The 127,405-nt window shown below is 48.1% G+C and overlaps 5 protein-coding genes and 1 long non-coding RNA gene across 41 annotated transcripts; all 6 read left to right on the plus strand.

The window, feature by feature from the left end:
- Positions 1–5,215: 5,215 nt before the first annotated feature.
- On the plus strand, positions 5,216–15,318 carry Pglyrp2 (peptidoglycan recognition protein 2). Of its 2 annotated transcripts, XM_050146113.1 has the most exons (5): positions 5,222–5,473; positions 8,066–9,052; positions 9,952–10,162; positions 10,872–11,169; positions 14,868–15,318. In XM_050146113.1, the coding sequence occupies exons 1-5, from the start codon at positions 5,407–5,409 to the stop codon at positions 14,877–14,879; spliced, it is 1,575 nt and encodes a 524-aa protein (XP_050002070.1). In that variant the 5' UTR covers positions 5,222–5,406; the 3' UTR covers positions 14,880–15,318. The 2 variants fall into 2 exon arrangements, with proteins under 2 accessions (XP_050002072.1, XP_050002070.1); XM_050146115.1 differs by lacking the exon at positions 10,872–11,169 and having other exon boundaries at positions 5,216–5,473.
- A 6,716-nt stretch (positions 15,319–22,034) lies between these two features.
- Rasal3 (RAS protein activator like 3) lies at positions 22,035–34,901 on the plus strand. 4 transcript variants are annotated; one of them, XM_050146159.1, is made up of 18 exons: positions 22,035–22,088; positions 22,217–22,554; positions 25,457–25,587; positions 25,700–25,778; positions 25,887–25,948; positions 27,987–28,057; positions 28,438–28,564; positions 28,650–28,748; positions 29,209–29,745; positions 30,216–30,360; positions 30,568–30,712; positions 31,518–31,754; positions 31,850–32,051; positions 32,157–32,275; positions 32,873–33,263; positions 33,483–33,640; positions 34,236–34,299; positions 34,393–34,901. In XM_050146159.1, the coding sequence occupies exons 2-18, from the start codon at positions 22,230–22,232 to the stop codon at positions 34,546–34,548; spliced, it is 3,048 nt and encodes a 1,015-aa protein (XP_050002116.1). In that variant the 5' UTR covers positions 22,035–22,088; positions 22,217–22,229; the 3' UTR covers positions 34,549–34,901. The 4 variants fall into 4 exon arrangements, with proteins under 4 accessions (XP_050002116.1, XP_050002114.1, XP_050002115.1 ...); XM_050146157.1 differs by having other exon boundaries at positions 22,053–22,554; XM_050146158.1 differs by having other exon boundaries at positions 22,053–22,554; positions 32,873–33,254.
- A 1,322-nt stretch (positions 34,902–36,223) lies between these two features.
- Wiz (WIZ zinc finger) lies at positions 36,224–65,495 on the plus strand. Of its 27 annotated transcripts, none has more exons than XM_050146033.1 (13): positions 36,224–36,380; positions 37,843–38,105; positions 44,946–45,018; positions 47,546–49,656; positions 50,918–51,298; positions 55,805–55,975; positions 56,856–57,359; positions 58,341–58,730; positions 59,313–59,864; positions 60,833–61,360; positions 61,517–61,936; positions 62,169–62,364; positions 63,414–65,495. In XM_050146033.1, exons 2-13 carry the CDS (start codon positions 37,901–37,903, stop codon positions 63,571–63,573), a joined length of 5,691 nt encoding a protein of 1,896 aa, XP_050001990.1. In that variant the 5' UTR covers positions 36,224–36,380; positions 37,843–37,900; the 3' UTR covers positions 63,574–65,495. The 27 variants fall into 27 exon arrangements, with proteins under 27 accessions (XP_050001990.1, XP_050001993.1, XP_050001992.1 ...); XM_050146036.1 differs by having other exon boundaries at positions 58,341–58,643; XM_050146035.1 differs by having other exon boundaries at positions 50,918–51,232.
- A 2,838-nt stretch (positions 65,496–68,333) lies between these two features.
- Akap8l (A-kinase anchoring protein 8 like) lies at positions 68,334–102,777 on the plus strand. Of its 3 annotated transcripts, XM_050145966.1 has the most exons (15): positions 68,334–68,490; positions 76,364–76,438; positions 82,614–82,646; positions 82,899–82,956; positions 83,059–83,139; positions 84,847–85,300; positions 85,383–85,479; positions 85,565–85,635; positions 85,977–86,040; positions 86,905–87,013; positions 88,452–88,593; positions 88,680–88,785; positions 88,987–89,117; positions 102,188–102,283; positions 102,395–102,777. In XM_050145966.1, exons 1-15 carry the CDS (start codon positions 68,478–68,480, stop codon positions 102,689–102,691), a joined length of 1,827 nt encoding a protein of 608 aa, XP_050001923.1. In that variant the 5' UTR covers positions 68,334–68,477; the 3' UTR covers positions 102,692–102,777. The 3 variants fall into 3 exon arrangements, with proteins under 3 accessions (XP_050001923.1, XP_050001922.1, XP_050001924.1); XM_050145965.1 differs by having other exon boundaries at positions 82,899–83,139; XM_050145967.1 differs by having other exon boundaries at positions 82,899–83,139; positions 102,188–102,296; positions 102,395–102,543.
- LOC126503997 (uncharacterized) lies at positions 89,124–99,115 on the plus strand. The gene is made up of 2 exons (XR_007592466.1): positions 89,124–97,512; positions 99,060–99,115. It is a non-coding gene; the product is annotated as an uncharacterized lncRNA (long non-coding RNA).
- Positions 102,778–102,982: 205 nt separating the features above from the next.
- Positions 102,983–121,079, plus strand: Akap8 (A-kinase anchoring protein 8). Of its 4 annotated transcripts, none has more exons than XM_050145961.1 (14): positions 102,983–103,121; positions 105,136–105,174; positions 106,144–106,176; positions 106,633–106,912; positions 107,323–107,812; positions 108,201–108,330; positions 108,521–108,567; positions 109,895–109,928; positions 111,580–111,667; positions 113,989–114,130; positions 114,395–114,488; positions 115,658–115,788; positions 118,060–118,155; positions 119,243–121,079. In XM_050145961.1, exons 1-14 carry the CDS (start codon positions 103,103–103,105, stop codon positions 119,681–119,683), a joined length of 2,064 nt encoding a protein of 687 aa, XP_050001918.1. In that variant the 5' UTR covers positions 102,983–103,102; the 3' UTR covers positions 119,684–121,079. The 4 variants fall into 4 exon arrangements, with proteins under 4 accessions (XP_050001918.1, XP_050001919.1, XP_050001920.1 ...); XM_050145964.1 differs by lacking the exon at positions 102,983–103,121 and adding an exon at positions 103,473–103,624; XM_050145962.1 differs by lacking the exon at positions 106,633–106,912 and having other exon boundaries at positions 102,988–103,121.
- The last annotated feature ends 6,326 nt before the right edge of the window (positions 121,080–127,405 follow it).

Raw genomic sequence — 127,405 nt, forward strand, 5'->3', positions numbered from 1 at the left:
GAGACCAGTCTAGGTTCAAAGTACCAGGCCAGTCAGTGCTCTATAAGACCCGATCTCAAAAAACCAGGAAGGACCAGGTGTAGTGGTACACACCTTTAATCCAGCACTTGGTAGGCAGAGGCAGGTAGATCTCTGAGCATTTAAGGCCAGGGTTATATATTGAGACCCCATCTAAAGAAACAAAAAGAAGCTGGGCAGTGGTGCTGCACACCTTTAATCCCAGCACTCGGGAAGCAGAGGCAGGTGTATCTTTGTGAGTTTGAGGCCAGCCTGGTCTACAGAGCTAGTTCCAGGACAGGCTCCAAAGCTACAGAGAAACCCTGTCTCGAAAAACAAAAACAAAAACAAAAAAGAAAAGAAAAAAGAGAAAGAAAGAAAGAAACCAGGAGGTAAGAGAAGAAATGGAGGGAAGAAGAAAGGAAATGCTGACCCTTGGCCAACACACAAGCACACGGGGTGCATGCATATACCAGTGTGCATAAAATACACACACAAGAAATAAATAAAAATAAATAGTTTTAAAGAAAACTTAATGAGCTCCTGTCTCGATAGAAAAAGGATTGGGGTTTATTTAGCCCATGGATAGAATACTTACCTAACATGTGAGGCCCTGGGTTCCACCCACAGCAGAGCAAACAGTAGCATTGATATGAGTCCAAGTGAATGGCACCAGGAGACACTCTGCCGTAGACTGTGGACTTTGAGTGCCTAGTGTGTCAATAGAGTCTCATCGATTGTCACTTCTGTGTCACTTTCATGTAGGGTATTGACAACAGGAGACTCTGTATGTGTTGGGGCAGGGGTTTGTTGGGGGGTAGCTTACAGTAAGTATATACTTTGTGCTCAGTTTTGTCTTGAACCTAGAACTTTTGGGGGAAACTGAGGCAGGAAGATCACTAGTTTGGAGCCAGCCTGGACCACATCAAATTTATTAAAAATTAAAGTGGACTGAGAATTCTGTAATCCCAGATTTAGGAGCCTGAGGCAGGATTATAAATTCAAGCCAATTTGGCTACATCGTGAGGCCGTATTTCAAAAGAGGGTGGAAGACTAGTGATGTAGTTTGGCCCAGCATGCTTGAAAGTCTATCTATTAAATAAATAGTAAATAAACTCTTTTAACAAATCAATTAATCAGCTGGGTATTGGTGGTGCATGATTTTAATCTCAGCACTTGAGAGGCAGGGGTAGGTGGATCTCTGTAAGTTAGAGGCCAGCCTGGTCTACAGAGCGAGTTCAAGGACAGCCAAGGATACTCAGAGAAATCCTGTCTCCAAAAAATAAAAAATAAATCAATTTATCTTGGTAACTGGGGTTATCAGGGTTACCTCAGCAAAATCTTCACCCAAGTACCTTCCCTGGGAGAACACAAAGCCTATATACTTTGCTTTTAAGTTTATTTATTTCTGTATGCATTTATTTTGTGGAGGTAGGGGTACACGCTACAGCTCATGGGGGAGTCAGAGGACAGTCTTCAGGAGGCCGTTCTCTCCTTCCACCATGTGGGTTCCAGGGACTGAACTCAGGCCCTTATGTTTGGTGGCAACAAGAGACTTAACCTGCTGATTCATCTTGCTGGCTCCAGTCCACATACTTCAGCGGACAGAGCCACTCATACATCTTTGGAAACCTGGATTTAAAGGAAAATATTGCTTCAAACTCCTCTGAGAAGTAGGACCCACTCAATTCCATGCTTTCTGAACTGTTTCTGTATGCCGGGCTTGGTCCTGGGTGATCACAGGTCACTAGAAAGAGAGTAAGTAGGCCTGGAGATGCAGCTCAGTTGATAGATTGCTCAGCAGGAGGGAATCCCTATGTCTGGTTCCCAGCACCACATAAACAGCTGTGGTGGTGAATGCCTGTGTTCCTAGCATTTGGGTGCTGCAGCAGAAGGCCATAATTCAAGGTCATAGGGAGTTATACAGCCTGGGCTACAGGAGACCCTGGAGAGAGGGAGGAAGATAGATAGATAGATAGATAGATAGATAGATAGATAGATAGATAGATAGATAGATAGATAATAGAACAAACTAGTGAACAAGAGTAAGAATATCTGGTAGGTGAGCAGGCCCTGGGGTGGCTCCGTGGGGAATTCCAGGTCTGGCCCAGTCTGGGCTTCCCCAGCCTAGCCTGGGACTTGCCTCAGGATGAGTCCCTAGCCTGGTGGGTCTCTTAGAAAGTTGTGAAGCTGGTTTGAGGGTGGGAAGCCAAGAGGGAAGCAATTTCCATATAGCCCAGCCTTAGGGTGCCCGCCCCACCTGATACCAGAATAAAGAGGAGCATGATCTGGCCGGGGATCCCAGCACTTAGGAGGAAGCAGGAGGTTTTTAAAAAGATCCAGACCGAGGAAGGCTACAGAAGAGGGTCGAGGACAGCCTGGAAGGGGAGGAAGTGGAGAGAGGCCATTCAGCTGGACTCAGACATCAGTACCCAGGGAGGAGGATGGCTCTCCCACGAACGGGAAACAGACAGAGTAGTCTCCCTGCTACAGCAATCCAGGTAGGTTCCTAGGCTGAAACCAGAGCCCTGTTTTTTGTTTCATCAGGGGCTGGAACTGGGTTGGGAGGAGGCAATCTTCAAGAGCCAGGCTCGGTGACTCTATCTGTAATTCTAGCAAAAGCAGGAAGATTGCTCTATGTTCGAAGCCAGACTTGGGGACAGAGGAAGACCCTTTCTCAAGACACAAAAGACAGAAGACAGAGAAGATGGCTCAGTGGGTCAGAGCACTTGCTGTGCAAGCGTGAGGGGCTGAGTTAGATGCCCCCCCCATTTCTACCATGTTAAAAAGCCAGTAAACCCAGCATTTGGAAGCAGAGATAGACAGTAGATCCTGAGAGCTTGCAGCCAGTCTTATACTTAATAATGATCTCCTGGTTCCAGGCGGACCCTATCTCAAGGCAATTAGACAGACGGGGATAGAAGAAAATACTGATATTTTCCTCTCACTCTGAATGTGCACACATGGGTCATGCACTCATGTACATACATCACCCATACCCGCACACACGAACACACACATGCATAGACTTAAACGCTCTCAGATTTTTTTAAAACCATGGCCAGTGAGATGATTTAGAGGGTAAAGGCACTTGTCCCTAAGCCTGATGACCCGAATTTCATCACTGAGACCCACAGAGCAGGAGAGAATCCGTGTCCACAGTCCTCGGCCATACATGCACCATGGTGCTGTGCACTTGCCAGCGATGGGGGGATTAAAAGCAGAGGAAGAAGAGGAAGAACCCAAGCCCTCCAGCATCCTGCATGAGTGCGGGGTGAAGCACAAGAGATGGGGTGGTACTAACCACAGGCTTCCTCTCTCTACTTGCTAGAGTGTGGATGTGAAAGATTCCGGGAAGGCTCCCACGTTAAAGGCTAGTGCCCAGCATGTGGTGCTAGAGGTGATGGAATCTTTAAGACAAGCGGGCTAGTGGGAGGAAGTCACCAAAGGGGACTCGACCTTTCCTTGCTCTCTGCTCTTTCGTCTCAGCTTCTGTGAGGTAAGCAGCTTTCTGCAAGATACGTTCCTCTCTCTTTACAGGCTCAAGCAGTCAGGCAGACCGACCAAGGGTTACAACTACCGAAACTGTAAGACCAACATTATCTTTCTTCCTTAAAAACTGTTTATGTCTCTGGGTGTGATGGCTCGTGCCGTTAATCCTAGCGCTCAGGAGGCAGAAATGGAATAGATCTTTGTGTTTGAGGGTCAGATCTACATTACAAGTTCTGAGACAGCCTGACTACATAAAAAGACTACATAATAAGAGAGAGAGAGAGAGAGAGAGAGAGAGAGAGAGAGAGAGAGAGAGAGAGAGAGAGAAAGGGGAAAGAGAAATGAAAGGAAAAAGTCTCAGATAACAAAACTATACTTGCCAGCCAGCATAGTCTGTCTTACCAAGCCGCTGAGAGGTTCTTCTAGAGGCAGACGGTAGCTACAGAGCTGTCACTTTTGAGACAGGGCAGAGTACACTAGATAGATTGACACTAAAGCAGCACTCCAAAGAATGGGAAGAATTTAACCTGGGTGTAGTAGTACATACCTCTAATCCCAGCACTCGGGAGTCTCAGGTAGGAGGACCCTGAGTTTGAGGCAAGCCTAGACTACATGGTAACACCCTGTCTCAAAAGAAGATGTAAAAAGATACCAGTGTGATGACACACACACACACCTATCAACCCAGTACTGTGGGGCTGTGGAGATGGGAGGACTGGGAGCTCAAAACCAGCCCGAGCTGAGAGAGATTCTGTCTCAAGGGGGAAAAAAAAGTAAATTGGGGCTGGAGAAATGGCTCAGTAGTTAAGTAGTTAAGAGAATTTGTTTGCTGGGGACTTGATTCCGATCCCAGTACCCACATCAGGTAGCGCACAACAACTTGTAACTGCAGTTCCAAGGGACCCAAGGCCTTCTTTTGTCTTTCATAGGCATTGTACTTTCATTGGAAAACCCACAGGTGGTGGCCGCTGTAACAGGTGGCAAGGGCTGTGTCACAGGCCTTTAATCTCAGCACCGGAGGCAGGTGGATCTCCTAGGCTGAGGAAAGCCTGGTCTACAGAGCGAGTTCCAGGGCTACATGGTGATACGCTGTCTTGAAAAGGAAACAAAACAAAACCAAACAAACAAAAACCCACATACATACAAACACGTGTTAGCAATTAAAATAAGTTGAATAGAGGGATGTTTTGGAAGGTAAAGGTATTTTCTGCAAGCCTGACACCCTGAGCTTTATCTCTAGATCTTGAAGTGGAAGGAGAAAACCGACTCCCAAAAGCTGTCCTCTTATCTCCAGTGTCATGCCTGGCATATGCTCAAGCATACACCCATCTCATGGGCACACACTCTGCCCACATTCGAATTTAAAATTGAAGGTCTTTATATATAGTTGTTCTTTTTCGAGACAGGGGTTTTTCTCTGTAGCCCCGGCTGTCCTGGAACTCACCATGTAGAACAGGTTGGCCTTGAATTCACTCAAGCCTTTTAAATAAAATCAAATAAAATGTAAAAGGGAGTCAGGGGATAGAGTTCAAAGGTACAGTGTTTGCCTGGCATGCACAAAGCTCTAAGTTTAATCTCCAGGGCTGGGAAAAAATTAATTATATATTTTTATATTTTTTTAAAGGCAAGGGCACGGACATTTCTGAGTTTGAGCTTCCCAGTCTACAGGCTTCTCTTGGCATGGATCTGACTTACTGACCTATCAGGTCACTCTGGGCGGGAACAGGACAGGATGGCGGAGACTTTGAGACCTAAATAACCTTGATCCAGGCACTCTACTCCCACACTCTTAACTCTGCTGGGGTGAGTGTGCGGTCCTGCTGCGCTTTGTTAAGTCAGGTCAATTCTCACGCCCCTCTCTTCCCAGCACCTCTGAGATTCTCTGCTGGGCCTCTGCACTGGAACTGGAGCCCCACAATGATGAAAGTCCAGGGTGTCCTCTGGATTTTGCTTGGACTGTTGCTGTGGCCAGAGTCAGAGACAGGTGAGTTCAAGGGTAGAGGCCTTGGGGGAGGGGAACTTGTTTTGTTGAACCTTAGCTGGTCAAGGCTCCAGCTCTCAGCAAACTGCTATTAGGGCACCACACGTTTCCAACACCCATAGAGTCAAGGAAGGGGTGTCAGAGAGTAGACAAGGCCGGGGTGGGGGTAGGGGGTGGAAAGGTTAGGAACAAAAATCAAGGGTAGCTTCCTGGAGAAAAACCTCACACAACTAGGATGGGAGGAGCGAGAGCTGGGTTTGGTTGAGAAGCAGAAAAGACCTGATAATTTAAGCAGAAACAAAGTTACAGAATGGATTGCCCTCCAGATGCTAGGGTACAGGATTAAAATGACCTGGAGGCTCTGGGTGTGGAACAAATTGTCTGTATTCCCAGAACATGGGACAGCAGGAGGACCTTTAGCCGGGGATATATAATGAGTTAGAGGCCGGCCTGCACTATATAACAAACCCTATAACAAAAGAACCAACCTTCCTAGATGCAAATTAAACCTCCTGCACTTCCTAACTGCGTGACCTAAAGCAGCTAACATGTCCTCTCCATCTCAGAAGCTTCATCTGTAAACAGGAAGTTTTGTGAGAATTAAATAAATTTTATGTATCACTTAGAGTGATGTCTGACACATAGTTAATGTTTAAATAAACATTGCTGATTATTCAACAACCCCTAACTCTGCTGTGAACCTGGTAACCTAACATCTAGATTCCCTCTCTTGAAAAGGGAAAAACACATTCTCCTCTCCCCATGGGCTGTTTGTTTGTCTGTCCATCTGTCTGTGTGTCTGTTTGCTTGAGGCAAGGTCTTACTTTGTAGCCAGGAAAGGTTGGAACTATGTAGTTCAGGCTAGTCTTGAACTTGTGGTGGTCCTTCTGTCTCAGCTTTCTTGAGGGCTGGGATTACAGGCATGAGCCATTGTACTCAGCTTCCTTGGTGTCATGTGACTACTTCCGAATAGATAACGAACATCTTATGCACCAAATAGGGTATGAATGGCGGACCAAAGAAATTATTCCGCTCAGTGAGCCAGTGTGTTTACTTTGGGTTACTTATAGGAATATGGGTGATTCAAATACAGCTGTATCACCAAAAAGTCCATCCCCAGCATCAATGACGATTCACAAAAGCTGCAGTCCTGCACCTCCTTGCTGAACTTTCAGGCAGCTCAGGCAGCTTCTTCTCTATAGTTGTTATTGCTTATACAATCTTGGGAGAAGAGCCTCTTAAATTTCATAGGTTTTAGGAGTTTCCTGAGACTTGTATGTTGGTTTACTTCCTGAGACTTAGTAAGAGGCCTCAGGTTAGAGAAAATTGCTACATAAGCCTCAGGTAATCCTTTGACATACTTTTCCTCCTAAAATTGCCCAACTGTAATCTATCACCAGAAACTGTCTGAGCTGGAGAGATGTCTCAGTGGTTAAGACAATGCACCACTGTAGAAGATACATGTTCTGTTCCTAGCACTCACACTGGGTGATTTACAACCACCAGGTAACTCCAGTTCCAGTATATCCAAAACCTCTAGCATCCACATGCACATACCCCCCCACCAATTAAAAATAGTAAGAGTAAAACTTGAAATAATAGTAATTTTTAATAATTCATTTTTATTTTATGTATATGCATTGGTGTTTTGGATGCATGTGTAGCTGTGTGAGGGTATCAGAATCCCTGGAACTGGAGTTACAGATAGGTGTAAGCTGTTGTGTAGATGCTGGGAATCGAACCGAACCTGGGTTCTCTAGAAGAGCAGCCAGTGCTCTTAACCGCTGAACCACCTCTCTAGCCCCAACAGTAATTTTTAAGTGATCTGTCTTTACCCCTACATATGTAGAAATTCTCCGTGCTTTTGTTCATTGCCAACGCTATACCACCAACCACCTTCCTCATTTACCCCTCTTCTGTTTGCCCCTCATCTAGAACCTTGGAAACCCATTTCCATATTGTAACCCAAACAACAAGCTTAGAATGCTGTCTTGGTCTGTTGTTGTGAATACACACCATGGCCACAGCACCTCTTATAAAGGAGAGCATTTAATCAAGGCCAGTTTACGGTTTCAGAGATTTAGTCCATATTAGGATGGTGGGAAGCAAGGTAGTGCACAGGCAGACCCTGTGCAGGAGGAGCTGAGATCTACATCAGGATCCACAGGCAGCAGGAAGAAGAGAGACAGCTACTTGGCCTGGTTTGAGCATTTGAAACCCCAAAGCCCCACTCCAATGACACACTTCCTCCAACAGGGCCACATGTATTCCAACAAGACCACGCCTCCTAAAATCCCTCTCAAATAGCACCACTCCGTAATGACCAAGCATTCTATGAGGGACATTCCTACTTAAGCCACCACAAATGCCATCCTAGCCGGGCTGCTCTGCTGCTCATGATCCTCAGTGTTCATGGACAGTCCAAACTCCTTAACCAACAAGGAATAGTCTGGGTGTCTCAGTTTCCCCCTCTACACAATGGTAGTGCTGGTCACAGTGGTGTCGGAAGGAATTAGGGAAATACAACATGTACTGGAGAGGATCAGGAACAAGCAATGCTGGGTTGCTGGGCTGATGCATTTTCTTTTCCTGCAGCCTCCTCCTTACCCCTGGTCATGGACTCCATCATACAGGCCCTTGCTGAGCTTGAGCAAAAGGTGCCAGTAACTGAGGCCAGTGGCACTGCCCCTGCACGGATACTGTCAGCCAACCACTTCAGCCCCCACAATTCTCTTCACCAGTACTTGCTGCGGAAGGCACCAAGCCACAACACGACAGAGTCAGAGCTCCACTCACTGAGCCCAGAACTTCAGGCTCTGATTTCAGAGGTGGCTCAACATGATGTACAGGATGGGCAGGAATACGGAGTGGTGCTGGCACCTGATGGCTCCACTGTAGCCGTGAAGCCTCTACTGATTGGGCTAGAGGCTGGTTTGCAGGGGCACGACTGCTTGGCCACCCCTTGTGATGCTGGAGACAACACGACAAACGTTGCAGCCATCTGGCCAGGACTAATGGATGCCTCCACAAAAGCCTCTTCTACAGATGTTGGAGCTACTTCACCAAACGAAAAAGCCAAGACTCCCACCACTGTGGACAGACTCTTGGCACTCATCTTGGCTGGAGACTTGGGTCTGACATTCCTCCACGGTTCCCAGACTCAGAGTTCTCCAGGCCTGGGAACTGAGGGTTGCTGGGACCAGCTTTCTGCCCCCAGGGTCTTCACACTGTTGGACCCCAAGGCATCCAGGCTCACCATGGCTTTCCTCAATGGTGCTTTGGATGGAGCTCTCCTTGGGGATCACTTGAGCCGGGTTTCTAGGCCCCGACCACCCCTCAGCCACCTTCTGAGAGAGTACTATGGCGATGGGGTGGCTGGCGATCCAAAGTTCCGAAGTAACTTCCGAAGGCAGAACGGGGCCGCATTGACTTCCGCTCCTACCCTGGCCCAGCAGGTATGGGAAGCCCTTGTCCAGCTACAGAGACTGGAGCCAAAACAGCCACAGTTGCAGAACATGACCCAAGAAGAGCTGGCTCAGGTGGCTACCCTTGCTACCAAGGAGTTCACTGAGACTTTCCTGGGTAAGGAGCTCCCCTGACTCCTCATAAATAGACACTCCCAGCCCCCTGTGGTGGGTGGGATCAAGGGCCCAGAGAATCCCAAGGGGACAGCAGTGAAGATAGGGACAGCTGCAGAGTCAAAGAAATGCAAGAGTTGGTCCTGAAATGGATAAGAGTTCACCTGATTTAAATTTTTTTAAAGAGGGATTGGGGGTGTAGCTCAGTTGGTAGAGTGTACGCATAAGACTGCATTCAATCCTGTCACCAAGGGAAAATGCACACAGTGATGCATGCTGGCAATCCCAGCTCTTAAGAGGTAGAGGCCAGAGGATCAAGGAATATCAAAGGCAGCCCAGAATATATATTAAAGGGCAGACTGGGCTTCATGAGACCCTGAACTCTAACATCACACACACACACACACACACACACACACACACACACACACAGAGTTGAAAGGAAATACATGGGGATTGATTTTTTTTTTTAACCGATTTTATTGAGACAAGGTCTGCATAGCCCAGGCTGGTCTTGAGCATGCAATCCTGCTTCTTTAATCTCGTCAAATGCTGGGATTAACAGAAATGCACCATCATACTACACTTTTGGTCTTTCTCCTGGAAGTGGCAGAGACATAACAGACTCCAAGACTATGTCTGTCTATCTGTGTCTACCTATAATTTATCTTTTATCTATTTATCTTTATCTATCTATTAATCATCTATCTATCTATCTATCTATCTATCTATCTATCTATCTATCTATCTATCTGTGTGTGCCCTCTGAGTCACCTTCCTGTCCTAAAATTAGACTCTTGCCAATTCCTGGAGACGGGAGGGATGCCCGTAGGTTCACCTTAATAGAGATTCAGTCTTCCAGAATGAAATGCTTGATGATCAGAGTCTCCCTTGCTCCTGAAGGATGCCCAGCCATTCTCCCTCGCTGCCGCTGGGGAGCCGCGCCCTACCGAGGCAACCCGACACCACTCCGGCTGCCCCTCGGATTCTTATATGTGCATCACACATACGTGCCAGCGCCACCCTGCACCACCTTCCAGCGCTGTGCCGCCAACATGCGCTCCATGCAGCGTTTCCACCAGGACGTGCGTCACTGGGATGACATCGGCTACAGGTGAACCTGGCCTAGGCTACTGTGGGAGAGGTTGGAGGGTAGGGAGTAAAACAAGTGGGCGGAGACTGGCAAGTAGAAGAGAGAGTTTGTAGTGGGCGTGGTCAAGAACCAGGATGGGGTGGAGATGAGGAGCAAGGTCCCAGATTGGGATGGAGATATCCCGGCAAGGGATAGAGAGAGGAGAAGAGTGAAAAGGGACTTGACCAGTTTTTCAGAAAAGGTAAAGTTTTTGTTTGTTTTTTGAGACACGGTTTCTCTCTGTAGCCCTTACTGACCTGGAACTCACTCTGTAGGCCAGGGTGGCTTCAAACTCAGAGGTCCAGCTGCCTTTACTCCCGAGTACTGGGATTAAAGGTGTGCACACCCGGCTGCTTTTTGTTTTTCTTCTTTTTCCTTTCTCCTCCTCCTCTTCTTTTTTTAATAAAACAAGGTCTCATAACTGGCCTGGAGCTCGCTATGTGGAAAAAGCTGGCCTCGAACTCATAGAGTTCTGCCTGTTTCTTTCTTTGAATGCTGTGATTAAGGCATTCCACAAGAGAGAACGGATTCTGGGGTGGCACGTGGTGTTCAAATGATACTGAATTGGATGAAACAGAGGCAGTGTACCACACTCGGTGTCATGTGGTACAGACACAGACTCTGGGGGTGTGGCCAGATTGGGACGCAGCCAAGTAAGGTGCTTAACCGCCCTACCCCAACCCCTCCGCAGTTTCGTGGTAGGATCCGACGGCTATGTGTACGAGGGCCGTGGCTGGCACTGGGTGGGCGCACATACACGCGGCCACAACAGTCGCGGTTTCGGCGTGGCCTTCGTGGGCAACTACACTGGGTCACTGCCCAGCGACGCAGCGCTGAAGACGGTTCGCGACGTGCTCCCGAGCTGCGCCATTCGCTCAGGCCACCTGCTGCCAGACTACAAAGTGCTGGGCCACCGCCAGCTCGTGCGCAGCGACTGCCCTGGGAATGCGCTCTTCAACCTGCTGCGCACCTGGCCTCATTTCACCGCGGTGAGTCTGCCTGTCACTGCCCATGGCATCATCTGTCCTGTCTATTCTGAACACACATCTTCAGCCCTGGCCCTGCCCCCAGTCAGCTTGTCTTTTGCTTGACTGCCAACCCCTCTGTTGGCACCCCTCTGATTTATAACCTCAGTCTGACCTTCGTTACACATACCTGTTAGATTACAGACCTCCAGCTGCCCAACTGTCTCCCCCAAATCGGGCCACATCTACCAAAAGTCTCTCGGAAGTTGTAGAGCAGGCCACTGTTGTCTTTCTGATGTTCTCTGACACTCTTGGCCAAGTGTTATGAGAGACTTCCTGAGGGGTCACACCTCAAATAGTAACAATTCTCTACAAAATCCAACTTGGTTGTTTTTATTGGGTTTACTTACAGGAGTACGGATGAGGAGTTCCTTACAGGATCAGGAATGACTTTAAAAACAGCTGTATCAGCTGGGTAGTGGTGGCGCACACCTTTAATCCCAGCACTCGGGAGGCAGAGGCAGGCAGAGATCTCTGTGAGTTCGAGGCCAGACTGGTCTACAAGAGCTAGTTCCAAGACAGGCTCCAAACCTACAGAGAAATTCTGTCTCAAAAACAAATAAACAAAACAAAAACAAAAGCAGCTGCATCATGGGAAGTCACTTCACCATGGGCGATGAATGATGAAAGCTGCAATCCTGAGCCCTCTACACAACTTGTAATCAGCTCACTAGTGAAGAACCCTTCAGGGCAATTTTTGGCAAATGTGTTGTCAGTCCTGTCCCCCATCTTCTCTCGCAGCAGCTGTTTAAGCTTCCGTCTAACCAGCCTTGATGGAGGAACCCTAATTCTTTCCTTGAGGGAATATTTCAATTAATAGGGAATTGCTATATAGCACTAAAGCAATCTTAAATTATAAGTTTATTCTTTTTTCAAAAGGTTTATTTGCAGTGCCTGAGTGTGTGTGTGTGTGTGTGTGTGTGTGTGTGTGTGAAGATCAGAAGTGGAAATCAGAACCCCTGTAGCGGAGTTTACCAACCCTTGTGGCCTTACTTGATGGGTTCTGGGAACAGAACCTGGGTTATCCATGGAAGCAGCAAGGGCTCTTCACTCCTGACCGGCTCTCTACTCCCGACTTTACCTTCTTATTTAAGCCAGGTATGGTGGCTCATGACTTTGATCCCATATTCAGGAGGCAGGGATAGGCAGACCTGTTGAAATAAGAGTGGCGGCGGGGCTGCGTCCCCAACACCCCGGCCACTTGGCTAGCTCATGCCCGAAATAACAACATACAAACTGTACTCAGTTAAACACTGCTTGGCCCATGAACTCTAGCCCTTACAGGCTAATTCTCGCACCTGGACTAGCCCATTTCTAATGATGTGTGTAAGCACCCCCAAGGTGCGCTTACCGGGAAGATTCTAGCCTCCGTCCATCATGGTGTCTCTGCTCCAGCCCAGAGCTGTCAAGTCTCTCCGGGAGCAGAGCAGAGTCTGACCTCACTTCCTCTTCCGCCCAGAATTCTATTCTGTTTACTCCTCCCATCTATGTTCTAACCTATGAGGGCCAAGCAGTTTCTTTATTGCTCAGCCAATGAAATCAACAGATTGATATGACACTCCCACATCACAGACCTCTGAGTTCAAGACCAGACTGGGCTACAGAGCAAGTTCCTGCACAGTAAAACCCTGTCAAAAGAAAAAAAAAGGTTTTGTTTTTCAAGACAGGGTTTCTCAGTGTAGCCCTGGCTGTCCTGGAACTTGCTCTGTAGATCAGGTTGGCCTTGAACTCAGAAAGATTGCGTAACTCTGCCTGATCACCACCCCCCAGCTAACAAAAATCTTCCGGTCTATGCTTGACTGCTTTGCTGACTCTTGGTGGAAGACTGCACGGTGTGAGTCTTCCCTACCTCTCAAGCTCCACATCCACCCCTGAAATATGTCAGAGCCAGGAACTCCTGAGGTTCTTTGGAACTGAAGTTTCTCTCTCTTTAGGGCCTATCATGATTGTTTGCAGCCTGATGCTATTCAGATAAGGCTCTCATCTGAAGAGCAATTTGTCTTAGATCCTCACTACCAAACTTATGGCATCTTTTATTAATTTATAACAAGGTTCGAGACAAAACCCTTCTGCTTACCTTATCCCAGGCCATCCAGCCTAGTACTCACTCCAGCCTCCCATCCAGAAGCTCTCTGTTCACACAACGCTAACCTGAACTGTGTGACCCTTGACCTTAACAGATCGTCTGCATAACCTCAGTCCAGTCCCTACCCCTGCCTTGCTTTCTCTGCTCATCTCAGCCCTAATGGTTCTTGATGGCCTCTAGCTCATGAAGATTCTTGAGATTTTGGTTTTGTTTTGTTTTGTGGGATACCTGCCAAGACTCCTGAAGATTCTTACATTAGAGCAATCTAGACATAGTGAGCACAGTCAGCCTAAAAGCCTAATCCTAAACCGGGCAGTGGTGGCGCACGCCTTTAATCCCAGCACTTGGGAGGCAGAGGCAGGTGGATTTCTGTGAGTTCGTAGCCAGCCTGGTCTACAAGAGCTAGTTCCAGGACAGGCTCCCAAGCTATAGAGAAACCCTGTCTCAAAAATCCAAAAAAAGAAAGAAAGAAAGAAAGAAAGAAAGAAAGAAAGAAAGAAAGAGAAAAAGTCTAACCCTAGCCTCTGATCACACCAGGACAATGCCATTACCTGTGTCTGTTTTGTTTGTTTGATTGGCTGGTTGTGAAACAAAGGCTCGAGGTATAGTCCAGGCTAGCCTTAAACCCATTAGCTCATGTTGACTTCCGCCTCAAGTGCTGAGATTGTAAGGTTTCAAAGTATATCACATCCAACTGCTACTTCCATTTTATCTTCTTTTTAACACATGTCTATGTACGTGTGTGTGTTCTGATGTCTGCTGTTTAAGAGCTACTTCCTGTGTCATCCTCAGGAAAGTCATCTACTTCCTTTGAGAGAAGGGCTGTCATTGACGAGAAGCTCAACAAACAGACTAGGCTTACTGGCTAGTTAGCCCCAAGGGTCCTCTTGTCTCCAGATGGCCAGTGCTGGGATTAAAAGTTTCCACTTTGGCCAGTATCTTTATGTGGGTCCTGGGGATCAAACTCAGGTCTTCACATTTGCAAAGCAAGCACTTTACTGGTTGAGTCATCTCCCACCTGTCATTTGATTTTGAGACAAGGTTTCCCTTTTTGAGGCAAGTTCAGGAGGGATGATTCTGAACTTTTGACCCTCCAGCCCCTACTTATCTTACCACTCATTTTCATTAAGCTATTTATCTGCCCACCCTTGCCTGCAGATGGGTTTGTGATTGATTTGGTTTGCTTGAATTTTGTTTGTTTTAATCGGGACTTGTTATGTAACCTGGATTTGGGGGGGGGGCAAGGTTTCCACCATGTAGCCTCAAACTCATAGAGATCCACGTGTCTCTGCCTCCTAAATTAAAGGCTAAAGGTGTGTGCCATTCACGGGTGGCCCAATGTTAACCTTGAACTTTCAAAATCTCCTCAGTCTCCCAACTGCTCAATTCCCAACTGCCTCAATCTCCCAACTGCTGGGATTACAGATGTTTTCCCACCACACCCAGGTACAACCAGCTTTGTATTCACTCCATCACTATGGGCCCCTATTCCGTCTCATAGCCAAGACTCCATAGCAAGGAGGGCAGACCTAACCATGCATATACCCTAAGTCTCATAGTCTCTTATTTCTTCTAGGCTGAAAACTAAGAACTCCTCTGAGGGAGCCTTGGACATCCAGGAAGCACTATCTCTGATGCTCCTTTGAGCAACCACAGACCACAACCTCCAATAAAGGGACCACTGAAAGGAAGTCTCCATGAGCATCGTCTTACTTTGGCTTTACTCAAAAGTCAACTTGGAGACCAAAACCGAAGCCAAGTGTGTGGCTCAGTGCTAGAGAGTCTAGTTGACAAGAAACCTTTTGTTTCTTTTTTCTTTTTCTTTTGGGTTTTTCGAGATGGGATCTTGTGTCCCTGGCTTTTCTGAAACTCACTCTGTAGGCTAAGCTGCCTTTGAACTCCCAGAGATCCCCCTGACACAGTCTTCTAAGTGCGGGGATTAAAGGCGTGCACCAACACTGCCCAGCCAAGGCTCTTGATCCTGACTCCAGAATGGCAAAATAAATAAAACTGAATATGGGAGCTCGCATCCGTAATCATAGCATTTGGTAGCTAGAGGAAGAAAGATTGCTTTGAAGCTATCATAACAGTGAGTGCTAGAGAGTTAGAATAAAAATGGAGGCAGTTTCTTTTACGGTCTTGCCAAGTCAAATGCCAACAAAAACAGCAAGCATGTTTTGTTAGGGGGAAAACTGTCTCTTTTTTTATGATTCTATTCATTCTAGATTCTATTTCCCCTTTTTTTTCAGTGTACAGTCTTAGTCATAATGTAGCAAGCTGCCTGTATTGCCAATCCCAAGATAACCTTTGGTTTGAAAAGGTTAGCTCAAAGGTCAAACAAAAAGGCACAAGCTATTAGGAAAAGGAACCCAATGCCTCTTACATACCTAAAACCAAAGCCCATCTAAGGGACTTTTGTGTTGAAAATGAACCACTGTATTTTGTTTCCCACCAAGGTTCTAACCTCTACCACGGAATCAAGAAAACAAAAACAAATAAATGAATTTTAGTATAAAATATGAATTGGAGGCAACCCTAGAACTTCCTGTTGGGAGATGAGAAATTGAAGCCTGGAGGAAAAGTAACCAGAGAAAGCAGTGTTTAAAAAAAAAAAAAAAAAACAGGTTTCTGGGGGCTGGAGAGATGGCTCAGCCATTAAAAGCACTGGTTGCTTTTCCAGAGGCACTGAGTTCAATTCCCAGCTACCACATGGTGGCTCACAACAAACTCTAATAAGATCTGACGCCCTCTTCTGCTGTGCAAGTATACATGCAGACTGAACACTGCATACAATAATAAATAAATAAATCTTGGGGGGAAAAAAGCAGGTTTCCACCTCATGGTGGTGGCACATGCCTTTAATCTTAATCTTAGCCCTTGTTAATCAGAGGCAGGCAGATCTCTGTGAGCTCGACGCCAGCCTGGTCTTCGAAGTGAATTCCAGGACAGTCAGGGCTACGCAGTGAGACCCTGTCTCCAAAAACAGAACAACAACAACAACAACAACAAAAAGCAGATTCCCACCACAGACCATCAGAACTCAGTTCTACAGGAAGACAGCATCGAACATACCCTTTACTGCCATCCCTGAGTGCAGGAGACAGAGATTCTGGGTCAATGGTAGAGGGCCCCTCTCAGGGACTGTTAACTCAACAGCACATTGGGATTATTTGTCACATGGTGGACAGATTGGACCCCATGTCCTAAAAAAAATTCTGCAACAAATTTGAAGCCTGAGACCGTAGCTCAGGGACACGGTGCTTTCACAGTGTATTGAGGGCCCTGGGTTTCATCTCCAGTACTAGAAAAAAGGAAGGAGAAAGTAAGAAAAGAAAATGTTGGGAGCAGGCTGGGTATGCAGCAAAATAATAAAACTGAAGAATTCTGGAGATACCTCAGCAGATAAGCCTAAGGATCTGAGTTCGAATCCCCACTACTCATATAATAACACTGGGTGACGCCAAATACTCCCTTAACCCCAGTGCTGTAAAGGAAGACTGCTGAGGCTTGCTGCCTGCCAGCCAAGATCCAAGCCTGGTGAGCAATCCTGTCTCAAGGAAAACAGGTAGAGGGTGTAGAGGAGAACACTTGACAGCATCCTTGTCTGAACTCCATGAACGAATGCCACTCCCCAGTTTGGCAGAACACAGTGAGTCGCCTGAATGAGGTGGGCCTGTCTAAAGTAGGCACATAGGAGAATAGAAATATCTGCTCTATAGGACAGTTGTTGGCTGTCACTAACTGCACCACCCTCTTCATTACGCTGAGAACACAGTTCAGAGGTCAATGTCTGCCTAGGATATTTGAGGCCCGGAGTTCCAGCTCCAGCACTGCAAATAAAAAGCCTCCCAGTTTGATTCATTCTCCATTGTAGGAATACTCCATAACGTCACACTGCACCTTATAAATTATCATTTTAATAAAAATATGGCTGGGTAAGGGAGCACACATTTTTACTTTCAGCTTTTGGGAGTCGGAGGTAGGCGTTGTTCTGTGAGTTTGAAGCCATCCTGGTCTATACTGCAAGTTCCAGCCCAGCTAGGGCTACCTAGTGAGACCCTATCTCAAAAATTAATTAACTTAAACTTTAAAAAATAGGAATTAGCACAAAGCCTTTAATCCCAGCATTTGGGAATCAGAGACAGGTAGATTTTAGGCTAGCCTGACCTACATAACAAGATCAAGGACAGCCAGAGTTAAAGAAACCCAGCCTAGAAAAAAAATCAAAATAAATAGATAAATAAGATAAAACCAGAGCTGAGGGTGCAGCACAGTTATAGAGGGAGGGCCTGAGTTCCTTCTGCATCCACACTGCAGAGACTAGGCATGATGCTGTATACCTGTAATTCCAAGGCTCGGGGCAGAGAGCATAAGAATCAGGAACGCATGGTCAGCCTCCGATGTATAGCAAATTCAAGACCAGCCTGGGAATACATGAGACCTACTCTCAAAAATATGTGTAAATAAGAGCTAGAGCCATAACTCAGTGTTTACGAGTACTTACTGCTCGTTCAGAGTTCAGTTCCCAGGACCCACACAGTTCTTCACAACTGTCTGAAACTGTCTTTGATCCCAGGGGATTCAATACCGTCTTTTGACCTCCATGGTCAGCAGACACACACGTGGTACTCATGCATACATGAAGGCAACAAACAAAAGCTCTCATATACATAAGAATAATCTTTTTTTTAAAGACGGGGTTTTTCTGTGTAGCCCTGGCTGTCCTGGAACTCGCTCTGTAGACCAGGCTGGGCTCAAACTCACAGAGATCCATCTGCCTCTTCCTCCCAAGTGCTGGGACTAAAGGTGTGTGCCACCACCACCTTACCACAATGTCCCCTTTTCGAAGCAAGAGTTTCAGTACAGGCACAGTAAAGGAGAGCATTAACCCAAGAGTGAGACCTCAGAGTCTGGGCACCTAGTGACTGCCAACACTATATGACCACGGAGCCACCCTTATTCTTCCCACTCCGTGAGTCCAACTCCCCACACACACTATGTAGCCCAGGCTGGCTTCAAATTCGTGGCATGCAATCTTCCTGTGTGCGCCTAACCAGTCCTAGGATTACACGCGTGCATTGCCCCATGGATTCTTGATATCCTTGCCTTCGCCCAAAGTGTACCTTCTACTTGGTACAATCTTCTGTTTTCCTCTCATGCTTCAGCTTGCAAAAGTTACCTCCCTAGAGAAGCCTTCCCTGATTTTTCCATCCTGGGAAGAGTGGCATTTCTGTTCAACTGGACATCCTCCATCCAGTATATCTCCTCTCCGTCTTCTACACAAATTCACAACGTCCCACTGAATTCAGGACCTGTCCCCCTCCCCAGAATGTGAGTAGCAGGAGAACAGAAATCACTTTTATTTATTCTCCCTCCCCACTCCATCTAGCACACAGTCAGCACTCAGGAAACAACTTTTTTAGCAGCCGGGCGGTGGTGGCGCATGCCTTTAATCCCAGCACTCGGGAGGCAGAGGCAGGCGGATCTCTGTGAGTTTGAGACCAGCCTGGTCTACAGAGATAGTTCCAGGACAGGCTCCAAAACCACAGAGAAACCCTGTCTCAAAAACCAAAAAAAAAAAAAACTTTTTTAGCTGGGTGGTGATGGCACATGCTTTTAATCTCAGCACTCAGGAGGCAGAGGCAGGCAGATCTCTGTGACTTCGAGGCCGGCCTGGTCTACAGAGCTGGTTCCAGGACAACCAGTGCTGCTACACAGAGAAATCCTGTCTTAAAAAAAATTAATTGTGTGTATCTGTGTACAGATATGTGCACTTGCAGCACTTAGTGTAAGTACACTCAAAAGCCAAACCTGAAGCTTCAGGTCATGTGGAGCTGGACATACAGGTGGCTGTGAGCTACCCAGGCCATACCATTTCCTGCTTAACCTCAGAGTCATCTCTCCAGCCTTGAATGTGAGCTTTTTGAGACCGATACCATCATCCTTTACAAATAAGGAAGCTCAGAGAGAGGAAATGACTTGTCTGAGGTCACAGTGAGAAAGAGGGTAGCCAGCACTCCAACCTGGGTCAGAACGATGCTGACTCACTATTGCCAGGACATTTGCCCATTTCTTTTTTTGTTAAATTTTTATTGCATTTTATTTATTTTGTCTGTGCATGTGTACACATGGGCATGTGTCATGAAGAAGAACAGAAGGGTCAGAGGACAACTTGTGAGCATTGGCTATCTCCTTCTACCATGTGGGTCCCAGGGAAGCACCTTTTATTCACTGAGTTATGGTGATAGCCCCTCCTCTTTTTCAAGTAAATACTTATGAAAACATCAAAGATGCTGACTAGATAGTGCACCAAAATTCACTTCGAAGAGATTTCACAACAGAACATACCCAAGTCACCAGCACTGTCATAAACAGAGCATGTTAAATTCATGTTGTATGAATTTTACTCGCTGTTAAAAAATAAATCTGGGACGGGAGCTAGAGAAATGGCTCCGTGGTTGAGAGAACATACTACTAAACCCGAGTTTAGTTCTCGGCACTGCCGGGCAGCTAATAAACAGCTGTGACTACAGCGCCAGGAGACTCCAATGCATCTGGCCTCTCTGGAGACACACACACTCTCACACACACACAGACACACATGCACACACATTCATGCACATAGATGCACACATACACTCACACACAGAGACACACACATGTACACACACACACACACAATACATACACGGTGGGGGTGCATTTTAATACTGATCACGGTGATTAATCTCAGCATTCAGGACACTGAAGCAGGAAGATCAAAGGTTCAAGACCAGCCTGGGATACATAGAAGATTCTGTGGAAAGAAAAACATTCGGGCTAAAAATATAGATCAGTTGACAAAGCATTTGTCTAACATAAACGAAACCCTGGGTTCAAGTGGGGAAATAAATCAAATTAAACCAAACAAACAAATAAAACAGGGTGGATATCTAGTGCACACCTATAACCCCAGCACTTGGGAGGCAAGGACAGGAGGATCAAAAATTTAAGACCAGCCTTGTCTACATACCAAGTTCCAGGCCAGACTAGAATACGATAGATACCCATCTCAAACAAAACAGAACAAAGAAAGCCATCATCCAAAAGTCTCTTTTACGTCCTTACTCAGTCACTAGCCCCTCTGAATGAAACTGATTCCCTGACTCTTTAAAGAGATTTATTTTTACTATTTTTAATTCTCGTGTGTGTGTGTGTGTGTGTGTGTGTGTGTGTGTGTGTGTGGTACTTGTGCTCATATAAGTGGGTACAGATGCCCAAGGAGGCGTATGATCCCTTGGAGCAGGAGTTACAGGTTAACTGTCACAGAGTCTAGGAACTGCGCAGGTTTTGGTCCTCTGCAAGGGCAGTGCACACATTTCACTACTGAAATTCCTGACCTAATTCCCTGACCTGCAGTATCTTCATTTGCTTGGTTCTGAACTTTTTACTTCATTTTTTCCTTTGTTTTTCCTTTTTATTATTTGAAGCAGGGTCTTGCAACACACCCTGGCTGCCATTGAACTCATGGAAAACCTCCTGCCTCGCAAGGCTTAGAACTCTACATGAAAGGACTCACCAGCATATACGCTTTAGCTTTTGCTTTCGTTCAGCACTGTAATTCTTCTGACGTCATTAGTTCAAGAACTTACTCATTTCCCTGGCTATGTGACACTCTTCAGTATGGAGATGCCACCGGGTGTTCGTTCTGCCGTCAGTGAACACCCGGGTCTTTTGGAGTTATTAGTTGCAGTGTTGGTGGGCATGTCTATTGGATGTCTTCCTAGCAAGAGAAAGGCTGGGTCAGAGAAGACCTAGACAATTATGCTGGGAGGATCAGAACTAGAGTTTGGCTCGGTGATGGCTACAGCTGTTGCTGAACATGCTTGGCCTTTGTTCTACCCTAACACTGAGGTGGGGGGCTGTCCAGCCAAGTCTTTAGACTCAAGAACCAAAAGTCAAAGGCCAGCCTAGGGTATACATGCAATGAGCTCAAGGCCCAGTCTGTGCAATAAAAAACACAGACTGGGTGTGTGGTTCAGTGATAGAGCATAGGCCTTGCATCCTTAGGCCCTAGGTTTCACCCCTAAGGTGGAGGAGGGTGGCAAATGGCCCAGGGGGTAATGACACTTGCCATATAAGTCTGGAAACCAGCGCTCCATCCTGGGAGCTCACTTAAATGTGGAAGGAGAGAACTAACTCCTTGTCCTCTGACCACCACTGTGGCATCCACGCACATAATAGTATATGTTGATTCTTCTTTTAAAATCCATCCCAAGATGGGCAGCCGTGGTGCAAGCCTTTAATTCCAACACTCAAGAGGCAGAGGCAGGCAAATATCTGTGAGTTCGAGACCAGAACAGCAGAGCTGTTAGACAGAGAAACCCTGCTTCACCAAACCCACCTCCCAAATAAAAAATACATACATACATACATACATACATACATACATACATACATGCATGCATTCATAAAATCTATTCCAATAAAATCATGGCAGCGTCCTTACACAGGTGAATCCTTCCACATGCTGGCCAGCAGCAGATTTCCAGGGGTCCCTAGCATGCTCCCATTTCACAGAAGGCAACTAACTGAAGCTCAAAGAGAGAAGTACATCCTACCGCCCTGTCCTTCTCGCCAGAAGCCAGCACTACCACCCCTCCCACCTCCACATCCTGCGCCCATCATGCCCTCCCAGCCTGACTGTAAAGAGGGAGGGGGGAAGAGACAGGCAGGGTCACGTGGAGCTAGGTTCTGAGGAAGGAAGCTAAGCACAGTGCAGACGGCTGCTGATTCTGGGACTGGCCAGGAAATCAAGGTAAGGGACGGTGTATGTGTGGCATCCTCAAAAGTGTTCCTTGGAGGCAAAGCTGAAAAGAGACCGGGCAAGATGAAGACAGAATGTGGGCAGACAATGCGCAGAACTGTCACCTTCTGGTCTCGCAGCAGAGACTCCGCCATGGACCCACCACTGCCGAGTGAAGCCGTCCAAACGCAGCCCGCGCCACCCTCTCCACTGGCATCCTACCGCTGGCACACTGGAGGTGGCGGGGAGAAGGCTTCTGGAGGGTTCCGCTGGGGCCGCTTCGCGGGCTGGGGAAGGACCCTAAGCCATCAGGAACCTATGGTGAGCAGCCAGCCAGCCCCTCGATCTCTATTTCGTCGGGTCCTCTCTGCACCCCCTAAGGTGTCACGGTCCAATCGCCTCCGGCTTTCCAAGACCCTCTGGGGGAGACACAAGAACGTGGCACCGCTGGAGGCCACACCAAATCCCAAGGCCCCAGGTACGTTCTCCCCTCTACCCGAGTTGGGGCCAGGCTGGGTGGCCGGATGCCTGGGTGTTTGTCTGTCAACCTAACATCAGCCCTCTAGACACAGGAAGTTGTGGGGAGTATGAAAGCCCAGCAGGAAGCGGCTGGGGCCCCCAGCAACCCTCATCTCTCTTTCTCCCTAAACTGGGGTGAGGGAGACTCGCAAAACCTGTAAGCAGCTGGGTTCAGCCTGAGAAAGGGGCATTGAACAGACGTACCTTGGTGCCGTCTGGATGCTCAATGGCTCTTGGCCCCGATGGTTGTCTCCTGTATCCAATTAACCAAGCCATTGACTGGATCTCAGCTGCCTTATAGCCTATGTCTTACTTTGTTTCCTTGAATCTGAAACTCCCCATCCCTGCCTTGAAGAGCACACTCACTCATTCAAACATGTTTATTCATATGTTTTGTATGTGTGTACCTCAGTGTTGGCATAGCCCATCTCCCTTAACACAGCACCTATGTTGAGGTCAGAGAAGAACCTGCATGTATTAATTTATGTTGCGGGGGCAAAGTGCGGTTCCAGTGAGGCGGTCAAACGACAACTTTCAGGAGTCACTTCTCTCCCACCATCAAGTAGGGCCTAGGGGATCAAAGTCAGATGACACCCTTGGTGGCAAACACCTTTACCTGTCTGAGCCATCATGCTGGTCCAAGCAGAAGTGCTTTGATCATTGAATTGGTTCTAGTCCCTAACTGAGGCACCGAGGACAACTGTGGGCAAAGCAGATGTTACTCCTTGCCCTGTAGAGTTCACAGAATGGGACGGTGTGGCAGTGGGGGGAGGGGGTTAATGTGAAGATGACAAATGAGAACTGGGAGACAGAGTAGACCATGAAGATTAGAACCCAGGAATGCAGTACAAGACATCCATTTGTAAGAAAGAGTTAAGGCTGTGGATGTGGCCTGGTGGTAGTGCACTTGCTTAACATGGGAAAGGCTGTGGGATTGTGGGTTTATACCCATCGCCAGAAAGAAAGAAAAAAAAAAAAAGTTGTATTACCCCTAGTGGTGAAGCCGGGTAGAAAATAAAGTGAGAAGATTCAGTCCTTGTTTCCTGGAAGCACAAGGTTAATTCGGCTCTTTCCTAGAAATCTTTGAAACTCCTTTCGTTCGTCTCAGAGCTAGAAATAGTAGTGCACACCTATAATCCCAGCACTTGGAAGGCAGGGGCAGGAAGATGATTGATCTGAACTAGATAACAAGACTCTGTCTCAAAACAAATGAGGCTCTGGCCAGAAAAGGCTCCTGGTGGTAAGCCCGGAGAGCCACAAGGTGGGAGGAGAGAACCTACTCCTGAAGGTTGTCCTTTGACCTCCACATGATGCTTGGTGTATGCTCCCACTCCCCATATAAATAAACGAATTCAGGCCGTCCTCTGGCCTTCACTGGTGTGATGGCAAGTGAGTGTGTACTAACACAAACTAAACAAGCGTCTTAAAAGGCAATCAGCATATAGTATTATGTTTAGAAAAATGGCTTCATATTGTAAGGATATTTTTTTTCTTCCTGAGACAGATTCTTGCTATGCAGATCTGACTGGCCTCGGACTCACAGAGATCTGCTGGTTTCTGCCTCCCATTTGCTGGGATTGAAGGTGTACACCACCATGCCCAACTATTTCTCTTTTTTTTTTTTTCCCAGTTTAGGGACTCACACACGAAAGGCGAGGGCTCTGCTACTGAGCTAAGCTCCTAGCCCTGTAGAATCATTCTTTGAGGCCCTGCAGGGTCCAGTACCTAGTTGTCCACTACACAGGTCCAGACAGAGCTTTCTACCAAGCAGCCTGCTCCTTCTTAGTGCTTTCTCTCCCGTGGCTCACTACTACTACTCCCACGGTTGGGAACTGAGTGTAGCCCACTGATGGGGGACATGCTTAGGACAAGGCTCAGTCCTCAGTACCACAAACAAACGCTAGTTCCTAACCGGTTGCCGACACCTTCCCTCCTGCCTTTCTTGCCCTTCCCTTTATTTCCCTGGCTCTTCCCCATCTGCCAGCCTTTGTTCACTCCTGCTTCCTTCTCTTCCAGCTTGGCTGGGTGAAATTCAAATTTCAGTTCAAAATCTAGTGCAGATGCCCTCTTTTGGGTGGGGAGGGGAGTCTTCCCTGACCCACTCTGCACCAGCGCCACCTGCCCAAGAAAGAAAACTCCCATACAGTTCACTTTTGCTTTTTCTCCACCTTTCTCAAATTGAAGACTGTCCACCTTCGAGAAGTTATCTCGTCAGCGCATGTGGAAGTCAGAGGGTAGCTCTGTAGAATTGGTGCTCTCCTTCCACCTTTCCATGGGTTCCAGGGATTGAATTCACATCAGGCCCACATGGCTGGCACCCTTACTTGTCGGGTCACCTTGCTGGTCCCAGATTAGTTATTTCTGTAAGAGGCCAAGGTTTGTAACCCCTCATTCTCATATTCTCTTCCTTCCTTCTTCCCTTTTAGAATAAGATCTCAGTCAGTAGCACAAAGTGGCCTGAAGCTCATCATCCTCCCAATTCAGGTCCTAGCATTACAGGGGTGTCCTGAGTCTCAGCCTTGCCCACTGTCTTGGTTAAGAGAAGGGTGGTTGTGTTAGAAGCCTGGCTTCACCACTTAACAGCTGTGTGATTCTGGGTAGGCCACTCAACCTCTCTGGGCCTAAGTTCTAATGCCCTTTAAGTGATTTTTGAAGGACTGGGCAAGAGAAGGCGTGTAAAGTGGTAAACACACGGTATTGTCCACTTCTAGGGCTAATGAGAACGAGCCCCACAGAGGTAGAGATCGGCCCAGTGACACCCAGCCTAACATGGTTGCTGCACAATGCACCTTGTCTACACGCATAGGAGGTCAGAGGGAGAAAGGGGAGGCTCTGTAACCAGCATCCCCTTCTCTCCCCAGAGCCAGAGTTGGAAACAACCCCGGATCCTGTTGCACGAATCCCTGAGCCTCCCACTCCTGACATGCCAGTTTGGGACATTGGGGGTTTCACCCTGCTCGAAGGAAGGCTGGTACTTCTCGGTGAGGAGGAGGTAAGAAAGAGGAAGGAGAGGGGAGGAAACTGGGCAGAGGCAGTGGCAGAGAGGTAAACACCAGAAATGTGTGCCTCACCCTTTCTGACCGCCAACTTCTATGGGAGGACAGGGTCCTCGCCAAATCCGAATGGGAAGTGCCAGCTCAGAGAGCAGCATGCAGGCGTCCATGGGAAACCTCCGGGATCCAGGTAAATTGGGGAGACTGGGGAGGCTGCAGAACTGAGAACTTTTCAAAACGACTCATAGACTACTACTATGCTTCCTCCCCTTAACCTCCTACCTCTGACCTCCCGCAGATCGCACTGCTGGAAAAACTGAGCCTGAAGCTACTGGTTCCAACCAGGTCCACAATGTTCGGGTATGGCAACCAGTGTGACAGGATGGGGAGTGGCCAGGGTGAACAAGGTCTCCCAGACCTGGGTCTCACACAAGCTGTACCATCTAACTAAATCTGGAAACCTAGTATAGATATTAGGGCCAGGTGTGGTAGTGCCTGCCTGTAATCCCAGTACACAGAGACAGAGACAGGGCTGCTTGAGACAGCATTGGAACTCCATCGTGAGTTCCAAGCAAGCCAGAGATACATATTGAGATGACCTAAAAAAATAAACATTCACATACACACACAAAATGACTACTATTTGAAATTTTGTGATCCTCCTACCTCTCCCTCCTGAATAGAAAGAATTGCAGTCCTGAGCATGGAGGACCAGGAAAAAAAGGGATCATGGGTTGGTCACTGGCCAGTTCTGACCCTCTACATCTATTCTTGGTTGAATAAACCTAATGATAAAATTCCTCCTTTTTTGGATATATATTTGGGGGGTTGTGGAGCTTTTGCTTTTTTTTGTTTTGTTTTGTTTTATAGACAGGGTCTCTCTATGTAGCCCTGGCTGTACTGGAACTTACTATATAGATCACCCTGGCCTTGAATTCACAGAGATCCAACTTCTTCTGCCTCCTGAGTCCTGAGATTAATGGTGTACACCACCGTGCCAGACCCAGGATATATATATATATATATATTGAGACAGGGTTTCTCTATGTAACAGTCCTGGCTGTCCCAGAATTCACTCTGTAGATCAGACTGACCTCAAACTCAGAGATCCACTTGCCTCTGCCTCCCAAGTGCTGGGATTAATGGCGTGAACTATCACTGCCCACTGTTTTATATTTTTAAAACAGCTTCATACTATAGTTCAGAATTTTCTGTAACTTGGTGTAGCTCATGCTGGCACCTGATTCTCAGAAAGTCTCCTGCATCAGCATCCTAAGTGCTGGGATTATAGATGTGAGCCACCACTCCCTATTCCTTCTCTATTTTACCAAGAGTCTATAGAGAGTCCAGGGAAGTGAGTGACTGGAGTTTTAGAGATGCAAGCTGCTGGGGCTGGGGCTGGGGAGCACTGGCCAGGCACACAGGAGGACAAGAGTTTGGATCCTCTGAGCCCATCAAATGCTAGGTGAGCATGGCAGCCTGCCTGTAAGTCTGGTACTTGGAAGGTGGACACAAGGAATCCCCAGAACAAGCTATCAAATCAATGAGTTCTGGGTGCAGTGAGCGACCCTGCCTCCTGGTGAAGAGTGCCTTAGAAGAATTCTTGGTTTTTCTTTTCAAGACAGGTTTCTCTATGTTCCGGCCCGACTGTCCTGGAACTCGCTTTGAAGACCAGGCTGGCCTCAAAGTCATAGCGATCCTCCTGCCTCTGCCTCCCTAGTGCTAGGACTAAAGACATGTGGTGCCATGCCTGACTGTGAGGAATATCCTTGATGCCAGCCTCAGGACTCCACATACACATGTGCATACATGCACACATGCATATCACACACAAGGACACATGAAAATATTGTAAGCATAAGAAAGGGAAACCTGCCTATTTTACTAAGTTCTAACTCAAAAAGTATAACTTTTCCTTTTCCTTCCTTCTATCACTTTTTTTGAATTTTGAACGAAAGCCTGCATGTGCCTTCCCTGACACTCTGGGCTTTTTCAGCAGCCCCTGCCCCCTTTTACCATGCAGATGGTTGCTGACCTCTGTTGTTGTGCACTGGCTTTCTTGGATACTAACTCAAAAGGCATGACTAAGGAAAGAAGGAAGAAAGGGGAGGGGGGAAGGAAAGGGGAGGGAAAGAAATACAAGCTGTTGGGCGGGGGGGGGGTAGCATGAAGACAGCTCTTGTTTTGAGAGCATTTGCCCCTCATGAAGCCCTGAGTTCGATCCCCAGTATTGTAAAACATAAATATAAACGTCATCTACTGGTTACAGATATTAGTGCAACCTGGTTATGGGCTGGGTTCTCCAAGACTAGCAGAACCTGAAGGACACTCTGAGAGGACAGAGCTGAGGAGAGAGTACAGGGTTCTACCTGGCTCATATACCTCTCTTTCCACTTAGGGGTTACTCAAGAGGCTGAAGGAGAAGAAAAGGATCAGGTCAGAGCTGGGAGCCCACGGCCCCCGAGATGGGTAAGTCTCTGGGAAACTGGAGGGCTTCAGGCTCAATGTTATGCCAATCTTCACCTCTGGGTTCCTTATCCTCACCTTCACCCCACCACGCCTCCCGTGTCCTTTCTATTCTGTCTCATACCAGGTGAACTTGGAACCATATAGATGCAAGGCATTTTCTCATCTCTTGGTTGAAGGGTGGGAGTGGTCTCTGGATTAGACGCTATCTGAACACCCTGGATCTGGGCCTCCAAAGAACGCATGGAAATTAAGCCACGGAGGGAAGGAAATAGCAGGTCAAATGCTAAGAGCCAGAAAGGGACAGCAGCTAGGGTGGCTAGGAATTAGAAAGGTCTGAGTGAGCAAGGAATGACCCACTTGTTCCCCTTCCCTGGCTCCAGACCCCCCAGTGCTCTGGGTTCCAGGGAATCTCTGGCCACACTCTCTGAGCTGGACCTGGGTGCTGAGAAGAATGTGCGAGTCTGGCCACTGCATTCTAGCCTCCTGGGGGAGCCATACTGCTTCCAGGTAAAAGAGGAACCTACATTCGCCTTTACTAAACTCTTGGCTTCACGTTAGCCTCTTGTAAATTCTTGAATCCCGTATCCAATAGGTAACCTGGGCCGGCGGGAGCCGCTGTTTCTATTGTCGTTCCAGCGCTGAGAGAGACCGTTGGATCGAGGACCTTCGTCGGCAGTTCCAGCCCAGCCAGGTCATTGAGGGGGAAGGGATGGACACAAAAAGCCCTCTCACAAAGCCAGCCACCCCCTTACATGCCACCCAAAGCTGTTTGCTCCAAACCCTCTCGTACACACACCCGCCTAGTCCACACCTGTGCAACCACCAACCCCATGAATGTCAGACTTATTCCCGCATCCAGTTCTGGATCTATTTGCTCCCCCAAGTCAGCCTACTAAGTAGTCGCCAAGTCCTTAAGCCGCCGGGGCTACTCCTTTTATATCTAAGCCGCGATGTGTGCGACACTCCCTAAAGCTAGATGTGTTTTGCTTAGCATCTCCCAGACAATCGTGGCCCCAGCCTCTTCGCTAAGGGGTCCTGCGATTTGACTGCGGGCAAGGCTCCGGATTGCGGTGCGCACCGTGAAGTCTCAGTGCGCGTCTTGGAGCCCAGACACCTCCAAAACACAACTTATACCCCACTCCCGCACGCAGGACAATGCGGAGAGGCAAGAGACGTGGCTGACCGTTTGGGTGCACGAGGCCAAAGGGCTGCCGCGAGCAGCGGCACCCGGAGTGCGTGCGGAGCTGTGGCTGGACGGGGCGCTACTGGCACGCACAGCTCCGCGGGCTGGCCCAGGTCAGCTCTTCTGGGCTGAGCGCTTCCACTTCGAAGCACTGCCACCAGCTCGTCGCCTGTCGCTGCGGCTACGCGGAGAAGGCCCTGCAGGTGCAGCCGTGGGCAGGGTAGCGCTGGAGCTGGACGAGGTGAGCATCCCCCGAGCGCCCGCGGCGGGCCTGGAGCGCTGGTTTCCGGTGCTAGGGGCGCCAGCCGGCGCCGCTCTACGGGCGCGGATAAGGGTGCGACGTCTGCGCGTTCTGCCGTCGGAACGCTACAAGGAATTGGCCGAGTTCCTCACCTTCCACTACGCGCGCCTGTGTGAGGCGCTGGAGTCCGCGCTGTCTGCTCAGGCCAAGGAGGAGCTGGCAGCAGCCATGGTGCGCGTGCTACGGGCCACTGGCCGGGCTCAGGTGAGGAGCCGTGACTACGCAGATAGATGGCCCCAGAGCAGACGGATAGCACTTTCTGAGTTGTGCTGGGAAGGGAGGGCCTATACAGTGCCCATCAGGGCAGGGCATCGTGAGGGGCTGGACCTACACTTAACCAATGAGGGACGACTACTTGAATTTTGACTACTTGAGGCTAGTCTGGAATTTCAGCTGCTAAGGCTGAGGCTTTAACTTGAATTGTGAGAGGCAGACCCTGAGCTTCATCTGAGAGGGGTAAGGCTGACCTTCAGCGAGAGAGGAGGGGCAAGAGGTGAGCCTCTAATGCTACTAGGCTCCATTTCTGTTGTGAGAGGTGGAGGCTGTGGCTTCATTAGCTGAGCGCTGTGCCTGAATATCAGCAGGAAGGGACAAGGGCTGTGCCTAGGTATGAAAGCTGGGTCAGTGGTTGGGATTCCCACGTTCATTCAATGTGTGATCCCTGTCCTCCACAGGCATTAGTGACAGACCTAGGCACCGCAGAGCTGGCGCGCTGTGGAGGCCGAGAAGCATTGCTATTCCGAGAAAATACTTTAGCCACCAAGGCCATTGATGAATACATGAAACTGGTGGCACAGGAGTACCTCCAGGAGACCCTGGGTAAGCTGAGTGAGGGATTGGTGCCAGGGGTTCAGGAAACCCCTGGGAGTGAATGGTGCCTTGGGGGTGCTAGAATTTTGGGTGGGAGTGGAGCCTTGCTATTCCCCCATGATGTTAGGTGCTTCCAGAGTAAGTTGGAGATAGGGTTGGAGGCTGGGTGTGATGCATCTGGGTTCATGACCTTAGACTGTCCGCTCTGGACCGCAGGGGAAGTTGTGCGGCGTCTCTGTGCCTCCACCGAGGACTGTGAAGTGGATCCCAGCAAGTGCCCTCCACCAGAGCTGTCCAAGCACCAAGCTAGACTCCGAAACAGCTGTGAGGAGGTTTTTGAAGCCATCATCAACTCTTACAAGTGAGAACCATGGACCCGGCAACTGAGTCCAGCCCTGCCTCTCAGCCCCTGTGCTGCCCTGGCCAACCAACAAAACGCTGGGCACTCAGTTAAATTTGATTCCATATATGAAGTCAAATATAGCTGCCCTAGTTTTGTTTTTTGTATCTGGCAAACCCTACACTCATGCCATACCTAACCTAACCCCAAGTAACCTAAGGACCCACTTCTTTTGCTTTTAACCACAAATGATTCTGACTGCTTAACCTTGGTCAACATAAGATTTTAATTTCAGATGATGCATTATCCTAATCCCACAACCCCTGACCTTAAGAGAGCCTGTATTCCAAATCTCATGAAACTGATTATAGGAAACACGAGCATTCAGTCCCTCAGCTTCTGACCCTAAGATAATTTGCATGCCTAATCCTATGACATTGTAACTTTGCCTCATCTTAAGTCATATTATACTCAGGCACCTCACTCTCATGTGGAATTATAACTCTACCCCAAACCCAGGACCACTGTTCCCACGTGATCTTATCTGCCCAAATCTAAGAGTATAGACTTTCAGAGGTTGCCACACTTATGCTATAAGTTCTGAGCCTCTGGGGCCCAAGCCACAGGTACTGTTATCCCAGATATCCCCATCCCTGCAACCCAAACAATAGGTCTAACGAAAAGAAAGCACACACAGGCTTCATGAATCATAGACAAGCCATGTAGTGTTTTCTATACACCAGACCTCTGGACTTATGACTTTGATCATGCATGACCTTTATGCCTCTCTATCCCCTTCCTCTAACCATTGCTTCTTTTGCCCCAGTTGGTTCCCAGCAGAGCTGGGCACTGTGTTCTCAAGCTGGCGAGAAGCATGCCAAGCACGTGGCTCCGAGGCACTGGGCCCCCGACTGGTGTGTGCCTCTCTCTTCCTAAGGCTCCTATGCCCTGCTATCTTGGCACCCAGCCTCTTTGGCCTGGCACCAGAGCACCCGGCCCCAGGCCCAGCCCGAACCCTTACACTCATCGCCAAGGTCATCCAGAATCTTGCCAACCGTGCTCCGTAGGTTCTGGGAGAATGTGGGGGTGATGACGGGACCAGGGAATAGGGAGTTGGCAGGTGTCTGTCATGACTCAACCAGTTTGGCTCCAACGCAGGTTTGGTGAGAAGGAAGCCTACATGGCCTTTATGAATAGCTTCCTGGAAGATCATGGACCAGCCATGCAACACTTCCTGGACCAAGTGGCCGTGGTGGATGCAAATGCCACACCCAGTGGCTACCAGGGCAGTGGAGACCTGGCCCTCCAGTTGGCAGTTCTTCATGTCCAGCTCTGCACAATCTTTGCTGAACTTGACCAGGTGTGGCCTGAATCCCAACCCTAAATGTAGGGTAGAAAGGCAAGAAGGCTGGGAAGCGTTGGTGCCAGAGAGTTCACAGGGTGTCTTCCTTGTATGCCTTGACAGACAACCCAAGATAGCTTGGAACCACTGCCCACCATTCTTCGAGCCATAGAAGAGGGCCGTCCTGTACCAGTGTCTGTGCCAATGCGTCTTCCCCAGATCCCCACCCAGGTTCATTCCAGGTAACCCCAAGTCTGGCCTAGGTTCTCGTGGGTGGCAGGAGGGGTTTTTATGTTAAGATTAATAATGCCAGAATCATGTTGGGATCAAAGGTCAGAGGCTGCAGAAGGCATAATGTAAGAAGACAGGCAGGGAACGGGCTCACTAGGTGGTCAAAGAGTAAATCTTCACAGACTCAGATAGAGTCCAAGATTGGGACAGAGTCCTGTCAGAGATCAACAAAGAGTCACCTCCAGGGACAGAGAAAGTAGCCCTGGGGTGGGGGAGATGAAGGCCATGAGTCAGAGGTTGTGGATGGGGTCAAATCTTAGAAACAAGATACTACAAAGGTCAGAGAAGCGAAGATCAAGCTTAGGGCTCAGGACAAATAGGGCTAGTCAAGGGGCCCAAGTCAGAGTCAAAGCTAGAGAGGGAGAAAATATTAAATTGGGATGGAAGTCAGAAGTTAAGGATAGTTTCTCAGCAAAGTCATAGGTCAAAGTGTGGTCCTAAGAGATAGTTATACTGATGTAAAAAGTGGGGTCATTTCTGGCTTTAGGCTGGGGTAGCGTCATCTCCAGGATCAATTGAGGGTCTGAACTTCCACATCCCACCTCCAGCTTCTCTTCAGGGGAGAAACCCGGTTTTCTGCCACCTCGAGACCTCCCCAAGCACACCCCTCTCATTTCCAAGAGCCAATCTCTGCGCAGCTTTCAAGGGGCAGGGAGCTGGGCCCGTCGGCGGCCAGATGAGGAACGGTCCCAGCAGCGGCCCCGGCAGGTGCAGCGCACACAGAGCGTCCCTGCCAGACGGCCTGCCCGCCGCCGCCCTTCTGCAGGTCCCAGGCCAAGACTCAAAGACTCACTACGCACTGGTCCCGTGCCATGCGGACGGGCCTGGACTGGAGCTTCTGCCTCGCTGCCTCGAAAGCCGTCGGTGCCATGGCAGCGCCAGCTGGATCAGCCTGGGGACAGATACCAAGCTTTGGGAACGCATCGACCGGTGGGCAAGGTGACATCCCGCCCAAATCCTAGCCTGGGCGTGGGGCAGCCGCGGATAGAAATGGAACTGAGAAAAGACCTTAGTACTCGTCTAATTGACTCTGAGACTCTCCCCCTCCTCCCATTCCCGGCCCCCGAGGCCATACAAGTTCTCTATCAGAGTAGAAAGGTGTTACCATGAGGAAGGGACCTGGGGATGGGTCAGATTACAGCTCCTATCTCCCCACAGCTGGCAGAGATACAGTGCGAGGTGGCTGCACTCCGCGAGGAACAGAAAGCTCTGTCCCGTCTTGTGGAGTCGCTTAGTACCCACATCCAGGCCTTGACGGAGCAGCAGGAGCAGCTGCGCTGTCAGCTGCAGGATCTGGACTCCAGATTGGGAGCTGGGTGAGTCTCTGCCTCTTCCTCAGGGCCGCCAAATCTCACCCAGAAAGTCCCTCCCCACAGGCCCCAGCCACAGCTTCTAACTGCTCCAACCCGTAGGTGAGCAACCTCCAAGTCACCAGCCCTGGCCCCAGCAGCCTCTCTCACACCTGTCTTTGACTGGTGCTTTTACTTACCTTCAACCAGTTCCTCTTAACCCGATTGGACCGTCTTGGCCCTTCCCACCCATTGGTCAGTCTCCACCTTCAAATGGTGATTGATTAATTATTCTATCTTTTTGTCTCCCTCCGTTTTTTTTTTCCTTCTGCGAAGCAAGATTTAGCTATGTAGCCCAAGCTAACCGCGAACTCTCAGTCCTCTTGCCTTATCCCCTGAGTGCTACAGTTCCAGGGTTGCACCACTTGGCTAGTCTTCACATCTTAGCTATGACAAGCTCTGAGCCAGACCCTGCTTCCGATACACTCTGCTCTCTGGTCTGAACAAACCCCAGCTCTACTCCAAGCCCCAATCACTGGATGGATTCTTGGCTGTCCATCCAGGATGAAAGGGATTTTCTCAGCTTTTGACCTTCCCCCTGTCTTGCCTCTGACCCCCACAGGATCTCAAAGTTGGATTCTGAGAGTAGTCTTCCAAGCAATGGAAGCCACAGGCTGAAAAGTCTGGTAAGATTCTTGCCTGAGATCGGAGGGGAGTGGGAAATCTGTTTGGTGAACACCCCCACCTCAACTCCAAACTCACTTCCATTACCTCCCCAGGAGCACCGCCTGACTGAGATGGAATGTACTCAGAACCAACTGAGGGATACCCTCCACAGCCTACAGCTTCTTTCAAGGACACCAGGATCCCGGAGCCAGCCCCCGCCTCTCAAAACGCCATGTGTCAATGGGGCTGAGCTGTCAATGGGCACCTGAGTTTCTCATTCCACTCCACGTGGTCTGGAAGCCAAGAGAGCCTCAGCCCTTCATGGTCATTAGTGGAGGCAGAGTGGGATACTGTGAGGTTGTCCAGTAAATCTTCATCTCAGTAAAATTCTGCCCCTACAAATGATTAATCGGAGATCATTCCTAGTTCTCCATCTCTCCCAAATTCTTACCTGGTTTGAAGCGTCCCAAAGATGGGAGTAATAAGCAGACTCTCACCATTGCTGTGACCTAAGCCATTACTCTAGGAGATTCCATTCTCTCATCTGTGAAATGTATCCAAAATTCTCTACAGAGTGCACAACTCCTAGTTAAAGGTATTCAATAAAAGGTATTAATCACTATTATGGGAAGCGCGTGCTTTTCAGCGAAGCACAGACCTTCCACCCTCCTCATCCTCTATCAGTATCTCAGGCCCCACAAGTGATAGAATCTTTCTAGATTCCAAATCACAATCCAGGCATGGAGGCAAATGAAGGAAGGGAGCGTAAGGGGAGAATACAGTTGAGTTCTGAGGCTGGTTGAGTAAATGGGCAGGCATTTGACTCATGGATAAAAGGGTAAGATAGATGAAACAGTAGGCAGATGACTAGATTAGCATCCACTGAATGTTTGACCTGGTAGATGTGTAAGGCAGGTCACTAATCATAATAGGTAGGTCCACTTAGAGAAGACTGACTCGTAATAGGAAACTAATACTTGAACTAAATGAGTAACCAAATGTACACACCACACACACACACACACACACGCACATCTCACATTTATTGAGGTTTTGGGGGACTCCCAAATGAGCCATGGGAGAACAATAAAGTATATGGACATGAACTCCTGTCTTCTTCGCTTGGAGAAGACAGGTACACAGTCGATGGACGATTGTATGGGTGGATGCTGTAGGATTGTTGAATCCCTTTATTATATGAATAAATAGATATTTGGTTGCTGAGGCAATGGGTTGGTACATGGGTTATGGGTGGATAGGTTAAGTGCATTTTTGGTTAGATGAATAGGTGTTTAGAGGGATGGATGGATGGATGGATGGATAGGTGATTTGATTATTGAGTTGTTGAGTGGTTGATAGATTGAGCACGTGGATAAACGGGTGGACAACTGGTGATGAGTGGGAGAACACACAGCTTGTGATGTGTGTATATGAGCTATTCTGGTGGCTGAGATCTTGAAGACTAGGTGAAGGAGAGCTTAGCCTTCGAGACGGACATAAAGTAGTTCTAGGGTCTTGGAGATGTTGAAGCCCAATGTAAACAATGAAGAAAGACCAGGGACCACGTGGTTAGAAGAGACTGGAAGCTAAAGACTGTCTGGGTGGGGTCCTCAATGATCTAAGAATGACCCAAGGGAAAACTTCTCTGTTTCCTTTCCACTCCTCTGGTGTTACTAACAAACCTGGTGTAGGAAGAACCAGTGGGGTGCAGAAAGACAAGATCTTGTTAAGGTAACAGAGCCCCTCCCTACACGCTCAGGTCCTGAGGACTCTTTAAGAGTGACCTGCTTGGCCACTCCCAATATGGCGGCGCGCCCGTTGGACCCCCCCCCCCGGAGTGGCACAAGGGGGGGCAGACCTCCTCATCATGGCGGCGCGGCGGGGCTGTCGCGCTGAGGTCACGGCGGCGCGCCGGGGGGGGCGGGGCGGCGGGGGGGAGCGATTTAAAGGGACAATGTCCCCCGAGCGGTGGAGGCGGCGGCGGCGGCAGCGGCGGCAGCTGCGGAGGCCGTGGCACCGGCACCAAGAGCCGCCGCAGCTGTAGCGGCAGCGACGGCCGCACGAAGGAGGGGAGTTCCCAGCCGGCGGCGACGCCTACCGGGTGAGGCCAGACCCAGCCTGGGAAGCTTGCGGGCGGAGCGGAGCTGGAGCGGGGAGGGGGAGGCCTGGGCCGAGCCCGGCCGGGCGGGACCCCCTGAGGCGGGGGGCGGGGCGGGGCCTGCATGGGCGGGGCCTGGTTGGGGGCGGGGCCGTACAGGTGGGGGGAGGGGCGGGGGTCTCGAGGCAGGTGTCTCCCCCCCCCTTCCTCGGCTCGTCCCTCGGGGTCTCCCGCCCCGAGGTGCACGGGCGAAGGGCGCATTCCCGGGACCCTAGGTCCCCCGCGGGGTGCGTCCGCGCAGCGCCACCCCTACCTCTGCGACCCTTGAGGGGCTGGGGTGGGGAACGACCATCCGGACCGGAGCCCCCTCCCCAAGCTGCCAAAGTGCTCCGAAGTTGCGGTCCTACCCGATCCCCGCCGGCAGTGCCTACCCCAGTGGGCACCCGCAGGTGCTTTCTCCAGGCCTGGACAGGGACCCCTCCTGCCAAGACTGTCAACCCACCCTGTATAGGCCCCCCGGGAGCACCCAGGCCCCCGAGGGCAACGCCTGCTACCAGGCCTGGAGACCCGGCCCCGCCCCGGTTGCCTGGGCCCGGCCTCACCACCATCTCCCTCGGGAGAGCGCCTCATTCCTGCCCTTCACTTTCTGCTCTACCTTGAAGGTATTTATAGGTGGAGAGGACAGCCGGCCCTCCTCCCCCCACCAGGGTCCTTATTTCTGAAACAGGAACCCCATCGGTCTCTTTCATCCTCGGGCCAGAGCAACCAATATCGGTGGAGGATGCAACCAATATTATTGGAAGGTGGCAGGGTGGAGGAGCCCAGGCTTGGTATGCATGAGAGATCATGCTGAGGAGAAGGGAAAGGGTTAATGGTGGGGTCACTTGAGGCTGTGAAGAGGTTAAGGGGTTAACTCTGGATAACCTTACAAGGAGAAGGGTCCGAGTGTGGGGAAAGTGTAGGGCTAATTGACATGGGGCAACAAAAGTGAGAAAAGTGTAAGGGCAAAGATAGGGGCACTTGAGACAGTGCATTCAGGAGCTGGGAGTGTGGAAGTGCCTGGGCTCCTGGAAACTGGAGGCATGGTCATAGGATGTGCAGGTCCAGGAAAGCCAGCAAGCAGCTGGAGAGGTGAAGCTGTAAGTGAGGGAAGACTAGGGGGAGGTAGAAGGATTAAAGAGGGAAGACTGGGGTGACTGAGTGCATGTGTGAGTGAGGTAAATGAAGGCTGCAAAGAAGCTGGGAGAAGAGAAAGGTGTGGTGTGGTGAAGTAGGCTAACAGTGGAGGTGATGGGGTTATGATACATGCGAAAGGGCCTCAACACCATTTACCCCCTCACTTCAACTGAGAAGTAAACTGAGGCAATAGGCCTCGAAGGTAAGGACTGGGGTGTTGAGGGAGGGGAAAACTGAGAAAGAATTCCTTTCTTGCTTTTCCTAAGGCTTTCTCTTTCTTTGTCCCCAGGGCCACAATGTCCTGCTGAATCTGCCAGGTACTGAGTGAAGATCAGCGGCTACCACCCATGGAGGGGTTACTGGCAGGTGGCCTGGCTGCCCCAGATCGTCCTCGAGGCCCAGAGAGACTGCCTGGCCCAGCTCCGAGAGAGGACATCGAGGGTGGGGCTGAGGCTGCTGAGGGGGAAGGTGATATTTTTCGATCTACTCATTACCTGCCTATCACCAAGGAAGGACCACGAGACCTTCTGGATGGCCGCAGTGGCATTTCTGGTAAGAGGGCTCTGTGGCCCTAAGGAAACATCCCGCTTAGTCCTCAAGGCTCAGAGAGAGGAGCCCAGTCACCCTACTTAGCAAGGGTTGGGATTCGAATTCTGCTTGATGTCCAGAGCCTTCTCCTGGTGCTGTGCTTTGTTTTTTATTTTGCTCTTATGAAAACAAATTCCTTTGGGAGCCCATGACTGTATTGCAGTTGCCCAGAGGAACTAGAAACATACTTGGAGTGGCCTGGCTCCCTCCTTCTGAGCTAGACAGCAGTTGTATTCTAATACCCGTACCAGCACCTTGAGCTCTTGGCCCAAAGCCCACTTGTTCCTTGGGGGGCAACCTGTTCCCATCAGTGTAGCTCACTCAGCTCCTTGCAGTCTTGTTGGAGTGTAGCTCCTGAGCCCTGGGCCAAAACAGCTTGTGCCCTCTAGTGGTGAGGTAGAAACTGGGGCATTAGAGATGCCTGTCGCCTCTGTCTGCCTTGCTCTGCCCTGTACAAGGATAGCTCACACTGTCCCTACTTCACAAATCGTTATTCATTCATTAAATACGGAGCACCTGCTGAGTGCCAGTTTCTGTTCTGGGTACTAGAGAAACTAACCACGACAGAGAGGCAATAGTTCCTGTCCTTCAAGGGTTGGTATCCTAGAAGGGAAGATAAATGGAAAACAACTGGACAGATGTCCTAAGGGGAGGTGATGTTGGAGGCTATGCAGATCTTAACCAGAGTGCCAGGATCATGCCTGGGAGACCTGGGGAAAGCCTCCTGAGGGAGTGGTATTTGAGGTAGAGCATGAAATGAATGGTGGAAAATGCCCACCACATGGTAGGAGCAGTAAGTGCAAAGGCCTGGAGGAGAGGAGCCTGGCATGTTTAAGGAATCTGGCGTGGCTGGGGAATACTTTTCCTTCATCTCCTTGGTTGACCCCCCCCCAAAAAAAAACTCTGGGTCCCAAGAACTTCAAAGCACCTCTTTGGTGGTTCCTACATGCCAGATTCTTTGTGTGACCAAATTATGTCATACTTAGAACCTTGGTAGGTTCTCAGTTATTCATTTACCTCACATTAGGAATGGGGGATCCAAGACCCTCAGGGATGAAGTAAGTATCCCAAAGTCACAGAGTCACAGAGTCAGGCAGTAATGTGGCCTCACAACCCTCCTCCTTTTTCATTTTAGGTTTTACTTTTTTAGAGAACTGGGGATTGCACCTTGGCCCCTGCACAGTCTGCTAATGCTGTTCCACTAGCTCCATCCCAGCCCTTTTCTTATATTTTTAAGTTTCTTTCATCCAGTTGTTCTTTCTTTCTCCTCGTGTTTTGTCATCCTACATGTTAGGCAGCACTCGACCACTAATCTACATTTTCAGGCCTCATCTTACTTATTTTATTTCATTTTATTTCTTTTTTTGGTTTTTCGAGACAGGGTTTCACTGTAGTTTTAGAGCCTGTCCTGGAACTAGCTCTTATAGACCAGGTTGGCCTCGAACTCACAGAGATCCGCCTGCCTCTGCCTCCTGAGTGCTGGGGTTAAAGGCGTGCGCCACCACCGCTTGGCCTATTTTATTATTTTTGATGGTATGAAAATATTGCGTGTGAATATATGCATGTGACTGCTAGTGCCTGCAGAGGCCAGGCTCATTAGCTCCCTGGAGCTGGAGTTACGGACAGTTCTGAGCCACTGGGCCTCCTCTTTTTAAGTTTTTGGTTTTCCCCATTATTATTATTTTATGTGTATGGCTGTCTTGTGTCTATGTGTTCCTCTGTGTATCTCCTGCATGCAGTGCCTTTAGAAGCCAGAAGAAGGAATCAGATCCTTTGGGATTGGAGTTACAGACAGTTGTGAGCTTCCTTGTGGATGCTGGGAATCGAACCCTGGGTCCTCTAGAAAAGCAGACAGTGCACTTAACCATTGAGGTGTCTTTCCAGTCCCTCTTTTTTGATATTTGTTTGTTTCTGTTTTTGTTTCTTGAGACAGGCTTTCTCCGTAGCCCTGGCTGTCCTGAACTCACTCTGTAGACCAGGCTGGCCTTGAACTCAGAAATTTGCCTGCTTCTGCCTCCCAAGTGCTGGCATTTTAGAGTTGTGTGCCACCATGCCAGGCTACCTTTGCAGTTTTTTAGTATTTTTCTTCTTTTTTCACTTTGCTGCTTTCTTTCTTGTGTTCTGTTTTGCTTTGTTGTCCCAAAAAGTTAGGGAAGTACTCAGTCACATTCCCAGATCCCTTTACCCATAGCCCCCTCTCTGTACTTTTGAAGCTCCTTGATCTACCCCTACCCGGCAGCACTTCTTATGATGCTCCAGTATTTATAACCCTACCTTCATAGAATCAAGTAAGGAGGGGACCAGGAACATGCTATCCCTGCTGTCATGGGCCCCTTTATCCGGGGCAGGGAAGAGAAACATGAACCAAGACATAGGATGATGAGGAAGCAACACTACAAAAAGCAGAAGGTATCTAGCGAGAGAGAGCCCTGACTTGTAAAGGTTTGAAGGGGACTGCTGGCACCTGCCAGTCTGAGGTGCCAGGAAGATGGTGAGTAACAAATTCTGAGGGTAAAGGGTTATCCCTTAGCAGTCCCATCCTCAGGACCCAGAGAGCAGCAGGACTTTATCCCAGGTCACACAGCTAGCCAGGGCAGGACTGGGGTCTTGACTCTGTAGGAATCTGAGAAATCTGTAAATTCCAAGGGACTGGCACTTTTTCTCCATGTGGCAGATAACCCAGGCTGGAGAGGTGGGGAAGGTAGGTAGGTGTGTGTCTTCACCACCCCAAATCTGACTGCAGAGCAACCAGGGATTCATGTGTGTACCTCCTAGGTAGGAGGAGTAAGGAGCCACCAAGGAGGACAAAACCCATCCTCAATGGGTTCCCTGAGCAAATGGGAGCACAGGTGGGGGTGGCTGCATTGACAAGATCAAATCATGGAGGTTAGAGAAGGCCTGGATGTTTCTCCCACTGCCCTCTCAGCCTGCTTGACCCCCCCCCCCCCCCCCCCCGCCTTCATAGACTAGACACTTGCCTCGGGAGTCTTGTGATGTCTATAAATAGGTACAGCCTCTGAGGCTGCTATTCTGTCCTGAAGCCTGGGCACTCCCTCATCCCCATGCAGCCCTCAGAACCCTTCAAGGATCCCAGGAATGACACCCCAAACTTCTCTACCTGGACAAGGATATGCCCACTACCTGTTCTGTCTTCCATTATGGCTATCAGTTGGGACCCAGTCTGAAGTTCCATCTGAAGTTCCATTGCAGTCCCATATACCTCTGAGGTGGGCTTCACAGGTGCAGAAAAGTCTTGTGGAATTTACATGTTCCACTCAGATCAGTGAAGAGTCTGGTGCATGGCCTGCCATTGTTTGGAGGACAGGAGTCCTGGGAACAAAGAATGTATCATTTCGGGATCCTGAAGGGAATGAACCAGAGCGCAGAGAAAGCAAGCCTGAGGCTGCAAGTGTAGCCTCCATCTCCCACCCCAGGACATCATCAAGACAGCCGTGACACTACAGAACACTTACCTCCTCCTCCCCCTCCACACATCGCTATTTCTCTGGATGGAATTCTTCCTGTGATCTCATTAGCCCTCATCAGTGGCCTCTTGAAGCTGGGTTCCTGTCTGTTTGCATTGTACTGAGGAGGAAACTGAGACTTGGGGCCTGGAAGGCAACTTCTGATCACACTGCTGAGTTTTACACTTGGAACTCTCTGACATCAAAGTATGGATTCTTGGCTACTCTGTCAAGCTGCAAGATGCCTGGCTTAGAGTCTAAGTGGATCATGGACACTCTTTCCTCTCATTTGTAAGCTGTCTCAGGAACCCCATATAGCAGGAGCCAGTGAGGGATTCCGGCACTGCCACGGACTCAAGAGTTGCATCCCAGGTGCCTCATGTGACCCACAGGGGCTTCTGGATCCCCTTCAGTGTGGAGGCTTCTGGGCAAAGCCCCCACCTCCAAGGTGTCTCAGTTACAAACCCTGCTTGTTCTCCTTCCTCAAAAGTTGCTGCCACTAAAAATAGGAGCCTCATTGGAGCTGCTCAGACAAAGAGGCCAGTGTGCCCCCCGGCTCATGGAATTCTTTGACAACAGCCATTGCACACAGCCATCAAATCTGGGACACTCAGAATTTCAGAAACAGGACACCTGGGACCCTCAGACCCACATCTCTAGGCTGTACTAGGGCTGGCTAACCACTAATTGGTCACCCTCTCCTGATTAGCTCTACTGTGTGATGTATCCAGGAGAGAACCTGTTTCTTATGATTGGTTTTCCTAGCCCCCACTATCCTCTCTAGCACCCCATTATAACTTAAGTCCTTAAAATCCAAGAATGTCCTCCTTCCTGTGGGTCTACCTCTGTGGTTCTCAAATGGGGACACTCAGGTTCCACAGGGGACACTTTAGGAATGTGTAGAGACATTTTCAGATGACATGATTGCAGGAGAGGTAGGTATTAATGTCTTGTGGGTGTGTAGATGCCAAGGACATTGCTGATCATCCTGCAGCAATGCAGAAGTGCCTCAGCCCAGAGAAGCACCCCCGCATCCAACTGTCAACACTAAAACCACTCTGCCCTAGGATATGCAAATTTTTGTGCTCCTGCCCCACATTTTAGAGGCCATGCCATTGTAACAGGCCCTTCCATCAGGTTCAACAGACAGACCCCACCTTCCTGACCACCCGTCCTCATTTTCATTCTTCTGTCCCCAGTGGTCAGCTTTCAGTTCCCAGGGAAAATTGGACGGTGGGGGATTGGAAGAATCTGTGCCAGCCCTCGCCCTTTCTGGACTATCCTCAAATTGAGGTTGATCCAGCAATTGCATCTGTCAGGCCCTGGCCAGGGCACAAGTTCCCCCAGCGTGTTAACCTTGGCCCAAGCAATTGGCTTACTCCCTTCTTGGCATGCTTGCCATGTCAGGCAAGCGTGGCGGGTAGAGGCATGGGCCAGGATTCCTGTGGTGGCTCCAGGCATTGGCTCTACAGGTGGATAATGGAGAGTTGGCTCTATCTGTGTTGTTGTGAGGTGGTGGGCATTCCCAAGAAGGGATTCCATTCTAGGATTTAGGCCTGGAAACGGGTCCAGAAGGCAGGCATGGGCCATGTGTGGCTCAGGGTGGCCAGGCTCCCCACTCATCATCTGGCATGTGTTCGTTTAGTACTTGCATGCCAGGTGCTGGAATGCTGCCATGAATGAGGCTGCAAATGTCTCAGTTCTCAGGGGGCTTATGTGCTTACAGGGGACCCAGACATGCAGTTATCCATAGAGAGAACCTGGCAATATCTGGGAGAGCTAAAAAATAAATAAAGCAGATGCCAGGCATGGTGGCACAAGCCTGTAATCACAGTATTCAGAAGGCAAGAGACAGGAGAATGGATGGAAGAAAGACAAGCTTGGCAGTATAATGGCTTCTAGGAGCTTTGTAGCAAGATTTGTCTCAAAAGCAAAACAAAGCTGGGTGTGGTGACTCATGCCTATTTTCCCAGCACTTAGAAGGCAAGAGGCAGAAGAACTGTAAGTTTTGAGGTTAGCTGGTCTTAAGAAAGACCTTGTCGAGCAGGTGGTGGTGGCGCACGCCTTTAATCCCAGCACTCGGGAGGCAGGGGCAGGCGGATCTCTGTGAGTTTGAGGCCAGCCTGGTCTACAAGAGCTAGTTCCAGGACAGGAACCAAAAAGCTACAGAGAAACCCTGTCTTGAAAATCAAAAAAAAAAGAAAGAGAGAGAGAGCGAGAGAGAGCGAGAGAGAGAGAGAGAGAGAGAGAGAGAGAGAGAGAGAAAGAAAGAAAGAAAGAAAGAAAGAAAGAAAGAAAGAAAGAAAGAAAGACGTTGTCTCAAAGGCAAAACTAAGACTAGGCATAGGGATACACACCTGTAACACAACTGTAGTTCCAGCACTTGGAAGATAGAGGCAGATCGGGAGTTCAAGGTCATCCTCAGTTACACATTGAATTTAAGGCCAGCCTGAGCCAAATGAGACCCTGTGCCCACAGACAGACAGAAAGACAGACAGACAGACAGATAAAATCAAAACCAACCAACAGAAATCCAACAAAGTAGCACAAAAATAAATTTTAGGTTAAAAAAAGAGACAATCATAATATCTCATTTGAATAAGTAGTCAAAGAAGTACCAAGTGCAGTTGGAAAAGTCCTGCAACTGCTGGGCATAGTAGTGCACACCTTTAATCCCAGCATTCAGGAGGCAAAGGCAGAAGGATCTCAGTGAGTTTAAGGGCAGCCTAGTCTATAGAGCAAGTTCCAGGACAGGACAGGGCTGCCCAGTAAGACTGTCACACACACACACACACACACACACACACACACACACGGGTGGGGGTGGCAGAGGCCAGAGAGAGTTAGGACTCAAAGCTTCATAGGGATGGGAGTTGGGGGAGAATGCAATTGGGTCACAGCAGCGAGGGCCCAGGAAAGGCAAGTGAAGTTGGTGAAACCAAGAAAGACCCAGATCTCATATGTGTGTCATTGTTGTGGCAGGTGGGACTTTAGCTTTTTCCTGTAGCTAGAATTAGAAGCATATGAGTTTTCCCAGGGTATGACTTAAAAATGAAGAAACAGACAAACACTACCCTGGTTGTTGCATGTCAGGAAGCCTGAAAGGCAGCAAGTCCCTAGGGTCCTCCAGGAGACCTAAGGGAATTCCTTGAGAGAACCTCCTTTCAGGGAACAAATACAAAGGTCAGAAGCCTCTGAGGGATAGGGTTGGAGGCCTACAGGGCCCCTCTTAGATATCCCACAGGCTCTTGGAGCTGAGGTATGGAGGACCCCGGCCAGGGGAACCCCGGCCCTGGCCAGAGGGACCCCAGCCCCTCAGGGTCTCCCCTCTCTGTTGCAGATGGGCAGCCCCATCCTGGCCTCAGCGAAGCCCTCCCCCGTGCCACCTCCGCCACCCATCGGATCAGCAGCTGGTGAGTGCCACGCTGGCCCTGACCTCAGGTAGGGCAGGGGATGAGCAGGAGTGTCTAGGGTCCATCAAAGCCCTCTGGGGAATGAGAAGGGGATAGGAGGGAATCAAGAGGCCAGGCAGGAGGAGGTGGCTCCCCATAGACCAGCCCCCCGGGTGTGTGCTGGGGTAAGGGAGGAGGTCTGATAGCAACACAGAAGGTCAACTCTCATTACCCCTGCCAGGAGCCAGGCCAGAAAGGGACAGGTCTGTACACTGGACTCTTGGAGTCCAGTCTCTCTGTTAAGTGATGCTTAGATTGCCTCAGTTTTCTCATCTACAAAATGAGATGAGAAAGTTCGCTGCCACAGATATGTTTCACAAATTCGCCTTGGGAACTCAAGGAGCAGGGAAAGGACAGGGATCATGCCGATTCTTTTGTTTGTTTATGGTGCTGGTGACAAAACTCAAAGGAGCAAGGACGTACAAGGTCAATGCAAGTGCTCTACCATCTAACCCTGAGCTGTAGCCCAACCTTGCTACTCTTTATTAAAGAGTTGGTGGATCTAATATATAATTATGATAATCTCAAGATTAACAACAGGTCTAGAAATGAATACTAACTATTATGTTCTGGCTCTCAGTTCAGCGCACTGACTCCTTGCGACAGCACTGAGAGGGTGGCACTTTCCATATTGCATGGCACCGATGAGGCTCAGAGAGGGCACTATGGCGTACACTTAGCCTGTCTGTACTACCTGTTTCCTCACCTGGTCCATGGGTGTGATCAGTCTTCCCCTCCACCCCCATCTTGTGAAGGCAGAATCCCTTAAAATGAAGGGAGGCGTACATCAGTCATCCCAGAACTCATGAGGGAGATGCAAGAGAGTCAGGAGTTCAGGATCCTCCTCTGCTACATAGTGAATTCAAGGCTAGAATGGACCACTGAGACCCTATCTCAAAGAAGTGTGTGTGTGTGTGTGTGTGTTGTATATGCTTATGTGGGCACGATGGCACATACTATTCTCCCAGAACCTGGGAATTTAAAACAAGACAGTCTTTTTTTTTAATTATTTATTTATTTATGATGTATACAATATTCTGTCTGTGTGTATGCAGGCCAGAAGAAGGCACCAGACCTCATTACAGATGGTTGTGAGCCACCATGTGGTTGCTGGGATTGAACTCAGGACCTTTGGAAGAGCAGGCAATGCTCTTAACCGCTGAGCCATCTCTCCAGCCCAACAAGCCAGTCTTGAGTTCAATACCAGTCTGGGGTACATAATGGAACCCTGTCTCAAATTAATTGGCCTATCCTGGTAGTACAGACCTATAATCTACAGCTACTCCAGAGGGTTAGGGAAGAGGGTCTTGAGTTCAAAACCTGACTGAACTACAGAGTGAGTGCAAAGCTAGCATAATTTAACAAGATCCCATCTCAAATTTTTAAAAAGGGAGAAGGTCTAGGGATGTGGTTCCATGGTAGAGTGTTTGCCTAATGTGTACCAGGTCCTAGGTTTGATTCCCAGCACTGGGGGGAAATGAAGAGAGAACTGATCAGGAATACTTATATTTTAAAAAGTGTGAGAACCTGGTGTAGTGGCTACAACTTTAATCCCAGCACTCAGGAGGCAGAGGTAGGCAATCCCTGTGAGTTTGAGGTCTGCCTAGTCTACATAATGAGTTCTAGGCCAGCCAGTGCTACATAGTGAAACATTGTGTCCTCTGAAAAAGTTCTGTCCATCCCAAGGCTTACCAGGTATCAGGTGATTCCTAAGCACTTGAATTATATCTGTCTTTACCCTATATCTTGTTGTAGGGTCGTAGCCCCTGTGTTGGCAAGCTTTTAAATAAGCACCTGCCTTGTGTGATAGTTTTCCTTGGTGACAACTGTCAGAAAGTTCCTTAGATATTATATAAGGAAGACAAGATTCCTGACTCGGAAATCATCTCCATTTTTAGGATTGGAAAACTGAGGCCCAGAGAACACTTTGCTCATCTGCTCTGAACTCCCAGCCCTATCTCCCACCCAGGAAGGTCAGAGTCATTGGAACCATTAGTCACTCCTGACTCTGCCCCTCCAAGAGGGGAGGAGGTTCATCCTTTGAGCTGTCCTGCCACAAAGTTGACCTTCACCAAATTTGGGGGAGAGATGTGACAAAATCGCCAGTTTGGGGAGGACCAAGACAGAAGCAACTTGGAGCCCAGGTCAGAGCCTTGGATCCTCCCTGGGGAAAGGTGAGAGTTGACTGTACCACCAGATTTGGGGATGCTCTCTTGAGGCTCTATCCCCCAACCTGTGGTCTCTGCACATTTCCCCAATGATGCAACAGGGCTGGGCTGTACAGACAGGTGCACTCTAGGAATTAAACCTGGCTTTGATGGACTGCCTCACCTTTACCCTATTACTCCCAGCCTCTCCACAGTCACCCTTAAGCTGGATTTCAAGGAACTGCTCCAGCAAGCCTAGGAAGACTACTACCCTATCACTACTACCTAGGGAGGGAAGCTGAGGCTCATGCTAACCTATCCCCATTGGCACTTCCTTGCAGCTACTGGGATGGAGACAGCCTGGACTTTCAGCCGGGCTCCCCACCACCCTATCTTCTGGGCCCCTTCCCTGCTTCCCTTGATGTTCAGGGGTCTTGGGAGCACCCCATGGTCCAGGAGGCCGGGGAGGGCATCCGGTCTGAGCAGAGGTTCGAGGATTCAGTTATTGTGAGAACTATGAAACCCCATGCCAAGCTCAAGGGCTCTAGAAAGTTTTTGCACCACCAGGGTGAACTGAAGCTCTTAGAGAAATACCCTCCAAGCCATCACAAGTTTGACTGGCTCCAAGATGCAGATGAGCAGGGGCCACTGAAGGATCCAGGGTTACACCTGGACCTCCCTGTCCAGCCACCAACTGTCACTTCCTTCAGGAAGGTAATTGTGCCAGTGGATGACACTCCCAAGACACTGGACATGGAGGTTATGGGTACCAGAGAGGACCTAGAGGACTTTGTGGGACTGGCCCAGCCTTCTGAGTGGGGACTCCACACGTCAGCCTCAGAAGTGGCCACACAGACCTGGACAGTGAATTCTGAAGCATCTGTGGAGCGACTGCAGCCCTTACTGTCCCCAGTCCAGACAGAGCCATACTTGTGTGAACTGTTGCAGGAAGTCGCTGATGGGGTGGACAGCCATGAGGAGGAGGAGGAGGAAGAACCGGCTGTGTTTCCATGCATTGAGTGCAGCATCTACTTCAAGCACAAGGAACACCTCCTAGAACACATGAGCCAGCACCGCCGAGCACCAGGCCAGGAGCCCCCAGCTGAGCTGGCTCCGCTGGCCTGTAGTGAGTGTGGCTGGGCTTTCACAGAGCCTACTGCCCTGGAGCAGCACTGGCAGCTGCACCAGGCTTCCCGGGAGAAGATTATCGAAGAAATCCAAAAGCTTAAGCGATTTCCAGGTGATGAGGGCCGTGAAGCACGGCTGCAGTGCCCCAAGTGTGTCTTTGGCACCAATTCCTCTAGAGCCTTCGTGCAGCATGCCAAGCTACATATCCGTGAGGTACTGCCCAGCAGGCAGGCCAAGGAACCTTTCAGGGGTGGCAACCCAGTCATAGATGCTAACACCTTTGTCTATCCCTCCTATGGAGACTCCCCAGGCCTCAATACCTGCATCTACTGTGGCTTCACGGCATCTAGCAAGAGTCTGCTCAGGGAGCACATAAGGCTAGTGCATGCCCATGCCCAGTGGGAGGAGCATGGCGAGTCCTTTGAGGAGAACCTCACTAGCCAGCCAGGTACTAGCCAGGATGCCTACGTCCACTTCCCTGACACTGCCACCATGGACTATTTTGGCAAATCTGAGCCTCTCTTGGCCTCTATGTGGCAGGAGAACCCTGCTGGATATGACCCAGGCCTAGCCTTTGGCCCAGACCATCAGCAGCCAGGCATGAGAGATTTCCCACTGTTGAACTCAGGCCAGCGGCCTTTTGGAAAGCTGGCCTTTCCTTCCCCTATGGCATCTGCTTCCTACTCCATTCAACTCAATAGAAACAAAAGCACTGTCCAGCTGCAGAGAATGGAAGACAAGAGTCGCCCTTGGAGTGAAGAGGAGGAAGAAGATGAAGACGTAGTGCTGACTTCTGAAATGGATTTTACTTCTGAAAATGGGGCCTTTCCACCCTCATCCATCTCTAGCCTCATCCCTCAGCCAGCCCTAGAGTTGAAGCAGACTTTCCAAGATGCTCTGCAGGCAGTTGAGGCCTCACAGGATCAGCAGCAGCAGCTCCAAGGAATGGTGCCCATTGTTCTGGTGGCAAAGCTCAGGTCACAAGTCATGGCTGCGGCCAGCCAGGCATCCCCAAAGCTACCACCTGAGGAACTGGGGCTGGGGAACACCCACCCCCTGGACTTCCTGCTCCTAGATACACCTTTGGGTGGATCACTGGGTCTGGACACACTTCTAGAAGAGGATACGGCCATGGCTCTTAAGCATGAGGAACGGAAATGCCCCTACTGTCCTGATCGTTTCCACAATGGCATCGGGCTGGCCAACCATGTCCGAGGCCACCTGAACCGCGTGGGTGTCAGCTACAATGTTCGGCATTTTATCTCTGCAGAGGAGGTGAAGGCAATTGAACGCAGGTTTTCCTTCCAGAAGAAAAAGAAAAAAGGTAGGGCATCGGCCTTGCTTTGAGAATCCATCTCCCTCTCCCCTTGCCTGGGAGGCACAGAGCTGGAGAGCAGACTTAGCCACCCCCACTGTGAATCCTGCTTTAGCATCCTGCAGGGTGAAATTGGGGGCCTCCCCTCTTGAGAGACCTGGGAGCCATGGGTAGTGTTGTCACCAAATGTTGGTGGATGTGCAGGGATGCCCCAGTGCCCTGATCACAATGACAGCTGGAGGAAGGCGTTATATATTCCACAGGCAGATAATTCCATTTGATGTGTTCATGCAGTAAATGTTCTTTAAACTGGGTCCTCTGTGTTCTGGAGTGAGCCAGACAACAGTTCTGATCTGTTAGAACTCATGGCCCACACCAAATAAAAGGACTCTTGGTGGGCTTCAGAGCGTGGGGCCCCTGTGCAGCGTGAAGATTTCAAGGAAAAAAAGGTTCTGATTCCAGAGGGCTGCCTCTAGGGAAAGCACACTGGGTGGTCCACTTGGGGAAGGTGCTAGTTTGGTGCTTAAGGTGCTAGTTTGGTGCTTGAGTGAATGAGAGTACACACACACACACACACACACACACACACACACACACACGAGAGAGAGAGAGAGAGAGAGAGAGAGAGAGAGAGAGAGAGAGAGAGAGAGAGAGNACACACACACACACACACACACACACACACACACACACGAGAGAGAGAGAGAGAGAGAGAGAGAGAGAGAGAGAGAGAGAGAGAGAGAGAGAGATGCTGAAGTGTCGGGTAAGTGGTAGACAGCTAAGAAATTAGGCAGTATGACATCAAGTGACCAGGACTGAGAAAAAAAACCCTAACTCTACCTTGAGGGCTCAGAGAGGATCCCAGATTTGGGCATCCCATCCTCTCCTTGTCCGTTTTTTCATACAGCCTACAATTAATGTATAATACTGGAGCGATGCCAAGCAGAGGTAGACACAGAGAGAGTATCTATCCAGTACTCTCTCTCATATTGCAAATTCAGAGAAGCCTCTTCTAGAAAGGGGTCCCTAATGCTGCTTGATGTGCAAACAGAGGTCTTGGAAGTGAGATTTCTTGGAGTGTCTGGTTTGGGGAGGGTGCACAAGCTGAGAGTTTCGGGTCAAGCAGAAGCATCAACAACAGAAGGGAAGGCAGGCATTCCAGGGTGATCTGTAGAAGCGGGGAAGTTGTGGGAAGGAGGTAGAGTTGGAATGGAGAGTGGCTCCCCTCACCACTACTCCATCTCAAGAACGCTGTATCTTTTTTCTGCAGTGGCTAACTTCGACCCGGGCACCTTTAGCCTGATGCGATGTGACTTCTGTGGGGCTGGTTTTGATACTCGAGCTGGCCTTTCCAGTCATGCCCGGGCCCATCTACGTGACTTTGGCATCACCAACTGGGAGCTTACCATCTCGCCCATCAACATCCTGCAGGAGTTGCTAGCCACCTCAGCAGCTGAGTTGCCCCCCAGTCCCCTGGGCCGTGAGCCACCTGGAAGCTTTCTGACTTCACGACGGCCACGTTTACCTCTGACCATGCCCTTTCCACCCACCTGGGCTGAGGACCCTGGGCCAATCTACGGAGATGGTAAGGGGAGGGGACAGGCCAGACTGGAGCCCTTCCCCTTCCCCAGGGCTTCAGAGGGATGGATGGGTGAGTTGGAGGGTGTCTACTCTGCTTTCTCGGAAGCATTTCATCTGTCTGTAATTCTAGCACTCAGGTAAGACGCTCAGGGCCAGCCTGAACCGCATAGCAAACTCCAGGCCTGAGCTAGGCGAAACAGTCAGACCTTATTTTTTTAAGAAAAAAAGCATATTAACAAATTTTACCACCACTATATTGCGACATAAGGGTAATTTCTGTTTTAGTCAAGGACTTGTTCATGGCCTTTTCTGAATTCGATTTCTCAGTGAGTTCTTTCTAGAAGCAATGGCACTTTTCAAGCACAAAGCCATTGAACTCCTTACAACTACCCTGTGAAAGTGGGTGTTTTCATCATATCCATTTTACAGAGGAGGAATCTGAGGCACAGAGAACTTAATTTACCTGCCCCAAATTACATAGTTAGAGGGAGCTAAGCTTTGCAATCCAGGTAGTTGGGCAGCAAATTCTTTGTTCTGGGAAAATCTCCTATGTTGAATACTATGTCCAATAGAACTTTGTCAGATGTCAGAAATAGTCTTTAACAGTCTGTGCTGGCTGGAGGATCACCATGGGCTACATGTAGCCATTGAGCACTTAAAATATGACTAGTACTGATCCACTGGTGATCTTACTGAAGTGGGTAGTACAGATCTAGAATCCAGACTCTAGCTGGGGATGTGGTTCAGTGGTAGAATGGTAGCATGGGCAAAGCCCTAGTCTGGTTCAGTCTCTAGACTCAGACAGTTCTGTCCAGCCACTCTGACAAACCCTTCCCATACTCAAGCAATTGCATGTACTAAGGCTTCAACCTTTGTCATCTCAGATATGCCAAAAAAAAAAAAAAAAAAAAGCTGGTAGGGCAAAAGATTATTTTATCTTGCTTTGATGTTCTGGGCATGGAACCCTGGGCCTCATGCATGTTAGGCAAATGCCCTCACCACTAAGCTATGTTCCTAGCCCTAGGATCATTGAGTATTTATCTCAAAGAAACTGTGAATTGTTTGCTTTGTTCCAGTCACATACAGGCAGAGCTGGACTTCTGAGCTTCTTGTTTGGTGGTGTCTTGAAATCTAGAATCGGTGTTTGGTGTTAAATTACAGGGTGGGCACAGCAGAATTAGAGGAAAAGTGAAGGACCTGCCTTGCAAAACTTGACATTCTGAGCTTTTAAAAGACAAAGAACTCAGCTAAACGTGGTGGTACACACCTTTAATTCCAGCACTCTGGAGACAGAGGCTGGTGGCTCTTTGAGTTCAAGGCCAACCTGGTGTACTTACTGAGTTCTAGGATAGCCAAGGCTACAGGAAGAGACCCTGTCTCAAGAAATAAAGTTGGAGTCAGAGAACTGAGCTGTGAAGTGTAGTTGAGTAAAATTCAAACTCCTTGGCTCTGAGGAGTGAAACACATCTAAACTGGCAGAATTAATGTAGGGTACAGGAACTGGCTTTCTTCCACGGTTCCTCTACCTACAGTTTCCAGGCTCCTGTCTAGATGTGTATTTTAGACTTGGCCAAATCCACCGTCCCATCTGTAAGCCATGTAAAGACACTTGAAAATTTTCAAAGGACAGGGTGGGGATGTCAAAAGTCCATCTCTTGCTGGGCAGTGGTGGCGCATGCCTTTAATCCCAGCACTCAGGAGGCAGAGACAGGTAGATATCTGTGAGTTTGAGGCCAGCCTGATCTACAGAGCGAGTTCCAGGACAGGCTCCAAAGATACAGAGAAACCCTGTCTTGAAAAAAAAATCATCTCTTCCTTGAGCAAGAAAGAAATTGAGGCACAACAGATAGGTTGTTGACTGACTGAAGCCATATCTCAGAGAAAGGCAGAGGAATGGGACATGGGGCTTTTTGCCTTTGGTAAAGATTGCTGGTGATTCAGCTTTTCCACCTGATTTGGTTTGTAATGTCTTAGGGATGACTGGAAGGTAGAGCCAGCTCTAAGGATATCTATATCTGTGGAAAGCAATCTATGGGAGCTCCAGCTCTGACCCCTTTTTCTGTGTTATCCCAGCGCAGGCCTGCATATCATGCTCACATTTCTTCTCTGGCACCTGAGCCAGACACTCCCAAGGATGAGACCAAGTTCCGAACAGCCAAATTCACTTACGACCAAAATATTTTCATGAAAAAAAAATTAGTGTGTCACCTCCCAGAGGGAGCTGGCCCAAACTCTAGGGTGTGAGGAAGTGGAGTCGGCTTTGCTTTGGCTTTATGTAAGGGGAGGAGAGAGTTATGGCCTGTTTAGGGAACACATGAAGATGGGGGGGATAAGGAGTAGCTGAAATTATCTTAACTTTGCAAAGTAAGGATGTTCCAAATCAGGCTCAGGTTGGGGCAGTGGCCCTGCGTGGCAGTTCTTTTAGTAGGTTCTTCCCCTTTTGCCAAGTAAGCCAGAAGGGGAGGGTACCAGGTTGGAGGCGGGGCAGCGGTCAGATTCTGGTTCCACCCATCTGTCAAGGAACAGCTGGACGCTGCAGTTTGAAGTTGGGGCGGGAGCGTGTGGGGTGCTAGAATCGTAGGTAAGGAGGGACTGAGTTTCTTGGATGGCGGGACTGCTCTATCCAAGATCAGCTATAGATAACAGGGTGACGTGGGGGATGGGGAGGATCACCGTGGTCAAGGATCTATTGTCTTTCAGAGTTGTTCTAGAAGGTTTGCCTTGAGTAAGAAAAAAGAAAGCGACAGGGTTTCAAGGCAGGTCCTAGCTCTGCTGTCAGGGTTCTAATTCTGAGTGCTAATATTGAGGTGAATGTGTGTGACTGGAGTGTTCCCTTTCTAGCCGTAGGGATGTGCGGATCACGGTCTAGGGCGGTTGCTGGAGGCGTCTGGAAGCTTGACCTGTGTGCGTGAGCCCTAGCGCTCCAGGCAGCTCCCAAGAGCTTCCAAGTCAGCTCCTCAGCGCCCAGAGCATTTCGCTCGAGGCGCTCGACGCTCTTCAGGTTGCCCTGGGTGCGCCCGGAGGGGCGGAGCAGAGCACGCTCGGCGGTAGCGGCGCGCAGCGCTCCGCTGCTCTCGCCTGGGGCGGCCGCCCCGCGTGCGCCGGAGCCAAGATGGCCGCCTCCACCGCCCAGTGCCGAGTGACAAAAGCGGAGAGCAAGGCGGCGGCGGGGCCGCGCGCGGGGGGTGCCCGGGAGCGCGCGACCACGGGGGCGCCCTCGCCAAGTCCCCCGAGTCCAGGCCCAGTGGTTCTCCCGGCGCCGCCGCCTCCGCCCCCGCCTCCGCCGCCACCGCCGCCTTCGCGGGACGGGCCCAAGGCCGAGCCGGAGCAGGGTCCCGGGCCCGTGCCCGCGCCCGCGCCGGGTAAGAGTTGGCGGAGGGGAGGGGTTCGGGAGGGGAAAGTCGGCGTCCCACCCGCGTGTGCCGCCGCTCCCGCACACCCGCCGTCCGGTCTCTGTGGCACTCCCCCACCCCCAGGCGCTCGGGCCCTGGGCCTCCCTCAGCCTCCTGGAGGGTCCCAGGCTTCGGAAGCACTCTGCCGCTGCTCCTCAGGACGCTCGCCGGCTCTGACAGAAGTCCCCTGCCTCTTTTGGAGTCTCAGAAGCTCCCAGTTGTCACGGTTCCGATCCCCTCGGTGTGGAAAACCACCTTTGGCCCTGCCCCATCTGACAGACGCGCCCACTTCTACCTGGAGACTTTGACAAAGTACTCGGTGTCATGATCTCGGTAGCCCCCTGGCCTATCTTCTTGCCTCTGTGGGACTCAGACTGAGCAGGGAGCGACCTTCCTAGCCCCCTGCCCTATTGCATTCTACTGGTCGTCTCCGAAGCCCATCTGACACACAGTTCTTCATCCTCAGCTGTTGTTCAGAATTCGACTTCATCTCCTCCCGGTATCCCCCATTCCTACCCCTTTTAATGGAAACTTAGACTAAGAAAACCACCCTTGAGTCCTTCTCCGCGTACCTCTTACCTGAGAAGGCGTCCTCCCTCGAAGCCTAAGAAAGTTTGTGCAAACTTGTGTCATCATCACTCTGGCTGTCCCCGAGTTAGTTGCCCAGGCTCCAGATTCTTCCTTTGTCCCATTTACAGTTCTACTGCTGGGACTAGCTGTTGTATTTGAAGCTCCAGCTCCCTTGGTTGGTGGAGGTTCCTCCCTCCCTGTGTGTCCTTAGCTTCTTGCTTTTTCTGCCTTGCCTCTCTGGCCTCCAACTCTGGTCTTTGTCTCTTTTGACTGTTTTTACCCTTCACCCCCTTATAAGTTCTACCTAGAGAGGCATTATCTCTTAAGATGACCTCAGATAGGAGTCTCAGCTGAAATGTGTTCTCAGACCAGTCAGCCTTCTGCTGGACTGAAGCTACTGTTTGTCTCCTGTCATTGAACAATCTCAGTGTCTCTGCTTTGTGCTGCGGTGGGGGTTTATGGGTACATCCTCAGCTCTCATGGAACTAATGGCTTCCAGGAGTGAGAGCAGATGTCAAGGATGAGGAAGAAGTACTTTTAGTTCTTTCAGTCCCGTTCTTGGGATGGACAGCCTGACTATTGATTGGGCTGAGCCTGTCTCCTCCACCCCACAGGCCTTTGTTCTGAGGAAAACACAATGGTGGCCATGGACTTGGGGTCTCCCTTACTCCCAAAGAAGAGCCTGCCTGTCTCTGGGACCCTGGAGCAGGTGGCCAGTCGGCTGAGCAGCAAAGTGGCTGCAGAGGTTCCTCATGGCAGCAAACAGGAGCTGCCAGACCTCAAGGGTGAGTGGCCCAAGCAACAAGGCATGTTTGCTGGCCAGCATAGTCATGCTGACAGAAGCACTGTCTGGCCTGGCCGACTACCATGGGTCCCCAGGTTGGCCCTCATCTTCCTTCCGGCATTATATAAGGCACCAAGGAGATAGACACCCAGCTGTCTTCTACATTGAGTTTCTATAGCTTTGGCCATATGGCCCTCGGCTACTACCTTACTGGGTGAAGAAGGGGCATCCAGGGAAGCAGTGGGCAAGGTGGGTAAGCGATCAAATTCAAACCCACGTCACTAGCCAACCTTGTTAGTTTTGAGCTTTCATATGATACCTATTTGTTTTTCTGTAGACAACAAGGTTGTTGAGAGTAATGATAAGCATCTTACTAGTTCCTACGTGTGTTAAGATGAGCAAAACCAAACTCGCCTTTGCATCATTGAAGTTGGGCAAGGAGGCCAAGAAGCAGATGGGGAGTGGGCAGGGCCATGGCTGGGACCTCTGACTTAGCATTTGAAGTATGCATTGAGTTACAGTGAGTAGGTTGGATATTAGCTCCATATGTGATGTATGTGTGTGCATGCATGCATTTGTGTAAGCATGCTGCCAGGGCATCCTGGTATGTTGCAGGTCTGAAAGACATCCCCACTGGCTAGGCAACAGAGGGTCCAGCCTCCTGTTGTGCACCCTTGGACACAACTCTTCCCTTCTCTGAGCCTCAGTTTCCTTACTTCCAAACAAGAAATATTAACCCCCACCAAATTAGAATTGTTACGACCAAAGAGATTTGACAGAAGCAGAACACTTCCTTTGAACTTAGATAAGGGGAGGAGAATGGGTCAGTATACCTGCAAGACCTCATGGCCTTTCATCCTGGCCTCCATCTCACCCTCCAGCCCAGAGCCTGACCACCTGTGAGGTCTGCGGTGCCTGCTTTGAGACACGAAAGGGCCTGTCCAGCCATGCACGTTCACATCTGCGGCAGCTGGGGGTCGCAGAGTCAGAAAGCAGTGGTGCTCCCATCGACCTTCTCTACGAGCTGGTGAAGCAGAAGGGCCTGTCTGATGCTCCCCTGGGGCTGCCCCCTAGCCTGACCAAGAAGTCCAACTCACCAAAGGAGTTGGTTGCTGGGGCTGCCAGGCCTGGCCTGCTCACCCTGGCCAAACCTTTGGATGCCCCTCCTGTCAACAAAGCCATCAAGTCACCTCCTAGCTTCTCAGCCAAGGGCCTGGCCCACCCATCCAGCTCTCCACTCCTCAAGAAGGCCCCACTCACTCTGGCAGGATCTCCTACACCCAAGAATCCTGAAGACAAGAGCCCCCAGCTATCCCTGAGTCCCCGGCCGACCTCCCCAAAGACACAATGGCCCCAGTCTGAGGATGAGGGGCCTCTGAATCTCAGTGAGTGTGGGTACTGGGAGCTGAGGGGGGTGCTGGGTATTACATGGTCCTTGGATGAGGAGGACCCAGGGTAGGAACTGAGGCATCTCCAGATCGTGGGTCATCCAGGTCAGTACTGATTGAGGCACTCATTGGGTCCCCTATTGGGCTGTCCTGAGATGATGATTTTTTTTTTTTCCCATTCTGCCAATCTTCCCCTGGAGGCCTACTACAGGTCTAAGCCTGCTAGGGTCCTACTTGCTACTTGAGAGGCGCTCTTGTCCTTCTCTGGCCTGATGGTGGGGTGGAGAAGGTAACCAGGGTACCTGTGGACCTGGCTTTCCTAGTGGGAGTCTGGGATATTTTGAATCATACAGGTAGATAGGTAGTAATCTCTACCAGAAGGGAAGTCCTTACACTGCCCTTTTTTTTTTCATGTTTCCTGGTCATGTGTGCCGAGGCTTCTCCCTGTTGGTGCACACAGATAGAGACCCTCCGCTATGGCTGCCTTGCACTTGGCAAGTTGGGTTTGGAAAGAAACCCTCCAAGTTCAGCAGTCAGGTTTTGAGGTGTCCGTTGTACTTTCCCATATGTGGCAGGTATTAGAGCCTGGTGACACCTGTGTTTTCTGGCAACCGCTTGCATTGGATCTGCTGTGGTTTTAGGAGTAGGGGTGCTCGGTAGTCTGGTGGTGCCTCCTACTCTTCACCTCTGTCTTCTTCCATAGTTCCCCTATCAGAGTTCCAAGGGAGCATCAAGATTTATCACAGAACTATATCCTTAAGCTCCTCTACCTTCACTTGGTGCCAGTGAGCTAGGCAGGGAACAGGCTGCTCTGCTACCTGAAACCTCTAAAAAAAGAAACAAAAACATGTCTGCAGCATAAAACTTGGACCCCTAACCACCCGGGCAGCTGAAAATCACACCAGACCCTCCTGCCTTCAACCCCTAGGGCCGACCAAGGAGGCGGCCGTGAACCCCCCCTGTGTTTTGTCTCCGCAGCTTTAGATAGTGACGGGGGCAGAGAGCTGGACTGCCAGCTGTGTGGTGCCTGGTTTGAGACCCGCAAGGGCCTGTCCAGCCACGCCCGTGCCCACCTGCGCCACCTGGGCGTCAGCGACCCGGATGCCAAGGGATCCCCCATAGACGTGCTCCACGGGCTCATCAGGAGGGACGGCTTCCAGATCCGCCTCCCACCCGGGCGGGGAGCTCTGGCCCAGCTGGGGCGTCCTCCTTCTGCCTCCACGGCCCTCTCCTTGCTCCCTCCCCCACCGCCGGCCAAGAAGGCCAAGCTGAAGGCCTCGGGTATGGCCATCCCCTGGGGGAAGCAGGATCTCTCGGCCGCCGACATTTTCTGGGCCTCTGATGTGGAGCCATCTCCTCTCAACCTCTGTAGGTTCTCGCTTCAGCTGCCCTTCCTCCCTGTGGGCCCTGGAGCCCCTCCCTGGGGGGTCATGGCCCCCTCCCTACTCCCTCCCTGTTGTCGTAGGGAGTAGACAGGGGCCCTTGGCAGTGGGCCGGCTCAACCCAGAGATTTTCTTGGCAGTGGGCTGCTGGTACCTCTCTCTTGGTCTTAGCCTCTATCACCATGACCCTGCCTGAGAACGAAGGCCAAGGGGAAGGTCCCACCTTTTGGTGTGGAAGGTGCCCTGGGTCTGAAAAGCATATGGCACCTAGGTTGGCTGTGTCCTGTCTCCTGCCCTGTCCTTGTTGGGACCCACAAAGCTATGGAGTATTGGTACTGCCCTATACCAGGACAAAGGTCCTATTAGCCTCTGGTGCCTCTCCCTCCCCTACCTTGCCTCTACCCAGTGTTTGACCCCACCTACCAGCTCCCTCACTTGCACCTGCCTTCCACTACTACCCTAGCTTATGGATACATTGCTGCCCATACCTAGCTGGCCAGGATACTCCTGCAGGTAACTATCCTGATGGTGCCCACAATTTTAACTGTCCCTTTTCTTCCTGCTACAGCTTCAGGTCCAGAGCCAACAAGAGACATCCGTTGCGAGTTTTGTGGTGAGTTCTTTGAGAACCGAAAGGGCCTCTCCAGCCACGCGCGCTCCCACCTCCGCCAGATGGGTGTGACTGAGTGGTCTGTGAACGGGTCACCCATTGACACACTGCGGGAGATCCTGAAGAGACGGACCCAATCCAGGCCAGGTGGACACCTCCACCCACCAGGGCCTAGCCCCAAAGCCCTAGCCAAGGTGGTGGGTAGCGGAGGTCCTGGCAGCTCACTAGAAGCCCGCAGTCCCTCGGATCGTCACATTTCACCCCTGGCCAAGAAGTTGCCACCGCCACCGGGCAGTCCCCTGGGCCACTCATCAACTGCTTCTCCTCCTCCCACGGCCCGGAAGATGTTCTCAGGCCTTGCTACTCCTTCCTTGCCCAAGAAACTGAAACCTGAACAAATGAGAGTAGAGATCAAGCGGGAGATGTTGCCAGGGGCCCTGCATGGGGAGCCACACCCTTCTGAGGGTCCCTGGGGCACACCTCGAGAAGATATGGCACCTTTGAACCTGTGTAAGTGTGACCGACCCTGTGTAGCGCAGGTAGACCGATTGGCTGGATCCCCTCCCTATACCCCCTTAGGAGTATTTATAGATCACAGGACTGGAATGAAGATACTTAAGTCCAGAGGACATAGAACTTGCTGCCGTTTGTTATTTGTGCAGAAGAGGCAGAATCATGTAATTAATGTCCTCCTTGGCCAATTGGTAGTGGCCTCCAACTAGATTCCTAGGGAGAATAGTTGCAAAGATCCATTAGTAATACCTGCCACTGGCTGGAATAAAGGGATGGCATTCAATGTTTGAACTGTGTCTGATATTCCTGGCTATTTGGTACTTGGCATTTGGAATCACAGTCAAGATCTCTATATCACAATAATGTGGTAGTGATTTGGGCAAGTTTCCTCATTTGGAAGATGGAGATCAGTATAATCCCCTGCCTTGTGTCTATATAATTGAGAATTAAGTACGATAAAGCACTTAGCATGGTGCCTGGTTGCAAAAAGGTCCTTGTATATCATAATTGCTATCATGTCACTGTTACTAGTTTCCCTGGCACTCTGTCACAATATTTTATTCTTCTTGGGTTCATTATAAGCAGACAGGTGTGACTGAGGCATCATTCTAGAGCACATATGCCAGCTCCCTGCCACGTGCTCTGAACCCTTCTGATTTTAGTCCCTACCACCTACATTGGGAGATGGGGTTTTCATCTCCATCTTGCAGAGAAGGAAACAGGCTCAGAGAGAGGAAGTAGCTTGCCCAGCCTCATTCAGGGAGACCTGTGAAGCCAGCTAAAATTTGAGGTAATATGACAGATAGGAGGGCTGGATATATGAAGTGCCTCTGGTGGCCCAGATGAAGTAACAGTTCAGTGGAGTCTGGAGGGAGGGGCTGGCACTGTCTTGGGCTTTGAGCTTAGAGGCTTCCTGCCCATAGCCACTCCCTCCTTCTCTTTCCCCCACCGTGGACCCCTTGCAGCATCCAGGGCAGAGCCAGTACGTGACATACGTTGCGAGTTCTGTGGTGAGTTCTTCGAGAACCGCAAGGGCCTTTCCAGCCACGCTCGCTCCCACCTGCGCCAGATGGGTGTGACTAAGTGGTCTGTCAATGGCTCACCCATTGACACACTTCGAGAGATCCTGAAGAAGAAGTCCAAGCTGTGCCTCATCAAGAAAGAGCCTCCAGCTGGAGACCTGGCTCCTGCTCTGGCTGAGGATGGCTCCCCGACGGCAGCGCCTGGGGCTATGCATTCCCTACTGCCTCTGTCACCCCTGGCTAGCCGGCCTGGAAAACCAGGAGCTGGGCCGGCCCAGGTTCCCCGGGAGCTCAGCCTGTCGCCCATCACAGGGGCTAAGCCTTCTACCACCAGCTTCCTGGGCCCAGTGGCAACCAAACGGCCCCTACAGGAGGACCGCTTCCTCCCAGCAGAGGTCAAGGCCAAGACCTACATCCAGACTGAACTGCCCTTCAAGGCAAAGACTCTCCACGAGAAGACCTCCCACTCCTGTAAGCAGTGGGTGGTAGGGTCTTGGGATGGCATTTGTTAGGGCAAGCAGGGCCCCTGAGGCAAGGTCCCTGTGGGAGGTGGGATTAGCTCCTGACTTGCTTAGGCCACCTGGGTATGCCTACACTCTTAGAACAAGCAACCTCCTCTGTCTGTAGCCACCGAGGCCTGCTGTGAGCTCTGTGGCCTTTACTTTGAAAACCGCAAAGCCCTAGCCAGCCATGCGAGGGCACACCTTCGGCAGTTCGGTGTGACAGAGTGGTGTGTCAACGGCTCTCCCATCGAGACGCTGAGTGAGTGGATCAAACACCGGCCCCAGAAAGTGGGTGCCTACCAAAGCTGCATCCAGAGTGGCCGCCCCTTTACCAAGAAGTTCCGCAGTGCTGGCCATGGCCGTGACAGTGACAAACGGCCACCCCTGGGGCTGGCACCTGGGGGCCTGTCCCTGGTTGGCCGAAGTGCTGGGGGGGAACCGGGGCCTGAGGCTGGCAGGGCAGCTGACAGTGGTGAACGGCCTCTGGCAACCAGACCACCCGGGACCGTGAAGTCAGAGGAGCACCAACGGCAAAATATCAACAGTGAGTACTGGTGGAGAAGGGACGGGAGGGCAGTAGGCACCTTCTAGGGCTCACCCAACCACTACATCTCAGTTGCTTAATCCCCTTCCCTTATCAATATGCCATTCTACCTGTACGTATGGTGTCCAGTCTTGAATCCCCAAAACCCCTGTCTCCTTATGCTCACTGAAAGCAGGAGTATCTCCAGGGCCCTAGCCTTCCTGTTCATCAAGTATCTCTGTCTCTGCTTTAGAATTTGAACGTAGACAAGCCCGCCCACCAGATGCCTCTGCAGCTCGGGGTGGTGAGGATGCCAATGACCTGCAACAGAAGCTGGAAGAGGTGCGGCAACCCCCACCCCGGGTCCGGCCAGTCCCCTCCCTGGTGCCTCGCCCCCCCCAGACATCACTGGTCAAGTTTGTGGGCAACATCTATACCCTCAAGTGCAGGTATGTAGTTCTGGGCCTTGGCTATCTGAAACCTGGAAATGTGACAGTCTCTGTTAGGTTGGGAGGTGGGGGTCCCATGGGCTATTTTGGGGTATTGCAGCCAAGGTTAAGGGCTTCTCACTCACAGTGTAACTTACCACCCTGATACACTGAGCTTTGTAGCCAGCCAGACCTGGGTTCAGTCCTAACTCACTTCACAGCTTGGTGACCTCAGGCAAGAGCTTACCTGCTCTCTGCCTCCATTTTTCCACCTTTAAAAAGAGTTCAGCTTGGTGTAGTGATACACACCTTTAATTCCAGGACTCAGGAAGCACAAGGCAGGCAAAACTTTGAGTTCAAGGTCAGCTTGGTCTACTAGGGAGTTCCAGGACCACTAGGGCTACGAGGTAAAACCCTTTCTTTAAAAAAAATATAGACACCAGCAAATAGGGACTTTTAAGACCTGAAGTAATCCAACTCAGTCTGTATAATACAGGCCAAATCAAAAGTAGCATCCAAACTGAGAGTGATGATTCAGGCCTATCAGCCTAGCACTTGGGAGGCTAAGACAAGAAGATTGTTACCAGTGTAAATCCAGCTGGAATACATAGTTTTGGGCCAGCATGAGCTACAAAGGTAGAGATCATGTCTCCCAAAAAAGACAAAGGATAAAGATTTAATTTCAGCCCAACTCTCTGAAGCCACAGAGCTCAAGCTCCTATGTTCATTGGAGACCTAGCTTAAGGCTACCATAAGGGGAGGAAGGATGGTTCTTGTGAGAGTTAGACTTTGTTTCCCTGTGCCCACCACCATCTCAGAGCATATACCTCAGGTGGCATGCTCTTGGAGAACACCCTGCTTGCCTGCCATTAAAGACTTCATGCCCAGCAGACTCTGCCAGTACTTCACAATAGAAGAGGTAACTGTCCATTAGGAGACACTGCTTCCCTTGAGTCCTGGTCTTGACATATCTACACTGAGCAGTGGTAAATATGCCTAAGCCCTTGGATTGGACTACACTTCTGCCTGTCTTTGAAGCATTGGCCACTTCCTTTCTCTTTTTTTCTCAGGTTCTGTGAAGTGGAATTCCAGGGCCCACTCTCCATCCAGGAAGAGTGGGTGCGGCATTTACAGCGGCACATCCTGGAGATGAACTTCTCCAAAGCAGACCCTCTGCCCGAGGAGCCCCAGGCCCCACAGGCACAGACAGCAGCTGTAGAGGCGCCCTAACATAACATGCATTCCAGATCCCCTCTTGTGCCACCTGTCACCTCCTGTTTCTCCTCTGTGTCCTTTCCCATTTCCCTCTTTCTTTTCTGTTTCCAAAGGAGCAAGCCAAAACCTCAAACCGGCGCCCTTTGGGGGCCGGGCACACTACATCCTGGGCGCCGGAAGCCAGCTAGCCACCTTCCCTCAGCCTGAGGACTCTGGGGCCACAAGGGTACCCTCTTTGAGCCTACCTGGTTGGTCCAGCAGGGGCAGTAGCCAGGCCTTTGGTGGTGGCCAATCTGGTTACAGGGGAGAACAGCACTTCCCTGTGTCTAGCAACCAGGCAGGGCTATGTCTGCCATCCGTGGCCATTTGCAAAGACCCCAAAGACCCCTGTTCCCTTTTGCCCCCATGAATATCTATTCTCACTCATGCACAGGCAACCATAACACACCCGCGCACCTCGTGAGACCTGGGATCTGCCCTAGCCCCCACAGTTCCCAAGTCAAACAACCACATCATGCCACGGTGCTTGCTCAGGGGAATCCACGCTCCCTCTGCTAACCTACTAGGGCATGGGAACCCCAACTGAGCCCACAATGCCACGGAAATTCTTGTTGGCTGCCCCCCCAAAAGGGGCCTTCCTAGTTTGGAAGAGTTCAGAGCTGACAGCTGCCTCCTGCCATGACAGAGCCTCAGGGGCTCCAGGGCTGGGAGGGTAGAGTGAGGGGTGTCCTCTCCCACCCCTGCCACCCTCCCCCTTTTCACTGTTGCTTTCTATGTATAGCTCCCTAGATCTTTCACTTTTTTAAAAAAAAAAAAATGTGTTTTGTGTAGAGAATAAGGAACATGGATCTTTTTATTTTCCAATCCTGGGCCAGCTAGATACCGGGAGCTAATTGACCTTTTAACCTTTTTCAGTGGCCATCTTTTGGTTATCAATGTACATAGAAATATGTAAATTAGATTAAATTTCTCTTCTGGAAACACCCCAGGGCAGGCAGCCAGTGTGTGTTTTTCTGTCAAGTGGACAGGCTGGCATTGGCTGATAGTGGGGCTGGGGATCAGGGTTATGCCTGGCCAGAGTCCCTGGGTTTCCCTGCTGGACACTGAATTGACCAGACACGACTGGGGATAAATCCAAGTTCTCTGCTGTTGGCCCATGGTACTGTGGGTGGTGAGGGGCTCTGGTTACCTGGGAAAGTGGCTCCCCTGAGTGGGAGGAACCAGGGCTCTGGTTGGCTGGTCTGGGAAGGGAGCCAAGACAAAAGGGCTGGTTGGCTTTAACCAGCAGCAATAACATCTTCTGGCACTGGTGCTATTACCAGGAAAGGAACTCCTTGTGGGTGTTGGGTAGAAGCACACATCTGCTAGCGCTTTGGGTGGGAATGAGATTGCAGAGTTGGGACTCTTCTGTCTTTAAGATAGGACTTTCAATGCAGTGCTGGGACCCTATCCCAGGTCTTGAACATATCACACAAGTGTTATGCCACTTGTGTTACCTCCCTAGATCCAAGGTAAACGTCAAGAAGAGACATGAACCCAAATAGCAAGGGGGAAAGGAGCTTTGTTTTTGTTTTAATAATTTATTTGGTTTTTCAAGGCATGGTTTGTGTAGCCCTGGCTGACCTGAAACTAGCTCTATAGACTAGGCTGGCTTTGACTCAGAGATCTGAATACTGAGATTAAAGACGTGTGCCACCACTACCTGGCCTTATTTAAACTTCTAAAATTTTTCTTTCTTTTCTTTCTTCCTTTGTGTGTGTGTGTGTGTGTGTGTGTTTGTTTTTTGAGACAGCCGTGGATGTCCTGGAACTCACTTTGTAATCCAGGCTGGCATACAGAAATCTGCCTGCCCCTGCCTCCTAAGGGACTAAAGGCCTGCGCTACCAGGCCTGGCTTCTTGATCATCTAATATTCATTGAATAGTTCTGAGGTGATAAGATTCTGTTGGCTCCTACTTTTTTATCCCGTGTGTCTTTTTCAGTTCATCATTTTCACTAACTAGCCAAGTGAGAATGATGTCATGGGGTGTGGACAGCAGTAAGCCCCTACCCAACCCTTTTTTTCCCCAGCCTTTCCTACTGTGCCTCTCTGCTAGGGGAGGAAGGTTTAACAGGCTGCTGTGTCAACCTTGCAGGGGTGGTGTATTTGATCCAGGTGTGTTCTTTTATTTGGTGGCTGGTCTCCTCATCCACTGTCATTGGTCATATACAAGACTGGGAAAAGTGGGATTTCTTATAGTAAGAACTGACCCAAATATGTTTCTTTAGCACTTGTGGGAGTGGAAAGGTGGGGTGGTTAAGACAGGGTTTCTCTATGTAGCTCTGGCTGTCCTGGAACTATCTACTAGGCTGGCCTTCAACTCAGTGATCTGCCTGCTTCTGCCTCCTGAGTGCTGGGATTAAAGGCATATGCCACTACCACCTGGCTAAAATCAATTTTTTAAATATAAAAGCAATAGAGTGGATTTTGAAAGATCCAATGACAGTAACATGGGAAGGCCTTCCTACCCACTATGACACTGATGGCTGTCTTTGTGCATAGTTAAAATGGAAAGGTTTTCTCTTCTTTCTTTTCTTTTCCAGGACAGGGTTTCTCTGTGTAACAGCCCTAACTTTCCTGGAACTAGCTCTTGTAGAACAGTCTAGCCTCGAACTCATAAGAGATCCACCTGCCTCTGCCTCCCAAATGATAGGATTAAAGGTGTGCACCACCACCATGCAGCGGAAAGGTTTTCTTTATCCATTACAGTACACTGATAGAGTTGTCTTTCTGCAAGGTTTACCTACCATTCTTACAACGGGGACCTTTTCCTAAAACTCACGAATATAACAAACGTTTGCTTAAATGACTCTGTAGTCTTAAAAGAAGCAGCCGTTAGCCTTTGAATGGCTTGAGCTCAACCCACGAGGACATCAGAAATTAAAACCCTGGGTGACATGATGGCTATGACAAATGCCACAAAGTCAACTACAAGATTTAGAGGAGATATCATGGGGCCTTACTTTATTTGGATGCCAGTGAGTGGTACCCCAAAGTAGTAATAGAACATAAAGCAGACCTCTACTGCATGTTCTGAGTTCACATGCAGAGTGTACTGCAAGTGGCTTTCTTCCATGGGACAACAAGGTCTGCAAAAGTAAGTTTGGAGAGGGAGTGTTATCCAGACATATCCTCGATCAGTGGTAAAAATAAGCTCTTGTTAATCATAGCAACTATACTTCTCTACCCCCATTCCCCATCTAAATTTTGGATAAGCACATTTTTGGCTATCCTATCAACTGTATTTCAGCATGTTTCTTTGAAGGATCTGGACTTTTAAAGAATGCTATTAGTACTACCCCTCAAGAAACTGGTAACAAGGACTGAGAGATGGCTCAGTGGCAAAGAGGACCTGGGTTTGGTTCCCATTGCCCACATGGCAGCTCTCGCCAGTAACTCCGATCCAGGATATCCAACACCCTCTTCTGACCAGCTCAAGCATTAGGCATGCATGTAGTTGCATGACATTCAAGTGATACATACATAAACCTAAAAAAAATACAGCACCCTACTTCAAAATTTCCCCAAATCCAAAAGGGTTCATGAATCAGAAGCACAACTTGATGCAGTTTCCCAAATGTTAAGTTTTATTTACAGTGCACTCCCCCCCCCCCCCTAGGAATTATGAGATGTCTCATGGTGACTTTTAACACAGCCAGGCATGGTACTTAGAACAAGGCTGGTGGTTACTAGGCTGTGTTTTTTGTTTTATGGAACTGAGCCCAGGTTCTCGTGTGAAGTATTTGTAATAATACGTGATACATCTAAATAATATTGCATACATAACAAATACCATACACAAACTTTTATCTGAACAATTTTTTGAGACAAAGGTGATCCTGGCTAGCCATAAATTTGCTATGTAAACTAAGCTGTGCTTGCACTCACAGAGATCTGCTTTCCTCTGAGTGCTCAATTTAAAAGAATGTGTTACCAAGCCCAAATATTAATTTTTGAAACAAGGTCTTATACTCACAGTGTTCCTCCAGGCTCAGTCTCCCCAAGTGCTGAGATTACAGGTGTGAGCCACTATGACCAGGTTTTGTCTTTTAAAATGCATCTTCTCTTCTGGGGTGTTGGGGAATCTCACACAGGTCTTCCATACATGCTAGCATAAAGTGCTCTACCGCCGAGCTACATCCTTAACCCTTACAAATACTTAATTGTTAGTGTAATGCTTAATGAGAAAATATTTACTTCGTGAAACTGGCCCCAGCTCTTTTTCACCTCTGTGAAACAGGGTTTTAATGTAACCTAGAGTGCCTTAGAACTCATAACATAATTTGACCTCAAACTCGAGACCATTCTCTGCCTCAGCCCCCTGTGTTTTGGAATTAAACCACCTACTACACGTGACCAGGTTCATTTATTTAAACATTATGTAATTTTTGTCAGGACCTTGTTTGGCAGTTAGATCTCAATTTTCTCATTTTAGCGTGGCTTTGCCATTCTCGTTTTAGAACTGAAGGCCAAATGAATACATGAACGGATTCCGGAGCATTTCAGTGGCGGGAGTCCAGCGACACGCACCCGGGCGCCCGCCACGCGTGGGCTCGGGCCGCTGGGTTGCACGTAGCCCCTCCCCTCCGAACTCTACCTGTCCGTCGGCTCCGCTTGGCCTATCAGCTCAGGTTTTGATTAACAGGAGGCGGGGTCGGGGCGGGGCCATCAGGGGTTGGCAGTGTCTCCAACCACTGTTGCGAAGAGGTGTAAAAATAGACAGCTCAGCAGCCCAGTGGACGTGAAGTCCGAGGCTGACACGAGCCAGTGAGATCAGGGGGCGGGGCCTGGCGTGTGTGGAAGAGGCCCCCAGAGATTGTTGTGGCGTCAGACGCGCAGAGTAGCGGTGTCGGTCCACGGCTTGGGTGTTCGCTGTCGCCATGAGCTACACAGGTAGGCCCAGCAGAGTGAAGGGGGCGCTCCGAACCGGAGAGGGACAAGGACGGACCGAGTCACGCCTGGGTCGCCCACGCCTCCCGTGGTTCGCGGTCACTGCCCTCTCCGGTCACAAAATGGCGCCTCAGGCCCTTCGCTTCGGGGTCGCATCCCTCAAACCCCGGCTGCCTGTGACCTCAGCAGGGCATCCCGGTCTCCCGGCTGCTGGAAGCCATGCTTGTCTTCTGTGACCATAGGCCCCGAGCCCCGGCGTTAGGTCCCAGCTCCCACCGCCTACGTCCCTGGCTAGTGCCCCCACGGACCTCCAGGTCCTAAGACATAGCTTCAGTCCGTTGTCTCGGCTGCTATCGCCATTGCCTCCCGCGCACTGTTTCGGTGCTAAATGTCGCGGATCCTTACCCAACGCCACTCCCCTCTTCATCTGGTCCAAAGCTGGGAGAAGCGCCAGGCCCCAGGGGGATGATCAGTAAATAAATGAAGGATCTGAGCTATGCAGAGAGCTTTAGGGACCGAACGTGAACCTTGGCGAGGAATTACTATTTTCCACATCAATTCCTTCAACTCACCGAGAAAGTGATGAGTAGGTACTGGGAATACTGACCGAAAATTTCTTAAGCAGCTTATGGGCGAGGGCAGACGTTAGTAGGCTCATAAATGAGTGCACGCTGTATTCCTGGGCCCTGGGTATCCTGAAGGGATTCAGTTTCGAGGCCTCCGGGAAGAGGTGAGGTTTAAGAAGAGATGTAAGCAGAATAAGAATAGCTGGCCCAACAACGTCCTGTACTGGAACCGCCTACCTCCTTAGATCTTGCTAGGAAGATGAGTGGTATCTGAGCAAAGAGGAAGGTGGGTGATGTGCAGGATGAGGAGGTGTGGAATATGCGTAAGTGACTGTCAATCATTCCTGGGTAAGTTGCCAAGGCTGCCTGGGTATGCCTTGGCAGTGACCCATGAAACTTATCAGTCAGCACCTTAAAGCCATAGACAGCGCCTCACACTTCGCTGGAGGTATTTCAGGCTTGAATTTATGTGGTTGCTGGGTAACCCACATTCTGCTAGGAATATTCAAGGCTTTGAATGAACCTAAGCAACGGGCTTTTGTATAATCCCCTTATGCTAGTCCTTGGTTAAGAGCTCGCCAAGAACCTTGGGTTTTCTAACAACCAACCCCTAGGCCAGTGGTTCTCATTCAGGGTGAATCTGTCTGCCTCCTACCTCCCAGGGGAACATTTGACAATGTCTACAGTCCTGTTTTGTTGTCTCATCTTAGCATGTGGAGAGGGCTGGAATGCAGTGCTACTGACATCTAGTGGATAAAGGGTAAGACTGCTTGCTGTTCTGTGTCCTGAAGTGCCTACTGTGGCTTCCACCACTTTTTTTTTTATACTAAGCAGCTGAGGTTATGTAGGAGCGTTGGGCAGTTTTGCAGCGATATTGGAAAGGAAAATCATTAAGTAGAACCAATGCTTAATGTCTCTAGAATTAAGATGTAATTCTCTTCACCAGGTCTGTCCAAGACTTGAAAATAGTTCTGCATTTAGAAGCAGGGCTATTGAAGAACAAGAGGATGAATGATTGTATCTTATGGGATAGCTTGATAATGGAGCATTTGTTTTTACAGATGAGGAAACCGAATTGGTTCACTAATGGTGAAGTTTGAATTTCAGCTTCAGATCTTGTAGGCTCTAATCCTGGGTTTTGTGGGCACTGAAGTAGCCAAGCTAATGAGATAATGGTTAGTTTCCCTTTCCTCTGGCTAAACTAAAAAGCCAGCTGTAACTTTATACTATGGTTCTTTCCCTTTAAAGATGCTAACCAGGAAGCTGGTCTTTGTGTCTTAGAATCCCAGCACCTGAGAGTTAGGAATATAAGTTCAAGACTGGCCTGGGTGACATTAGCTGTTTCAAAAAACAAAAACCCAAAAAAGGTTACTAAATTCAAAGACGTTTTAAGACACTTTTGTTAAGAGCCTTACATTATAGCTTGGACTGACTTCCCATCTTAAAATGAGCCCAGACTGGCCTTGAACTCACAACAGTCCTCCTGCCTCATCTTCTTTTGTATTGAATTAAGTCACTTTAATGGAATTTAGAGACTAAGTCCTGGAAGCTTTGAAGCGTATGCCACTGTCATTATGTGTATACCTATATTTGGGTATGTGCACATGTGTATGGATGTCAGGTCCTCTGGAGTTGGAGTTACAGGTGGTAGGGAGCCAATATTCTGGTGCTGGGAACCAAGCTCAGCTCTCTGCAAGAGCAGTGCATTCGGCTTTGGAACCCATCTCTAGTATGAAATGGGAAGGATGGGAACAGGAGAAAAACTGCAGGAAAAAAATCTCGAATCAGCCCTTCAGATGTCTGACATAGATTGGTCTTTTTATAGAACACTTATCTCACAGTACCACTGTGTTCGTGATGCCACAAGTACTGTAGCTGGTGGTTCTGGGCCAGATTACATTTAAGGTGACAGTTGTCGCCCCCACCTCCAGCATGACTCAAGCTCCTGTATCTGGCAAATTAATTCTAGCTATGGTTGTTTGCCACATGGATTGCTCTGTAGGGCCATAAGAAGAACCCTAACAATATGGCATCTGTTTTTCTGCAGACTAGAAATAATCCAAGAAAGAACATACAAGAAGTTACAAAAGTCAGTCATTTCTACATGACTTAGCGATCACACCAGCTACTTCTGTTTCTCTGGAGTGGGGGTGGGGGAGATTACATCATCTCAAGAAGGCAGAATCATTGCAGTTCATCTCAGAGGTGGTTTATCAGCATCCTTCTCCATCTCTCTGTATTTGCAGCCCTGGGGATGCAACCTCAGGGCTTTCTGCATACCTGACAAGTACTCAATGCGTGTGTCTGTCTGTCTGTCTGGTATCAGAGATACGGGTTTGCCCCACCTGTCAGTCCCTATCTTTAGTTTTTTGGGTGTTTTGTGTGTGTGTGTGTGTTTTGGTTCAGGGAGGAAATAAGACTCTCTTATGAGTAAACATAAACCCTTTGGAGGCTGAAAAGAAGGCTCAGAGGTTTGGAGCACTGGCTACTGCTCTTCCAGAGGTCCTGTGTTCAATTCCCAACAACCACATGGTGGCTCACAACCATCCATGAGATCTAGTGCACTCTTTTGGCATGCAGGCAATGCAGGCAGAACACTGTATACATACTAAATAAATAGCTCTTAAAAAAATAAATCATTTGCTCTGCAGTTTTCTTACTGAACTTAGAATGTGTGTCTGTCACTCTGTAGTGTTTCATTATAGTTGCTGTATACTCAGGCTTCTGTATCTGTGAGCTCTGTTTGTGGGTTCGGTCCATAGAGGATCGAAAATATTTTGGGAAAGGTGTATCTCTACTAATATCTCTACTAACAATGTACAGACTGCTTGCCATTATGCATTAAATAATAAACAGTATGACTTTATGTGTAATTTACATCATGCTAAGTCTTATAAGTAATTAAAGATAACTTAAAACATACAGTGGGCATTTTATTTTTTTAAAAAATGCATTTAACTTTATTTTATATGCATTGGTATAACAGTGTCAGATTCTCTGGAACTAGAGTTTCAGACAGTTGTGAGCTGCCATGTGGGTGCTGGGAACTAAACCCAGGTCCTCCAGAACAGCCAATGCTCAGAACCAATGAACCATCTCTCCAGTCCCTACAGTGGGCATTTTATAAAATGGACTTCAGCATTTGTGAATTTCCTTTCTTTGAGTGAGAGGGCCTGTTCTGGAATAAGTCCCCAACAGATAACTGACAACTGTACTTAAATGTACTTAAACTTGTATGTGCCATGCCTGGGAGCACAGGCTTGTAATTTGAACATCTGCAAGGGTTACAGAATGAATTTGAAACCTGTCTGGGCAACTAAGCAAATATATCTCAAAATGCAAAGTAAATTAAAAAGAGGACTGGAGATACAGTGCAGTGATGGAGTGCTTGCCTAGTATCTACCCACCACACCATCGCGCATACCTGTAATCCCAGCATTTGGGAGATGGAAACAGATTAAGGCTTTGAGGTTATGTACCTACACCCTACTTAGCAAACGAAATCAGAGCTGGAGATATGGCTCAGTAGTGGAGTCCAGGTCCCTGAATTAGATCCTTACCCTGGGCGGGGGGGGGGGGGGGGGGGAACACCTTGAAAAGAAAGCATATTACATAGCTGGCTATGATAATCTATACCTGTAGTTCCAGCTATTATAGCTCAAGCAATGTAGTGAGACTGCAAAAAATTACCATATTTATGTAATATACATAAAGCCTGGGGCATTTTGGTGGCAGTGCTGTTATAGTCATAAAAAAAAAAGTGGGTAGAATACATTATCCTGATTATTTTCTATAGGTGAACTCCCCCGTGAATATTTTTGTATTTAATGTGTGTATGCACACATATGTATACAGGTGTGGTGAACTCCCCCGTGAATATTTTTGTATTTAGTGTGTGTATACACACATATGTATACAGGTGTGGTGTAAAACAGAGGTCAACTTTGATGTCATTTTTCTAGTGCCAGCTACCGTGTTTTTTGTTTTGTTTCGTTTTTTGTTTTTTTAGCAGGGTCTCATTAGCCTAGAACTTCCTGATTGCACTGAACAGACTGGTAAAGAAGCCCAAGGACTCACCTGGTCATCCTCCCCAGGGAACTGTTCCACCATCCCTTGGGTATATACCCCTGTGGGTAAGGGGCTGATACTCAGGTCTCCATGCTTGGGCAGCAAGCACTTTATTAACTGAGCTATTTCTCCAGCCTTGCTTTCAGTGACTTTTTTGTTTTGTTTATTTAAAATTTTATTTTATTTATATGTATCTCTGTGCATTTATGTTTATGTGTTTGTGTGAGTATATCAGATATGTGTATGAACGTGCCGCTGGAGACCAAAAGAGGACATTAGATCCCTTGGACTGGAGTTAACAGATGTGTGTGAGCTGCCTGAAGTGGGTTTTATGATATGACCCTTGTCCTCATGATTGAACAGCAGTTTCTCTTAAATCCTAAGCCATCTGTCCAGCTCCTCTATGTCTGTGCACCACTATATGAATGCCTGCCCCCCCCCTTTTTTTTGTTTTTTTTGAGACAGGGTTTCTCTGTAGCTTTTAGAGCCTGTACTGGAACTAGCTCTTGTAGCCCAGGCTGGTCTCGAACTCACAGAGACTCACCTGCCTCTGCCTCCCGAATGCTGGGATTAAAGGTGTGCACCACTACTGCCCGGCATGAATGCCTGCTCCTAGGAGTGTGTCAAATCCATAAAACTATAGTTACAGATAATTGTGAGCCACCCATGGGTTTTTGGATTAAACCTCTGTTCTCTGAAAGAACAGGCAGTACTCATAACCACTAAGCCATCTCTCCCATCATCCCCTCACCTCAGTGTTTCGTATAGATAGTTATTAAATCACTAGTACTTGAAATTTAAGCATCTTGGGAAGGCTCTGGACCCCTGGGGGAAAAACTAATTGAACACAACCTCTTTAGGGAGAATAGCAAAGAGTCAGTCTGTGTATTTGTGTTTTCTCCTTCCTCAAAGCCAGACTCTATTCCTTCCATGGACAGTAAAGCTGAAGCTGAGTCCACAGTTTTCTTATTTGGAGCCCTTGCACCTGGATGTATTTGGAATTCCAGCTTGAAAAAGCATGGTGTCTTCTCCTGGGGTCAGGGTGGTACCCTGTAATTAAATACACTGGGGACTAGGATATAGCTTAGTGATACATTGTTGACATACCAGAGGGATCATCCCAAGGACCACAAAGCATAAGCCTTATTAATTTTGCACCACATTCATAACAGTATCCATTCTTCCAGGTCCCAGTGTGCATTTGCTCACATTTGCAAAGGGTGCTTGCATGTTCATGAAGTGTAGTCAAGTGATTTATCTGACTTTATCCCTGTTGTTTGCTGCCTAGCTCTACTCTGCCCTGTCACAGGCCAAAGAAGAACAGGCTTCTCTGTTCGTTAACCAATAAAAGCAACACATATACAGAAGGACTTCCCACAGCACATCCCCAGTTCGGAGAGTCCTTGATTTGCAGAACTTTTTGGACTTGAAAAGGACATACCTTTTAAGAACTTGGAACAGGGAATGGGATCAGCATACTGGCTTTGATGAGGACGACATGAGATGTAGCTAAAGCATTCACCGAGAAGCACTTGTTCAGTGTTCAGTGCTGGCTTTTGTTGCTATGGGTTTTTTTTTTGGGGGGGGGGGAGCAGTATCTCACTCTGTATTCCAGTGCCTTGAACTCATGGCAGTCTGCCTCAGCCTCATGAGTGCTGGTTCTTAGGCTGCAAACCTTCTACTGAACAACTATATAGGAATTTGTACCCAGATGGATGGTATTTAACATATATTTTTGTTGGAAATGTTGTTTTTTTTTTGAAAGCACTATCATTAATTTTGAGTTATGGGCTTAGTGGTTCTTAATCATTATTTCAACACTAAGTGTAAAAAGATATACAGGATATTAGACAAGACCCCTCTATTTAAATTAGGCATGCCTAGAACTCAACAATCCTCCTGCCTCCGCTTTCCCAGAGTATAGGGTTACAGGTGTACGTGTGTGGCTTCATAGTGACTGCTGCAGAGTGGGTGAGTGTCCAAGAGACCTTTATCCAAATGCTTACGACCTAAAGTACCTTCAGATTTTTTTTTTATTTTGGAATATCCCTAATGATGCCTTGGGTAGGACCCGAGACTAAACAGTAAATCATTTATGTATCACATGCACCTTGTACACATAACCTGAAGGTTTTTGTTTTGGTTAGTTTTATTTTTGAAACAGGGTCTCACTGTGTAGCCCTGACTGACTTGGAACTTTTATGTAGTCCAGTGGCCTTAAACTATAAAAGGTCTCTGTCACTGAAAAGAACTCATCACTCTATCCTCAGTCTCCAGAGTGATGAGTTCAAGATCAGCTCAGAATACATACAGAGATACGTCTTTAAAAAACTAGGGGATGCCAGGTAGTGGTGGTGCATGCCTTTAATCCCAGCACTCAGGAGGTAGAGGTAGGCAGATCTCTGTGAGTCAAGGCCAGCTTGGAGGCTTATGCTTGTAATACCTAGTACCTAGGAGACTGAGACAGGAAATATGAGACAAGTTTTGAGAGAATGAAACCTATCTGAAACAAAATAGCCAGGCAAGGAGACAAGATTTTTTGATATTAACATAATTTTAAAACTAACCCCACTTTTGTTTGAAATGAAAGTAACTGAATGATAATTTAGGTTCTCATTCACCACAATAGGCTAGAAACTTAAATGTTTATACTTTTTATGTAGTACTTGTAGCAAGTTAGACATGACTGTCTTTCCATTGATTGTGTTTAGAGATTTACTTAAAGTATGGAATCTTTTTTTTTTTTTTCGAGACAGGGTTTCTCTGTAGTTTTTGCTGCCTGTCCTGGAACTAGCTCTTGTAGACCAGGCTGGCCTCGGACTCACAGAGATCCACCTGCCTCTGCCTCCCAAGTGCTGGGATTAAAGGCGTGTGCCACCACCACCACCACCACCACCACCACCACCACCACCACCACCACCACCACCACCACCACCACCACCACCACCGGCTAAAGTATGGAATCTTGCTGGACAGTGGTGGTGCACGCCTTTAATCCCAGCACTCAGGAGGCACAGGCAGGTAGATCTCTGTGAGTTTGAGGCCAGCCTGGTCTGCAGAGTGAGTTTCAGGACAGCTCCAAATCTACACAGAGAGACCCTATCTGGAATCTACAGGTTTTAGAAACTTCTCAGCTGAAGGTCAACCTACCTGCTAGTCTCTATTGAAATGAAATATTGTCTTAGTTGCTTTGCTGTGGCTGGTTTGGGGAAATTAACCACCTTGTGCATACATTTATTTAGGTTTTGTCCAAGGATCCGAAACTACTTTGCAGTCCACATACTCTGACTCCAGTGCCCAGCCCACCTGTGATTATGGTAAGTGTGGCCCTGGTGGGAACCAGAATGTTCTGCCTTCTGCTTGGTTACTACTGACTTTGGTGTCACACTGCCTTGCTTAACTAAATCCAGACTGATAAATGGTATTGTGGTCCATTTGAATAGCTTTTGCTTCTTTGGGGGGCAATCTGTAAATGTAAATCTGTGTTGCAGTCAGATTGACTTTTTCATATTTTGTGAAAGTAATATTGTTCTTGCCCAGAGATACAGCTTCAGCAAATCTTGAGGATCTGGGAAGAGGCCAACCAGAGCCCAGCAGTGTTTAACTGTTGTCTACAAAATTTTCAGTAGAGAACAATACAATTGATTTACAAAATAAAATTTGCAAAAAAAATAGTGCTTTAAGAACATTTATGATTTTTGTGTTGAGTACATTCAGAGCCATCTTCTGCTGAATGCAACTGAAAAAATTGATGAAGAGGCCACGCTGTTCTTTCAGCACCCCCAGGGTCTTGGCAGTAGCCTGTCATGGAAGAACCTGACATGTCCTACTGTCTAGCTGCATTTCAGAGATTGCAGCTAGGCTAAGCCAGTGGACACACATTGAAGGGAATTTCCAATTGATAAACCAACTGTGAACAAACAGAAGTAGCCACCCAGTGAGTGCCACAGGTACTGCTCTGTTGCCAGTGCAGTCCAGAACTGAGAAGCTGGTCTCTAGGGTTGTTCCCTTCTTTCACAGTGGGGGTCCCTCCCTCCCTTTCCCTTTCTTTCCATTTATCATGTATGTGTATGTGCCACTGCATGCAGTTCTCTCCTTCTACCTCTATGTGGCTTCCAGAATGAAACTCAGGTTAGTCTGCTGGATTGCCTCTATCCATTGAAAATCAATTGAAATCTATTATTATTACTGAAGTCTCTTCCAGTCGCCTATTCTGTATTCATTATTGGGTAATATAAGTCTTGAAATCTGTAAGTCTTGAGTCCCATGGATTTGTACTTTTATTTTAACTTTTTGCCAGTTTTCTTTTTTAGATTTAATTGTGTTTATTTTATGTGTGTGAGTGTTTTGCCTACATGTGTGTCTGTGCACCTTATGTGTGCAGTGCCCATGGAAGGAAGGCATCGGATTCTATAGAAATGGACAGATGGTTATTAGTTACCATGTGGGTGCTGAGAGGGTCGTATATAAGAACAGCAAGTGTTCTTAACTGCTGAGTTATTGCTTCAGCTCCTGGATTTATTTTTTCTTTTCTCTGGTATTTTTGTTCGTGTTTTGAGGCAGGGGTTCAGGGGGGTCTCACCCTGTAGCCTGCTGGCGTGGAACTCAAAGGAGGATCCACCTGCCTCTGCCTCCTGAATGCTAGGATTAAAGGTTTGTACCACTTTCCTTTTCTTTTTTATTGTTTGTTTTGTTTGGGGTTTTTTTAAGACAGAGTTTCTCTGTGTAGCTGTGGCTGTCCTGGAACTCTTTTTTTTTTTTTTTTGGTTTTTCAAGACAGGGTTTCTCTGTAGCTATTGGAGCCTGTCCTGGAACTAGCTCTTGTAGACCAGGCTGGCCACCTGCCTCTGCCTCCCGAGTGCTGGGATTAAAGGCATGCACCAACACTGCCTGTCCTGTCCTGGAACTCTTATATAGACCAGGCTGTCTTCAAAGTCACAGACAATCACCTTTATCTGCTTCCCAAGTGCTGGAATTACAGGCATTTGCCACATATCTGGCTGGTTTTTTTTTTTTTAATGCTTTTTAAAAAATTGTTAGTGCTGGAAAGATGGCTCAGTGCTTAAGAGTACTGTCTACCTGTCCAAAGATCCTGAGTTCAATTTCCAACAACCACACGGTGACTCACAGCCATCTGTAATGTGTTCTGATGCCCTTTTCCGGCCTGCAGGCATACATGGAGGTAGAACCACTGTATATGTAATAAGTAAATCTTTTTTAAAAATTGTCTTGCTTATAATTTGCTTGCTTTTGTGCATAAAAAATTAAAATCATTTCATTATTTTTTAATCAAAATAAATCCTGAAGAGATTTTTGTTTTGTTTTGATACAAGGTCTCACTATGTAACCCTGTCTGGACTACATTTATATTTGTGCATCACTTTTGTGCCTGGTGCTCTTAGAAGACAGGAGAGGACATTGACTCCCCTAGTACTGGAGTTACATCATAAATTCTGTGTTGATATTTACCCTTGTATTAGTTAGGATTCTTTAAAGGATCAGGACTAATTGTGTGTGCTTGTGCTTGTATATGTGTACATATTAAAAAGGTTTATTAGAGTGGTTTATAGGCTGTGGTCCCAGCAATCCAACAATGGCTGTCTCCTGTTGGAAATATCAAGAATTTGGTAGTGTCCACAAGACTGGATGTCTCAGCAGTCCTAATCTGGTACTGGAGTCCTGGAGGATTCCTAGGGAACTGCTGGTCTCTAGTCTGCACTGGTCTCCTGAAGAATGTTCTCAAACCAGTGAAGGAATGCCTCAGCAACAGGATAGATGAACTTGCCGGCGAGAATGAGGGCAAGCAGGCAAAAAGCAAAAGCTTCCTTCTTCCATGTACTTTTATGTGGGGTGCCATCACAAGATGTGACTCACATTTAGGGTAAATTCACACCTCAAATGATCCAGGCAAGAAGAATCCCTCAGAGGCTACCCAGCTGCTTTGGGTTTTAATTGATTCAAGTCCAGATGACAGCCGACCTTAGCCATCACAACCTGGTATCTCACTGCGCAGGTAGATTATAGTCTTTAATGGTATCCAGTAGAGCATGTTCACTTGGTCTATTGGTGTCTCTTACTGTGGTCCTCTCTTCTTTTTGAGACAGGATCTTGTTTTGTATCACCAGATGACATGGAACTTTTTGTCAGTCCTCCTGACTGTCCTTCCTCAGTGCTGAGTTTGTAGGTGTAGAGGACCATACTCAACTTTACTTTCTTTTAAATTGTACTTGGGAAGCAAAGGTAGGCAGATCTCTGTGAGGTTCGAGGTCAGCATGGTCTATGTAGCAGGGCAACCAGGGCTACATTGTGAGACCCTGTCTCAAAAATAACCATGCTGGGTGGCATTGGCATTTGCCATTAATCCCAGTACTGGGAAGGCAGGGGCAGGTGGATCTCTGAGTTTGAGGTCAGCTTGGTCTACAGAGCAAGTTCCAGGACAACTAGGGCTACACAGCAACCCTGCCTCAAAAACCAATATGTACATACATACATACAGTTTCTTTTGTCATCCATGAACTCATTCCCTGTGGACAAAGTCAGTAGAAATGCTTTTTCTGAAGAGTCAGGTCTGTGGACACACATTCTAGGTCCAACTTCCTTTCTGCCCCCACTCCTGAAAATCCATCAGAGAGTTGCCTTCATTCCAGGTATAGCAACTAGCATATAGTGAATGCTTGCCCAAAGGGACTCCTGTAGCCCATGTAGACATTAAACTTGTGATCCTTCCAAGTAAATGTGATTGTAGGCCTGTGCTTAACATCTGGTGGCAGTCCTGTCATGGGGGTCATTTGTCTGTCTTTGAAATGTAAAAAAGTCGTCCAGTGACTCACTCCCACTACCTTCCCTGTGCTTCCTCACTTGGTTCTGGTAGCTCCTTGGTAGCTAAACCCTTGATGATATTTACAGCCTGCCCCACAAACAGAGTTCAAATGTGTTTGTGCTTGCCTCCCAGACTTTCTTCCTGAGAGCTGATGTCCACTGTTTCTGGTATTGTTAATCAATGCTGTGGCCAGGCTCTGACTCTCCTTGTGACTCTGCTGATCTTTCTTGCCTGTGGACATGACTCCTGGATCACTCTTCTTTATAAGGTCTTTCTCTTCCATATGTTCTCTAAACAGCAAGCTGCATTCTAGTATGGACAACATCTAGGAGTTGGGTTGTTCTGAGATACTTGCTGCACAGGCACGAGGTTTGTGTTTCCCCATCTGGAGAGGATGTTTGCTTTGTGAGCTCTCATGCCACAGATTATTAAATGTAGTAGTCTTCTAGAATTTCTTAGCTGGTCTCCATCATCTTCCCATTTTGTTGTATATAGCCCAAATGTAGATGGTTTCCTGTTATCAGGGGTTTCTGTCTGGTTCTCACATTTGCTAGGTCCCAAAAAATCACACAGAGGTCTACATTAGCTATAAACTGATTGGCCTAGTAGCTCAGACTTCTTATTAACCCTTATAACTTATATTAGTTATATTATAACTTACATTATTCATGTCTGTTTGCCACGTGTTTCGGTACCTTATTCAGCAAGGCAGTCACATCTTGCTTCTTCTGTGGCTGGGTCAGGACCGCAGACCAAGCTTTCCTCTTCCCAGAATTCTCTGTTCTCATTGACCACCTCTACTTCCTGTCTTGTCCCACCTATACTTCCTACCTGGCTACTGGCCAGTCAGCGTTTATTTAAAATATAATTGACAGAATACAGACCATTGTCCCACGCTGTTTCCATTTAATTTCCCCCATTTCTCTGTCATTCACTAGCTGTCTTCTCACTGTGGTTTAGTTTCCTGCCCAAGGTTAAGTATAGTTGGTCTGTCAGTGGAGCAGAGATAGCATGCCCTAGGAGTTGACTGGGGATCTCACCAGAGGGACTAGCAGAGTGGGCATCTGTGCTTGTGTCCCTCTGGGGAATCCCATTGACTCAATTCTCATGTGACTTTTGCACCTTTGGACTTTACTCTCCTAAAGGTATGGATTTTTACCACATGTGATCAGACTTAGAGTACATTTAGTTTATGATTCAGATTGTTCTTTTTTAAGCTAGGGGTTATGCTTTCCCAACACAGTGTTTTGTTTGTTTTGTTTTGTTTTGAGACAGTTTTAAAAAATCTGATACAGTCTCATAGCCTGGAACTTCCTGTGTAGACCTTGACGACCTTGAATTCACAGAGTTCTGCCTGCCTCTGTCCCCTGAGATTTTTTTTTTTAAGCAGGGTCTCACTATGTAGCCAAGGATGGCCTGGGACTTATTGTGTAGCCTAAACTTGTTTTGAACTTGAACAGATCCTTCTGCCTCCGAAATGCTAGAATTACAGATGTACGTCACCATGATTGTTTCTGGGAACTGCTTATTGTCTGTCCTTCCCCTGCTGAATTGTGCACCTAGTAGCTATGATGGCATCATTCAAGGACTTCTTGGCCCTCCCTCCCTGTTAAGGCAGATGTTTAGGGTTCCTGGACCATCTGTTTCCCTGCTCCAGTTGGATGATAGGGTGTGTTACTTGTCTTTTCCTGGAGCATTGGAAACAAATGTCTATACCCTAAGTATAGTTGAATGTCTGTGTGTGTGTGTGTGTGTGTGTGTGTGTGTGTGTGTGTGTGTGTGAAGAAAATCCAGTTCAGTCTAGCTTGGTGAACCTGAGTTTAATTGGGGTTACTTACAGGAGCGTGGGTGAGGGGTTATTCCTAGGAGCGCATATAATTTACAGGCATCTACATCACAGAAGAGTCTTCCTCAAAGCAATTATTAACTGTTCATGTGTCTTTGGGTAGGGAAGGAGCCTTGTGTGCTGTTCACTGCTTTCCTAAGTGAATTCAGGTAGACTCAGTCTTGTCAGGACATCATGAGGGCATCGACACCTGATCTGATTTTAAGACAGCAATGGCCTTGTAATACTCAGAGGGCAGAGCTCCACCGCAGTGTGATGACTTCATTGTGAATATGTACTTTTTGTACAGTAGTTTGTTGTAATATTTATCCTTTCAGTAAATCAGTCACCAGTCATTCAGTCATTTGTTATTTTATAATGCAGGATAAAACTCTATCTCTGACTTTTATCCCTAGACATTGCTAAAACATAATTGACTAGCTGTGTTTGATGTGTTTATATACAAGGCTTCTCAGGCCTTACACTTGTTAGGCAGACCCTGTAACCCGTAGTCTCTGAGGCACTGTGAGCTCTTTTCTTCCTCCAGTTAGTGCTTATCTTATAAGCACTTATAAGTCTATAGGGAAGAAGTGTAGAAGCCAAGTTTATTACCTGAGAGGGTTGGAAACAGGAGGCTCCTTAAATACCCATGTCCCCAGAGCCCCAGAATGCTGAATATCAGGGCAAGGAGTGGCCAGGTATGTCTGTGTGATATTGTTCAATGTATAGCACCTTGGAAAGTTGAGTCGGATACTGAGAGCAATTGTACTTTTTAATTAAATTGTATTAAGCTAAAGTTCATTACTAGAAGCTATTGTAGAAATAATTGCCCTTTTGCTTTTTGTAGGATATGGAACTTGGAACTCTGGGACAAATAGAGGCAAGTATCTGGCCATCCTCATCTCCTTTGGGCTGTATCAGTTATGTTTCTCTAACTGCCCGTGTGATCAAGCAGAGTTTAGGTGGGTGTCTCTGAGGCTGGCACAGGAAGCCTACCCAGCCTCAAGTGGCTAAGAGTTCCCCTATCTTGTTTTTGACCAAAAACACTTTTTGTTTTCCTGTGTTTGTCTCTGTTTCCTCCTCCCTTCTTCTCACCTCCTCTGTCTTTGACCCTCTGTCTTCCTAACTACAGGCTACGAGAACTATGGTTATGGCTATGGCTATGGCCAGGATAACGCCACCAACTATGGGTATGGTATGGCCACTTCACACTCTTGGGAAATGGCTAACTCTGACACAAATGCAAACCCTAGTGCCTCGGGTAGCGCCAGTGCCGATTCCGTTTTATCCAGAATTAACCAGCGCTTAGATATGATGCCGCACTTGGAGACAGACATGATACAAGGAGGTGTGTACGGCTCAGGTGGAGAAAGGTGAGTTTGGGTGCTGCTAGGGGCTAAGGGTTGACACTCCTGTCTGCTGGAACCTTTCCTGAACACTCCTAGGTGTCTGCTTTGTCTCCCCTTGCTCGGTGCTTCCCAGATGCTGTGCTCCTAATGAGGTCCACTGTGCTTCCCTTTTCTGACCTGTCATCCTCCCTGCTAACCCCCTATTTCCACCTCCTCTGTGTGCAGGGGGACAGCAGGCCCCAGTTGTCTTGACTATACCCACAGAATAACTCCTCAGAAGTAAAGTATCTAATGTCTCCCTTCAAGACAGCTAGGTATTCAGTCCAGATCATGGCATCTCACATAGTGCCAGGGCAGGACAAATTGGGTTTGGTGAGAAGAATGAGATAAGCCTTTGGGGATAACCACTGGGAGCCAGGTCATCTCCACCCTAGAGGCTAGTCAGATAAGAGTACTTAATGGCCACTTGCTGGTGCCTTATAAATGTGAACTAAACTTGTTGAAAGCACCCCTGGGAGAAATTTTGTCCTAGTTTTGTGGATAGGTCTACTGAAGTGCAAGCAGGTCACTCTTTGCCTGAATATAAGTAAATGGTGGAACTCTGCCTCCCCCTCAGACCCGTCCCGCAGCTGAGGACCCCATATGTGTGTTGTCATTGACGGAATTGATTGTGGTTTGGTTAGGGGCAGTGCTTGTGTCATAGTAAGAAGGGCACATATATTTCTAGCATAGGATGAAGGGAAGCTGGATAGCTTCGAATAGTAGATTGGGCAGACCAAGCAGTGAGGAGGTAGGGACTGGTCTGGTCACTGAGAGGACCAAATAGTCTCAGGGCTCCTAGGGAAGAGCAAGAGACTTGGCTTACATGGTTCACACTGCTGCAGGGTAGCTTGCTATAGCGTAGAAACTTGGAAGCAGTGCCTGGAATAAATGGCAGGCGCCATATCTTTTGTAACTGTTGATGCTTCCCAGTGAGGCTTGGAGAAGAAAATACAGATAGGACCATATATCTGTGAGGTATGTGGGAAGTGAGCCTAAGCATGGGCTATAGTTGAAGGCAAGCCATCTCTGTCCTCAGCAGGTGGTTCTGCCTCCTTACTAGGTGCTGTGTTGAGATTTGTGTTTGCCTGTTTTCAGTGCTGGGGCTAGAAACCCCAGCCTTGAAGCTAGGCAAATGCTCTTCAGCTGGACTACAAACCCAGCCTTTTCTGACCCCTTGGTAAGCTCATAATATCTCCCAAGAAATGTTGCACATTTCCTCTCGCTTGTTCAAGGTAGTAAGAGTTTTACAGGATTTAAGGGTACTCCAAACCATCAAAGATGAAACTAGCCCAGTGTTGTCACAGGTATTGAAAAAAACATTCTTTGTTCTTGACTTTGCTCATAAGGAACAGCTTTGACCATTGTAATTGCCATAGTTTAAATACTTTTGGAAAACTCTGGAGGCAGCTTTGTCCCTCAGTTGAATAAGAGCTATCCTTCCCTCTGGGAACTACTTAGGGTTCCCAGGCAAGTGCATGGCTGTGTTCAGGTTCACTGGAAGAGCTCTTGCTGCCCCTGATGTTCTACTCTGTGGCCTTTCTGAGCAGAAAGCCTGTCTTACAGCCTTTTCTGTTATAGGACTAAGATTGGGGATGACTGAGCAGGACGTGGCAAGAGCAGTAGTCTAGGCCAGTTGGAGTTGAGGAACTCCAAGGGGCTCTCCCTGATGCTTGTCATCTGTCTCCACAGATATGACTCCTATGAGGCCTGTGACTCAAGGGCCATCCTGAGTGAACGAGACCTCTACAGGTCCGGCTATGACTATGGCGAGCTTGATCCTGAGATGGAAATGGCCTATGAAGGCCAATACGATGCCTACCGTGACCAGTTTCGAATGCGTGGAGGAGATACATTTGGTCCAAGGGCTCAGGGCTGGGCCCGGGATGCCCGGAGTGGACGGCCAATGGCCTCGGGCTATGGGCGCATGTGGGAAGACCCCATGGGGGCCCGGGGCCAGTGCATGCCTGGTGCCTCCCGGCTGCCTTCCCTCTTCTCCCAGAACATCATCCCCGAGTATGGCATGTTCCAGGGCATGCGTGGTGGGGGTGCCTTCTCTGGTGGCTCCCGATTTGGCTTCGGATTTGGCAATGGCATGAAGCAGATGAGGCGGACCTGGAAGACATGGACCACAGCCGACTTCCGGGTAAGTAAGCTGGTGTACCTCTCCTGATCCTTGTTGGGGGTACAGCTACTATCTCTAACTTGGCTGCTTCTTTCTGACCCAGACCAAAAAGAAGAAGAGAAAGCAGGGTGGCAGTCCTGATGAGCCAGACAGCAAAGCTACCAGAACAGACTGCTCAGACAACAGTGACTCAGAGAATGGTAAGTTGTTCAGCCTGGGGTCCTGCTTCCTGTTCCCTGCCCCCAAGGGACTCCTCAACTGAGCTTGTCTATTCTCCCCTTGCAGATGAAGGCACTGAGGGGGAAGCTGCAGAGGGTACTGAAAGTGCTGAGGCTATGGAGAAAGGCTCCCGAGCAGTAAGTAACCCTAGACCCAGGCTCTTGGTCTCTGCAGGTAGGGCCTAGGAGGACTGAACTGGCTTGAAGAAGCACAGGCTTTGTTACAAGGATCTCAGACAATGTGGTATCGCCTGTGTGCATGGGTGGTGAGTGGCCAGCACAAGGAGGCTGTGTATCTGGGGGAGAGTACAGAGCACTTCACCAGCAATGTGTTTCCTTGGAAGAGATGGGGATATGCAGGCTTCTATGCAGCAGGTGATGGGAAGGGGGGGTGATGCTCCCAGTTCTGACCTTTAATCCTTTAGAGCCAGTATAAGTATCTGCCCTTTTAAAAGTTGAATTTTAAAATTGTATGTTAGGAAGGAGAGGACGAGGAGGGAAAAGAGGATGGGAGAGAAGAAGGCAAAGAAGATTCAGAGAAAGGTGAGTTTTCCAGGGGAGCTTAGGTACTGGGGAGGCTCTTCCAGGTGCTGATAGTGGGAGGGATCCAGCTGAGGGCAGGGTGTGGCAGAAATATGGCTGGCTGGGGACCGTATGGGACTGGGTATGTGTAGGAAGGACCTCTTCTTACTTTGTGCCCTCCCAGTCTGCCTGTTTTTCCTAAGCGGAGGTTATAGATGGTATGGCCCCCAGCCTAGCACTTTGGTTTTGCCTTCAGGTGGGGCCAGCAAGCAAAAGTGTGGGGAGCCCCAGGCACATCCCCTCCCCTTGGTCCCTCAGTAACACACAGTTCCAAGTCCTCAGTGGCTGGTGTCCGAGCTGGGACCCTTGGTGCAGTTTTTACGGCTCTGGTTTGCGTGTCCTCTCCCTTAGCGCCTCTCCAGCCCTTGTTGGGAGTCCGTGTCCCCCCATCTGAGTGATGAGCGCCAGCAGGTACCTAACAGTAAATCCAGCCTCAGCCCACTGTTGCCGCGGTGCCCGGTGGGGGGTGGGCAGGGCCATGTGAACGGCCTCCTTGCATCCCGCCACCCAGTCCCTCTGAACACGCCTGTGTTCCCACCAAGACAGCCTGTCTTTGCCTTCCAGCTTCTCTGCACCCACTCTGCAGAGAGTGAGGGTGTTCCGGAAAATGGAGGGGTCAGTACATGTTCCCCCTCTCCTGGTGCCTAAGCCAAATCTACTTCGTGCTAAGCCCAGGGCACCCAGCCTTGCTCATGGCCTGAGGCTTTATGTATACAGCTGCTCTCAGATGGACCCTCTGGAGTGGACAGCGGGTGATCAGCCACAGGTCACAGGGTCTAATCTGTTAAGAGTCCTGCTGGTAATTCTGTCTTTCTGTTACCACAGGGGCCCTGACCGCCCAGGATGAGAGCAGCCAGGCCAAGCGCAAGTTGCAGGCAAGCAAGAAAAGCCAAGACAAACAGAAAAAGCGACAGCGAGACCGTATGGTGGAAAGGTAACTAACTGTCTTCCCTCCATCCCTCTGCCTCCGCCTGGCTCTGGGGCTGCCACCAGGAGAGCAGGGCTATTGCTCTGCCATCTCGCCGCCCTCTGGCCTCCCTTGGGAGCCGCCACCTGCTCTGCTGTGCATGGACCCTGCTTCCCGCCAGGCCCAGCTCCCAAGTCCTGACTCGTCCCCTGCCCCTCTGTGGCCACCTGGCGACCGCTGCCATCTATGGCCTGAGACCTGGCACTGCTCAGCACCATTACCCAGAAGTTCCAGCGCTAGGTCACTCAGCGCACAAGCCCTGAGGTGCGCAGGGGGCCCGATGCCCCTGAGGGAGGGGGCCAACTCATCAGAGACTCAAGGTCCAAGGCGCCTGTGCCACCCCAGCTAGCTGCCAAGAGGCCGCCGCCGTGCCCAGGAGAGATGACAGCACCTGTGGGCTATGGCAGCCTCTGGGTCTGCTGTTGGCCCTGCCCACCGGCCCTATCAGGCCGGGCCTGTCTGTGGCTGAGCCCTTCACGTCCCTTGGTCGGGTCTGTCTGCCCTCAGGGCTCCCGCACTGGCGCTTGCCTCCTCCGCCTCAGACTCTTGCTCTTGCTGGACCTTCCACTCAGCCTCGCCGGCGCCCGGCCCCTGGGCTCTTCAGACAAAGCTGACCCCGTGGCCCAGATAAGGACGTCCGGCAGAGGTAGGGACCCGCCCCGAGGCCTCGGTGGCGGCTGGCCTCCTCCGCCCCTTGCCACGGAGGCCTGTTCCAGCCCAGGCCCTAGACCCCAGGCTTCTGCTGTGGACACGAGGCCCAGACAGAGCACCTCGCCCAGTGATTCCAGGCTGCCCTCTGGCAGGCCAGGCGGGCACCCTCCTTCCAGCTCAGACTGGTCTCTTCTTGGAAGAGGAAGATGAGGCAGCAGGTGCCCAGGCCTGCTGCCTACCATCCCTCCTGACACCACCCCCAGGCATTCTGAGCAGAGGATGGGCTGGGCCTTTGAGTCCCCCCGACCCCAGAAGGAAGATGCAGCACTTTTTCAGGCACTGCCTCGAGACTGCGTACTCCACTCTGCACCTCAGGGCCTCCTGGCTCTCGCCAGGGCATCCTTCCTTCTGGTCCCCAGCTGGGCCAAATGCACAAGCTCCTGCCCAGCCTTGCTAGAGAGGCCCTCCGACAACTTTCCAGCGACTTTGCCTGTTTGCAGCAGCAGCTGCCTCGGGTTCAACCTCCTGCCTGTGGGAAGAAAGAGTTCTTCCCCTAATCCCTACGTTGCTGTAACTGCAGCCTGCAGACTGTCCCCTTCTGTTCCTGACCCTGTCAGTCCCAGCCTACCCCTCTGATGGGACTGCACTTCAGTTCGAGGCCTGTTTTCAAGGCCTCCAGCTGGGTTGGGTAAAATAGCAGTAACACTCCCTAGGATCCTTATAGCCTCAGCTGCTTGTTTCCCTCCTGTGGCAGGATCCAGTTTGTGTGTTCTCTCTGCAAATACCGGACCTTCTATGAGGATGAGATGGGTAGCCACCTTGACAGCAAATTCCACAAGGAACACTTCAAATATGTAGGCACCAAGCTTCCCAAGCAGACAGCTGACTTCCTTCAGGTGAGCTTCTGAGCAGCACATCTGCTGCTGGTTTCTCCAGTCTCTGGAACCCCTGGGCCTGGCCCAAACATCTGTGTCTCCAATAGGAATATGTCACCAACAAGACCAAGAAGACAGAAGAGCTCCGAAAAACTGTGGAGGACCTTGATGGTCTGATCCAGCAAATCTACAGAGACCAAGATCTGACCCAAGGTGAGGAGGTTTTATCCCAGCAGGACGGCTGCCACCAGGTAGGCCCCCAGCCTGCCCTTCTCTGCTTCTCAATGCAGTGACATGATCCTCTGTTTACTGAGTCTCAGGCTTGGATGGAAGTGGCAGGGAAAGTTAAGAAGCTAGTCCGATGTCTTTGGCACTTGAGACCAGTGATGACTGCTTTCTTCTGCCCCACTACAGAAATTGCTCTGGAGCATTTTGTAAAGAAGGTGGAGGCAGCCCATTGTGCAGCCTGTGACCTCTTCATCCCCATGCAGTTTGGAATCATCCAAAAGCATCTTAAGACTATGGATCATAACCGGAACCGCAGGGTGAGTTGGGGCCCAGGTATCCTCTGATAGGGTTGTGGCCTCTGCTTGCCCATGAGACTGTGAGGGAAGCAGGGGCAAGATGGAAGGTCAAGGAGATACATGCCCTCTTTGACAGAGGTGACATTGGACTGAACTTTTAAGGAGCACCTTGGGATATGTGTCCTTCATATGCACAAGGATCAGTAGCTAAATTAGTTTCAGAAAACAGAGGCCAACAAGTAATACTGATGTGGCTTAAAGAGAGAAGGGAATTAGCTTCAGAGGCTTGCTTCTGTCATTGGCAGTGTTCAAGTAGTCAAGTAAAAGTATTAAAGTTAATAATGAGCTAGAGAAAGAGACAGGAATCTTTAATTAATTAATTAAAAAAAATAATGAGCTAGAGACATTTGCCATGAAGGATATAGGGAGCTGGTCTGGGGCCATGTAGATAAGAATGACTTTGGGAATGAAGAAGAGAAATGCTGGCAATGCAGGAACAGGACACTGGCCTGTGGGAGGAACCAGGAGCCCTGGATGATTCCCATTCCTAGGAACTGAGTAGATGGTGGTGCTGCACTGATTGCAGACAGAAGTGCATGGTATGTGATGCAGGGGAAAAAGCACCCTTAGTAAGAAAGTTAGTGAATTGTGGCTCGTTTTCCAGTGTGTTCCCAGGCTTTTCTGAGGCCAGAGTATGTGGTGTGTGTTCATTTTGGTGGTTTTTGTTTTCTTGTGTTTTGACCTTATAATTATATCATTTTCCCCTTTCCTTTTCTTCTTCCAAATCCTCCATGTGCCTCTCCTACTTTTCTTTCTCTGATATTCGTGGCCTTTTTCTTTAATTGTTGTTACATATGAGAATATGTGTGTGCGCACACGCTTGCACGCAAGCATGTTCATGTCTGTTTGTCTTTTCCTAACTAGGTAAGTGCAACCTTCTCAGCCTGCATCATGTCATTTGTATGCTTATGTCTTCGGGACTGATTTAAAATTGGATAACCAAGTGTTGCACTCTTCCCTGAGGAAGACTGTCTAGGATAAGTCCTCTTGAGTTTTCCATTCCACAGTAGCATGTCTGATGGTTTCATCCTGTCCTTTTCAAGTAACATTTAGGCAGTCGTGTTATGAGATTTCATGTATGTAGCTTCTGATATTTCTAGAAGATACAATCTTTCACCCCTTCTTCCTCAATGATTACTGAGCCTCAGACTCAAGAGTTATGTTGTAAATGTATCCTTTGGAACTAGACTCCACAGGTCTGCATATATTGATTGGTTGTGGTTTTCCCCTAATGGTCCCTGACTTTTACAAAGAGAAGTATCCTTGATGGTGATTGAAGACTGCACTTATCTGTGGGGATAATGAGAAGTATTTGGAATGTATCTCAGGGTTATGCTGGTTTAGTAAAGTGGTAGTTGTAGGTTCTCCTCCAAGATCCATGACTTCATTAGCTCTGGGTAACTGGTTAGGTTTCCAGTCCCAGGCATGAGTTCCCTCCTATTGAACAGGCCTTGAGTCCAATTAGGGAAAGACGGTTGTAGAAGTTGTAGAGTGTATTGTACTAATAAAATGTAGGAACAATAACTAAGCAAATATAACTAAAATAACTAAGCAATAACTAAGAAAATATAAAGTCAGAATTTTGCCTTTGATGAAATTACAGGTGAGGTAATTTTAGTGCAGTTTAAATGCTACACGTTTGAAAGTTTCAAACTAGCCAGATATGATGGTGGCTCACACCTGTAATCCCAGCACATGGAAGGCCAGGACAGAAGGGTTGTTGTTAGCTCCAGGCCAGCCTGGGCTACAGAGTAAAGCTCTATTCAAGAAAGAAAAGAGCCGAGCAGTGGTGGCACACACCTTTAATCCCAGCACTCAGGAGGCAGAGGCAGGAAGATGTCTTGTGAGTTCGAGGCCAGCTTGGTGACAAAATACCTGACCATTAAAGCAACATAAAGAAGGTGAAGTTTAGGGCTGGAGAGATGGCTCAGCAGTTAAGAGCACTGGCTGCTCTTCCAGAGGTCCTGAGTTCAATTCCCAGCAACCACATGGTGTCTCTCAACCATCTGTGATGAGATCTGGTGCCTTCTTCTGGCCTGCAGGCATACATGCAGGCAAAATGCTGTGTACAAAATTAATTAATTAATTTAAAAAAAGAGGGTGAAGTTTATATTGGTTCACAGTTCAAGGGTACGGTCCACCATGGTGGGGAAGCCATGGTAGCAGAATTTTGGGACAGCTAGTCTCATTATGTAACACCATGGAAACAGCCAGTCTTGGCTTCTTATAATCATCTCAGGTCTCAGGGTCACAGAGACAGGTAGGTTTCTAAAGCTGTTTGATCAACCAGTCTAGATAAATTGATGAGCTTCAGGTTCAGTGAGGGATCCTGAATCAAAACACAAGCACACATACACTAACTAGTACACACCCTATATATAGACACAACTTTTTTTTTTATTAGAATTCAGTGGTTTTGGGTAGATCCTACAGACCACAGAGGTCTATAACCACACCACAGTCGGCTATAGAACATACTAGCTGTTACCTACCCCTAACTTTTCATTCAGCCCTGGTTCTAGGAAGTTTCCAGTTTACTGTTTATTCGCCTATTTCTGACATTACTTATAGATACTCAAATAATGCATGGTCTGTGATTGCTTCTTTCTCTGTGAGCATGGCATTTTCAGGGATCTCTACATTGTACCATGTATCAATTTCATTCTATGTATTCATTGTCTAAATATATTGGGTTTTGGTTTGGCTTGGTTTGGTTTTCCAAAACAGGGTTTCTCTGTGTAACTGCCCTAGCTCTTAGACCAGGCTGGCCTCAAACTCACAGGGATCCGCCTGCCTCTGCCTCCCAAGTGTTGGGATTAAAGGTGTGCATCACCATCGCCCTGCTTATTTTGGTTTTTTAAATTCACTCATCTTCTTAGGCAGTGGTTTTCAACCTTCCTAATGCTGTTACCCTTTAATACAGTTTCTTATATTTGTGGTGACCCCAACAATAATTATTTTTGTTGCTATTTCATAATAATTTTGCTACTGTTATAAATGTAAATATTGATATGGGACCCCTGTGAAAGTCATTCAACCCCTCCTCCTAGGGATCATGACTCACAGATTGAGAACCACTGCTCTTAGGCATTTGAGTTGTTTCCAGCTTTTGGTTTTTTCACTTTCTTGATGTGTCTTTACTTCACAGAAAAATTTGTTAATGTTATTGTTGTTTTTAAATTATTTAAATGTTATTTTTAAGTGTGTACCTGTGTGTGCATGCATGTGTACACACGTGAGCGCAGTTGTCTCTTGAAGTCAGAAGAGGGCATCAAATCCACTGGAGTTAGAGCTACAGGTGGTTGAAAACCATCTAATATGAAGACTAGGAACACACTCAGGTCCTCTGGAAAAGCGATGCATGCTCTTAACCCCCAGCCATCTCTCCAGCCCCTCACAAATGGTTTTTGCTTGCTTGCTTGCTTGCTTGCTTGCTTGCTTGCTTGCTTGCTTGCTTGCTTGCTTGTCTGTTTTGCCATCCTGGAATTGAACAAACCTAGAACTTTGTATGTGTAGGCAAGCATTTTAGCACTGAGCTACATCCTCAGCTGTTTTATTTTGAGGCATGATCGCACAGTATAGGTCAGGCTGGCCTGGAACTCGCTAGGCTGCCCCCAGATGGCCTGGAACTGAAAATCTTCTTGCTTTAGCCACCTGAGTACTTGGATTACAGGCATGCACTGTCACAGCCAGCCAAAAAAGATTGATTTGGTTATTGTATGCTATTTAGTTTTATGTTTAACTTGTCATTTTCTCTGAAAAAAATCTAGTTGGTAGTATGATAGACTTACGTTGTTTTAGATGAATTTGGGAAGTCCTATTTTACAATATTGTTTTCTGTTGCTTCTTGGTGCGGTTGTCAGAGTGTTACTCTTACAGTGTTGTCTTCTATTGGATGATTACTTTGGGAGTTGTTTGTTTGCTTTTATTATTTCCTTTCAACAGTTTCTCAAAGTGTGATTTATACCTGGTATGGTGGCATAGTCCCCTAATCCAAGTGCTCAGGAGGCAGAGGCAGATAGATCTCTCTGTGAGTTCAAGACCAGCTTGGTCTAAATAGTGAGTTTCAGGCTGACCAGGGACAAGTTGACAGTTGTTTTTTAAAGCATTTCTATTGCATTCTTACTGCCTTTGGGTTTCTTCTGCATGGTGAGACATCAGCTTATAAGTGAGGATTTATTTTTCTCTTGTTGTTTTCAAGGTTTTTTTTTCTTTTTGGTTATTAATGTATGTATGTATGTATGTATTGGAACAGAGTTTCTCTGTGTAGTCTTGGCTGTCCTGGAACTCACTCTGTAGACCAGACTGGCCTCGAACTCTGAGATCCATCTGCCTCTGCCTCCTGAGTACTGGGGTTAAAGGCATGTGCCACCATACCCAGCTTAAAAATGTATTTTTAGTTGCCACTTTGAAATATGATGAAACTGCCAGGCTGTGGTGACACCTATTTTGATGAATGAGTACTCAAATTATTCAGTTACATAAGGTAAACTTGTATGAAATCACTGTAAGAAAAACTACATCTGCCAATGGTTGTGGGTGGTGGTGCTGGCAGTGGTGGTGGTAGTGATGTTGGCGGCAGCACAGGACTTTAATCCCAGCACTCAAGAGGCAGAGGCAGGCCAGTCTCGGAGTTCAGAGCCAACCTTGTCCACTGAACGAGTCCCAGGACGGCCAAGGCTATGCAGAGAAACCCTGTATGAAAAAAAAAAAAAAACCTGACATCCAGTCACTGTTTCATGGATTGCTTCCTGTTTGCTGTTAGAGGCTTTTTGTTGTTTTAAATATGGATCAGTTTCCTTTGAATATCTTATAATTTAGATGTCTTAGAAACCACATTGTGACTGACCTCTCACCCTCCACATTGTAGCATCTTGTTAATCTTTGCTTGTCTGTGTGTTTAATGATTAGCCACATTCTGTTTTGGTTTTTTTTTTTTCCTTTATATGGGTGTTGGAGTTAGACTCCCAGCCTTGTACATTCTAGACAACCACTGCACTATGAAATTACATTCCCAGGACAAGCCAAATTCTTTAGTGAGGTATTTGCTAATGAGGTCTTTTTTTTTTTTTTTTTTTTTTTTGGTTTTTCGAGACAGGGTTTCTCTGTGGTTTTGGAGCCTGTCCTGGAACTAGCTCTTGTAGACCAGGCTGGTCTCGAACTCACAGAGATCCGCCTGCCTCTGCCTCCTGAGTGCTGGGATTAAAGGCGTGTTCCACCACCGCCCAGCCCGGGTCTTTTTCATTCTTATGATGAGAATTTGATGTTATCCTTCAAGGGAGGAAACCATGGACATATCACTGCTACCCCGAAATGACTATGAATCACCTGTCTCTTTCTTAGTCACACCAGCTAATGAACTACATTAATTTCTGGCTGGTTGTTCTTTTGTTTTTAGCTGCTCCCTGGAATTTAACTTGCTCTCTAATTTGAACATTAACTTTGAGGTATGGCTCAATGGTAGAATGTCTCTCTAGCATGCATTGACACCCTGAGTTCAGTCCTAGCTCCCATTTACCCCAGTTGGGACTTTTTACAGGGTTAGTTTTTGAAATTATTGTTTGAAATTTATTCTCAATCCAGGAAGGCTGTTCTTAGCTCTTATGCTGGTTTTTTGTAGCACAATCTCTAGTTCGTCTTGGATCTTCCAGGCGCCTTCTACATTCTCCATTGGTTTGAAAGAGCCCTTGGGGCTGGAGAGATGGCTCAGAGGTTAAGAGCATTGCCTGCTCTTCCAGAGGTCCTGAGTTCCATTCCCAGCAACCACATGGTGGCTCACAACCATCTATAATGGGGTCTGGTGCCCTCTTCTGGCCTGCAGGCATACACACAGACAGAATATTGTATACATAATAAATAAATAAATATTTAAAAAAAAAAAAAAAGAGCCCTTCATCTTGAATGTCATTCTTGGTGATGAGGTTCATTCCTTTGGGAGATACTGAGAAGGGTGGTCTCTAAGGGGCTCTCCCAAGGCAGAGTTTGAGCCAAGGCTTGAAGAATGAAGGCAAAGAAGCACTTCTCTTTGTGTTACTTCTCAGCTTTTAGAAAGAGATGAGGGAACGTGAACTGGCTCTAGCCTGTCTCTTAGCTTCTCTCTCAGCCTGGGCCCTTCCTTTATGAACAAACCAAGGATATGCGGATCCTTATAGTCTTAGCATGCTGTGCTCTAAGGCAAACCTTGACTCTTGACAGCAACTAAGCTGTTATCTCTTTATCAAGAATTGAGCCTCTGCAACAAGTAGCAGGGACAGAAAGAGAAATGCAGTTAGTTGTTGCTGCCACGGGTCAAAATATTTTTTTCATTAAGCATTTCTTCATCTACTGTTTGTCCTTTGGAACATTTCCAGAAACTTAAAATGGTAGGTCTTATTTTCAAGTTTTCATCAGTTTCATTAGAGCTTGGAATCCACAGAGCCCTCAGCCTGCTGTTCTAGATGTCTGTCTGCTCTAAGTAACCTTTTAGGCTGTTACTGTGCGTGTGTGTTAGTGTTTGGGAGGGTTGTGTAGGTTTGGACAATATATGCTTGCACATACATTCAGTATGCTCTGGAGGCTAGATGACAGCTGTAGGATGTCATTCCTTAGTCACTGCGAACCCCTTTCTGTCTGCCTGCCTTCTTTCCTTTCTTTCTGCTTTTGACAGTCTCTAAACTGGCCTAATTAGACGCCAGCAAACCCCAGGGACTAGTTTGTCTCCACTTAGCTATATTAGGAGTGCAAACCCATGCCACGACATCCGCTTTTTTATATGGTATCCGAGGGTTGAACTCAGATCCTCGTATTTGCATAGCAAGTGCTTGACTGAGCCATCTCCCCAGCAACTGCTTTCTGGTTTTTGTGTGTTTATTTTGTTTTCATTGAGTTTGCATCTCACTATGTAGCCTAGGCTGGCCGTCAAGTCTCAATGCCTTTCCCAAGTGCTGGGATTACAGGCGTGCGCCACCACTGCCCGGCCCGGGTCTTTTTCATTCTTATGGTGAGAATTTGATGTTATCCTTCAAGGGAGGAAACCATGGACATATCACTGTAACATCCTCTTGTGAAACTGTTTTAACTTTAATTCCAAAAATCAAATAAAGATAATACCAAGATGAAACTATAAATTAGCTTACTTTTAAAGATGGGAAGGTATAAAAAGAAAATATAAGTATCAACCTAGTAGTAATTTAAACACATAGTAAACTATAATTAGCCATCAGGCAGTGTTAGCACATGCCTTTGCTCTCAGCACCCAGGGGGAGGAGAAGGGGGAGAGAGAAAGAGAGTGAGAGAGAGATTAGCCTGAGATCTGTGACTGCAAAGGATGACTCGGTAAGACTCTAGCAACATTCTTGGAATAAAATACTGGAAGGGAAAGTGTACACACTGTAGCAGCAATCTTTTTTAAAATTACAGTTATTGTTTGTGTGTGGTGGCATGCATGTGCACTAGTTCTACATATATGTAGAAGTCTTGGACAGCTTTCTTTTTTGGGAATTAGATTTTCTCTCTCTATCCTGTGGGTCTCAGGGACAAAACTTGAGACCCTAGTTTTGGCAGGCTGTTCTTCACCCATTGAAGCCATCTTACTAGCCCAGGGGTAACATTCTTAGAGAAGCTGAGTGATTATAACAAAGTGGTCTTAAGTTTAGTGGAATGTGGTAAGGGGATGGGATTTAAGATATAAAAAAGGCATGTTTAACAGTGGCCAGAAATACTAGACAAAAGGCAGTTTTGAGTTCAGAGACTTGCTAAGCAGATTAAAACTCACTGCAAAGCCAATACAATTCAATATTTAAAAAGTTGAAATGGGCCAGTAATTAACGACTAGACAGTCTCACAACTGTGTGTCTCAAAATTCAGCATTTGTTTAACTCAATGTTATTGCAGCAGATAGGATTAGGAGATTCTGGTGAATCTCTTGGAGTTTTAGAAAGCTAATCTGTTATTATACTGACCTCTGTCTGGATCTGAGAAAGAACCTTATAGTTAAATAGTGAATAATTTGTCAAGGATAAGTAAAGTGGAATAAAGACCTATGTTGAGCTGTCAAATTTCTGAAAAGAAAGCGTGTTCTCTAGAGCCCTTATGGAGGTGGGGTGGGAGCTTATCTCACTAAAGTCCTCATGGAGACATGGGTTACTTGTTTCTCTAGAGCAGTTACGGGGGTGGGGTGGATGCTTGTTTCTCTAAAGCCTTTTTGGAGGTGTGAGGGTCTGCTTGTTCTCTAGACCCCTTATGGAGAGGTGAGGGTGTGTGGGTGTGTTGTGTGTGCACGTGTGCTGAGATTGAGTCCAGGGCTTTACATTTGCTGTGCCATTGTTTCACCAAGTTACATCCCCAGCCCTGGATTTTATATTTATTTATTTATTATGTATACAATACTCTGTCTGTGTGTATGCCTGCAGGCCAGAAGAGGGCACCAGATGCCATTACAGATGGTTGTGAACCACCAAGTGGTTGCTGGGAATTGAACTCAGGACCTTTGGAAGAGCAGGCAATAGCTCTTAACCTCTGAGCCATCTCTCCAGCCCCAGCCCTGGATTTTAAATTTATAAAAAAAATAGAATTGCTGGGCTGTGGTGGTACATACCTTTAATGCCAGTACTTGGAGGCAGAGGCAGGAAGATCTCTCAGTTAGAGCCAGCCTGGTCTACAAAGCAAGTTCCAGAACAGCCAGGGCTACACAGAGAAACCTTATCTTGGGGGGGGGGGGGGATGGAAATAGGATTATAGACCTATATTTCAGTTTAGTAGGAAAATGCTAATGCATTTTATAAACTTGTGGAAAAGAAAGTTGTATCCCTGCTTCATAGCATGTACTGAATTCTAGAGACTTTAAATGTGAAAAATAAAAGATCAGGATATCAGAGAGAAAATTAGATCGTGTGTTTGCCTTGACTGTTCCAATAAATCTTCCTGAGCAGGCCAAGCACTCTGGAAGCTAAGGGAGTTGACCTTACAGAAACTCTGGACAGTTATTTCAGTGTGCACATCAGAGCACTCAGGGTTGGTTGCTGGAGGCCAGGGCGGCAGAAAAGCAAAGATCCTTTTTATCTGATAGCAAAGACAGAACAGCAATGCCGAGAAGAGGCAGGTAAGAGGAGACTGTTTTACCTGATCTGGCCTTGAATCTTTGGGCTCAGATAATCTTTCTGCCTCTGCTTCTGCAGTAGCTGGTCCTACAGATGCATCCCACTGACCAGGTCAGGCTCTATTTTTTTCCTGAGTGCTGTACAGTCGGTTGTTTTAAGGCTAGTGCAGATATGTGTGAGTCACTGTTGGACTAGAGGCTGAAGGAGACACTAGATAATCAGGCACTATCACTTGGTATTACTCATCTGGTTAGAATTAAAAGCACCAACCTGAAAGTATATAAGTTGTACAGTATTTTAAATATTTCTCATGTTTGGTCATTATAACCAAAACCTGGAAACAGCTGCTGGACACATAGATGGGGGAAGAAAGGACCTTAACCTGTTACTTGCACACTCAGTCTGTTAGTAGATAAAATATATAAAGAGGACTAAGGAGGTAGCTCAATGGGTAACGGTTGTTGCCTAGCCTGACAGCCCGGTTTGAGCCCTGGTACACACATGAAGGAAACAGAAAACCCTTTCATTCTTTCTTTGACTATCATGTTTGCACTCCCGCCTCTGAAGAAATGGCCCAGCATGTTGATGTGTCCTCCAGACCTGTGACTCAGATGTGATAGCGCATCTGCAATTCCAACATTCAGAAGGCCAAGAGGATATAAATTCAGAGCCAGTTTATAAACTAGGCATATTCAGAGCTGGAAAGAGGGCTCAGCAGTTAAGAGCACTGGCTGCTTTTCTTTGGGTCCTGAGTTCAATGCCCAGCAACAACCCAGCAGTTCACAACCATCTATAATGAGATCTGGTGCCCTCTTCTGGCCTGCAGGTATACATGCAGGCAGAATGCTGTATACATAATAAATAAAAAATTAAAAAAAAAAACTAGGCATATCCAAATTTTCCCACCTGAGGCTGAGGCAGGAAAATTACTACAAGTTTGAGAAACCAAACTACACAGTGAGCTCAGGCCAGTCTTGCCTACAAAAAATAATTCCAGCGGGGCGGTGGTGGCGCACGCCTTTAATCCTAGCACTCAGGAGGCAGAGGCAGGCGGATTTCTGTGAGTTTGAGGCCAGCCTGGTCTACAAGAGCTAGTGCCAGGACAGGCTCCAAAGCTACAGAAAAACCCTGTCTCGAAAAACTAAAAACTAAAAAATAATAATAATTCCAAAGCAACCAAACAAGCCCCCCAAAACACAATAAACTACCACAGCAAGACCAAGTCTTTCTTGCTGAGCGGTAGTGGCACACACCTTTAATCCCAGCACTGGGGAGGTGGATCTTGGAGTTCAAGGCCTACAAAGTGAGTTCCAGGAAAACACGGAGAAACCTTGTCTCAAAAACAAAACAAACAAAAAACAACGGAAAGGAAAGAGACCTTGTTTCAATAAAAACAAAAGGCCCAGACTTAACACCTTCTAGCAGGGCCTGATAGGTGGAGCTGTAGGGTATTATTTTAGGTAGAATAGCTTGCCCACTTCTCCTCCAAAGAACATAAATGCCTCCAGTTCTTTACCCCTACATTTAGTAAAGGTGCATATTTCTAATTCTTAAATTTAGGGATAGGAATTACTCTATTAGGGATAGTAAATTTGTACTTCTGGTGTTTTCTGTCAAACAGCTTTCCAGAGTCTGAAACAAACTGATCCACCAGTAGAGCAGTGTCTTTGTTTCTTTATGTCTGAATCCTGTGGAGTAAAAGGATGCTCAACTTTTATTTTATTTTTTTTTCGAGACAGGGTTTCTCTGTGGTTTTGGATCCTGTCCTGGAACTAGCTCTTGTAGACCAGGCTGGTCTCGAACTCACAGAGATCCGCCTGCCTCTGCCTCCCAAGTGCTCAACTTTTAATACAGTTTCTACTGGTAGTCCTAGTTTGTTTTGGTGTTTTTTGAGGCAGTCATGGTTTTGTGTGTGTGTGTGTGTGTGTGTGTGTGTGTTTTGTTTTGTTTTTTGATTTTTGATTTTTTTTTTTTTTTTTTTTTGGTTTTTCGAGACAGGGTTTCTCTGTGGCTTTGGAGCCTGTCCTGGAACTAGCTCTGTAGACCAGGCTGGTCTCGAACTCACAGAGATCCGCCTGCCTTTGATTTTTGTTTTGTTTTGTTTTGTTTTGTTTCAAGATAGTTTTGCTGTGTAGCCCTAGCTGTCCTGGAACTAGCTCTTGTAGATCAGGCTGGCCTCAAACTCAAAGAAATCCACCTGCGTCTGCCTTCCATTAAAGGTGCTGCAATTAAAGGTGTACACCACCACAGCCTAGCAAGAAGAGTCTCGTGTTGCCCAAGCTGTCCTGAACTGACCTATATAGTCAGGCTGGCCTTGAACTTGGAGTAGTCCTCCTTGCTGCCTCGAGTGTTGGGCTTACAGGTGTGCACTGATGGGGCTGATTGTATTTGTTTTTATACTTTTTGTTGTTGTTGTTGTTTATTTTGTTTGTTTTTCCGAGACAGGGTTTCCCTGTGAAACAGTCCTGGCTGTCCTTGAATTTACAAAGATCTGCCCACCTCTGCCTCCCAAGTGCTGGGATTAAAGGCACGTGCCACCATCACCCACCTTATACTCTCTTTATAGACAGTCTCTTTGAGTGTGGTGGTGCACGCCTTTAATCCCAGAATTTGGAGGCAGAGGTAGGAGGATCTCAATGAGTTTGAGGCCAGCCTGGTCTACAGAGTGAGTTCCAGGACAGCCAAGGCCATTTCACAGAGAAACCCTGTCTGGGGGGGAGGAGGGAAACAAAAAAAAAACAAACAAGCAAACAAAAAAACCCACCTCCTAGTGTGCTAGGAAAATTTGCTCCTTGTTTTGTGTCTGTGTGTGTGTGTGTTTGTAAATCAAAGGATAACTTGAGGGACTGGTTCATATTGTCAGGCTTGGTAACATATGCCTCTACCCACTGAGCCATCTTGCCAGCCCCTTTATTACGGTTTTTACATTTTACTTTTAAGAGGTTTTATTACACCTGTATTATGTGTGTATGTATCTGGGAACTGAACCTAGGGTTGCAGGAATACTAAGTAAGCAGTCTGTCACTTGACTATTACTTCCAGTGTTATGCCCAAATCCACAATCCCCGACAAGCCAAGGAAACCAAGAGTCCCATATATAAAAACAAAAAACCTTTATTTTAATCGAGTTTGCAAACTCGGTCTCCCCACATATTCAACATATTGGAATAATTGGAGAGCCCCGAGCTCAATTAGAATAGGATTTTATAGTAGTAAAGGTGGGGGTGAGGAGTTTCTGAGGTTTTAAAGCCCCTTATTGGCTGACTTTCGTCTAGGGTTTCCTGGTGACTGTGCTCTGGCAGGTGCTTAGGATGCCAGAAATTTCCTTTGAATGGTCTGTTGGGTGGGGGTCGGGTGATCTCAGCTTGTGGTTTCTCCTGCAGCCCGGCTTCATAAAAACTATTGAGACTCCAGCCTCTATTGAAATTCATGGATGGCCAGAGTCCCAGGTGATAATGGTTGGAGGAAGTAAAGACTTAGATTGTCATGGCTGGCCCTCACACCAGCTCCCTCCACCTTTTTTAACTTTTTATTATTTTGTGTGTTTTGTCTGCATATATAAATGCTCACCATGCAAGTGCCTGGTTGCCTATGGTGGCCAGAAGAGGGCATTAGATCCCCTAGAACTGGAAAATGAACCTGTCTTTGAAAGAGTAGCCAGTGCTTTTACCAAGGGCATCTTTGGGTAGCTGGAATTACAGCTTGTGCCACTAGGCCTGGCAGTTACAATAGTTGCTATGTAAGCGAATCACATTTCACATACAGTAAATATGGTATGGATGAATGGAGCACTGCACTAAGATCAGATCAGTCCCCTAGTTCCTTCCAAGCTTGTAGAGTGACCGGACAATTATGTCCAATGTGAATTTACAGACACTAGGTCTAGTTACTGCCTCAACTGGGTTTGCTGGGCTTCCAGAGCAGCCTCACCAGCTCTGTTTGCCCCACCCATAGCTCATGATGGAACAGTCCAAGAAGTCCTCTCTCATGGTGGCCCGCAGTATTCTTAACAACAAGCTCATTAGCAAGAAGCTGGAGCGCTATCTGAAGGTGAGGCTAAAAGGTAAAGGCGCTGTTCAGCCCTGACCTCTTCGTGAGCCTGGTCCCCATACTGTCCCTGTGAATCTTTCCTCCTTTTAAACTCTCCATCAATCTCTACAGGGTGAGAATCCTTTCACCGACAGCCCAGAGGAGGAGAAGGAGCAAGAAGAGGTGGACAGTGGCGCTCTGGATGAGGGGGCACCAGGTGAAGCGACAGGGCTCTCAGAGAGCGTGCCAGCACAGCCCCCAGTGCCCCTGGAGCCTGCCCCAGAGACTGCAACACCGCCACCTCCGCCGCCTCCAGAAGAGGAGGAGGGCGCCGTACCCCTGCTGGGCGGGGCCCTTCAGTGCCAGATCCGAGGGATCCCGGGTCTCGACGTGGAAGACGACGAGGAGGGCGGTGGGGGTGCTCCATAGCCCATACCGAGAGCGGCAGGGCTCGCATGGCCGAGGCTGGAAGCCCAGCCCAATAAAGTGCTTTCCCACCCCAAGTCTTCATTTGTGTTGTTCCTGAGTAGCGAGGGCGGGCCCTGGGAAGTGTCCAGAGACTAAGTGCGCTTGCGCGCGGGTGGACGCGCTAGAGAAGCTCACGCGTGCGCGAACCTGGATGCTCTTGCGCACTAGCTTACCCTTGAGGCTCAACTCCAGAGCCTAGCAACCAGGAAGGCTAGGTGGGGCGGCTGGGGCGGGCTCAGTTGGAGACCAACCAATGGTAGTGCTAGGAGGAGGGACGTAGGTCCTTCGTTTTTCAGTAGCAGACGGCACGTTGAACGCATGCGTTCCAGGGGACGCTAAGAAAAGGGTCTGCTGGCGGAACGCGTCGGAGACATGGAGCAAGGCTACGGAGGTTAGTACGGGCTACTGTGCACGCACAGAAGAAAGACTGCCGCGCGGTGGTACGCGGGCCTAGCGGGCGGTCGGAACGCGCTCGCCGCAGCCCGCTCCTGCGGAGCGTATGCCGGGACGCGCGCGCGGCGCTTATTGGGCCTCCACGCAGTCGCGGGGGAAGGCGGCTGAGGCGCGGAGGCCGAGGTCGAGGGTTTCTGGAGGCGCCTTGGGCCGGTTTCACCACTCAAAGCTGGAGGATCTCGGCCCGGCCCGAACCCGACTACCCTGGTGGTCTCAGTCCCGCCTTCTCTTCCGAAGACGCCACAAAATGGCGTCCCCAGGGGCGGGGCTAGGGCGCGCGGGGGTGAGGTCCGGCCAGGGCCTCGGCGGCCGCGGGCGGAGTCCCGACAATTCGTCTGCAGCTGGCGGCCGCCGTTGAGCACGTGCCCTGTGCCTTGCTTTCCCAAAGCCCAGCGGTGCGACCCCTCGGAACGACCTGGCAGGGTCTCTGCAGTGTGCGCGGTATGTGCTGCTTCTGGGAGGTGGACTCCTCCAAGGACCGGGCATTGAGGGTCAGGTACTGCGTGGTTTTGTGCAAAACCTGATGTTCTCCAACCAGGACTGCAGATTAGCCGTCCTCCTAAGTGTCACTTTACTGAGGGACTGGAGCGCTTAACTGTAACATTACGGAGGCCTAGAGGGACCAAGGGATGGCCAAAGCGGAAACGTTGCCTTTCCTAACTTAAATTTTTAGCATCTTTTTGTAGTTAGGCCTCAATTTTCGAGCGTTAATCTCTAGAATGTGAACCTCCGGGGAGGCCTTTACTCTGGGCCGAAATTTACGTGCAGGAGACAGTTGGAACTCAAGGAATGGGACTCGAAATGGGCTCAGGGAGTTGTTGGCAACTTTGAGCTGCTGGAGAAAGGAAGGATCTTGAAATACCTGGAAATGGACTTGGCAGAGACCTGAGATGTGATGAGCACGCGGACGTCGTAGTGCTCTTGACCTTTCAGATCCTAGATGATCCAGATACCTGTCAGAACCCTGCCCTGTGTTCCTCAGGTTAGGGAACTTCATGGTGACTCCACTTTCTACATACCAAAAACTTCACATACACTGTTAAAATACTAACAGCCTCTCTGTTTTCCTCCTCCCACTGACTGATGGCTGCTAGAAAGACTAGTGTCTCACAGGGACACAGTTTGTACCCGGAGGTGGTTCACTTACTGTTTGTTACAAGGGCTGCTTGGTTAACGGGGTGAGGCAGGGTCAGGAAGCCGTAGCCTGCAGAGGCACAAAGGCAAACTCTTCAGGACAGTTAAGTTCCCTGAGGAGCTTCAGCTCTCAGCTGTTAGTAAGCAGTTAGGTTTGGTGGTACTTGCTGAATGCCTGTTCTGTCAAGGTGTTGAAGGGACTTTGTTAATTGTGGGTGGGGGATAGTCTGGAGAGAGAGAGAGAGAGAGAGAGAGAGAGAGAGAGAGAGAGAGAGAGAGAGAGAGAGAATGGTTCACTTTATCAAGGTGAGACTGTTTGATACCAAGGACTGTGCCACCGTGGAAAGCAGTGAGCTAGGCTGCAGGGACACAAATGAAGAGAATATAATCCCCTCCCGCCCAGATGGGTGTTGTTTGTAGGGTAGATAAGGAATGCTGAGGGTCAGGCTGAGGATCAAAAGCCCAGGACATTGTTAGTTACATGAAAGCCAACCCTACAATGATGTCACTAAATTCCCAGCTTGTTTCTCAGTTATGTGGCGTTTCTGGCAGCAACCTGAGCTGTTTTCCCACTTATGTGGTGGCTGCTATGGCCTGATGCTGTGTGGCTGGTCCTGTGTCCTCCCAGGTTTAGCTCTCTCATTTTTCTGCCTTGACCTCAGTTCAGCCAGGTCAAGTGTGATGGTCTCCAGCTGCAGGGTGGGTGGCATTGTCAGTTGCCACTTCTGACAAAGGAAAACCCTTTAGATTGTGGGAGATTCTCAGAGCCCACGTTTTCTTGATGGTGGATAGAATCTTGACACGTGATCTCTTCACAGGCTATGGGGCATGGAGTGCTGGACCTGCCAACACCCAGGGTAAGTGGTTTCTGCTTGACGAGTTGAATCATGGGTTCCCCCACACTGGATGCCCCTTTGAAGAAGAAGCCAACATCTGCCTTCACCAGAGTATCCTTGCCTTCCTCCCTTTCTCTGGAAGACTACTCTGTTGTGTACTGCAAGGGAGTAGAGGCTGGATAATAAGTAGAATGTATCACTCCGCCCACTCTCATTACTCAGTTTTCTTTTAAAATCTGGAATGAACTCAGTAGACATTGCAAGTGGCCCCAGGTTTGGGCCTCAGTAGCACATACACCCTTTTAGTCTCTATGTACAAATTGTACATTTCCTTATATATTTGGTATGTCCTGGAATATGCTTTGTTTTGGGGGTACTTTTCCTATCACCATTTAGAGAGATAAAACCTGTTTTTAACTCAAGCACTGTACAAAAACGGTGGACTGGATGTGGACCAAGTTTTTGTGAGTCTAAAACCTGCCCCACACTCTACCCCATTCCAGGGCACAAAGGCTTCCCCTTTTTTTCTTTTTCTCCAGTCATAGGACATGTCCCTAGCACCTTTGGAGGCAAGCCACTTTTCTATATACCATTTTTTATGTCCCAGGAGGTGGTGTCTCAGAGACACATAATATTGTTCGGATGGGATTGATTTTCCACTCACGTCCTGTTGGTATGATTGGCTCCTGGTGAGAACTGGGCCGCTTCGGGGAATCTCTGAGATCTGGGCCAGACTGGCCCCTCCGTTGGCACTGTGGTGTAGGTCGGCATCCTGGGGTCTGCTGTTTACCTTCCTTTCCTTAGCTTTCAGGGGAGAAGTCAGGCTGGCCTGGGAGAGAAATGTTGATATGTTCTGTACCTTTTCTATGAAACATGCCAAGGACCTCTGCCACATTGTCACAGCCTGTCTTCTGGTGAAGTGAGGTGGCAGCTGTCCCTAGGGGAGTTGTAATTCTGACACTGAAGCCCTTCTGTCTTGTTTCTCCTAAGGTACATACGGAAGCAGTGTGGCCAGCTGGCAAGGTAAGACCTTCTGAAAGGGGTCTTGAGGGAGCAAGTGAAGCTCTGAGCAGCCACCCAGATGGGCTGAAGTACAGGTCCCCAGTTCCCATCCTGGCTGTGTACACTGGGTGCTGAGTATCAGTGCTAGAGCTAGGCTGTCCTGAGGGGGAGTTTGAACTTGGAGAGGGATTGTGGGTACAGTGCAAAAACTGTAGCTCTCAAATGTCTTTGTCAGTACCCTGAATTGCTATTCCAAGGTTCTTAGCTGCCACTGGCTCTGTTTAGGGAACAAATCCTACTGTCTTTAGTGAAAGCCTGCTAGTAGAACACCTGTGGCCCCCATCTCTGGTCTTGATCACTTGTGTATTGTGGTTTGATGTTGGTAAATCTTTCCCTACAAGACCAAGAGTGCTTCTGTGCATGATGTCATGGGCAGCCTGTTCTGAGGTCTGACATAGTTTCTCTTTCTTCTGACAGGTTATGACAACTACAGCTACTACAACGCCCAGAATACGAATGTCTCTGCGGGAGCGCCTTACAGTTATGGCCCAGCCTCATGGGAGGCCACCAAGGCCAGTGATGGTGGCCTGGCAGCTGGGAGCTCTGCCATGCATATGGCCTCTTTTGCACCAGAGCCGTGCACTGACAATTCTGACTCGCTCATTGCCAAGATCAACCAGCGTTTGGACATGTTGTCCAAGGAAGGAGGCAGGGGTGGGACCAGCAGCGGTGGGGAGGGCATACAGGACCGAGACAGGTGATTAAACCTTTCCTGGTGGAATCACTTTCTGGCATCATGAGGTGGGGGTGGGTACCAACTCTTAGAAAGGCTTCTTTCCTGCTCTTGTGTATTAGACAGGAGTTGGGCCCTACAGGGAGTAGGGGTGCTGCAGTAAGACTTGAAGACTAAACTGTTGGCTGATTTAGTTAATTCCAGACTTTGTCTTCATCTGGCAAGGATTCATGCTCTTTCTTGTTAGCAATGTTTGAATGAGGTCTTGGGCTGTTTTGCCTTCTGGGCATTTAAATGGATACTGGGTGGTTTGGTTTTCTGTACTGAATCTAAGGAGGTCAGCTTAATGTAAGGTTAGGACTGATGATTGGGTGGCCCAGGTGGCTTAGCCAGTACCCTGGCTGTTCCTAACAGGTTGTGTACTTCCCTTGCAGCTCCTTCCGCTTCCAGGCGTATGAGCCCTATGACTCCAGGCCCTGTTTGCCTGAGCAGAATCCCTATCGCCCCAGCTACAGCTATGATTATGAGTTTGACTTGGGGGCTGACCGCAATGGTAGCTTTGGTGGGACATTCAATGACTGTCGGGACCCAACACCAGAACGGGGCTCCCTTGATGGCTTCATGAGGGGCCGGGGCCAGGGCCAGACCCGATTCCAAGACCGGAGCAACTCCAGCACCTTCGTACGCAGTGATCCCTTCATGCCACCCTCATCGTCCTCGGAGCCCCTGCCTGCTGCCTGGAATGAGCTGAACTACATGGGTGGGCGTGGTCTGGCTGGGCCCTCCACCAGCAGGCCACCTCCTTCCCTCTTCTCCCAGTCCATGGCCCCTGACTACAGCATGATGGGCGTGCAGGGGGTGGGCGGTTTTGGTAGCACCATGCCTTATGGATGTGGCCGGTCCCAGACGCGGATACGGGATTGGGTAAGTTCACCAAGTTATGTCAGGTCTTCTTGCCTTTTCTTCCTGGCAGCTTTATTGAGGTAAAAGCTGTGTGCCTGCCTGTACTGTGTGACGCTCTTACTCCCCAGTGTGCCGTTCGCTATTACTAGGTTTACACCACTTGGTTTAGATCATCTCCATCAGTTCATCTGTCACAGAACAGGAGCGGCCTGAGTCAGCCTGGTGAATCACGTGGCTGTGCATGTCTGGCTTCTTCAAGCATGACACTGACTCTGAACTCCAAATGTAGTACAGTTTACTTTTTAAGGCTTCTCCTGCCTGTGTTCTTTGTTCTTACAAACTTTGATCTCATCTGTGGGGCACTTTCTGGCCCAGGTTAGCTTTACATGGCATGTGCTTGTATCTGTAGCCCCGAAGGAGAGGGTTTGAGCGCTTTGGACCAGACAGCATGGGCAGGAAGCGGAAGCAGTTTCCATTGTATGAAGAGCCTGATGCCAAACTGGCCCGAGCTGACAGCGAAGGAGATTTATCTGAAAACGGTATGCTCTGGGGACCACTGTACCGGGTAGGTGCAACATGAGTAAGTTGCCTGCTCAGACTTGATATGTGGTATTGTTTACTGGCAACTTTGTCCCCTGTTGTCAGTCTGGTCAGTGAGCTTGGGAGCATGATTATGCTCTGGGGGCCACCACCTAGGGGCTAATAACTTCTGTTGCCTGTGTTTGGCAGATGATGGAGCTGGTGACCTACGGTCAGGAGATGAAGAATTCAGGGGGGTAAGTTCACCACAGATTCTTTGTCTCTGGGGTTTCTTCTGTCCTTTATCTTTCTTCTTTACAGAGGTGAAAATAGCTATATTGATAGACTCAACCACACAACTACCTATCTCTTGAGCACCCTGTAACAATTCTCTTACTCTCTCCTTCCCCACTCCCTCTCCTCTCATACATTACATCCCAACCAGTTGTCCCCCTTCCTACTTTTCCTCTTCCCCAGAAAAAGGCTCCCAAATCATTCCTCTTGCTTTACTGTGTTGAATGTAGCCATTAGCCTTCTAATTGTAGGACTCTGTAGGGTGCCGCTGGCTCTGTCTGCAGCCTGTTGTCCTGATAGCCAGTCACTGGGGAGTGGCTGCAGAGGCCAGTTCTCAGGCCACACCACATTTCTGAGGAGGATAATTTTCTTCTCTCTGTATATGGAGTTAGAAAATTTCTTCTAGGTACTTCTGGCAGTCAGGTGGAGAGAAGGGTGAGGGTGGGCTAACAGGTCTTCAATAGCTTTTCTCTTCTGGGTGGCAAGAAATGGAATCCAAAGCTTAAACAGTGCCCTTCAAGTGCTCTGTCACTCTCCACCTGGCTCTACCCAGCCTTGACACTTTTGTGAGAGTCTTGCTTGTTCCCCGTTCAGTTGACTTAGCTCTTGATGATGGAAGTCTCTGCATATCTCTTGTCCAAGGCATTGACTCTGTTTAGATAATCATCGGCTCTCTATTTATCCTAATTTGTTAGGATAAATTTATCCTAATTGGAAGTTGAGAAAGCCTATTTCCAATCAGTGTTGGAATTAGAATAATACAAACCAGAGCTGCTTCTCCTACTAGTGGACTATATGGGATTTGCTGCTGCCACCTCTCTTTCTCTCACACACACACACACACCAGGCAGGTTCTATCACTTTGGAGAGAACCAAGTTAGTGACTTTTTTCTTCAATAGTTTATTATTTCATGTGTATAAAAGTGTTTTGCGTGCATGCCTGTGGTCAGAGGTGTTAGATGCCTTGTAACTAGATGTCCAGATGTTCGTGAGCCACCATGTGGCTTCCAGGGATTGAACCCAGGTCTTCTCCAAGAACAACAAGTGCTGTTGACCACTGAGCCAACTCTCCAAGCCCCCTTTGTAGTCTTCTAGTGGCAGTGAATCATAACAGGGCACTTGGGCTCTGCTCTATGGCTCTGAGGTTTCCCTTATACTGCCTCATTTCCCAGCACCATAGCAGGCCAGGGTCTGTGGTGAGACCACACATTAGGTATTAGGGCCTAGGCTGCTTATAGAGAATTTTGGAACTTCCACCTCACTGCCTGACATTATGTTTACCTTTTTTAGGAGGATGAATTCTGTGACTCCAGGAAACAAAAAGGTAGGCATCACCCAGTATCCTTTGCAGCCTTCCTGTCTGACCCGCACTCACTGCCGAGCTCCATGGCATGGTAGAGGAGTTGCAGCTGTGCAGTGGGTCTACACTGTGGGAACCACCCCCAAAGCTTTGCTCCAGTCTTTGGGGCAGGATTTGCTTGAAAAAATTCATTTGCCTCAGTGGATATAGATATAGGTTATAGGAACTGGGGAGCCCATCTCTGGGTATCACCAGATACCCATGGTAGGAAAGTGTATTTCCAAAATCTGAAGAGAAAGAGGCCCCTTTTTTTATTCCCTTTTCCCATATTCTGGCCCATCTTTGCTGTTCCTGCCATCTAGTTTTTTGGTTTTTGGGGGTTTTCTGTTTTGTTTTGTTTTGCTTGTTTTTGTTCTCAATCATCAACCTCAGTGTATGCCAGAAATACTGGCAGCTTTGATTGTGTGGACAGAGAACAAATACCTGCTGTGGTTGGTCTTGAGGTTGCAAGGGTGACCTTAGATTCACTCTGCAGCTACTTGGTCTTTCTCCATGTTCTTGTGGGCCTGTCCTAGCTGATTTCCCTCCATGATCACAGGCTGGCCTTCACCCCTTATGATGTGCAGGCCCTTGGCTCCTTTAAGGTTCTTGGGTTAACTTCCTCAGATGTTCCCACCCCGCACATTAAAGTTTTGCCCACAGCACGGGATTCCTCCCCAGCTTTCAGCAGATCATGCAGCCGGTAAATGCTAAAGCAAAGGTGACATGTTTGTTGCGCACAGGTCCTGCTACCCAACCGGGATGACTATGCTATTAAACAGCAGTCATAGTTTCAGGCAGTGACCTCTTGCCAAAAGTCCCACACGTCCTTTTGAGAGGCTTCTGAGCAGCGCACGCCGGTCGCCATCTTCGTGGGACAGTCTCGGGACTGGCATCAGGGGTAGGGGTTACAGTTCAGATGCTTATACAACCTTTTTTCAGCATCCAGCCCTGACTCTGAGCCTGGGGATCTGGCGTGGTCTCATGCTGAGATACTGTCCACAGGGCTCTCCTGGGAGCTATGCCAGCCCAGGGGATGGATGGGAGGACCAATTGGTCTCTTCCCATTTTTGTTTCTAGGATTGCTTCCCACTCAGCCTTGGGAAAGTCCAAGGATGTTGGTTTTCTGAGTGGAAGATAGAGATCGGGCCAGCAAGGACTGTCAGACCTGCTGAGTCCTTAGTTCAGGTGAGGCCAACTGGACGGTCACCACAGCCCACCTAGAGGTGGGATGGAGGGCGGCAGTGCAGCTTGCTTTATTTTCTGAGGCCTTCAACTTCTGCCTCCGTGGGGTTATTTGCTGCTCTTTGAGTGACATGGGAGAAGACCCAACAACAGAGTGCTATATTGGACCAGTAGGCTGGGACAGAACAGACTAGGTGGCCATGAGTGGGATGGGCCTCTGCCCATCAGGCCATGGGAGGAGTGAGGCAACTCCTTTGGGTTCTCATCAAAGGTCCTGGTACATAGGAGCCTCTAACAGCTCCTCAGTGCCGTGGGGGTCCTGGCTCTGCCACAATAAAGAAATGGAAGATGGGCACAAGGTGTGGCTGCCAAACTGCAGCATCCAACTTGGCCCTGGAGCTGACCTTGCCTGCAGGCTCCTCAGTGTCTCGAGGGGACTTTTCTGTTACAGGAGAAAAGGAGGATGAAGACGAGGATGTGAAGAAAAGACGGGAGAAGCAAAGGAGGAGAGACAGGATGCGGGACCGAGCAGCTGACAGGTAACAGCTGACAGGCCAGTGAGGCAGATTGACAGGCTAGGTAAAGAGTCTGGGCACTGTCTACTTCCCCAAGCTTACCTGTCCTCCCTCTGTAACGCATAGGAGTTTGGTTTGATGTAACTCCAGCTGTCAGGAGCTCTTAGCCAGGTTATTGGGAGGTATGACTTAGAGAAGTGTGTGAAAGGTGCATGTAGTTAGCCTTCTGGTTTTGCTCCAAGAATCTGCCTCAGAGACTACCATCTTTCCTCATTGTTGGGATTAGGGCCTTTATGCTAGGACTGTGGAGGTCAGATGTGCCCATCAGCAGGCCGAAGGGATGCCCAGTCCTGTCTGCTGACTTGGCATTCAGCCTCCCAGAAAGTGACCTTCATTTGACAGAAGTGGCAGGAGGAGGATGTCTTGGTATTCTGTCCAAATCTAGTCAATCTCTGGAATTCAACAGAGTGAGAATATATGTGTATGAGATTCTGCTGGCCACATTTGTCTCAGAATAGAAGAATGGTAAAATGCCAGACCCATAGAGTGCTGTTGTAGTATACACCATGGGTCTGTCTGTCATGATTCATTGATTAAGCAGCTACTGGTTGGAAATCAGAGTCGCTGCATTAGTGTTTGTTGCTTCTTACATAACAGGTACTCTTACCTACAGAGCCATCTCCCCAGACCAAATGATTTCTTAAATTTATTATTGATTGCAGGGTAGGGCATGTGTTTATGCAGAGGTGTGTGTGTGTGTGTTCATCTGCCACAGCATGCTTATGAAAGTCAAAGGACAGTTTGTACGAGTTGGTTCTCTTTCCATCCTGTGGTTTCCTGCAGATCCATGTGAGTCTTTTAAGCTTGGTGTCAAGTGCCTTACTCATTGAGCAATTTCTCCAAACTACTATCCTTGTCTTAAGGCTCAGGTACTACCATAATTTTCCTGTGCAGAGAAATGCTTAGCAAAAGAGGTCCTAACAGTAGAAACTAGGAATCGACAAAACACAAAATCATCTTTTCCTAGAAGTTCACCAAAACCTTTGATTTGGATTGGTACAATGGATAAAGACAGTTGTTCCACACCAGTTGCCTGAGTTTGATTCCTGGGATCCGCCTGGTAGGAGAAAGCCAGCTCTCACAGATTGTCCTCTGAACTCTGCACAAACACATGCTCCCCTCCCCAATAAATGAAATTTTTAAAAAGTCATTTGGTCTGGGGTGATGGTTCTGTAGGTAGGTGCACTTGCTATGTAAGCATAAGGACCTAAATTCAAATCCCCAGCACCTACAAGAAAAGCCCATCATAGCCATGTACATCTGTAGCTCAACACTAGGGGGTGGGGGTGAGACAGAAGGATCACGGGTTTGCTGGCTGATAGCCCAGCTCCAGGTTCAGTGAGAGACCCTGTCTGAAAGGAATGAGGTGTAGAGTGATAGAGCAGGATGTCTAGCCTCCTATTGTTTGTGCACCCACACACATAGCGGGCAGATGTATACGCCCCTTGATTCAGAAATGATGAGAAGGTCTGGGTATCTTCATTCATGCCAGAGGAAGAGGTGACATTTTTGTTGGGGATAATACCCATTGCATGCCAAGTAAATGCTATAATAACTGAATTACATCTGTGGCCTCGCATCTTATATTCTTTTGTTTTGTTCTGTTTTTAATCTTCAATCTCAGCACTAATGACCAAGGATTTCAAAGAAATTTAAGATTGTTAGAGAAATCTAGGCATGGTGGTGCACATCTTTAATCCCAGCACTTGGGAGCCAGAGGCAGGCAAGGACAGTCAAGGCTACACAGAGGGGGCTGGGGAGGGGGATATCAGCGAGTCCCCACAACTTCTTTTGTTTGTTTGTTTGTTTGTTTTTCGAGACAGGGTTTCTCTGTACCTTTGGAGCCTGTCCTGGAACTAGCTCTTATAGACCAGGCTGGCCTCGAACTCACAGAGATCCGCCTGCCTCTGCCTCCCGAGTGCTGGGATTAAAGGTGTGCGCCACCACTGCCCGGTTTCCCCACAACTTTTAGTAGTTTATCATCAGCCCTACCTAAAGGACCTGTGAATGTTTCCATTTCTTTCATCACTTTAGAGAGTTCTTTTTGGCCCGGAACAGCTGGTATGCTACTGATGGAATAGTTTTCAGAAAATATTTGAGAGGCTGTACACTCTTCAGACAGGACCTACAGTAATTCCTGTCTCCTTGCTGGGTTCATTGCTCAACACCTAAGAGAGACTGGGAGGCGCTCTCTTTGAACTCCCTTAAGGACAAGAATCCTGTTTCCTGAATGCATTCTGTACTCAGAGAAGAACTAGTGATTCCTTTCTGTGTTGCCTTTCTAGGATTCAGTTTGCCTGTTCTGTATGCAAGTTTCGTAGCTTTGAAGATGAAGAAATCCAAAAGCATCTGCAAAGCAAATTTCATAAAGAGACATTGCGATTTATAAGTACCAAATTGCCCGACAAGACAGTGGAGTTCCTCCAGGTAAAGTCTTCATGGAAAGCCCTGCCAGCATTAGAGCCTGCAGAGGATTACAGGGAATGAGAGGCCTAAACATAATCCAGTTTCTTTCCCCAAATGGAAACTATTGTATGTGTTCCTGTGTCACAGAGTGATAATAGTTCTAACCACGGCGAGTTTTGATCTTGGAGCTGCCACACTAGAATCTTCTCACCCTTTTGAGTAGTTGAAAAATGTCCAGATAGTGTGTTCTCCATTTCATTTGGTGGCATCTTTCCATCCTTCCAGGAGTACATCATAAACAGGAATAAGAAAATTGAGAAACGGCGCCAGGAATTGTTGGAGAAGGAAAGCCCAAAACCCAAACCAGATCCATTTAAAGGTCAGTTGTGATCCCAGTGTCCAGGTTATTCTGGATGCTTTTTTTAGAGGACTCGGGTTTGATTCCAGTCGGGTTGATTCACAACTGTCTGAGATCCAGTGTCCTCTTTTGGCTTCTATACATAGACAAGCATATAGACAGAATGCCTGTACACATAAAATAAATAGATTGAGGAGGAAGAAAAATAGACGGGGCTGGAGAGATGGCTCAGAGGTTAAGAGCATTGCCTGCTCTTCCAAAGGTCCTGAGTTCAATTCCCAGCAACCACATGGTGGCTCACAACCATCTGTAATGAGGTCTGGTGCCCTCTTCTGGCCTTCAGGCATGTACACAGATAGAATATTGTATACATAATAAATAAATGAATAAATAAATATTTAAAAAAAAAAAGAAAAATAGACGGTACAGATGCTTGAACAACTCTTCTGTGTTGCAGTACTTAACTAGCGTGCATGAGGCCTGGAATTATTTAATCCCTACACCATAAAAAACCAGTCCAAGCCGGGCGGTGGTGGCGCATGCCTTTAATCCCAGCACTCGGGAGGCAGAGGCAGGAGGATCTCTATGAGTTCGAGGCCAGCCTGGTCTATAAGAGCTAGTTCCAGGACAGGCTCCAAAAACTACAGAGAAACCCTGTCTTGAAAATTTAAAAAAAAAAAAAAAAAAAAGTCTAGGAGCTGAAGAAATGCCTTGGCATTCAGAGCACTGGCTGATCTCCTAGAGGTCCTGGATTTGATGCCCAGGACCAACATGGCAATTTACAGCTGTCAATTCCAGTTCTCCTGGCCTCCTTGGGCACCAAGCACACATGTGGTGAACAGACATATGTGCGAGCAAAATGCAAGTCTTAAAAAATTAAAAAAAATACAGTGCAGTGCCAGCCTAGGGCTACCAAGAATGTGAAGCCAAGTCCTGTGGGGAAAGCACGGGGTGGAAAGAAGCCCTGGGTGCAGTGAAACGAGAACAAAGCTGCATAGCATCTCATCAGAGCGATGTGAAACAACCCGTCGACAGAGCTGGAAGGATGAGGTGTGGGCATAGCACCTCACAGTGGGGCAGGTCTCCTGCAGGGATAGCTAGGAGAGTGGGTTCCAACCTCTCACCTTCTGTCCTCATGATGACCTTGCTGGGGAGGAGGAAAAGAACTGCTTATATGGGTTCGATTCCAGGGATTGGCCAGGAGCATTTCTTCAAGAAGATTGAAGCCGCACACTGCATGGCCTGTGACATGCTGATTCCTGCACAGCACCAGCTCCTCCAGCGGCATCTGCACTCTGTGGACCATAACCATAACCGAAGGGTAAGTCTTGTTTTGATTCAGACTGGCTCCTGGAGTGACCAACTATTGATGTTGTCCCAGGAGTGCTTGAGTTACTAGCAGGTGCTCAGTGAGCTTGTCTTACTGTATCCATCACTCCCAATTCTATTAAAATGCAAGTTGAAATGTAACTGCTACTCCACCTATGTGGAGGAGGCTGAGTTGAGAAGCAGGCTGTTATTCTCTCTTGTTCGGTCTCTCTCTCCCTCTCTCTCTATCTCGTTCTCTCGTTTCAGACAGGTTCTCACGGGGTAGCCGCCATCTGACCTGGAACTCAAAAACCCACGTGCCTCTGCCTCCCAGGAATTAACAGTGTATATCTCCACATCCATCTTTGCCTTATTTCGAGGTGGGGTGGGGGGTAGAAATTTGGTGACTGGATTGGCTGTATATAGTAGCTGAAATTCTGAATTGAAACTGAGTTTCTGTAAGGTGAGGCCAAGGGCCATTCAGAACTAAGTGGCCTGGGGGACCAACCTGGGTTTTGGTACTGGTTTGGTTTTTCCTTCATGATGAAGCTGAGTCTAAAGGCAAGGTTTAAACCAGGGGTTAGCAAGGTTTTGTTGTTGCTGTTGTTTCTTTCATAAAATGTCTGATTGTAAATACAGTTTACCTTCATCTCTGAATTCCACAGTCACAGATTGAACTAACGGAGGATTGAAAACATTTGATAGAGGAATTGCAACTATACTGAACACACTGCAATTCTTTAATGTTCCCCAGCCAATACCTTACCATAGCTGATAGCACAGCCTTTGTTATGTTAGGCTTATAAGTTAGGCTTAAAATACAGGGAGAATATGCATAGATCTGTACAAACACCAAGACCATTTTATAGGACATTTGGATGTCCTTTTAGTTTGTTACCTGAAGGGGCCATGAAATCAGTTCCCTGCAGTTAAGGATGCTCTGGGTCCAGAGGTCTGTGCAGTGCAGCACAACTGCTTTAGATAGGCAGAACAACCACAGTTGATAGAATGGGTATGGCTACATTGCTGACCATTAGGTTAGCTTGTCAGTCAAGATGGAGTACCAGGGCTGGGCGGTGGTGGCCCACGCCTTTAATCCCAGGGCTCCGGAGGCAGAGGCAGGCGGATCTCTGTGAGTTTGAGGCCAGCCTGGTCTACATGAGCTAGTTCCAGGACAGGCTCCAAAGCTACAGAGAAACCCTGTCTCAAAAAAGAAAGAAAGGAAGGAAGGAAGGAAGGAAGGAAGGAAGGAAGGAAGGAAGGAAGGAAGGAAGGAAGGAAGGAAGGAAGGAAGGAAGAAAGAAGAGAGGAGAAGATGTTTAGTTCCCAGGATCAGAAGGTTCGGTCCTACTAAGAGTTCACATTCTGCCTCTATGCCAGGGACACTGCTGTGACCTCTCCATACCACGTGACATTTAGCCTTTAAACTCGCTCGGCAAGGCAGCAGCGGTTCTTAGTTCCATCCTATAGAGGAGGATGTTGAGTTGAGAGAGATCCTCGTGAACCGATAGTTAGGTGACCCTCTGCCACTCCCGCAGCTTCCATAAAGCTGATCTCTTTCCTTTCATGATTTCTTGTCTAGACAGTGGGCTCTGGTCATTCAGTCTTCAGTCTTCTGTCCGTTGGATGAACAGATCAGTTGCCGTGCNGGGCACCAGACCTCATTACAGATGGTTGTGAGCCACCATGTGGTTGCTGGGAATTGAACCCAGGACCTTTGGAAGAGCAGGCAATGCTCTTAACCGCTGAGCCATCTCTCCAGCCCCCTAGTTTCATTTCTTAATTGTGATAAAATACCCCCAACCAGGGACCCCCTGAGAACACAGCCCACAGAATCAATGGACCACCGGGACTCAATGGGGGCTCTCAGAGATCAGAGAACCTTCAGTGGATCTGAGCTGGGTCCTCTGTATATATGTTATGGCTGAGTAGCTTGATGTTCTTGTGGGAAATACCCTGGCCATAAGCAACTTAGTGAAGAAAGGGTTACAATTCCAGGTTGTAGTACATCGTTTCGAGGAAGTCCAGGTGGAGCCTGCAGCAGCTGTCACTTTAGATTAGAGAGAATGGATGTGTGCGTGCTTAGTGATCAGCTGGTTCTCTCTCCTCTTATATACGCAGTCCAGGAGTTGGTGCCACCCCCTGACTCAGTACAGCTTTGAGACTTTCTTCCAGGTGGTTGGGTTGTGTCAAGGAGACGGTTAAAGTAGCCATCACATATACTAGCTAGTTTTTGGTTTCTCTGGGCTATTTTACAAAGCCTACTTTTGGTTGCCTTTTGCAGTTGGCTGCTGAGCAGTTCAAGAAAACAAGTCTCCATGTGGCTAAGAGTGTTTTGAACAATAAACATATAGTGAAGATGCTGGAAAAATACCTCAAGGTTTGTATTTGTGACTCTAGTGAGCCAAAAAAGCCTTGGAGGGGGTGGTGGGAGATTTATATGGAATGTAGCCAGAGTACAGTGACCAGCATTTATTTCTGAATTTTTACTATTTACTTGTTTGTTTATATGTTTATTTGAGTTTTTGGGTTTTGTTTTGTTTCCTTCAGGACAGGATTTCTCTATGTAACAGCCTTGGCTGTCCTAGACCTACCTCTGTAGACCAGGCACATGTCACCATACCTGGCTAGCATTTCTGAATTTTGGAAAAAAAAAAATTGAAAGACATTAAAACACAGAGGGCTGTCCGGGTGGTGGTGGTGCACGCCTTTAATTCCAGCACTCAGGACACAGAGACAAAAGGTGTATCTCTGTGAGTTCGAGACCAGCCTGGTCTATTGAGCAAGTTCCAGGACAGACACCAAAGTTACAGAGAATCCTTATCTTGAAAAACCAAGAAAAAAAAAGAAAAGAAAAATACCAGGAAGGCTGGATCTGTGACATTGGGGTTTCTAGAGACTTGCCGGTCTGTGAATGGGGATGTGGTGCTGCTTAGTAGCCTGTCGTCCCTGCTACCCTGGAGCCAAGGAAGGCCTGGTCTCATAACAAAACAATGAAGTAAACTACAAAAAGTTAAAAGTGCTTAAAAATGTGGTGGCACGTACCTAAAGTACTGGCCCTTGGGAGCCAGATGCAAGAGGATTACTAAATTTGAGGCCAGCCAGGGCTGTAACACCAGGCTAAAACTGTAGATAGGGTCTCTGGGTGGCACTAGTGGTGGAGTACTTGTTTATTAGCATATGTGATAACTAGGTTTTCATCCCTGACACTCCCTTCCCAAAATGTGCATGATGATTAACAAATAAGGGGCCATGAATTTGAGGACAGAGGGAAACATGGGAAGAGTTGGAACAAGGAGAGGGGAAATGGTATGAGTACAGTACTTCTGTGTGTGTGAAGTTCTCGATAAATAAAAGTAATCAGCTGAAAGCTGCAGTATGCTGCTTTGCAGACTTCCTCAAAACCACAGCTCCTCACAAACTGGGCCTCTGGCTCTAGCACTGATTTGTGTTTCCTCTTTGTTCAGGGTGAGGATCCTTTTGCCAATGAAACAGTTGATCTTGAGACAGAAGGAGATGACAATGTTGGAGGGAAGGAAGAGACTCCAGAGGAAGTAGCTGCAGAAGTCTTAGCAGAGGTGATTACAGCAGCCGTGAGAGCTGTAGAGGGGGAAGGAGAGCCAGCTGTAGAGCGTAATGAAGTTCTAGCTGAAAAGGAAGGCCCTGTGGACACAACAGAGACCAGTGGTGACCCCCACACTGAAAAGTCGCTGGGAGAGCAGACCTGTGAAACAGCGTCTGAAAATAGGAACACCGAAGACAAAGCTAGAAGCGAGGCCACTGAGGCCAGAAATGAAGCATTCATAGCTGCAACAGAGAGCACCATACCTGTTACAGCTATCCCAGGAATCATGGACGATGAAATGGAGCAAACTGATGCAGACTCTAAAGATACCCCCACGGAATGACCTCTTTCTCTCTGTTCAAAGGGATGTGTTTTGTTTTCTCTTTGATTTATAAGCAGTACTAGGGTGTGTGTTACTTGGTGGAAAGACTCAGCCATTTCCTTCCAATGTACCTCAAGGGCTGATGCTGTACAGTGGATGGCTTCCCACCTCTGTTAGAATACAAAAAGAGGTAAACATTTCCCAAGTGGCCTTTGGCTGTCTGCACTGCAGTTAGACTAATAAAGTAGATCTTCCTGATGCTTGGTAAATACAGCAACTGACAGAATGTGGGGTTTGTTTTGTGGGGTTTGTCTTTTGCTTGGGAAACAGCTTGATGATAGGAATATAACTTGCTCAAGTTTTTTTTGTTTTTTTTTTTGTTTTTTTTTTTTTTTAATTATTTAGGGGGATTCCCTTATTTACCTTCATGGTATGTGGAACATAATGGTTCGAACATCCATGTGGGTGAGAGCTTTTCAAGACACTGTAGACCAGGCTGGAACTCAGAGATCCACCTGTCTGCCTCCTGCGTGCTGGGATTAAAGGTGTGCACCGCTATTGCTTGGCGACATTTTTTTTTTTAATTCGATTGGTTACTTTAACTTTGGCATTGAGATAGCATATTGCTTGGCCCACACTGACCTCAGAACTCAATCCTCCTGTCTCAGCCCTGGAATACTGGGACCGTGTGTATACAGCCATGACCAGCTGGATTTTGGTTATTATAATGTGCTGTATTCTATGTTCCCTCTCTGTCATAATCACAGCATTGGCCTTGGCCTGTGCATGAGGTCTGAGAAAGCCCCTGGAGCTTTCCATAGGTTGTGCTTGCTGATCAGTTTCATGTTGAGCCCTTTGGGGGGGGGGGGGTCGAGACAGGGTTTCTCTGTAGCCTTAGAGCCTGTCCTGGAACTCTTGTAGACCAGGCTGGCCTTGAACTCACAGGCCACCTGTTGCCTCTGCCTCCCGAGTGCTAGGATTAAAAGCATGCGCCACCACTGCCTGGCTCATGTTTTACCTCTTTGTGTTCCATCTCACCATTAATGCAGGATGTTAGTTTTGTTGTCTCTTAATTCCATTATTCCCACATACAAGTTTTTAGGAAGAAAGCATGAAATTAGTCCATTGATGGAAAACACATATAAATTCCCATAGATGGGCTCTATCTGTAAAAAGCTCATACAGTTAATGAAGATATTTCCCGTTCCAAGCAATAGTTTGGTAGTTCTGAATCTGAAAAAGGAAGTATGTTTAAGGTAGCATGTACCAAGTTTTTTAGGATCAGAATGATTTTTTTTTCCTTTTGAAATTACAATGTTGTTTCCATCCTTGGACGGTATACAGCTCACATCTTGGAAACATCAGCCAGTGGTGATTATTAATTATAAAAGAGGCAATAAAATACTGTAGAATTCTATCAGCACTTCTGTCAAGGAGCATTACTGGGATATGAGATGAACTTCGATGGGAATATCAATGTCAAAACTTAAGCAATAAAGCAATGCTACTGAAACATTTCTGTTCATTGCTGCTCAGGTGTGGTCTGAAGAGTGTTCTGGGAATGGAACCAAGGGCCTCATGGCGAGCGGCATTTATTTTCTTTACATTTACTTATTTAATGAGTGCACATGAACGGACTGCAGAGGACTGCTTGCGGGAGACTCCCACCGCAGGTGAGCCTGGCGATCCAACTCCACAGCTGATGAGACGTCTCTCCAGCTTTGTTTTTGACACAGTGTCTCTATGCACCTCTCCTGCCGCCTCAGCCTCCAGAATATTGGGATCATCGAATAAAAGTTGGTCTCTATAAACCAGGCTGGCCTCAAACTCTAGAGACCCACCTGTTTAAGTAGGCCTGCCATTGAGAAAGGTGATTTTCAGTGTGTATTTCTGCACTCTGTCAAACTACATGGGATGCTTCATACTTTTGTGTATGGAAATAAGTAAGTTCATTCTCCAAGATGAATAATTATTTGGGTTGAAAAACGGGGGGGGGGGGGCACACACCTTTAATCCCAGCACTTGGGAGACAGGCTGTGAGTTTGAGATCAGTCTGGTACCTAAAGTGAGTTCTAGGATGGCCAAGTCTCAAAAATCTAAAAATAAAATTAGTGGTAGAGAGATGTCTCAGCAGTTGAGAACATTGCTATTGGGGCTGGAGAGATGGCTCAGTGGTTAAGAGCACTGACTGTTCTTCCAGAGGACCTGGGTTCAAGTCCCAGCACACACATGGCTGCTCTCAACTGTAACTCAAGTTTCAGGGAATCTGACTTCCTCGCACAGGCATACATGCAAGCAAAACAATTGGTTCTCATAAAAAGTTATTTTTAAAAATGGAGTACCTTACCATGGGGTTCACAGGATAAGCTAAGCTGCCTCCTTCATTAAGGGTGAGGAGTTAGTATTACTCCTACATGCAACCAAGAAACTTGATTTGTTGTGTGTGAACTGATGAGTGTTAAGGATAGCAATAACCATAAACGTGTGTACACAGGGCACCTTTGTTACTTAAAAATGTTTTATTTTGTCGTTTTGTGTCTCACTGTAACTTCAGCTGGCCTTGAACTCAGAGATCTGCCTAACTCTGTCTCCCAAGCCTGGGATTAAGGATGTGGACTACTTTGTCCAACTCTAAACAGGTATTAATCTGACTTGTAACTCCAGCTACTTCAGAGAGGTTAATGCAAAACGCTTCTGAGTTCAAGGTTTGCCTGGTGTATTTAGGAAGACCCTATCTCAAAATTCAAAAGCACACCTTTAATTCCCAGCACTCTGGAGGCAGAGGCGGGTGGTTTTCTCTTTAAATCCAATCTGGCCTACAAAATGAGTTTGAGGACAATCAGGGCCGTTAATGTGGAGAAACCCTGTCTATAGATAGACAGGTAGGTAGGTAGGTAGGTAGGTAGGTAGGTAGATAGATTGCCCAGCAACTTGGCCTACAAGGGTAATTGGTTTTTCAGCCCTCAGACTTACATATACTTCCTTCCTCTGTCACAACATTGCTTGTTAGCAAAGTGTGGGCATGCCTAATACCAGCCCCAGGTTCATAAGAGTTCCAAGGCCAACCTGAGCTATGTGAGATTGTTTTAAAAAATAATAAAAGTCAAAATCACTTTGGGGGGCTGGAGAGATGGCTCAGTGGTTAAGAGCATTGCCTGCTCTTCCAAAGGTCCTGAGTTCAATTCCCAGCAACCACATGGTGGCTCACAACCATCTGTAAAGATGTCTGGCGCCCTCTTCTGGCCTTCAGGCATACAGACAGAATATTGTATACATAATAAATAAATAAATAAATATTTAAAAAAAAAACACTTTGGGTATATACAGTAAAGGAAATCCACCCTCACAGTTTCTTATTCAGCCATTTGGCACTGTTGAAAGAGTGGCTCGTGGGGCTGGAGAGATGGCTCAGTGGTTAAGAGCACTGACTGCTCTTTCTAGAGGACCCAGGTTCAATCCCCAGCACCCATATGGCAGCTCACAACTGTCTGAAGTTACAGTTGCAGGGGATCTGACACCTTCATACCAATGCACATAAAATAAAGTTAAATAATCCATAAAAATATTTTTTAAAAAGTGGCTCATAGATTCGGGTTTGCAGCTGGGTGACAAAGTGGGTACTTAGTACAGTTTACTCCCTGCACGTTGAATTAAAATTCACGTTACCGCATTTTGGCCTATTGATTGTTTTAAGGTAGGCAGTGGCACTGGGTAGAATCAAAGTGTTGGACATCCATCATGTCCAACATTCTCATCCTCAAAGCCTTCATTCTCATAACAGTGACTACCTCTAAGGTGTAGTGTGGTCCACCCTCAAATTCTCAGGCTGACCCAAGAGGATATCAGCCTGAACTACAGAGGGAAACCCTCTCCAAAACCCTGATACCAGGCACTCAGCACTCAGTAAAGCAGAGACAGAGCTCTAAATTTGAGACCAACCTGGTCTACATCGCCAATTCCAAATAGGACTACATACTGAGAGCCTGTCTCAAAAACAAATCCAAGCCTGGCTTGGTGGCTGATGTCAGTAGTACCAGCTCTCAGGAGGCTGAGACAGGCAGATTTCCAGTTGAGAATCTTGGTTACAGAGTAAGAACATGCCCCCCCCCCCAAAAAAAAAACAAACCTGGTGAGATGCCTGAACAATTAAGAGCACTTGGTACTTCTGTTTCCTGTGAGGTTTTCAGCTCACGGATGTCTGTACCAGTTCCAGAGAATCTGGTATCTCCTGACCTTTGACACCAGGAATGGATAAGATGTATGTACACACATGCAAGAAAACACTCATGAATGTAAAATTTAAAAAAAAAAAAGTGGGCCAGGAGGTGGTGGCACACATCTTTAATCCCAGCACTCGGGAGGCAGAGGCAGGCGGATCTCTGTGAGTTTGAGACCAGCCTGATCTACAAGAGCTAGTTCCAGGACAGGCTCCAAAACCACAGAGAAACCCTGTCTCGCAAAACCAANCGCAAAACCAAAAAAAAAAAAAAAAAAAAAAAAAAAAGTGGCAGGAGATATGGCAGAGAACGCAAGTTCTACTGCTAACACCCATGCCAAGTGGCAGGATCTGAACCCATCTTCTAGCTGTCATGGGAATCTGCACATATGTCCACAACCCACACACACATAAAAAAAAATTTTTTTTGAGGTTGGGTTTCTCTGTGTAGCCCTGGCTTTCCAGGAGCTTTCTTGGTAGATCAGGTTGGTCCTGAACTCTGGGATCTGCCTGCTTCTGTCTCCTGAGTGCTGGGATTAAAGGACTGTGCCACCAACATCTGGCTTTTTTTTTTCTTTTTTCTTTTGATAAAAACAAATCTTAATGAGCCCAAATCAGCTGGGTGGTGGTATAATCCCAGCACTCAGGAAGCAGAGGCAGATGGGAGTTCGAGGCCAACACGGTCTACAGAGTGAGTTCCAGGCTGGGCGGTGGTGGCGCACGCCTTTAATCCCAGCATTCGGGAGGCAGAGGCAGGCGGATCTCTGTGAGTTCGAGGCCAGCCTGGTCTACAAGAGCTAGTTCCAGGACAGGTTCCAAAGCTACAGAGAAACCCTGTCTCAAAAAACAAACGATGACAACAACAACAAAAAAAACCAACAACAACAAAGAAGTGTGGGAGTCCGGTGCTAGCCCAGATGCTCAATTATTAATTATTTTTCTCAACTAGACCCCAACATAAACAATCTCTCTGCACCTGCAGCGTGGAGGCGCGGGAATAAAGACATAACTCACATGGTTTCATTGGGAGGGAGATTTTTAGTGGTCCCTCATGAAGTCCTGAGTTCATTCTCCAAACAGTCTTTATACCAAAACTTTACCAAGGGGGAAAATACATTAGCATTTTGTTTCCTAGGTAACCAGGTGAATGGCCTTTCCTCATGTCTGCATCTACCTGTCTGCTGTGTATGCTAGCTGTCACATAGGCTTGAATCAGCATCTCTATAAGGCATCCTCCAAATTACAAAGGAAGGAGCAAAATCCTGACCTTTTGTTAGGTTAGCCACAGCCTGCCTGGCAGGATATGTGACCCATCAGGTGGGGCCTATGGCTTTAGAGCCTGGCTGTCATACCATATAGAAATACGGGCCTACAAAGAAGAATGACTACATTTTCAAGCAGGGAATTTCCTCAAGCCTCCAAGGGAATGGAGACCCTTACCAAAATGGCTGACCTTAGGAAAAGGACTTCCGGGGAGCAGACACTTATACCACATTTTCTTAGTCATACTATATGGACCTGTTCCCCTCATAACACTCCAGAAGGGAAGGTCCTGGTGTCTTACTCTTTTCCCATTATACCATATAATTCTGATTTCTCTGTATTTAAAACTGAAATCTTGCCCTTAATGGCCTCAGGCTCTGGATCTGAACTGTAGGCATTTCATCCTTGGGATCAGGAGTGTCTAGTAAACCTTTAACATTCTTGTTCTTGGTGTAATTAGGAGGGCACAGTGAAATTCCTGGTTCCGTGGTGGTGGGGATTTTTTCCAAAAAAAAAGTCTAGCATTGTCCATACATATATGTATATGTATGTATATTGGTTTTTGAGACAGGGATTCTCTGTGTTCTCTGTGTAATAGTCCTAGCTGTCCTGGAAGTAGGTGTTTGTTTTGTTTTGTTTTTCAAGACAGGGTTTCTCTGTGGCTTTGGAGCCTGTCCTGGAACTAGCTCTATAGACCAGGCTGGTCTCAAACTCACAGAGATCTGCCTGCCTCTGCCTCCCAAGTGCTGGGATTAAAGGTGTGTGCCACCACTGCCTGGCCCCATTGTATATATTTTTTATCATTTTACCAAAGCCACACAAAATTTCCCAGAGGGAAAAGCATTAATTTTGAGGATCATTAAAAATGAAAGTAAAAAAGGTGCTGAAGAAGTGTGGTGTGCAGTGCTGAAACTCTGGAACTTTGTCAAACATCAATGGTCACCATGCAGTCCATGCCACAACACCATTAAATAACCATTGAGAACATCTGGGCTGATTCCAGGGTAGGTTTCCATGACCACCACTAACATGAACCTATCTCCATTCTTAAGTGAACAACAGCTGTGCAATAGAATTCCAGGGCCACAGAACCTCAATAGCACCAGGATAAAGCTACCTTTCTTTTCTTTTTTCATAAACAGCAATGTGTGATAATGTCCCATGGCCCTTCTATAAAGATAACGGCATGAGTGAGGATCCTGGCAGGTCCCATTGCAGGTGGGGACTGGGGGGGGGGGGAGACAGAATACCATACAGAGACGGAGTGAGTGTGGAGTTTTATTGAGAAGAGGGTGTTGGGAGGGTGAGAGGGAGGGAGGGAGGGAGGGAAGGGAGAAACACAAAGATGGAGGGAAGAAGAGAGAGAGAGGAGAGGGAGAGGGAGAGAGCTGCTTGCTTGGGCTTGGGCGGGAAGAGAGAGAGTTGGAAATGGGCAGAGCTTGTCTCTTGAAGGGACCCCTGCACCTGGTACAATCAGAGAACTACTTACCATACACAGAGGGGTGCCAGGTTCCCAAGGGGCAGGGCCAACGTGTGCCTGGATACTAACACCTTCCTCCTTTGAACTTCAGGCTTTTTCCAAAGTGTTTCATTTTAGTTTTCAAAGTTGAGAACTATTTTATTCATTTTATTTTATTTAGGGATGTTGAAGCTCCAATTCAGAGTGAATTGTTTCCCTTTTATCTTTCTTCATTTTCTTTCCTTTCCTTGTTTATTTTATTTTATTTTATTTTGGTTTTTCAAGACAGGGTTTCTCTGTAGCTTTGGAGCCTGTCCTGGAACTAGTTCTTGTAGACCAGGCTGGCCTCGAACTCACAGAGATCTGCCTGCCTCTGCCTCCTGAGTGCTGGGATTAAAGGTGTGCACCACCACCGCCTGACTTTTGAATCTATTTTCAATAAAGGGGAAAAAGGAAAACAAAATATTTATTTATGTATTTTATGTATATGTGTGTTTTGTCTACATGTATACACACCAGAAGATATAGGATCCCATGGGACTACAGTTATAGATGGTTGTAAGTTGCCATGTTAAGTAATTGAACTCAAGAGACTCTGGAAGGAGCCTGTGTTCTTAACTGCCGAGCCTTCCCTCTACCCATAATAAGGTTTTTATTTATGGATGGAGGGAAGGTTATTATACCCCCACATTATACCATGGTGCCCCCCCACTCCTTTCTACACACCACCAGCTGTTATTCTCCCAAGCTTCATGTGGTCTTGGGACTTGAGAGAGAATGTGGAATGTGGAGAGCTAGCTGATGG

The sequence above is a fragment of the Alexandromys fortis genome, unplaced genomic scaffold, assembly GCF_014885135.2.
Source record: "Alexandromys fortis isolate MF-2015 unplaced genomic scaffold, M_Fortis_MF-2015_v1.1 scaffold_42, whole genome shotgun sequence".
NCBI lineage: Eukaryota > Metazoa > Chordata > Mammalia > Rodentia > Cricetidae > Alexandromys > Alexandromys fortis.

Excerpts from the sequence above, each read along its gene's own strand:
- Pglyrp2 (XM_050146113.1), top strand. The coding sequence starts at position 5,407 with ATGATGAAAGTCCAGGGTGTCCTCTGGATTTTGCTTGGACTGTTGCTG. Across the intron at positions 5,474-8,065 it reads GTGGCCAGAGTCAGAGACAG|CCTCCTCCTTACCCCTGGTC; the intron begins GTGAGTTCAAGG and ends CTTTTCCTGCAG. Across the intron at positions 10,163-10,871 it reads TGGGATGACATCGGCTACAG|TTTCGTGGTAGGATCCGACG; the intron begins GTGAACCTGGCC and ends ACCCCTCCGCAG.
- Rasal3 (XM_050146157.1), top strand. The coding sequence starts at position 22,161 with ATGAAGACAGAATGTGGGCAGACAATGCGCAGAACTGTCACCTTCTGG. Across the intron at positions 30,361-30,567 it reads GTACCTCCAGGAGACCCTGG|GGGAAGTTGTGCGGCGTCTC; the intron begins GTAAGCTGAGTG and ends TCTGGACCGCAG. Across the intron at positions 33,264-33,482 it reads CGCATCGACCGGTGGGCAAG|CTGGCAGAGATACAGTGCGA; the intron begins GTGACATCCCGC and ends ATCTCCCCACAG.
- Wiz (XM_050146033.1), top strand. The coding sequence starts at position 37,901 with ATGGAGGGGTTACTGGCAGGTGGCCTGGCTGCCCCAGATCGTCCTCGA. Across the intron at positions 45,019-47,545 it reads ACCCATCGGATCAGCAGCTG|CTACTGGGATGGAGACAGCC; the intron begins GTGAGTGCCACG and ends ACTTCCTTGCAG. Across the intron at positions 51,299-55,804 it reads GGCTTCAGAGGGATGGATGG|GCCTTTGTTCTGAGGAAAAC; the intron begins GTGAGTTGGAGG and ends TCCACCCCACAG.
- Akap8l (XM_050145965.1), top strand. Across the intron at positions 85,301-85,382 it reads GGACCACAGCCGACTTCCGG|ACCAAAAAGAAGAAGAGAAA; the intron begins GTAAGTAAGCTG and ends TTTCTGACCCAG. Across the intron at positions 86,041-86,904 it reads CAAAGAAGATTCAGAGAAAG|GGGCCCTGACCGCCCAGGAT; the intron begins GTGAGTTTTCCA and ends CTGTTACCACAG.
- Akap8 (XM_050145961.1), top strand. Across the intron at positions 106,913-107,322 it reads GGCATACAGGACCGAGACAG|CTCCTTCCGCTTCCAGGCGT; the intron begins GTGATTAAACCT and ends CTTCCCTTGCAG. Across the intron at positions 111,668-113,988 it reads CGGGACCGAGCAGCTGACAG|GATTCAGTTTGCCTGTTCTG; the intron begins GTAACAGCTGAC and ends TTGCCTTTCTAG.